This window comes from Nilaparvata lugens, chromosome 1 (genome assembly GCF_014356525.2).
Source record: "Nilaparvata lugens isolate BPH chromosome 1, ASM1435652v1, whole genome shotgun sequence".
NCBI classification, from domain to species: domain Eukaryota; kingdom Metazoa; phylum Arthropoda; class Insecta; order Hemiptera; family Delphacidae; genus Nilaparvata; species Nilaparvata lugens.
Genome location: NC_052504.1, coordinates 35,096,523 through 35,199,189, shown reverse-complemented (window position 1 = coordinate 35,199,189; position 102,667 = coordinate 35,096,523). Strand labels below are relative to the sequence as shown.

At 35.0% G+C, this 102,667-nt stretch overlaps 3 protein-coding genes across 7 annotated transcripts in view; 2 read left to right on the top strand and 1 right to left on the bottom strand.

The window, feature by feature from the left end:
- LOC111049736 (MOB kinase activator 1B) overlaps window positions 1-15,774 on the bottom strand; it is a 30,688-nt gene extending 14,914 nt beyond the window's left edge. The window contains exons 1-3 of the mRNA XM_022335896.2: window positions 15,620-15,774; window positions 10,725-10,891; window positions 6,418-6,645 (exon numbers count right to left, since the gene is read on the bottom strand). Coding sequence (XP_022191588.2) covers window positions 6,418-6,645; window positions 10,725-10,891; window positions 15,620-15,765 — 541 coding nt within the window. The 5' untranslated portion in view covers window positions 15,766-15,774. The remainder of the gene's footprint in view (window positions 1-6,417; window positions 6,646-10,724; window positions 10,892-15,619) is intronic.
- A 748-nt stretch (window positions 15,775-16,522) lies between these two features.
- On the top strand, window positions 16,523-27,217 carry LOC111049735 (ribonuclease 3). 2 transcript variants are annotated; one of them, XM_022335895.2, is made up of 3 exons: window positions 16,523-16,821; window positions 18,001-18,113; window positions 19,176-27,217. In XM_022335895.2, exon 3 carries the CDS (start codon window positions 20,430-20,432, stop codon window positions 23,376-23,378), a length of 2,949 nt encoding a protein of 982 aa, XP_022191587.2. In that variant the 5' UTR covers window positions 16,523-16,821; window positions 18,001-18,113; window positions 19,176-20,429; the 3' UTR covers window positions 23,379-27,217. The 2 variants fall into 2 exon arrangements, with proteins under 2 accessions (XP_022191587.2, XP_039276171.1); XM_039420237.1 differs by having other exon boundaries at window positions 18,001-18,119.
- Window positions 27,218-42,621: 15,404 nt separating this feature from the next.
- Window positions 42,622-100,860, top strand: LOC111051610 (protein arginine N-methyltransferase 9). Of its 4 annotated transcripts, none has more exons than XM_039420208.1 (8): window positions 42,622-42,764; window positions 49,626-49,773; window positions 73,513-73,639; window positions 75,483-75,722; window positions 76,544-76,723; window positions 81,771-82,916; window positions 90,877-91,029; window positions 99,374-100,860. In XM_039420208.1, exons 2-7 carry the CDS (start codon window positions 49,626-49,628, stop codon window positions 90,953-90,955), a joined length of 1,920 nt encoding a protein of 639 aa, XP_039276142.1. In that variant the 5' UTR covers window positions 42,622-42,764; the 3' UTR covers window positions 90,956-91,029; window positions 99,374-100,860. The 4 variants fall into 4 exon arrangements, with proteins under 4 accessions (XP_039276142.1, XP_039276132.1, XP_039276147.1 ...); XM_039420213.1 differs by lacking the exons at window positions 42,622-42,764; window positions 49,626-49,773 and adding exons at window positions 66,695-66,718; window positions 66,887-67,109 and having other exon boundaries at window positions 99,374-100,849; XM_039420204.1 differs by lacking the exons at window positions 42,622-42,764; window positions 49,626-49,773 and adding exons at window positions 66,749-66,809; window positions 66,887-67,109.
- Window positions 100,861-102,667: the final 1,807 nt, after the last annotated feature.

Here is a 102,667-nt window from a genome sequence, read left to right as displayed (position 1 = left end):
TAATTAACTGCTAAGTTACATTAATTAGGTTATTCTTTCTGTTCGTATGTAGTTATTGTAGTTATGAATGGTTTGGCCAGAGCATTCGAACTGTAGCGCCAAAATGCCAGACTGGTTCTGTTTTGTATTTGATTATTTGAATAGTAAATTACAGTCCTCTAGTAGCTCTAGCCTGAGCTTTGTTCAGAACATTTCTGATCCTCCGAACCGTGATGAATTTAGATTTGTAATTTATTGATTAATTCACACACATTGGATTTAAGCAGTTTCGTATTTGTCCAATGTTGGCATGTTGAGAATGGTCTGATCTATGCTCAACTTGAGTTTGTTGTAGCCTTGTTCTAGAGCAAGGTTTCTTGTCAATTTGTATTTGTCTGAAATTAAATTTATTTTAGTTAAAATTGTAATTTTCCTGAAACTAGGCTCATTGTGCTCTTTTTCGGGAATTTGTTTGTTTGTTGGATTTTGTATTGTCCATTTTGTTATACATGTTAGTGAAGGTTAATCACAGCATGATTTTGTTTGTTCAATTCAACAAGTTATCGTTTGTTTGTGAGTTGTTGGAAGAACATTATCTAATCATATAGTTTTGTCTTCAGCAGTAACTTATCTTGTGAATTGATAATCAAAGTTTAACTTTGATAACTTACTAGTCGTGATTCTTCCTTCCATTTAGTTTTGAACTCATTCTTGTTTTTTTTGTCTGTTGTTTGTATTGTCGGGGCTGAATTGTTTTGTGTATGAGTTCAAGATGGAGGAAAAATTACAGAAACAAATCAGGGTGCATCGCGCTAAACTGGTACAATTGTATGCCAGATTGCAAAGAATTTATGAACTGTCTAAAAATGTCTCTGATCCAAAGGTTGCTGAGCAATTTTTAATCTTGTATCCTCGGGTGTCTCAGACCATTTCGGATTATGAAAAGACAGAATTAGTGGTTAATGAGTTGGAACTTGAGTTGAATAAAGATTATGTTGTAGCATTCAACGACTCACACCTAGATCTGTTTCAGTATATTGAAGTTTCAAGTTTCAAGTTTCAAGTTTATTCATTCATCTCTTGTACAACATAGAAAATCAAATTGACAATGTACATACAAAAATTATTACAAGAAATAGAATGTGGAGCTCACAAGACTTACGTCCGTTCGTGAGCTTCAAAAAGAAATAGATTACAAAAAATTTATAAACAAAGTGGCATAAAATAATATGAAATAAAGTAGGACTAACACTCTCAAACAGAGAGAGGCGACTGATGCTGTTGCTCAATCTACGGCAGCTTCAGCAGCTAGTGCACAGCCGGTCGTGTCCGAGTCGGTACTGCCCAAAATCGACCTTCCAAAATTTGATGGGAACCAGACTCAATTGGTCGGTGTTTTATGAACTATTTAAGGCATTGGTACATGACAACAAGAGTTTGAACGATCAGCAGAAGGTCCAATATCTTGTAAGTAGACTTACTGGACAAGCAGCAAATATTTGTCGTCATTTGCCACCATTGGCTAATAATTATCAAATAATTTGGCAGGCATTATTGACCCGCTATAACGATCCACGGGCGCAAGTCGATGCCTATTTCAAACAAATTTTTGAATTTCGTCCAATAAAATCAGAATCAAAGGCAGGTTGTATTGCGATTTTGGATGGGTTTTGCAGTTCAATCAATGCAGTGAAGAGATATCGACTCACTGATTTGTCAGACTCGATATTCCTCTATCATGGCTTGAGATTGCTGGATCCAAGTTCTCTTAGAAATTTTGAATCGGCCGTCCGTGACAAGGCTATGCCAACTTATACCGATTATGTCAAATTCATTGAAAAGCAAATTAAGACTCTTCCTTCTGATGAGAAACAGACTGAATCGTTTAATATGAGGCACAAAAAGGATAATAAATCAAAGGTGTTTGTGGTTCAATCTAATGATTCATCTGACGATGCATTTAGTAAAAATCAAAATTGTCTGAAGTGCTCAAAACCGGGTCATAGGTTAGTAGATTGTGCAAGTTTCTTGAAAATGACTCCTTGGGATCGTTATTGTTTGCTTAAAGGAAAGTTTTGTTGTTTTCGTTGTCTTGATGTGGATCATTTGAGTAGAGATTGTCGTAGTAAAACTCAGTGTGCTCAATGTCGAGAATCTCATCATTCTTTATTGCACTTTTCCAGATCAAGTTCCAATGAAGGTGTTGCGTCCTCGTCGAACTCCAAGGCAGGTGGCACATCACCTATTAGTTGTTGTTCTACATCCAACGATGTAGAAAATTCGACCGTTGTGTTATCGACCGTCACTGCACATGTTCGAGATTGTAATGATTAGCTTTGTGATGTTCGTTTCTTGATTGACACCGGGAGTCAGTGTCATTTTATTACAGCCAAATTGTGTCGGCGTTTGAGACTACCATTCCAGCCCATGAAAACCGTTGTTCGTGGATTCGGTGGTGGTACTAGTGAAGTTCGAGGTCGTACTTGTGTGTCGATTCAGTCGAAGTTGGATCCTACCGTCAAGTTTTCGATGGATGCCACAGTGGTAGATAAAGTCATCGACAAGTTGCCTTCTTGTGAAATCGACAGATCCAAACTTCATCATCTTGAAAATCTCACACTGGCTGACGACAAATTCTACCTTCCTAGTAGAATAGATGGCATCATTGGTGCGGAGTTAGTTCCTCACTTGCTGCGTGGGAGTCCTAGTATAGGTGAATCGCACGAATTGATGACTGTTAATAGTGTCTTTGGTCACATTCTGATGGGGAGAGCGCCGATTCTCACTTCAACAACGAATGTGTAGAATTGTTTTACAGCCATCTGTAGTCCATTCGTTAGTAGTCCATCGTTGGATAGTTTTGTGGAACGTTTTTGGGAGTTGGAATCGTGCCCTGCACCAAGCTGTCAACTGAAACCGGAAGAGTTGGAGTGTGAGGTAAATTTTCGGAAGTCTGTACATCGCGTGAATTCTGGTCGTTTTGTTGTTGCCTTGTCATTTGCGGAGCCGCCCAGCAGCTTGGGAGATTCGTATGCTGTCGCCGAACGCAGACTGCTGACTTTGGAGAGACGACTAGAGCTTGACAGCAATACTCGTATTTCATATCATGAAATATTGATCGATTACCTACGTCAGGGTCACATGTCGTTTGTAGCAGATCAGACAGACCGAGGTGGTTACTACATACCGCATCACGCCATCGTGAAAGCAAGCAGCACTACCACGCCCATCCGAATTGTATTTGATGCTGGTTCCAGAACATCATCGGTTTGTCATTGAACCAGGTTCTTCATGCTGGTCCCAAATTGCAGACTGACATTTTTGTTTTGTTAGTTAATTTTCGTTTGTTCCCAATCGCACTAACTGCCGACATTAAACAAATGTATCGACAGATATTAGTGGAGGATTCCTGCCGTCGTTATCAGCGTGTATTGTGGAGATTTTCGCCGGAGGATCCGATCGAAATTTATCAGCTCAATTGTGTTGTTTTTGGTGTTTCAAGCTCTCCATATTTGGCGCTTCGCACCGTCCACCAGCTTGTAGAGGAGGATGGAAATCGTTTTCCAGCAGCCAAGGCGAGAATACCAAGAGACATGTTCATGGACGACTTAGTCACATCTGTCGCCACAGAGTCAGAGGCCGCGGAGCTGTATCGTCAGTCCAAGCAGCTGTTTGAGGGAGGAGGTTTTTCGCTCACAAAGTGGACTTCAAATTCACCATCAATGTTGGAGAAATTCTCGGAGGAAGAGAAATCGTTTTCGTACAAGGATTTCGAAGCAGACAACTCCTTGGCTATCTTGGGATTGAATTGGCAACCTAGAACTGATCTGTTTCAGTTTTCCGTCCAGTGTGGTGAGGTCGTCGCTACTAAGCGTTCTATTCTGTCAGTGATGGCTCGTATCTATGATCCACTTGGTCTCTTGTCACCGTTTACATTATTTCTAAAATGTCTTGTCCAGAAACTGTGGAAATTAGGAGTGGATTGGGACGAGAAGCCGCCTGAGTCTATCTGCACTCTTTGGGAGAATTGTCAAAAAGAGTTGCCTCTATTGTTGAAATTTGCTGTTCCACGTCACGTTGGTTTGTTTCAGGATTCTCACATCAGTTTGATTGGTTTTTGTGACGCATCATTGTCTGGTTATGGTGCAGTTATCTATGTGAAGTCGCAGAAGAAGAGCGAGGAGTCAAGAGTTGTATTATTGTGTTCAAAGTCCAAGGTAGCACCATCTAAAGTTGTTTCAATACCTCGTTTGGAGTTGTGTGCGGCACTCTTGTTGGCAGAACTCATGAATTCAGTAGTCACTATTATTAGTGAACGTTGTCATGTGTCTCGTATTGTCGCACTCTCTGATTCGACAGTCACCTTGTGTTGGATTAATGCTCCATCCGCGAAATGGCAAACTTTTGTTGGTAATCGCGTCGCTAAAATACAGGATTCTTGTATACAGGAGTGGATGCATGTTGCCGGAATTGAAAATCCCGCTGATTGTTTGTCTAGAGGTTTATCACCAGTTGAGCTTGTGAACTTTCCGTTGTGGCTCTCAGGTCCATCATGGATAGCAGAGGACGAATGCGATTGGCCCGTCCGAACTCAAATGGAAGAGATCGTGGATCCACCGGAGGCGAAAAAACCGTCAGTGTTGACAGTCACAAAATCTCCTGATTGTAACAGCAATGCAGTATATTCATTGATTGGTCGTTGTTCGGATTATGGTCGTCTTTTGAGAATTGTAATTCTTGTTCTCAAATTCTTACGAATCTTACCCCAATCAGAAGAATCAGATTTCGATGTTGCTGAGAGGTATCTATGTAAAGTGGTACAGAAGATACATTTTTCATCTGAATTTGTGCAATTGGAGAAGGGAGAAGATTGTTCTATGCGCCTACGTCGCCTGTCTCCATTCATTTATAAAGGTGTGATTCGCGTCGGCGGTCGTTTGTCTCATGCTGGACTGGAATTTGAGACTTGTCATCAGATGATCTTACCAAAATCCGACACTTTCGTATCGATGTTGATTGATTATCATCACAAGAAGAATTGTCATGCTGGACCTTCGTTATTGTTGTCCTTGATCAGACAGAAATCCTGGATACTGTCTGCTCGCTCTATATTTTTCGTATTTGTGTTTTTAAGTGTAATCGTTGTTTCCGTGTTCGACCTAGTAATAATGCAATTATATCCACTCCCAACTCAATAGTTGTTGTGCTTGTTGCATTTTTTCTTTTGTGTTGTTTTTTGGTGTTGGTGTTCTGTTCTTTTTGTCATGTCTGGATTTTTCCCTTCCTTGGTTTTTTCAGTTTTGTAACTTGGCTGAAAAATAGTTTTTCAGAGGCGGGGGTATGGTTTGGCCAGAGCATTCGAACTGTAGCGCCAAAATGCCAGACTGGTTCTGCGAATAGCAGGCTTGTGTTTGCGCCGGCGCAAACCGTCCTGCTTGCTTGGCATTCTGGATGTTTTTGTGAGTCGTCCCAGTTCAGTTTGTCTTGTCTTGTCAGCCCGTTGTCTTGTTGTGAAGACCGAGTTTGTATTTTTTGTCATGTAATTCGATCGGAAATTTCTTGTAGATAATTGTTTTAGTGTAGTGTGTGTGAATTATGAGTATAACAGCGTAAATAGTGTTGAATTGAATTAATTTGAATCAGATTTGAATTTATAAAGAATCCAGTTTGAGCTTTGTTCAAAACCCAGTACATAGCCTGCAAGTTCAACGAATCAACGTTCTACAGAATCAACGAAAAGACAGCCCGGAAGCCAGACCTGTCTTATTCCCAGATTTTCATCCCACCCTGAACCTGACCAAAACACCTAATAAAGGCTTAAAAGGGCAAGTAGACAAAATTGGATTAAATCTGGTGAGTTTTTGCTCTTTTTTATTGTTCATTAATGCAGAGTTTAACTGTACAATTAACCTGGCTCAAATTGAAGATTAAATTTTGCCCCTTGTTTGTATTTGATTATTTGAATAGTAAATTACAGTCCTCTAGTAGCTCTAGCCTGAACTTTGTTCAGAACAATGAAGTTGAATTAATAATTGTATTTGATGTAGTTCTGTTATTTTGAGCATTGAATTCGACATAGCCTAGAACTTTGTATTTTTGCCCGATAAATGACAGCACAATGCATTTACACAAAGATATGGGCCTAGCCCTCAGCAAGCTGAGCCCACCTTGTGCGGCGGGACTGTCTATTTATTAGTCCATTTAGAAATCCAGCCATGCAGGAGGCATTTGACATTGTGGTAACCTACACTTCTATCACCATATAGTGACGTTTAAATGAGACCAATAAAATATAGTTGTATTGTCGTTGAATTGCGTCATTTTGAAGATATTGAAATTTGATCGGATCTCAAGCAACCAGCTGCTGAAGTTGAATGCTATTTTAATATGGCTAGATTCACTTCACTGAACAAATAATCAAAAACATAAATATATTACCTATTTTGGAAGGAAAAAGAGTTTCGTCATCCAGTTGGTCTTGAACCCAAGTCATAAGATAATCTATGTACTTTGGCGCCGAGCACTTGATTGGCTTTTTGACAGTGTGACCATCTGCCCAATGATATTCGTATTTGGGACCAGCAGACATTATAGGACAGCTCTCTTCGGTGCAGAATTCTGTTATTGTACCATACAACATGTTGATTTGATTGAAGAAATCTACAGCTGGAAGCAAATAAAGAAACATTATTAAAATTACTATATAGGATTGTTTTATTAACAACCAACTTTCAATCAAGTCCCATTCCACTAACTTAATATATGGAATGTGAACATTTCGATTTTAAAAGTTTATCCATCGACTGAACAGTGGTTGGAGAATTGAAAGAGAATGTTTCATAAGAATAAAATCAAAACTTTTCCAGTGGAAATTACCGTACAATAGGAATAAATGTTATTGTTAGATATGTAATATTTTGTAATTTGTGTGTTTCATTAATGACTTATGTTTTTATATATTGACTTTATGCGTTTTGTGAAATTGATAAAAACATTCAAAATTGGATGGTTGTGATGGTACTGCTTTGATAGACTATAATGTTACATTATTTATCCTGTTAGTGTAAACCATGTCATGCAGTTTATAGTGTCAGCAATGATTGATCCTGAGTAGTAAAAAATGTATTCAAAAATAAGTTACAGAAACACCATATCTTATTGTTAGATGTAACATGCCAATCTTTCCTGATTCTCTTATGCTTTTTAATGGTGACATTATTGACCGAGCGAAGTGAGGTCTAAGATTCAAGTCGACGGTTTGGCATTTCTCTTAGGCCGGTTACAGAGCTCGACCGACCGTCAGTGCGTACGTCAGTCGCGCTTGTCTTTTCCATAGAGATTCCATGTATCCGTACAGAGCAGGACTGACGGCACGCACGCGCACGGTCAGGACCATGCGTTTTATACAGCGTACGAATATCATCGGTCGAGCTCGTGCGCATCCGTTCCATCGGTCGACTGACGCGCTACTGAAACAAATAGAATCTTTCAGAGCTGTACTGATCAGTAGACCGATGTGCTGACACCTCTGCCCGTCAATCAGCTGATATTGAATTGAATATCATAATGAATGAATTCATTTAATAGTGTCATATTTGAATTCAGAGTTTTTCTATACATTTCTTTAATCATTTTTAAATTTTTTATTGAAAAAATCATAATAATATTAATATTATCTACATTTATTTGATCCGTAGCTTAAAGTGACTGCAAGTATTCCCAATGGTGATACGAGCTCAAAATAAATCATCAAAATTTCTGATGGAGATTCTGAGGTAGTTGAGTAATGTATCTCCACCCCAAGCAATGATTTTTTTTTTTTTTTTTTTTTTTTTTTAGATTACGTCCTAAAGACTCCAGTCATGGAGTATAAGACAAGTCATGTTATTAGGCTACATAATAATTCTAACACTAAGTAGTTCAACCTATTTTAGGTTTGAAAGGAATTCTTGTACACTATAAAAAGCTTTATCAACTAAATATTTTTTCATTTGTTTTTTGAAAATCTTCAAATCATCATTACTTTTCAAGATTTGAGGTAGCTTGTTATATAAAATGGTACTAAATTCCCTTAGAAATGCTCTTTGGGTGAACTTGATATCTACGTCTTTTAATCTTTCGTTTACGAAGATAATAAGCTGCAATTAAACCATCTGTAAAGGCGTCCATTTTGTGAGTCAGAAAAACTGATGTATGGTCAGGATGGTGCATACGCACTGACGGTCGGTCGAGCTCTGAATGCGTAAAACTGATTCATCGATGCGTACGGTCAGGATGGTACATACGCACTGACGGTCGGTCGAGCTCCGTAGCCGGCCTAAATGTTTAAATGTTTATATGTTGCGCATTTACGGCGAAACGTGGTAATAGATTTTCATGAAATTTTACAGGTATGTTCCTTTTTTAATTATTGCGCGTCGACGTATATACAAGGTTTTTGGAAATTTTGCATTTAGGATAATATAAAAGGAAAAAGGAGCCTCCTTCATACGCAAATATTAGAGTAAAAATCATACTATAGAATTGTTCATCATAAATCAGCTGACAAGTGATTACACAGATGTGTGGAGAAGCCAGTCTATTGCTGTATTTCCATAAGGTCTATAGTTTCAATCAGGTACTTGTGGATGAGAATACCACGTGAGGTCTACTGTTCACAGAACTACTAGTAATATATGTTACAAGATCAACCCCAATTGTCAAAATTAACCCCATGCGATTTCAATATTTCAGGTACTTCAGATGAAAAGTAACAAGCATATTCCCTAAGGCTCAACTCACACTATCCCAACTCAAATCGTACGACTCCAATCGAGGATACTCCAATCTCTCGGACCTCAATACTATCATGCTCATTGTCACTACTCTAGCTCCATGCAATCTATTTCTAACCTAACCTTATTAAAAATACAAGTTTCAGTTAGTCGCTACTGCGCATGTTTATTCCCATTAATCTTATTTTCAGATTTACATGATAATTATTGTAACAGTGAAATAGAAAATAGATTTGTTGAGACCAAATGTGATAAATTTCATGAATTACTACGAATACATCTTTCTTCACTATTGTTTATTATATCTAAGGCTAAACTCACACTATCTCGACTCAAATCGTATGACTCCAGTCGAGAATACTCCAGTCTCTCGACCTTACGACTTTTTTGCTCATTGTCACTACTTCAGTTCCATGCTACTCCATTTCTTACCTTACTTTATTGAAAATATATGATCCAATTCGTCACTACTTCGCATGTAACAAATTTTATAATAATTATTATGAATATATTGTCTTATCTGATCTAATTCTAATTCTATTGTCTGTCTGATCTAATTCTTATTACTAAAATCAAAATCTAAATTATTACTAAATTTATATTGTCTTATCTAAAATGATAAAACATCACGTTCATAAAACATGACCTTACTTTCATTGAAAAATGCACGGTACTACGCAACTCAAGTCGAGACTCGACCAACATGTCGAGTCGACGCTCGACTCAGTCTTATAGTCGTGAGGACGCGGAGACTAGAGTCGACTGGTCTGTGTGTCACAATTTGAAAATACATGCTGCGTCGCGAAGAGACTAGAGTCGAAGTCTCTTCTCGACATGAGTCGCGTAAGTGTGAATTGAGCCTAACTTGAAATGATTCACATTTGAGAAAAAATAGCCTAGAATTCTACAATATTACTGTAGGTCATTGATCACTGCTCACCCCCCCCCTTATCATGAAGTTTATGTTGGCAAGGTCACTGTTAATAATCTATAGGGGGTGTTCATATCCTGGCTACGCTACTGACAATAGGAACACATTGTTGCCACTTTTATGCTGATTCTATGAAAAAAGCGTACGTTTTCTTTCTTGTTCTTTTTCTCACACAATTAGCTAACAGGCACTTCATAAGAGCACTGCTGCAATATAAGGTTTGCACAGACTATAGTTTGATATCTGGAAGTTCATTATTATTCAACCTGAATTCCTTATGCAGTCTTTATATGCAATTATGCAGTCTGCATATGCAATAAGTTTTCCTAGACACGGAAACCCGAATTTTCAAATGTTATCAGTTGCCGGACTGTGAAGGATGGATTTGCCACCAGTGTCGGCAACATAGTCCCCAACTCACACTGCCTGAAACATAGACATGGTCACACAGAGCCCGCATAACCTATCTTCTGTGTTGTCAATTACTCCATTAGAAATGTCGGATGACGATCGGTTGGCAAAATCTAAAAATTAACGCAACGACGGCGATGTGAAAAGTAATGCTCTACGAGTACACCTGGCTTCTCACAATTCAAATTAGTGTCAAGATCTCCGAATTAATATGGTTTAGGCAATTTTTCGTTAATGGGTTTATTTATAAAATTTATAAATGTAATATATTGTGAGGGATTTTTGGAAAAATTTGTCACAATTTCACCAACTAAATGTACGTATTTAATATTCTATTTTTATCTAATGACTGATACATAAGCAAATATTACGCTATAAGTTGGACCAATGAACTTGTGTTAGATTTGAACGAATTTATAGTTTAGATTTCTATGAAGGGTGAGATCCGCAATCATTTCAAGGTTTCCTCATAATATTATTTTATTTTATATTGCCGGTAGTACCTAACCAAATATATGACGTTCAAAACCATCTAACCAAATGTGCTAAATAAAATTTGAGTTGTTGGAAAAAAGTAAATCAAAAACTTTTAAGAATGGTGGAATATGTTGCTGAAAAAACACACTTACTATTAACAGCAACCCACTCATTGAGATCCTCTCCTTCAGGTAACAGAACCGCCAATCGAAGATTTCCAGAGCCCAGAGTGGCTGCAGCATGCTTCATCAAGTCATACTGGTGAGTTCCTTCTGGTATGTTCTTCTTCGGTTTGAAAGTTTTAGAAGAACGGCTTCCACTACAAGAAAAATTTGTTTAATGCTGGATGTCATTTCTACGATTTTAGTTATATACAGATGTATGGTAAAGTTAGTTAATGGTACTATCTTTGTAGAATCTACAAGAGTGTGACATGCTAACAATGGTAAGTTACAAATAGCACTTTTTGTGAAACTTGGCAAAACGTTTTGCACATCAGTTGCAAACAATATTTTTCCCAAATCTTAAGCTATTATTATTGATTATTGTACTGACATCTGTTATTGATTTGAATCTTTCGGAAAACACGAGTTTTGAGCACGGAATGTGATTTTGCACGGCAAGCAGGAATATTGTTCCTAGACAATAATAACTAGCTTTGTGATGGGAGAGAATTGTTACCATAGACTTTATAAGTGAGATAATAATATATATTTATATGTGTGACTAAAATTATGTGAGCAGTGTATTGAGTCTCCTGCACACAGGAGTTGCGTTCACTATACCTGGCCATTAGTAGCGGCTACCAATTGTTTGGGTCTACTCAAATGTACATGTCATTTTCAATTTCATAATAGTTTCCCCTACAGCTGGTGGACGCTACTATTGTATCTGTGTACAGGGTACAGGTTGCTTTATTACTATTGATGAAGGGGATCGGACGCTGTTCAAGGCGTTATAATGGCAGTGATTGATTAGCAATATGGTACTGCTATCCTTGTCAATCATTCAACAAAGCGGATAGCGCTATCTCTTTCTCGCTTTGCTCTGTTGCCAGATCGTCTTTCAACAATGTAGAATTAATAATTAATTAACAAAATATTTCATCTTAATTATGTAAATTCATTATTAAATTATTGAAAAATATTTGCTTAATAAAATATAATTGATTATTATGAACAGTTAATATTAACTGTTGTTAATATGTGTACAGGGCTATGTTTGCCACACCAAAGAATGTGAGTGTTTTTTCACTCAAGTTATATAAGAATACTATAGTTAATATTACAATTGGGTTAATAAACCTGTATCAGCTACCGTCTATAGAAGGCATTGACAAGACAGGTTCGGCAACGTTGGTCTCCTATCTTTCTCCACTGCCATTATAACGTGGACCTCACTATAGTAGCCTGATGACCGCAAAAAAATTACAACCTATTTTTATTGAACAAGCTTTAGAGAAGTTCTCACTTCTGACTTACTAGAGCCCAAAGTCGTTTTCTGCCTGTTTGTATGTTCGGCAAGAACTTTTGAGAGCATTGATCAATCAGCTTCAAATTTTCAGCACGAATTCAGGTCAAGTTCTTTGGACAACAAAATTGACTCACTCCTTCGTCCTTTTCAGGAAATAAGAATAACATTGAAAGTGCATGAGAAAAAATCTGATGTGGCGCACTGACACAACTTTCCTTGCCTTTATGAAAATTTTCATTATATCCTATTTTAAAATCAATCAGCTAACGAGATCAATTATTCTGCTATCTCTTCCAGTGATTTAATAGAATCAACCAAGGAACTATTGGAATCAACAGTTGCCTCTCTCACTTAGTTTGCATTTGAATAATCACATTTTCTCGAATTTTGAGCTTATTTTCAATATTACGAGTAGGTGAGAATGTTACTAGACATTAATTGTAGAGATTTCCATTCTCAATCTTTTCCACTTAAAATTTTTCGTTTAAATTGTATCTGAAGCCTGATAATTGGAAATCTTTTTGCATAGATGGGGCGGAGCTCGTGTAATTTTTACAGATATGAGACTTGTGGCTTATCAATGACTATTTTAGGTACTAATTTGATCAAAATCGATGGAGCCATTTTTGAGAAATTCGCGAAAACCCCTGTTTTTAACGTAGTTAATACTACATGTGTGATAGCACTTGCTATGACATTTTTTTCTGTTCAAAGTATTAAAATGTGAGTAGAAGCTACTATTAGTGTTCACTAACACGTACTGTAATTATTCAATGAATAGGTACCGTACTCATTCATTTCATTGTTTTATCATTTATTTATTAGTACCTTCAAATGTTGAGATCATAAAAACGGTTTGAGATATCGATGTGCGGGTTTCGCCATTAATAATTTTCCTTTGAAATTCTGTATCAAAAAGATGTATCACATGACCACCTTCCCATTTGAAGAAATGAAGTTGGATCCATTATGATGGACAAAAGTTTTGAAGAGACAGAAAGTTTTTTTTTCAATTGGAATAGGATTCACATGGAACCTACTACCTACTATTGTAATATCATACATGAAAAAGATATACAGTATTTAGCTGTTTCCATAATAATTCCCACCAACTCTGTATAATTAAAAGTTGCGAATCTCAGAGATTAATACAACAGTTCATGAGCTAGTTCTTCAACCCAGGGGGTCTCTAGTTTGATAATTATTCTTATAACATAAAGATAATTGTGAACAACCATTGGCGCCGACTCCATGGGGCCCGAGGGGCTCGAGCCCCCCTGAAAATTTAGTTGGGGGGCGGAGCCACGTCAATGTCTAAAAGGATCGTTTTATTTTGCTTGTAAGTTAAAAGCATTTCCTAATACGGTACTTTGAGCTCTTTAAACAGTACTAAACCAATTACTCTCAACACAATGTCATACTGTGCTATGCTTTTACGAACTCAATACGTCGTAAAACTAAGTAAGTTTGGCCAAAGAGAGAATAGTTTTCAAGAATGAGAGGGTAAGGGGTAGCTTAGTTATAAGAATTTGGATCTGTGCTGCGACGCAAACCACTGGCACCACTGGTATTGTCTACTGCGTAGAAGACAGTCCTGCACGAAATTAACTTGCATGCGGTGATAAACGAATTTATAAGCAGCAATGAAGTCAGAAGGTATACTTTTCCAATGGTTTAAAGAGAAGGACATTGGTCAATCAATGAATACTGAATTAAATACAGTAATTTATTCTTCATACTCTCTGTATTGTGAGTAAGTAGACTAAGTGTCCGTTGCACAACAGCCGGTTACTTTAACCGTGATTAATTTCACTCGAACCAATCAGAAAAGCTGTCTTTTCAAAAACGCCTTCTCTAATTGATTCTCGTGAAATTGATCACGGTTGAATTTAACCGGCTGTTGTGCAACCGGGCCTTGGGCTTTTTATCTTCTAAAAATTTGGCTTTTTTTAGTAATATAGGATATTCTTAATGCCATTTTTAGTTTATTTTAGTGTAAAAGAGTAAAATGTAATAATTTGTTTGTGCCTATATTTTTTAATCGTTAAATACAGCGTTTTTAGGTCTTATAAATTCAAAATCGATCTATGATTTATGGACATTGGCCAAACAATCAGTATATATAATTATATATTTATACAGAGTGAGTCATATGTATGAGAACCCTTCAATAAGTTTGGAGACTGTTGTAAATATAATAGGCCTACTGTAACTTTCAGGATAAGTTATTGGTCAAATACTCTACCTTTTGACGTACAGCTGAATTTTAACCCTTCATAAGGGGGTGACTTGGAGGTTGTAACTCGAATATTTTAAATGTAAACAACCATTGTGAGGTACATCATTTGAAAGGACTTTTTAAAACAAGAAAGGTGGCATGGATACGAATTTTTTTCTATGATACTTGTATCCAAAATGACGGCTGATTGAAGTTTTAGTTTTTAAAGAAATGAGGGTTTGTAAAATATTTTGATCGTAAACACCAATTGTGTGATCCATCTTGTTGAAGGCCTTCTCAAAGCTAGAAAGATTACATCAATAAAAATGCTCTACGATACATTTATCCAAAATGGCGGCTGATAAAAATTTATCAATTATTTCTTTAAAAACTAAAACTTTAATCAGCAGCCATTTTGGATAAAAGTATCATAGAACATTTCTATTGATGTTAACTTTCTTGTTTTAGAATGGCCTTGAAAATAATGTAGGTACTACACAATGAGTGTTTACATTCAAAATATTTGAGTTACAACCCCTCATTTCCTTAAAAAACTAAAACTTCAATCAGTCGCCATTTTGGATACAAGTATCATAGAACACTGTAATCGATGTTATCTGTCTTGCTTTAAAAAATCCTTTGAAATGATGCACCACACAATGAGTGTTTACATTTAAAACATTTGAGTTACAACCCCTAAGTCACCCCCTTATGAGGGTTTGAAATTCAGTTGTACGTCAAAAGGTAGAGTATTTGACCAATAACTTATCCTGAAAGTTACAGTATTATATTATCTACAACAGTCTCCCACTTATTAAAGGGTTCCCATACATATGACTCACTCTGAATAGGTGGGTTAAATACAGTAATTTATTCTTCATACTACTCAAACCCCCCCCCCCCCCGACAATTTGAAATACTCAACCAAAGATCAGCAAATTTATTGTCAATACTTTACAAAAAAAAACAAAAGTCATTGACTCAAGAATAGGGGATAAACGATCTAACTGATATTGAATATACAGTAATTGCAATAGGCTACTTATTTCAACTTTGGAATAAGATGTAAAATAGTGTAAGGATCAATAAGATTAATTACTGGTTTAACAATTGTCAAAACCTATTATAGCATCTAAGATGCACAAAATACAACAAATTATAATATATAATCAATGAATATTCGTTCTATCAAAACAAATCCACCCAAATACGATGTGTTGAAAATTTCAGGCTATAAGGTATGGTACTAGTTTCCTTGAGTAAAACTCCACTTACGTTATATACAAGAGAATTACTCACAAGAAAGTTTCAACTGTCTTATAATAAATCATAAATTTTATCAAATAATTTACTTACAATAGGAAGCTCATTTTGTAGAGAATCCTTTCACATTCACAATTCACAACAAAAGCAAAAAAATAATCTAGAAAGCGGACATGGACACTGCTGACTGCTTGCAGCTTGCAGTGGTCAACGAAAATCAGCTGATCATTCTTTTTCATGGTACCACGGCCACAGAATTAGAAACTGTGCCACCTATACTCGATAAATGTAGCTTACAACTATTGTGATTTTACTCTTAACTTTACTTTTACTCGAAAATACAAAACTGATTGAAAAGAGAATAACGTCTTTGAGAGCTTACATAAAATTGGATATTTATAGTTATTTTAAATGCACATTAGAAATAAATAATTAATTATTTTGACTTTCTCACCGTATCTTGTCTAAAGATATCTTCAAGTGTTTCAAACAATTCTACGTCGCAATATTTGTCAGTCATAAATATTCTCGAAGGCATGTTGACATCGTACGGTACGACGCTTCCAGAGAGGATATTCAATATTCTATGCAGCAAGATAGAACAAAAATATATTCAATCTTCAATAAATACTATCTATCAAATCTCGCCGACAAGATTACAAACACGCACACTTATAAAAGTGGGTTTTGGATTGTGCGTGAGCTTCCCATATTTTAGCGTAGCATAGCTATGTGCAAATAGACCTTATGATTTTTTCGTTCAAATAATATTATTGAAAAATGCTCTATTGATAAAAAGCAGGAACTTTGCTGTCAGAACATGGTCTGTATAGTTTGGCTATGGTTATACGTTAACTTACCTGGTAAATTTCGAAGATGTTATATTTTGCCTACCATGCAATTCAAAGAATGCAGTGTTGCAGTCTGCTTAAGTCACACTTCTGTGTGATTCTGTTTTCTCCACTTCAGTCACAGGTCACAGTATACACATTTTATTATTCTGTGCTCCAGTCTCTTGCTTGCTTTTGCTTTACTCTCCAGTGTAAGTGAAAAACCTAACCTCCTCATTCCTTCATCTTCATATTATAGAAAAAGCATGATTATTACATATAGCTATTATTGAAAAACAAAGAATTTGAAGTTAAATATTTGTTTTTCACTGGAAGGTTCAAAAATATCAGCACCAGTCTCTCAATATTTTTGAATCCCGACTTGATTATCATGATTGTTCACGTTCATCAAAAATGTAACTTCTCTTTGAATAATTATTTTGTTTGACTCTTCAAGTATTAAAGGTAAGTGATACAGTTTTTTACTAGCTTAATAAGCACTTAGTTCAACTCATAAACCCCTCTATGTGTTTTCATTCAAAAACCTTTTTTATTTTCTCTTGAAACTGTGGGTGGATGCTAGTATTTCAGGAATAAGATTTATTATTAGTTTACGATTATTTCTATTTATTAAAATTATACTGGGATTCAGAATATCAAATGTTCAATAATACCATTTTTAATGCTGAAATCTTTTATTTTAATTAAGTTTGCCTATGTAGAGAAAACATTTTTATTGATGATTATTAAGCAGAGCTAAAGCTTATTGCAAAAACTGCTGTAAGTCTACATTCAAAACAGAAAAAAATCAATGCGTTTTAAGATTTCTATTTACATGATTATTATAATTCTTATGACACCCTCATATTATTAACACATAGCAGAGGAAATTTATAGCTTACTGTGTTAATTCTATGCACATAGACGCTAACCGCCAACTACTCTGGTGGCTGGAGGGGGTGGGGCTCCAGCCCACCTCCCAAATTTATTAACGACAGGAGCATTTGCCCTTCCCGCACCCCATTTATCTCCAATCGTCTCTATTTTAAATATCAATATTATTTCACGTGTAGGGAGATGATAAAAACTAACTTATAAGGGTTATATTCCACAGCCCTTCCGGAAAAATTGAGCCCCCACAAAGTTTTTGTTTATACGGCGCCAGTGTATGATTTTAATATATTATCAAAATAAATAGTTTATTGGGACAATTTTTCAAATTCATAAAACAAAATTGCGGCCGTCATGTTATTTCGTGATTAATCAAACAACCTTTGATTTTATAGAAATAAAGAAAAACTTTATTAGTAAATTTAATTGTCCATGAACAATGCCCTAGAATATTGGTAGGGAGTTTGGAAACACTCTGTATAATTACCGTAACTTATGTCATTCTTATGATTTTTAGGGTAGGCCTAATTAATGTTTTACAATATTTATTTTAATCACAATTATTACAACATATTATTATACAACTTCTCATTGTTGTGTATTCATATTCAATTTCTCATATTATGAAGTATATTTATAATTAATCGCATGTTTCTCATATAATAAAATAGACCTAAAGACTACATGGAATCCAGTGTTTCCATTATTTTTATAGAAAATGATGAGGTAACAAATAGTATTTCTTTGTTTCAGCATTTCTACGGTCTTATTGAAAGTTGACGAAGAAGGATTTTTGAACTTGATAAAGCTTGGTTGGTGATAACTCGTTCTTACAGCATGTTATTTGACAAGATCTCATCCACAAGGTACCGGTACCGTATCTTACTCTTGATTCTATCATCTAAGTCACTTCAATCTATTTGAACCTGCTAATAATGGAATATGATAAATTTTTTTTAGTTGAAAATAAGGTTGGCTACTTTGATGGAGGGTCGAAGGCTGTTCCAATATTGATATCCCATTAATGATTCATAATTTTTTGCCATTACATTTCAAGTGTAATTCAACGAGCGTTAGCGAGTTCTCACTTATGACTTACTACAAGCCAAAGTCGTTGTCCGTCTATTTGTATGTTCTACAATAACTTTGGAAAGAATTGATCAATCAGCTTCAAATTCTGAACACGTATCCTTCGAACCTGTTTACAGGTCAAGTTCGTTGGGCAACAAAATTGACTCACTCCTTCGTCCTTTTCCAGGATATAAAAATAACATTGAACGTGCATAAGAAGAAAATTTGTTGTGATTTATCATTAGTCAGCTGAAGAATTTATTGCATGCAATTACTACAGTTTTTCCATTCATTCATAACATCAGCTGAGCCTTTTTTGAAGCTATCACACTGATAGTCCCTCATTATATGTGAGACATGAATTGCTGGCACATGATTTCAGTTGGTTAATAAATATACAACATAATTCACAACTTTTACATCAACAAACTCATACGGATCAAGATATCAGTGGGCGGTTTCCGTCATTCACTTTCTCTTGGAACTCTGTATCGAAATCATATATCACATGACAAATTTCTCATTAAAAGAAATGAATTCGAATTCATTTATGAGGGTCAAAGATGTTGAAGCGACAGAGTAATTTTTCATTTCCAATAGTATCCTCAATAAAACCTACTGTCAAATTATTCTTGTAAAAGAAATACTACTTCATTCCATAATTTTCACCAACTCTGTATAATAATTGAAAGTTGCTGTTTTCAAAGATCACAATAGAAAATTCCATGAGCGAGTACTCCAACCCTAGAACTAGAGAATTTGTTAAATTACTTTTTTATTTTCTTTGAGAGCAATATAATATATTATGCTATTAGATGATGATGATCATGATAATAATAAGTGCAATTTATTTACAGATTGCTGGACAAATCAGATAATTCTGCCAACAACGAACAATGAAGGTTCAAATTAGAGATATTCGAACAGCAAGTTATTACTCACAGCATCCTTATGAATTCACAGCATCCTTATCGGTCGGATGCTCCGCTGAGAGGTAATAGCTATGCATCACATTCGTACAACAACTCCCAAAACTATGGCAACTACAGTCATCACACAAATGTTTGTTACAGAGCTCCAGCATATCAGGTTGCTCCTTATTTCGACTCAATAGATCAGTCAGGTTCCATTCAAGCCAACATACCCACAAATCACCATGGAATAGCGCATTCAAACATCAATAATGATTATTCAAATCATCATGGAGCTCCTCCTTTTAATCACATACCATTTTCACCCGAACAGAGGAATCATATCGGTTACTCTGTCCCTCCAACAAATTGCACACCCTCCAACGGATTAGCACATTTCAACAACTCTATGACCTGTAGAATTCAGCCGCGTTTTCCATGTAACAATATCCATTCACAAGTGAAAACAAACATCGATCACAAAGCTGATGCATTCATAAACGAGAATTTAAAATGTGTTGAACAAAGAACAACAGTCTCTTTAAAAGCATCTATCCAGCAAAATAAAAACGGTATTAACCAAAAATTTGGGACCAAAAAGTCTCTAGATGATGAAATGCTTAAATTTGTCTCAAAAATCTTGCGCATCTGAAAAATCTTCCACGATCTGATAGAAGTAACTCTCTGAAACGATCTCCCGAACACAGAAATCACAGAAGAGATAGATCACGAAGCAGAAGTAGAAGCCGAGGCCGAAATTTGAGAAATCTTTCCAAATCTCCTAGTCCTGTTCGTAGATCATCCTCCAGACTTCAAAGCCTACAGCCTTCTTTAAAAAGCATTGTGAGATATTCTTCAACATCCAGATCTTCTCCCAGCACATCTCTAAGTTATAAAGATGAAAAAACTAATAAAAGTAGATGTAGAACGTCCAGAAGTAGATCACGAAGTAGAAGTGGAGATAGATATTCTAGAAGACTCTCCCGATCGCCCACTCGCAAAAATAACTCGCATAGAAGCTATTCGAGGTCTAGGAGTAAATCACCTGTTCCTAGAAAACCGTTACAAAATCGCCATCTCTCATTTACTGACAGACAGCGGCAGACAAGCGTAAAGTGTACTGAACGAGAAGAGCTACTTCTAAAATATAATAAAGACTACTGCCCAACCATCACAGCTTTCAAGGAGAAAATTAGAAGCATGGAGGATGATACAGAAGATTATCTTGAAAGTAAATGTTGGCTTAGAGATACCCCATCTGAATTGTATTACTTAGTACCTGATCCATTGCATCCTAATGTAAATCAATCATCAAACAGACTAGACAAATTGTGTGAGGAATTTGATAACGTTCTTATCAGGAGAGCAGAGAGAGTCAGATCAACTCTTCCAAAGTATGATTTACCTGTTAGGAAGAAAAAGTTGAAGCTAGCTAAACACAAGTGCGATCATACAGTGAGTTCAGATGAGAGTCACTGTAGCAGCAGCAGTAGCAGCAGTAGTAGTAGTAGTGACTCAGATGAAGAGGATTGTACAATGCAGGAACTGCAGCGTAAAAAGAGTCATCCACTACGACTGCACCCTGAGCTTTGGTACAATGACAAAGGAGAAATGAATGACGGCCCTCTCTGTCGGTGCAGTGCCAAAGCTAGTAGATCAGGAATAAGGCATAACATCTATGCTGGCGAAAACAATCTACCCAGGTGCTCATTGAACAGCAATAACATTTCAAAGCTCTACCACTACAGGATTACTATCTCTCCACCAACCAACTTTCTTATCAAAACTCCGACAATCATACCATATGATAATCATGAATATATATTCGAGGGGTTCTCCATGTTCTCTCATAAGAAACTTGACAAACTTCCTGATTGTAAAGTCATCCGATTTAACATAGAATACACCATACTATATTTTGAAGAAGAAACTCCCAAGAACTTTACAATAAGAGAACTCGATCTTTTCCACAAATATTTATTTGAAGAATTGTTGGAATTGGTTGATCTTGATTTCAAAGGAGCAGGTGGAGATCCAGATCGTTGTTCACAATTTCATTTCATGCCTAGGTTCGTGAGAGATTTGCCTGATAATGGAAAAGAGATATTATCAATGAACGAAGTTTTGATTTATTGTCTTGAAAATTCTCATGACTTAGTCAAAGAATCAGATCTCGAGCGAATACCTCTAATGAAGCAAAGTGAATGGGAAAAAGAAGTAGATAAAGTGAAAGGAATGATTACAACTAGACCTGCCATGAAGCCGTGTGCTCTACGAATTGATCAGTTGGACAGAGATCCTGTTGAAGGCAAAACTAGTCCATACCCTGAGATAGTTCATTTTGGAATCAGACCCCCCCAACTGAGTTATGCAGGAAATCCAGAATATCAAAAAGCTTGGAGAGAATATGTGAAATTCAGACATCTCCTTGCAAACATGCCTAAGCCATCGTTTGCAGATAAAAGAAAATTAGAAGTTAAAGAAAATCAGCTTCAGCAGATGAGAACATGGACTAAAATGAAAAGGGATGTGACCATCACTGTGAACAGTGAAGGCTTCAAAAGAACCGGAATCATGTGTGATATCGTTCAGCATGCGATGCTGATTCCAGTTCTTGTTTCTCATCTACGTTTTCATAGATCATTAGATGTATTGGAGGAAACAATCAAATACAAATTCAAGAATAGGTATCTATTGCAATTGGCTCTTACTCACCCATCATATAGAGAAAACTTTGGTACAAATCCTGATCATGCTAGAAACTCTTTGACCAACTGTGGAATCAGGCAGCCAGAGTATGGTGATCGCAGAATACATTACATGAATACTCGAAAAAGAGGAATTAATACTCTTATCAATATCATGTCCAGGTTTGGAAAGAAGAAAGTGACTGAATCGAATATCACTCACAATGAAAGACTGGAATTCCTTGGTGATGCAGTTGTTGAATTCATCACTTCTATTCACCTTTTCCACATGTTTCCACAACTAGAAGAAGGTGGATTAGCAACTTTCAGAGCAGCAGTTGTTCAAAATCAACATCTAGCAGAACTGGCGAAAACTCTGAAATTGGATGATTACATGCTTTATGCTCACGGATCTGATCTGTGTCATGAGTTGGAATTAAGACATGCAATGGCAAATTGTTTTGAAGCATTAATGGGTGCCCTCTTCCTTGATGGAGGAATCGAAGTTGCTGATAAAGTTTTTGGAGAAACATTCATCAGTGATAAGCAACATCTTGATGTATGGGTAAATTATCCACGTCATCCATTGCAAGAGCAGGAGCCTGTCAATGATCGCCACTGGATCAGTAAGTTTGAAACTTTGCAAAAGTTGACGAAGTTTGAGGAGCTGATCAACATTCAGTTCACTCATATTCGTTTGTTGGCAAGGGCTTTCACCGACCGCAGCATGGGATTCACTCACTTGACACTTGGATCCAATCAACGCTTAGAGTTTTTGGGGGATACTGTACTTCAACTCATCACATCAGAATACCTGTATAAGTACTATCCTGAACACCATGAAGGACATCTGTCGCTGCTCAGAAGTTCCCTAGTCAATAATAGAACTCAAGCAATTGTCTGCGATGATTTAGGAATGACTGAGTACGCACTATATTCAAATCCTAAAGCTGAGCTTAAAACCAAAGATAGAGCCGATTTACTTGAAGCTTTTCTGGGCGCTTTGTACATTGACAAAGGGATGGAATACTGTAAAGGATTCTGCAATGTTTGCTTTTTCCCTCGCCTCCTGACGTCCATAATGAAACAAGACTGGAATGACCCCAAGTCGAAGCTGCAGCAGTGCTGTTTGACCCTTAGAACAATGGAAGGTGGTGAACCAGAAATTCCTGTCTACAAAGTTATAGAGTGCATAGGGCCAACGAACGGGCGAGTTTTCACTGTGGCTGTCTATTTCAAAGGCAGGAGGTTAGCCAAGGCCACTGGAAATAGCATTCAGCAGGCTGAAATGAACTCAGCCAAAGAAGCGCTAGAACAATCTCACAATCTTTTTCCGCAACTGGATCATCAGAAGCGAGTTATAGCCAAAAGTTTATCGCAACATCCAGCACGACGACATAGTAATAATCAGGTTCGAAAAAATTCCTCCCAACAAAATAGAGGATCACTGAAAAATAGGTAGTCTATTAATTTAGTTTTATAATAACGATTAACAAATTTATTTTGTATTCGATTTCTCCTTCTAAAATTCGAATTCATTATCCATTTCAGCTAAGATGGCCAATAATTGATGATTCTTATAGTTATAATATTTTAATATGTGTATTTGTTTTAATTTATAATTAAACTTTTAAAGTTGGAAAACGTTTTAATTAAAATGGTTTAAAAGTAGTTATTAATAAATAATTATAATTTAATTTTAATCCAAATTAAAATAATTAAATAATAATAGAACTAGACCAATTGTCTGAGATGATTGAAGAATGACTGAGTACGCACTATAATGTTTATGTATTGGCATAATTTTAATTCATATTATTTATAGGTATAATTAGTAAGCTTTTCCAAGATTATTACGCTACTAGCTTAAGACATAAATTCAAACAAATATAAGTGTCCGTTTGGAATCAGTTTGGATTGAATTCACAATAATTATAATAAAACGGATTAAATTAGGCTATTTAATGTATCAACTATGACCATAACTGAGCACTAGCTACAATAGTTCAGATGAATTTGATAAACTTCTGTGATAACTATGCTGACAAATTATTCATTTTTAATTTTAAAGTATCTCAAGTTATAGAAAAGAATTTGAAGAGTTTTAGAGTGTAAAGAGTAATATTGAGTAGTGATAGATAATGATAATGCAATGTGATTTCCGCTTCCCACTCCACAAGTCTCAACGACTATATTTTATCATTCTTACTTTTACGTTTTACCCCTATAGAGTTCAAATTTTCTTCATCAAAAAAATAAAGTGTTGAAATTACCAGTTAGGAGGCTGAATTTTTTTTTAATTTGTTATTTTTAAGTATCTCAAGTTATAGCCAAGAGTGTATTGGACAATATTTACTTGTATATCTAGGGTAGAATGTGCAACTTGTTCAAGTCGCCTTAAGCAACAATTTCCCCAAGGAAGAAAAATCACTTTTCATCAGTGATGTACACAATATTTTTCCTCTACCTATTTATAAAAATTTGGAATAAAAGTCCTCAACTTATATGACATAACATGTTTCAACATAACGTAAAATAAGTTATAGTTTTAGGCACTAGACCCTCACTTACAGTATTTTGATGGTGTTTTCCATATATAGGGATTTGACTGCATCAACGAAGAAATAGTACAATGGCCACAGCAATAATATAATAATTACCGTATAAGTTATTGCGGCACAGTTTTTAAATATTCTTTATCAAGTATTTTTAAAACTTATTTGCTGAGTTAATTTGTCATTATTATTATAAGAAGCTTCAGTATAATAAATATTACCAGTGGACATTCCTTCATTACATTTTGAAATCCTGTAAACATCACAAAGTATTCTTGATAATCCTATTATGATAGAATACGTTCTGTCACGAGAAAATTACAGACCACCTTTCGATTATTGCAGTTACATAATGTGATACTGTACAATTTCTTCAAATTATCAAGCCTTGCCATTTTTCAACTCACACTAATCTAAGAATATGTTTTCACGGACTAATTATTTTCCCCATTGGTGATAGTGTTGAACTGAAATATATTATGAATCATATTATTTATTTATTGAAGCATTCATAGATACAATATCATTCTCAACTCATCATGAAATATTGGAAAAGGAACAAAAGGCTTAAGGCATGATCGTGCTCCTTTTCCCAATTTTTTATAGAAATAGACCAAAAATAGGTTATAGCTTATAGGTTATGTTCATCACTTCTTAATTTTTGTCCAACTTTGGCCCGTATGCAAATGCTCGGTTTGAGTCCAAATGTATGTTTATTATATGTTCAATGATAAAAACCAAACGCTTATAAACATCATCTATCGGCATCATAATCTTCTTTAGTTATAGTTCCAATGTTAAACCAGAAGTTCTTTTGAGTTGTAGTATTTTTTATTGAATCTTTTGAAATTGCTTCACAATTGATAGTACCTACAATATTGATGAGACTGAGTTTCTACTAAATTTTCAATGCTACATAGTGTTGAATAAATCAATAAGAGGATGCTAAATGTTTGGAGTAAATGAAAATTCAAATTTTTATTTCAAAAATAAAATATGTCTTAATTTTGTTCAAGCAGTGTCTATGTTGGAATTAAATATTTTTTAGCTATAATAGTGAACATAGTGTGTGTCTTATGCATGTTATACTTAATTTCCACGTGATGCGAAAATAAATTGATAAATCTAGATTTATCAATGTGTATACATGAACTAGAGAAAATCACTAGTAGGTACCCTTATTATTTATTCTATGTATATCAAACACGACTAATTTCGGCAATAACGGCATATCATTATCAGGTGTATTTTTTAAAGGAGACTTGATAAAGGTATTATCGCCTAAACTAGTCATTTTTGCTATGACATACTAGGAGACTTCAACAAGTAACGATAAAAATAACTACTGATCAACATGAAACTTCGATGACATGAAGTTGACAACCTTACGATGGTATCTGAGTAGTTGTTCAATCATATTTTGTGAGGCATAAACGCAAATTTTTCTAAGTTGATGATGGAATATCCGCTCAAGCATTGCACAGTAGAACAACAACATCCTGTGATCAGAATTAGTCGTGGAAGGTGAGAAACGTTCTAACATTCACAAAATTGTGTTAAAAGAGTACATAGACAATTGTTTGAATTGTTTAAAAATTGGTAGAACATTTGTAAAGTGGCTTTTAAAAGTTTCTAATGAAACGCAGCGGGTTCTTGACTGAAGGCGTGATCGTGCTAATGATCGTTGTAATATTATGAAAGAAAAATTTCAGAAACTGTGCGAGCGGGATATCCGTTCGTATCCCTCCAACAACACCGACCAGACTCTCATATTTTTGCAACCCCTTGAAGAGGATCTTAAATGGAAACATTTTCAATCTAATGAAGTCAAAAATCGTGTGCAAGGATCGTTCAGATGATCAGATCTGACATTTTTAGGAATCATTCAATAATGACTTTTTGTTTAGGATATTCTCAAATCAGCTAAAATAGTGAAAAAGTGCTGTTCTTCGAAGTATTGTAACCAAAGTTTTTACTGATTGAATAAGCCGTTTTTGAGCAGTATTTATTTGAACATTTTTGTTCCAATAATAGTATATTTCCAATTATTGTATTGTATGTGTGACATTTGCTGTATATTGTGACGGAGGTCACATTCTCAAGAAAGAAGACCTCAGAAGCGGTTACAATAAGACTTATTCTATTCTATTCCACAGTGCAGTGTCTGTGCGGAAATGCTATCATTATTATCAAATAATAGAAATAAAATTTACTCAAATTTTGAGTAAATTTTCTGTTATCCTTTCAAAATATTATTGAACAACTACAGTACTCAGATGTTATTGTAAGGTTGCCAAGTTTCGTGTGGATAAATTCAGCCGTTTTTGAGGAATAGTAATTTGTCTCGTTACTGATTGAAGTCTCCGCGTATAATAAATGGTATTAATGATTTTCTCTAATTAAACATTCAATTAGCCCAATTAAAATACTTGATTAAAAAATAAAAAGTCTATACACTGTATATCATTATATTTAATTTAGTCACATTTTTTATCCCAATGATAATAATTATTGTGTTACATAAATAATGGTTTTTATTTTCATGTTTCGAAAATGAGAAACTTGATGATTCTATCACAATTACAAACATTCCAGCTATTGGAATTCAGCAAGAAGCAGAGTAGAATGATATCAAATATGCAAACTGTCGAATGTTATCGTTTCTGAATTAGATTTAGTGTTGCTCAGCCAAGATTCTAAGCTAATAAGGTTTTATAATCTTGATTTGTTTTTTTTTTTTATTTATTCTTCAGAATAAAGTTTGGTGACGGTGTAAATAACTCTAAAACTGGGTATTTTCTCTCCTTCCTTTTTTCATTCAAACTACTATTAAGGCTGTTCGGTGCACCGCCGCTCTATTATTTAAATTGGATGATCTTCAATATAATTGCAATGCTAAACTCTGTTTTCTTTCCAGATCATAAACGGTTTTGAATTTTCCATTGGAGTTTTTTTTAATACATTCAGTATATCATTGACTTTGTTCTAATATGCATTTTTTCGTATTGTAAAATTTTAATTGTATTCTTGAATAAATTACAGATTTATTTTGAATGATTGATTATTGTGTTGTATAAATTGAGTTTATCCAAAAAAATAGCTGTTGATTGCAGTAAGTAAAAAAATTGAGTGTGCATCTTTATAAAGGCATTAGGGTTTGAACAAGACCATATTTAGATAACTAGAAGGTAGTGAAGTTAGCCTCTAGCAGCCACCCTTCCAAACGTAGAACCAAGAGCGAAATGTGTGATTTTGTGTGGTTAGATGTCGCTTTCACTGCTACTGGGTGCACTGAGCTCAAATGAGGACTTCATCTCAATCAAGAATCAAGAATGTTTTATAAGAATAAGAATATTTTTATTGCCGTTAAACAAACTTAATTGTAATAGTCTTCGTCAAAATACAGTCAGTTTTTTTTAAATACTATGTATACATATAATTATATATTCTTAATAATACAATAAATAATGTAATACTACTATAATAATACCTATAGGTAATGAAATACAATCTAATTCTTGAGAAATTATTATTTTTGAATTGTATTTGTGTTAGATAATAGGTATTCATTTATATTATAAAAAGGGTGGTTCTTTAACCATCTATTTAAAACATGTTTAAAAGCTTTTTCCGGCAGATTCCGCACCCATAGAGGAAGTTTATTGAACATCAGTCGTCTCTGATAAAGATGACTCTTGTGAGTTTTTGATAATCTAATTTGAGGAATATCAAGATCTGATCGATTTCTCGTGTTATATGAGTGTCCAATACTGTCATACTTATAGAGATTATTCTTTACTTGCATTAAATTGTTATAGATGTATAATGTTGGCACTGTCATGATTGTAAATTTTACAAAACTGTCTCTACTTGATTCTCTTGGCTGAAGATTGTCAATAATTCTTATTACTTTCTTTTGAAGAATGAGTACCTTTGTGGCAGTGCTATTATTTCCCCAGAGTATAACTCCATATGCTAACAAGGAATGAAATAGACCAAAATAAGCTGTTAAAAGTACATTTTCTCATGTGATATGTCACTCTAGACAGTTTTCTGCACAACATATTATTCACTTGCTCCTTCCATGTTAATTTACTATCAATATAAAGACCTAGAAGCTTAACAGTTTGATTTTCATTATTCAGTGAGAAATATGTTAGTTCTGTCTTATCATCATTAATTACAAGTTTATTCGCTTCAAGCCAGGTTTTGGATACTACTTGTATACATTCTAATAGCTTAGTCTTAACACCTGACATATTCTTATGAGAGCACATTAACGTAATATCGTCTGCATACTATAGACAAGCCTAATGGAATCACATCACAGTGAATGTCATTAATAAATATTAGGAAGAGAAAGGGTCCAAGGATTGAACCTTGAGGAACGCCTGATTTCTCATCCAAAATTTCCGATTTTCTATTATCAACAATTACAACTGGTTTTTCATTCAAATATGATTCAATCAGTTCTAGTTACTTTCCAACAATTCCATAAAACTGCAATTTCGTTTTCAAGATACTATGAGAGATACGGTAAAATCAAATGCTTTTCGCAAGTCTAATAAGCCAACACCTGTAATCAATCTGTCTTCGAAAGACTCCAAGATCCTATTTTTAATAGTCTCAACAGCCATTATTGTATTATGAGCAGGTCTGTAAGCATACTGATGACAATATAGAATATTATTACAAAGTATTCATACATGTGATCAAACATAACAGATTCAATAATAGGGACAATGGCTATAGGGCGGTAACTGTCGGGTTGTGTCTTATCGCCTATTTTATACACAGGACAAATCTTACTCAACTTGAGACAATTATATAGGAAAAGTAGCTTCAGAGAGAACAAAGTTTATTAAAAAGGTAAGTGGCGTGAGTATACCATTAATAATGTTTTTTACTTTCCTTGCCCTATTACCATAGGTAAGGAAAGTATTGCTTTCCAAAAAAATTTAAAGGTACCCTAATTTCATGTTTTCTATACGTTTCAAGGTCCCCTGAGTCCAAAAACATGATTTTTGGGTGTTGGTCTGTGTGTTTCTGTGAACACGATAACTCCATTCCTAATTAACCGATTGACTTGAAATTTAAACTTTAGGTCCTTATACCATGAGGATCCGACAATAAGAAATTCAATAAAATTCAATTAAAAATGGTGGATAATGACTAAAAAACCATGTTTTTCACGGTTTTCTCGAAAACGGCTCTAACGATTTTCTTCAAATTATTTATACCCTAGATAGCTATTTATAAGTCCTATCAACTGACATGAATCTCATTTCTGGGAAAATTGCAGGAGCTCCGTAATATTCTTGAGAAAAATGGCGGATAATCACTATAAAAACATGTTTTTCACGGTTTTCTCGAAAACAGCTCTAACTATTTTCTTCAAATTTATACCATGGATAGCTATTTATAAGCCCTATCAATTGACATGAATCTCATTTCTGGGAAAATTGCAGGAGCTCCGTAATATTCTTGAGAAAAATGGCGGATAATTACTAAAAAACTATGTTTTTCACGATTTTCTCAAAAATTACTTAACCGATTTTTTTCAAATTCATACCCTGTAGCTCAATAGTTGCTGTAGCAAACTATATAGCAGCTCTATTAACTAGCATGAGTCTCCAGCTCCGTGAAGCTGGCCCCACCCAATTGAGCACATTTTTTGTTAATAGAAGCAAAAAAATGTGCTCTTAGAATATGCACTTTAAAAAAATGTGCCCATACCATTGTCCTAAAAAAGAATTTTGGTGGGTTGGGCCAGCTTCACGCTCAGCCCCACCCACTCAAGCCATTTTTTTAAAGTGGCACAGAAAAAATGTGCTCTCAGGATATGCAATTTTAAAAAAATATGCTCATTCCATTGTCCTAAAAAAAGCACATTTAGTGGGGCCAGCCCCACCCACTCAACCGAATTCTTTCAAAATGATACCAAAAAATTTTGCTGAAAATGTGCTCTTAGAATATCCACATTAAAAAAATGTGCACATTCCCATCTCCTAAAAAAGCACATTTAGTGGGTGGGGCCAGCTTCACGCCAGCCCCACCCACTCAAGTGAATGATTAGAGAATGGTACCAAAAAAATGTGCTCTCAGAATATCCACTTTGAAAGAAATGTGCTCATTCCATTGTCCTAAAAGAAGGACATTTAGTGGGTAAGGCCAGCTTCACACCAGCCCCACCAACTGAAACAAATGATTTGAGAGTGGTACAGGAAAAATGTGTTCTTAGAATATGCACTTAAAAAGAATATCCACATTAAAAAAATGTGCACATTCCCATCTCCAAAAAAAAGCACATTTAGTGGGTAGGGCCAGCCCCACCCACTCAAGCGAATGATTTGAGAATGTTAACTAAAAAATATGCTCTCAGAATATCCACTTTGAAAGAAATGTGCTCATTCCCTTGTCTTAAAAAAAGGACATTTAGTGGGTAGGGCCAGCTACACACCAGCCCCACCAACTGAACAAATGATTTGAGAGTGGTACAGAAAAAATGTGCTGAAAATGTGTTCTTAGGATATGCACTTTGAAAGAATTTATTTCAAAATATGCACTTTCTAAAAATGTGATCATTTATTTGATATCTATTGATACCATGTTCTCAAGATTTGATTAACTGGAAGCCATGATATAAGGCTTGGGAAGTTCTCCACCACTCCCCCCGTGCAATAACTTAAAAAACTCGTCCAATTTCAATGTAATATGGGAATGAGCAAATTTTTTTTTAAAACTGAATATTCTGAAAATGCATAACGAGCACATCTATTTGATTCCTTGTTCTCAAGATTTGATTGACTAGAAGCCATGATATAAGACTTGGAAAGTTCTCCACCACTCCCCCCATGCTATAACTTGAGAAACTCATCCAAATTTTAAAAACAAGGTTTCAAATCAATGTGCTTGTTATGCATTTTCAGAATATTCAGTTTTTAAAAAATGTGCTCATCTCCATTTCATTGAAATTGGACGAGTTTCTCAAGTTATTGCGCGGGAATGGAGAACTTTCCAAGCCTTATATCATGGCTTCCAGTTGATCAAATCATGAGAACAAGGTATCAAATAGATGAGCTCGTTATGCATTTTCAGAATATTCAGTATTTAAAAAATGTGCTCATCTCCATTACATTGAAATTTGGACAAGTTTCTCAAGTTATAGCGCGGGGGGAGTGGTGGTGAACATTCCGAGCCTTATATCATGGCTTCTATTGGAACAAATCTTAAGAACAAGGTATCAAATAAATGTGCTCGTTAAGCATATATTGAATTTTCAAAATATGTAGTTTTTTAAAAATGTGCTAATCTCCATTACATTGGAATTGGACGAGTTTCTTAAGTATACAACTTGAGGAACTCGTCCAATTTTAATGTAATGAAGATGAGCACATTCTTTCAAAACTGCATATTCTAAAAATGCATAAGGAGCACATTTTTTTGAAACCTTGTTCTCAAGATTTGATTAACTGGAAGCCATCATATAAGACTTGGAAAGTTCACTAACACTCCCACCGCGAATAACTTGAGAGACTCGTCCAATTTCAATGTAATGGAGATGAGCATATTTTTTTAAAACTGAAAATTCTGTAAATTTTTGAAAGATGTGCTCATCTCAATTTAATTGAAATTGGACGAGTTTCACAAGTTATTCGCTGTGGGTGTGGTGGTGAACTTTCCAAGTCTTATTTCATGGCTTCCAGTTAATCAAATCTTGAGAAAAAGGTTTCAGAATAAATATGCTCCTTTTTCAATTTCAGAATATGCAGTTTCAAAAAAATGTGCTCATCTCCATTACATTGAAATTGGACGAGTTTCTCAAGTTATTGCGCGGGGAAGTGGTGGAGAACTTTCCAAGCCTTATATCATGGCTTCCAGTCAATCAAATCTTGAGAACAAGGTATCGAATAGATGTGCTCGTTATGCATTCTCAGAATATTCAGTTTTTAAAAAATGTGCTCATCTCCATTACATTGAAATTGGACAAGTTTCTCAAGTTATTGTGCGGGGGGAGTGGTGGTGAACATTCTGAGCCTTATATCATGGCTTCTATTGGAACCAATCTTGAGAACAAGGTAACAAATGAATGTGCACGTTAAGCATTTTCAAAATATGAAGTTTTCAATAAAATGTGCTCATCTCCATTACATTGAAATTGGACGAGTTTCTTAAGTATACAACTTTAGGAACTCGTCCAATTTTAATGTAATGAAGATGAGCACATTCTTTCAAAACTGCATATTCTAAAAATGCATAAGGAGCACATTTTTTTGAAACCTTGTTCTCAAGATTTGATTAACTGGAAACCATCATATAAGACTTGGGAACTTCTCCCCATTCCCCCCGCGAGATAACTTAGAAAACTTGTCCAATTTCAATGTAATGGAGATGAGCACATTTCATTGAAACTGAATATTCTGAGAATACATAACGAGCACATCTATTTGATACCTTGTTCTCAAGATTTGATTAACTGGAAGACATGATATAAGGCTTGGAAAGTTCTCCACCACTCCCCCCATGATATAACTTGAGAAACTCGTCCAAATTTTTAAAACAAGGTTCCAAAACAATGTACTCGTTATGCATTTTCAGGATATTCAGTTTTTAAAAAATGTGCTCATCTCCATTACATTGAAATTGGACGAGTTTTTTAAGTTATTGCACGGGGGGAGTGGTGGAGAACTTCCCAAGCCTTATATCATGGCTTCCAGTTAATCAAATCTTGAGAACAAGGTATCAAATAGATGTGCTCGTTATGCATTTTCAGGATATTCAGTTTTTAAAAAATGTGCTCATCTCCATTACATTGAAATTGGACGAGTTTCTCAAGTATACAACTTGAGAAACTCGTCCAATTTCAATGTAATGCAAATGAGCACATTTCTTTAAAACTGCATATTCTGAAAATGCTTAACGAGCACATTTATTTTGAAACCTTGTTCTCAAGTTTTGATTAACTGGAAGCCATGATATAAGACTTGGAAAGTTCACTATCACTCACACCGCGAATAACTTGAGAAACTCGTCCAATTTCAATGTAATGGAGATGAGCATATTTTTTTAAAACTGAAAATTCTGTAAATTTTTGAAAGATGTGCTCATCTCAATTTAATTGAAATTGGACGAGTTTCACAAGTTATTCGCTGTGGGTGTGGTGGTGAACTTTCCAAGTCTTTTATCATGGCTTCCAGTTAATCAATTCTTGAGAACAAGGTTTCAATTAAATGTTCTCGTTATGCATTTTAGAGAATTCAGGTTTTTAAAAATGTTCCCATCTCCATTACATTGAAATTGGACAAGTTTCTCGAGTTATATCGCTGGGGGAGTGGTGGTGAACATTCCGAGCCTTATATCATGGCTTCCAGTTGATCAAATCTTTAGAACAAGGTTTAAAATAAATGTGCTCGTAATGCGTTTTGAGAAGATGATTTTTTTGAGTAATTTGCTCATCACCATTACATTGAAATTGGACGAGTTTCTCAAGTTATATCGCTGGGGGAGTGGTAGTGAACATTCCGAGCCTTATATAATGGCTTCCAGGTTATCAAATCTTGAGAACAAGGTTTAAAATAAATGTGCTTGTTATACTTTTCCAGAATATTCAGTTTTTAAAAAATGTGCTCGTCTCCATCACATTGAAATTGGGCAAGTTTCTCAAGTTAAAGCGCGGGTGGAATGGTGGTGAGCATTCAAAGCCTCATATCATGGCTTCCAGTTAATCAAATCTTGAGAACAAGGTTTCAAAAAAATGTGCTCGTTATGCATTCTCAGAATATGCAGTTTTAAAAAAAATGTGCTCATCTCCATTACATTGAAATTGGACGAGTTTCTCTAGTTATTGTGCGGGGCGAGTGGTGATGAATCATCCGTGACTTCATGGCTTCCAGTTAATCAAATCTTGAGAACAAGGTTTCAAATAGATGTGCTCATTATACTTGTTCAGAATATTCAGTTTTCAAAAAATGTGCTCGTCTCCATTACATTGAAATTGTACAAGTTTCTCAAGTTATATCGCGGGGGGGATTGGTGGTGAACTTTCCAAGCCTTATATTATGGCTTATAGTGGTACAAATCTGAAGAAAAAGGTTTCAGATAAATGTGCTCGTTATGCATTCTCAGAATATCCAGTTTTAAATAAATGTGCTCATCTCCATTACATTGAATTGGACGAGTTTCTCAAATTATATCGGGGAGTCTTGGGGAGTGGTGGTGAAATTTCCAAGTCTTGTATCATGGCTTATAGTAGTGGAACAAATCTCGAGAACAAGGTTTCAAATAAATGTGATCGTTATGCGTTCTCAGAAGATGTAGTTTTCAAAGAATGTGCTCATCTCCATTACATTAGAATTAGACGAGTTTCTCAAGTTATATCGCGGGGGAGTTGTGGTGAACTTTCCAAGCCTTCTATCATGGCTTCCAGTTAATCAAATCTTGAGAACAAGGTTTAGAATAAATGTGCTCGTTTTGCATTTCAGAATATATGCAGTTTTAAAAAAATGTGCTCATCTCCATTACATTGAAATTAGACGAGTTTCTTGAGTTATTGTGTGGGGGGAGTGGTGATGAACCATACAAGCCTTCATGGCTTCCAGGTAATCAAATCTTGAGAACAAGGTTTCACATAAATGTGCTCGTTATGCATTTTTAGAATATTCAGTTTTCAAAGAATGTGCTCATCTCCATTACATTAGAATTAGACGAGTTTCTCAAGTTATAGCGCGGAGGGAGTGGTGGTGAAATTTCCAAGCTTTAAATCATGGCTTATAGTGGAACAAATCTAAAGAACAAGTTTCAAATGAATGTGCTCGTTATGCATTCTCAGAATATCCAGTTTTAAATAAATGTGCTCATCTCCATTACATTGAATTGGACGAGTTTCTCAAATTATATCGGGGAGTCTTGGGGAGTGGTGGTGAAATTTCCAAGTCTTGTATCATGGCTTATAGTAGTGGAACAAATCTCGAGAACAAGGTTTCAAATAAATGTGATCGTTATGCGTTCTCAGAAGATGTAGTTTTCAAAGAATGTGCTCATCTCCATTACATTAGAATTAGACGAGTTTCTCAAGTTATATCGCGGGGGGAGTTGTGGTGAACTTTCCAAGCCTTCTATCATGGCTTCCAGTTAATCAAATCTTGAGAACAAGGTTTAGAATAAATGTGCTCGTTTTGCATTTCCAGAATATATGCAGTTTCAAAAAAATGTGCTCATCTCCATTACATTGAAATTAGACGAGTTTCTTGAGTTATTGTGTGGGGGGAGTGGTGATGAACCATACAAGCCTTCATGGCTTCCAGGTAATCAAATCTTGAGAACAAGGTTTCACATAAATGTGCTCGTTATGCATTTTTAGAATATTCAGTTTTCAAAGAATGTGCTCATCTCCATTACATTAGAATTAGACGAGTTTCTCAAGTTATAGCGCGGAGGGAGTGGTGGTGAAATTTCCAAGCTTTAAATCATGGCTTATAGTGGAACAAATCTAAAGAACAAGTTTCAAATGAATGTGCTCGTTATGCAATCTCAGAATATTCTGTTTTTAAAAAATGTTCTCATCTCCATTACATTGGAATTGGACGAGTTTCTTAAGTTATTGTGCGGGGGAGTGGTAATGAACCATTCAAGCCTTCATGGCTTCCAGTTAATCAAATATAGAGAACAAGGTTTCAAATAGATGTGCTCGTTATTCATTTTCAGAATATTCAGTTTTTAAAAAATGTTCTGAAATAAGACGAGTTTCTTAAGTTATTGTGTGGGGGGAGTGGTGATGAACCATCCAAGCCTTCATGGCTTCCAGAACAAAATCTTGAGAACAAGGTTTCAAATAAATGTGCTCGTTATGCATTTTCTGAATATTCAGTTTTTAAAAAATGTGCTCATCTCCATTACATTGAAATTGAACGAGTTTCTCAGGTTATATCGCGGGGGGAGTGGTGGTGAACATTCCAAGCCTTATATCATGGCTTCCAGTTAATCAAATCTTAAGGACAAGGTTTAAAATAAATATGCTCGTTTTACATTTTGAGAATATATGCAGTTTTTAAAAAATGTGCTCATCTCCATTACATTGAAATTAGACGACTTTCTTAAGTTATTGTGTGGGGGGAGTGGTGATGAACCATCCAAGCCTTCATGGCTTCCAGTTAATTAAATCTTGAGAACAAAGTTTCAAATAAATGTGCTCGTTATGCATTTTCTAAATATTCAGTTTTTAGAAAATGTGCTCGTCTCCATTACATTGGAATTGGACAAGTTTCTCAAGTTATATCGCGGGGTGAGTGGTGGTGAACCATCCAAGCCTTCATGGCTACCAGTTAATTAAATCTTGAGAACAAGGTTTCAAATAAATGTGCTCGTTATGCATTTTCTGAATTCTCAGTTTTTAAAAAATTTGCTCGTCTCCATTACATTAGAATTGGACGAGTTTCTCAAGTTATATCGCTTGGTGAGTGGTGGTGAAATTTCCAAGCCTTGTATCATGGCTTATAGTAGTGGAACAAATCTTGAGAACAAGGTTTCAAATAAATGTGACCGTTATGCGTTTTCAGAAGATGAAGTTTTTGACAAATGTGCTCATCACCATTACATTGAAATTGGACGAGTTTCACAGGTTATATCGCGGGGGGAGTGGTGGTGAACATTATATCATGGCTTCCAGTTGATTAAATCTTGAGAAAAAGGTTTCACATAAATGTGCTCGTTATGCATTTTCAGAATATTCAGTTTTTTTAAAAATGTGCTCATCTCCATTACATTGAAATTGGACGAGTTTCTTAAGTTATTGCGCGGGGGGAGTGGTGGTGAACCATCCAAGCCTTCATGGCTTCCAGTTAATTAAATCTTGAGAACAAAGTTTCAAATAAATGTGCTCGTTTTGCATTTTCTGAATATTCAGTTTTTAAAAAATGTGCTCGTCTCCATTACATTGAAATTGCACGAGTTTCTCAAGTTATATTGTTGGAGGAGTGGTGGTGAACTTTCCAAGCCTTATATCTTGGCTTTTAGTAGTGGAACAAATCTTGAGAACAAGCTTTAAAATGAATGTGCTCGTTATGCGTTTCCAGAAGATGAAGTTTTTGTAAAATTTGTTCATCTCCATTACATTAAAATTGGACGAGATTCTCAAGTTATAGTGCGGGGGGAGAGGTGGTGAACTTTCCAAGCCTTATATCAAAGCTACTAGTTAATGAAATCTAAGAGCAAGGTATCGAATGGATGAGCTCGTTATGCATTTCCAGAATATTCAGTTTTTAAAAAATGTGCTCATCTCCATTACATTGAAATTGAACGAGTTTCTCAGGTTATATCGCCGGGGGAGTGGTGGTGAACATTCCAAGCCTTATATCATGGCTTCCAGTTAATCAAATCTTGAGAACAAGGTTTAATTAAATATGCTCGTTTGCATTTTTAGAATATGCAGTCTTTAAAAAATGTGCTCATCTCCATTACATTGAAATTGGACGAGTTTCTTAAGTTATTGCGCGGGGGAGTGGTGGTGAACCATCCAAGCCTTCATGGCTTCCAGTTAATTGAATCTTGAGAACAAAGTTTCAAATAAATGTGCTCGTTTGCATTTTCTGAATATTCAGTTTTAAAAAATGTGCTCGTCTCCATTACATTGAAATTGGACGAGTTTCTCAAGTTATATTGTGTGGGGAGTGTTGGTGAACTTTCCAAGCCTTATATCATGGCTTATAGTAGTGGAACAAATCTTGAGAACAAGCTTCCAAATAAATGTGCTCGTTATGCGTTTTCAGAAGATGAAGTTTTTGAAAAATGTGTTCATCTCCATTACATTAAAATTGGACGAGTTTCTCAAGTTATATAGTGCTGGGGGAGTGGTGGTAAACTTTCCAAGCCTTTTATCATGGCTTCTAGTTCCCATAAGCAGCATAATAATCAGTTTAAAGTACTTTAAAATGTAATTTTAAATCACTTTCAAGCTTTTTTAAATGATTGTGCAATGATTTACAATGCTTTAAGTGGGCAAAATTGTGATTTATAAACTACTCGTAAATCTTTTGAAATCACTTTCAAATGATTGAATAAGTTCTTCAGAATCATTTAGAATCATCGATTTATTTACTTTTCTCATCACTTTAGAGCATTTCAAAGTAGATTTAAATTACTTTCAAATGATTGTACAAAGATTTACAATGCTTCAAGTGGGCAAAATTGTGATTTATAAATTACTTTCAAATGATTGAATAAGTTCTTCAGAATCATTTAGAATCATCGATTTATGTACTTTTCAAATCACTTTAAAGCATTTCAAAGTAGATTCAAATCACTTTTAAATTACTTTTAAATGATTATACAATGATTTAAGTGGGCAAAATTTCGATTTATAAACTACTTGAAAATCATTTGAAATCACTTTCAAATGATTGAATAAGTTCTTGAGAATCATTTGAATTTATTGAATTATGTACTTTTTAAATCACTCTTAAGCATTTCAAAGTAGATTAAAATCACTTTTCAATTACTCTAAAATGATTTACAATGCTTCAAGTGGGCAAAATTGTGCTTCTTAACTACATTAAATTACTTTAGAAATGATTGAATAAGTTCTTAAGAATCATTCAAAATCATTGACTTATGTACTTTTCAAATCTCTTCAAAGCATTTCAAAGTAGAATACCTATCATTTTAGGTGAATTAACTTATTGACATCTGCAAATAATTGATACAGAAACACAATATTTTTCCGCTGTAGGCCTAGACGATGATATTTGGATTCTATAGTGAATTATGAGTTGAAAAAATGAGTTTTCAATGATATTAATGAAGATGACTATGAGAAGATTGTAAAAGTGATAAATACCGTATTAAATAAATAACCTGGGATGGTGAAGAATAGTACTGTACCGGTATGTTTTAAACGTTTTTGCTTTAGTAAAGCAAGCAAACAGCCAATTCAGTATTGGATCAAATAATTGACAAAAAAATAAGATAATTTTGAACAGGTACTCTATCTTCCAGCAGAAGACATGTTTTTGATAACACTCTTTTCTTCTAAAAGTTTTATAGGTATAATAATAAACGTGGGAGACTAGTAGCCTAGCCTATAGCATAGAGGAACAATAGCGTAAGTTTCTTACGCTAATGTTTCTCTATGCCTATAGTGAGGTCCATGTTATAGCCTAATGACAGTATTTGATCAAGTTTGGTTTTGGTATCCTTGTCAATCATTCGACAAAGCCGTCATTATAACGTGGACCTCACTATAGCCTACAACATCACTTTTCTTAAATTCGAAAATATATTTTTTCATAGGCTATCAAGTTGTAGGCCTACTATTTCTTATTTATACTTTTTTATTATTGCACAGTAACTAAATTTAAAAGTAATTGAATCTCATCATTTGAGAAATTTCTCAATCGCTTTTTCTCTTCTGTTACTGGATACCGGTAGGTCTACCCATCTCAGTAGGCTAAGCAGCTCTAACCACAAAAGACGAATGATTTATGAAATAATCAATGTACTGCTGGTTTATTGTAAAGAAGAAAAAACTAATTCCCTGAAGAATTCCATTAGGAACCGATTTAAGTTTCAATTCTATTCACTAAACTCAATCAACTCAAACTATCTTAGTTTAGCTAGCTTATCATTGTCTACAATGCCTACAATGCAAACGGCTCTTTATATAAAATACTGAAACAATAATGACTAGGAAACTCTTACTTTACTGTCAACTATTTCCATAAAATTATGTTATTGTTGATAATATGTTATCACGACATTATTAACAGTCTCAAGTCCACTTTGTTTATTCTTTTAATTTGAATCAAATTATTGTAAAATAGAGTTCAACATCATGAACAAGAATAAATTTAAGATTCAAATTCAAATTACTAGGCACAAGTCAGTTTATACAACCGATTTTCTGCCTTGTCAAAGGCTCTACAATATCGATAAAGTACAATGTATCGAGAACAGAATCTCGATATATATTGCCACATTCCTGAGCAGACCCAGTTTCGTCCCGTGTCATGAGGCGACAGATGCGGTCGATTTTCATTTCTGCACCACCCTCCAAATGCGGTCAGCGACAGAGTGGGTCACATTTATTTATTTATTAGATAGAGCGAACAATACAATAGTCGGAAAAGAAAAAACAGGCTATTGCCCAAAACTTCTTCAATTTCCTGATTTTGTCACAAATCGTCCAAATATTATGTAGGTTATTTTCACTTCAATTTCAACACCAAATCTTTAATGTGAAACTATGAATCAGAATAAAACAAAGAATTTCAAATTTAGATAGATTGATAATGAAACTTTCATTAAAACAAAAACCAAACTTCAAATATTCACAAAATATAGAATAAAATCACTTAAATTTTTAGCTCGAAAATATCACTTTCACCATAGCTACAACAGCTGTACATAGGCTACATTCCTTAGGTGACCGCATTTGTCGTGTCGTGAGGCGACAAATGCGGTCGAAAAAATGACCCACTTTGTCGTCGATCCAGTTTGGCGGTACACCGAATTGAGTAACAGCTGTGTACAATCAGTGGCAAAATGGAGAGACTTGGCAACGTTTTTCACCTATCTTTCTTCACTGTCATTATAATGTGGACCTCACTTAATAGCCGAGTTTCTATACTGTATGTATACTGTGATTGGGGAGACAACCACTCGGACGACGGAGCCCACAGCACCCACAGAGCGCTAGTAAAAAGACTTGTACACACGTACGTACAAATTCACGCGAACAATCGTATGTACACATGCCTCGGCATTCACCGTACGTCCTTGTGGACGCGTTCCACGTATGCCTCGGTATTCAAAAAGCTATCTGATTTGCAGACGACATGAAGACCTGGTAGATGTAAATTTTCCACATCATGATCATGACAATAATGGCGTCATTTCATCATTGAAGATAATTACAGAATGCAGTTGAGTTGTATCTAGTGCTAGTCTATGCTAGTTTTAATGACTAGTATAATAAAATCGAAAATAGAACTTAACAAACCATGTTGGTGGGTTGAACTATTGTAGGTTAATAGATTGAAGTAAGGAAATGAATTGCTCCATGACATAAGATATGAGATTGGCAATTCAAACTTTATTAGGATGTAAAAACAATATTTTGTTAATATACTGAATCTTATTCAACTAGTTATCCAAACAAATGATACCATTATGAGGAAAGCAATAACTTCACAAGAACGATTGGCCCTAACTTTGAGATTCTTGGCATTAGGCGATTCAATTATTGTTGGTTTACAATATCTTTTCTGAATCCCAGAACGGAAAATTTCTACAATAGCTCCAGGAGTTTTGATGACCTAATCAAAGCACTAAAAACTGTCCCACGAAATTGACAGTCTTCTTTAACCAAATTGACCATAAATTGAATCAAATACTGAATAACTGTCATTGTAAATCAACTCTACTCATACACATAATAAAACAAGATTCTCCAAAAGATTAGCTTCAAGATTTACCTTCAAGGAATACTCGTTTAAAGTTTGATTAAATCTCACTATAGATAGCCTTGCTATCTAAAACGTATAATAGCATATCGAAGATTACAATTTCAATTGCCAACTCTGATTGATATCATAAAACAAACACAAGATGATTTGATAGCTACAATAAAATATGTGATCTATATTTTGTTGTAGAAATCCTGTAGAAAAGCTATTTTCACTTAAATTATACAGATCTAAATTTTCTAATCATGATATACTCCATGCATGTTTCTACTTTAATATTTGAGACACATATATTATTCTACAAAATTACAAAAATCATACAATATTTACAATTCATTATTGGATCACAATTTGATTTGTCATTCATTAACCCAATTCATTGAAAATAGGTTATGGCGCCTTCAATGGTTACGTTTTGCCTCACCCGTATGGCAAAAAAGCGTCCACACCTGCATTCAATGCTCGCCCGAGGCGCCTTTGAGCACGCCAAAATATCGATTCCGGTTCGCCCACATGCCTCACCGAACAGTGTCCAGACGTGCGAATGCAAGCCCATACACATATGCTCACCCGAGGCAAACGTACGTGTGTACACCGTTTAACGCTCGTAGAGACACCGGAATGATGACGTATAATACCTTTGTTTACAATGTCGTCCGAGTGGTTTGTCGTCCGAGTGGGTACCCAACCTGTGATTGTGATAGGGCTTTGGATTGTACTATGAATGTAGCTTATATTCTGAAAATTTACATGAAATCATCAATAATCAAACACAGAAGACAAATATTTACTACCTTTTCATTGTTGGTTTATATGTTATAGTATTGTGTTATACATGTAAGTATATGTTTCCTATTATCAATAGAATAATGGATAAGAAGGTGAGTTATTGAAATATGTTTTCTTCAACATAACCTTAAAGAACAGTATCGCCTATCGCTTATTAAAATTTATACAATTTATTATTTCTGATACCATAAAAAATATTTGGAAATGAGTTTTATCAGGATTCATATTATTATTGATTAAAATTGATTTTGCTTTCCATGACGAAACACTATATAATAACTTTGTTGTAGTTCAGACACTTTGTAAATACGGTATTTGAGAAAACTTACTTTTCATGAATTATTGAGGAATTCATTTTACTCCTGAAGAGGCTGATGAAGCCACAAAGCTCTTCAGGAGTGAAATGTATTCCTCAATACTCCAAGAAAAGTAAGTGTTTTTTCAAATATTTTCAAGTAACACAATGTCTGAACTACAACAAAGTTATTATTGTTTACTTGTATATTTAGGCTGTGATCACATTGAATTCGTATGTCGTGCCCCTGATCTCAATGATATAGGTAGTAAAAATAAAAGTAAAGTATGTGTGCAAGTGCACGTCAGATCATGCATGAGCCAAAAAGCAAAATTTGAATAATTTTTTCAAAACATGTGTGGTAACTTGAATGTTGTTGATCATGCTCACAGTCTCACACTAAACGCAAGCTAGCAAGTGTGTGCTGCTATTGCTCTTTACATTTCTAAATAATTACATTTATTAAATAATTCGTCTGCACACAAACTGCTCTTATGACAACCTCCTCAAATGCAATGACAAAGCCCTTCGGGTGGCTAAATTCTGAGAGGGAAATATATAAAATAATAATTGCATAATGGTGATCTTGGTAACGGGAAGTATCTGCACGCTTGGTGGTCTTTGACTTCTGACTTTCTGGTGTCTTCCTCATGGTCCTAGGATCAGGGAATCGTCAAAAGTTTTGATCTCTTCTATTGGGGTCGTCATAAGGTGTTGGTATGTGTGGTAATCAGTAAACTCTCTTGTCGTGTAGTATGGTCTTGCAACTAGATATTTCTTGAGCTTTTGTGCAAAGACGCCATGGTCCTGAATTTCTTTTAATTCTTTTGGTAACAAGTTGAAGAGGCGGGCTCCTGAGTATGCCGGTGAATCACTGTACTTCTTGAGCCTGTGGTGTTGTTGGTCTATGCTGTTGCTGTTTCTTGTGTTGTACTCGTGTCGCTCACCTCTCCGGGTTGGGCTTGTCTTTTTAGCCAGGGTTACTACCTCGAGGACATACAATGAGATGACAGTCAGTAGTATACCATGCTGAGTGAAGAGTGTCCTGCAATGCTCCATCGGATCCTTTCTCAGTATTGTTCTGAGTGCTCTCTTCTGGATACGCAGGACTCTGTCCAAGCTGGTTTGTGCAGCGGACCCTCAGGCCACTATGCCATACTTGAGATGAGAGGCAAAGAAGGAGTGATAGGCTATAAATGCGGTTTTTTCTACAGTGATGTTTCTTATTCTTCTGATTACAAACACAGCGGAAGAGAGCCTCTTGCAGAGCTGGTCGATATGGCTTTGCCAAGTTGAATTGTTGTCAATCAGTATGCCTAAAAATCTGGTACAATCCACAGTAGATGTGTCAGTGCTGGTCTGCTCCTCTGTGTCACTCTTCCTAGGTTTGAATTGAATATGGACAGTTTTCTTCTTATTCATTGCTAGGTTCAGTCCTTTGCATATCCGGTCGGCCTCATTAAACGTTTCCTCCACAATCTTGTTGGTTTTTTTATGTTTTTCGGTGGGAATCAGGTTGGTGGTGTCATCGGCAAATAGTATACAGCTCTTTCTACTGTCTATTTCTTTGGGAAAATCATTTATATAAACCAGGAACAGCAGTGGCCCCAGAATTGATCCTTGTGGTACCCCTCTGTATACTGGTCTTAATGAGGATTCATAGGTTATGCTATTATGCTTTTGATAGTCGATTTCAACATATCGTTCTCTGTCTGTGAGGTAGTTGTCCAGCCATTGTAGAGCTTTTTATTTTATTTGCAGGGCCTCAAGTTTCCTTTTGAGCAGGTCAAGGTCAAGTGTGTCGAATGCCTTTGCAGCTCGATAAATAAACCTGATACAATTTTGCCCTCCTCCCAGAGCTTGGTGACATTATTGCAAAGTTCTGAGATTGCTGTTTCTGTACCAAGACCTTTTCTGAAGCTGTGCTGATGAATTGAAAGCGGGATGTTGTTTTCGAGATGTGCAACCAGTTAATCATATACCGGGTGATTACAAATGAAATAGACAGTTTGAATAGCTTGTAGAGAATTTATTATTCAAAAGTATAGATCATTACTTACATGATTACATAGAAGAATTCTTGAAGTTTTTATTGAAAATTTACAGATGTTCAATGTGTGCACCATTTGCAACACGACAGATATCAACACGGTAGTCAAACTCTGACCACACACGACTAAGCATCTCACGGTTAACTGTAGCAAGAGCATTTGTGATTCGTTGTTTAAGATCATCGATATCAACAGGAAGCGGTGGTACGAAAACTCTGTCTTTTACATAGCCCCACAAGAAAAAGTCGCAGGGCGTTAGGTCCGGACTACGAGGTGGCCACGGCTGAAACACAACGTTTTCCTCACTTGCACGGCCGATCCATCGTCTAGGAAGATGTTCATCCAGATACCCTCTGACGTCTGAGTACCAGTGAGGCGGAGCTCCATCTTGTACAAAAATGAAGTTACAACTATCTTCATGGAGTTGAGGCATTAACCATTCGGTTAACATGTCCAGATAAATTCTTCCGGTTACTGATGGTTCTTGGAAGAAGAAAGGCCCGTAAACCTTTTCACAAGATAAAGCGCAAAACACGTTCACTTTAGGAGAATCGCGTATATGCTGTACAGTCTCTCTTGGGCTTTCTGTTCCCCATACTCGTACATTATGTCTGTTAACTTTTCCACTAATGTGAAAAGTGCATTCATCACTGAAAATTAGGCGATTAAACAATGTGTCGTCATTTTCAAGACAATGTTGCATCTCTTGACAAAAATTTTTATGTACAACTTTATCATTGTCATTTAAACTTTGTACTAACTGCAATTTATAAGGTGTCATTTTCAAACGTTTCCGCAGAATCTTCCACACAGTAGGTTGAGGAATTTGCAATTCTAAACTCGCTGATCTAGTCGATTTTCCTGGACTTCGTACAAAAACATCACGAACACTATCAATTTTTTCTTCTGTAACATAAGGTCTTCCAGTACTCTTCTTCTTATACACACATCCACTGCTTTCAAAACGTTCATACCAGTCATAAATTGATTGCCTTGTTGGTGGTGGTTTACCGTATTTTGTTCTGAAATGACGCTGCACAACAGTAACAGAGTTTGTTTTGGCTAATAATTCAAGAACACAATAAGCTTTCTCTACTTGAGTAGCGGCCATATTGCTAAACTAAACTGGCTGTTGTAACATGGAGCAGCCAACAATAGCCAGCAACAGTTCTACCAACATAAACTTTAAGAAATTCCCTACAAACCTATATCACTTACTATGTTGAAATACACCAGTTTAATTTTGTACAGGCTATTGAAGTTGTCTATTTCATTTGTAATCACCCGGTATTGCTCTTTCTATTAAGTTTGAAACTATTGGCATGTTAGCTATGGGTCGGTAATTTTTGCATCAGTTTTATCGCCTCCTTTAAACTTGGGAAAGATCTTGGATTCTTTCATGCTAGCAATTCATGGAAGCATTAATTATGTGGAGAAGCGGCTGCTTTAGTTCCTGTTCACACTGTTTGAGTATCTTGCCTGTGATGTCGTCATGTTCTGATGAGTTATTCGACTTGAGGTTACTGATGAGCTGCTGTAATTTGGTCAGTGAGATGGTTTCAAACCTATAGAGCACCTTTGTGTTGCTTGCTTCATATATTTTTGTGGGAGTATCTTCTGGTGTTGTATCCGAGGGTGACTGAGTGAAGGCTGCATTCAGAAGGTTACTAACGTGATAAGGGTTTTCAATGATTATGTTGTCCCTGCAGAGTCTAAGATTATCCACCTTCCCAATCTTGCCTTTATTTCTCTCCTCATTTATCATTTTCCATAGCACTTTAGTTCTATTGTCTGCTTGTACAATTTTCTCATTTATAAAAGCGTTTTTCTTTATTTGAATGTCTAGCTCATAGGTTTTCTTTATCTCAGTGTAATTCTGCCTGTCCTCTGGTGTTCCTGTAGATATGTATCTCCTATTTGCAAGATGTAGTTGACATTTGAGTACAATAGTATCATGATCCCAGAATACATTCTTAGTAGTAGTCATCTTCTTAGGTTCTCAGGGCATAACTTATCAGGGAAGAGTCGTGAACCGACAGTGCTTTAATTCCGGAATGATCTTCACATGGACCTGAGGTCTGTGTGTGAAGACTAGTTCTTCGACTTGCCAATACGTTTGGAAGATTCTGAGAAATGATTCAGATTTTTGTAAACATTCACGTTAATAAGGATTGACGTTTTTTAAATAAATTATAAATGATTTTATTGCCTTTAAGCCATCAAATACAGCAATTGGTTCGACAAAGTTTACAAGGTACTAAAATTGGTTTTTAATAAAAAATATAGAGTTCAGTCTATCAAAATACAGAAATATCACAGTAAGATTCAGGTACTTTTGTAAAACACATTGATAGTCCTTTCAGGAACACTGAAAACTCATTCATTTCATACATAGGAATGAAACGAAATGAATCAGGGTACACGTTATTAATAATAATGAGTTTCTGATCATGGCGTGGTCATAGGTATGGCCACAAGTGAACAAGTCAAGAACATAAAAAACTGTCATATTGGTGTAAGATTGTCAGTTTGGTGTAAGGGCAAGCATTCCTGACTAGCAATTGGGAGGTACCGGGTTCGATTCCCGGGCTGGCAACTAATTTTTGGATAGTAGTTCTCATCGAATTTCCATCTAGCTGTTAGCCCTGTTGTCAATGTCTGCAGTAGCAGAGGTCTTCGGGATGATTTGCAGCATTTATTTAGGATTTTCGTTCAATAATAACAAATTACACATCAAAACTCAAAAAGCAGCAAGCAGAAGCAGCAGCAAGACTAATGCAAGAAGTATCTACTCACAGTCTGGGGATCACAATCATAGAACTCCCTCAGAGAATAAAAGGGTTTCTCCTGAAGGAAAGCCTCCAGTCTCCTCTTCAAGACCATCTCTGGCAGAGTCCTGGCTGAAACTGGCAGCTTGTTCAAAATTCTAGCTGGCTGGTAGATGAGGCTGCTCTGGGTCCTCCCCAATCTACAATATGGCAGGTCCAGCCTCAGCCTGCCTCTGATGCCATGATCATGCACATCACCCCTGGTAGGCAAAGTACGAACACTGTGGAATGCCTTTATTAAATAGTATTGAAAATAAAATAAGTTTCAAAAAGAGAGTAATGTGTCACTATATTGAATTCAACACCATTGAACGTTTACTACTGCTGTTATACATTACGTATGTCATTGGATTGCAGTCTATTTAGCTCATTGTTTGATGTGGGATTGGTCACATTGTTAGATAACATCACTTGATAAAGGTTGAATTTGATAGATGTCCTGATAGTAAACCAGGAGAATATCTGTAAATTTACAGTGCTGCCTGTCTGGTATAGGCAAAGGCAACCTATGTCCTGTCCACTCATCTACAGTCCAGTACTCAGTACTCTCTTATGCAAAGCAATGTGTAAAATGGGGGTCTGTTGCTTGAGAGCTCCGATATTTAGCAGCAAAGACACTACATGGTTTGGATAATTTGTGCTACAGGGATTTTAAGCTTTGAAAATTCTCACCATAATGGTGCGTACAAACTTTCGCTCTGCTCCGCAATCGAAAGTCACTCGAGCAGATCGATTGATGATCAGTACAGAGCGTGTTCGAGGCGCGTATATCTGTACGCATCTTTAGATAGAGTTTACGCATCTTTAGATGAATGACTCATTTTCAAGTACAGTACGGTACATTACTAGGGTATTTGAATTACACACCTATTAACAGAAATGCTAATAAATAAATTATTATTATAGAAAGAAAATCCCAATTAAATGCTGTAAATCACCTCTAAGACTTCTGCTACTGCAAATATTGACAACTGGGTAAACAGTCAGATGGAAATTCGAAGAGCGCTACTATTTAAAAATTATTTTTCAGGCCGGGAACAAATAATTCCAATAATGTTATTCCGGGCTAATTTCAATAGGATAGGAAATACACGAATGTCGCACCATCACGTCTGAACTACTGAACTGATTAATTTGAAATTTTGCAGATTCCTAATTTAATGAGGTTGATTATAATTATTGGTCTTTTTCAGTTATTCAAGATATAAGTGTATGAAAACAGAATCCATACATTATACAATAAGTTGTAATTAGTATAAGTATTTTGACTAGCTTTCTTGTCTGTTTTCTGTTTACACCCACCAAACAGAATCAGTTTATCATGATCTAGTTTATCAGTTTATCTTGCAATCAGTTTATCTTGATCTAGAGGGCATAACTACTTGATGGCTCCTATTCCAACTTCAACTACCCCCCCCTCACTCACCCAGTGCACAGTAGTACCTCTTGCCTGTCCAGGTGTACTGCAGAGTGCAGAAGGATATCTGTACAGTTATAGCTCTTTAGCAAACCTTAACGTGAATGGCTGGACTTAGCTTACAATTTTATAATCATTGAAAAACATTAAAATTACTATAATTAAACTGGAATTATAGTGATATCAATAATTCAAGTCAGCAGTCAAATTCACTAGCTGCTTCTGCTTTATGACTTTCAGTACCAATTTTTGTGTCTCACACATGAAGAGTCACAATAATGGGTTGTCTTCTCATTGTTTGTGATGTCAATATTGCAGATGGCGAGAGTTGAGCTGGAGAATGATAGCAGCCAAGAACCTGCGCCAGAGTGCAGCACTGTATGCTCTCCAACTGATGATGATTCCAGCCAACAACATTTTCTAATCCCTGGCTATAATCTTATATTCATCAAAGAGGAAGAATATGGTAAGATTCATGTTATTATTTCATTCAGTTTTATTCATCAATGATAATAATAATTATAATAATGATTCCGAATTAAAACACAGGAAATGAATGAATGTGTAAGGTACCAGGGGCCTGTTGCATGAAACCCCAGTAATACAGGTCTTGTATTACAGGACTTATAAATTAAAATTTACAATCCTGTAAAATTATGTTTCATAAAATTTACAATTCTGTGAAATTATGTTTCATAAAAATAATTCTACACTTGTTAAATCACCTGTAATATTCACCTGTATTACAGTTCCTTTATTTTGAATTAATGTTTTCATAGGCTAGCGAGCCTAATATAATATCTGAACAAAGTGCTACTTGAGATGTTTCGGTGGAAAATCCACATTATCAAATTTCTGACGATGGTCAGATTGCATTCATGCAGGAAAATAACTTTGTTAATGATAAATAGTTGGGAAATTATAATAACTACTTAACTTACATAACTTATTATAACAGTTATGTAAGTAACTTATAGTCCAGGTAACGAATGCTCAAATAAAGGTATAGAGGGAAAAGTATGGAACACAATTTTCAACTTCACAGGATTTTAAAGGATAGTAAGAGGATTAACATATCAAAAGTCCTTACCCCTACCCCCTGTGCTTGAGGGGTGGGGGTGGTTTGAAAGTACCATTATTTCATTTTTTGCATATATCTCGAAAACGATGCATCTTATGAACATTTGTATTCTGTGCAAAATTAAAGTTTACAAAATTACCAACAAGTTTTGTCCTTTACATTTTTTCCATATCTCTCATAGTTTCTGGAATACCCGCTCTAGAAGGTGAGAATTTTTTTGAAAAAACACTTCTTCCTCCAGTTTTTTCATCTTTTCGGCATAATAATTTTTGAACTATTGATGGAAAAAATCCGTGCTGATTATTAGCTGATAGAGCATCAAGTTATCTTCAACTTGATGTATATTTTTACTATTTTACGCATTTCCCTACGACTGTTGCAGCAGTTTTAGTGTTGAGAGTGAAATTTTCTGTGCATCAACAATAGATCAGTTGACAATGAAATTTGGAGGGAATGATTGGAACACAATTTTTGACTTTGCAGCTTTGTTGAGACTAGTTTGGAGGTGAACGTATCAAAAATCCCAACCCCTACATCATGTGCTAAAGGGATGTGGGTGGTTTGAAAGTTGCATTTTCCACTTCTTACTTACATTCTTATATCTTGGAAACAATGTGTTCTATTGACATAATCAACTTCGTAAAAATGAAGCTTAAAAAATTTCCTACAAGTTTCATTCAGTAGAGGTTTTCGATGAATCTGATACTTTTCGAGATATTTTATGTTCTAAAGTGATGCATTTTCGAAAAACTAGTTTTTCTTTAATTTTTTCGCTCTTTCAAGTCTTATAACTTTTCAACAATTGTGATAAAACAAGAATGTGCTAATTACGAGATTGTAGAACATTAAATTATCTCTCATTTCATGTATAATTCGACTATTCAACGCATTCCCATACGACTGTTGCAGCAGCTTTAGTTTTGAGTGTCTTTGGTATGAAGTTTAGAAACACCCCCTGTGTTTAGTTTCGCAGACGTTCCAATAGGTACTCAATATGAATGTTCATTCTAAAGCACACTACCAATTTATGACAGAATAGTGTGATATTCGAAGAAAGTCACTTGTTGCAAATCTTGAGATTTGACACTCAAAACTAAAACTGCTGCAACAGTCTTATGGGAATGCGTAGAATAGTCGAATTATACTTTATAATAAATATTAACTTTATACTTTAACATTATAATATTATCTCACCAAACAGTTCCGGTTTATTCATAACAATGAATAACATGTTTCAAACAATTATATTCAAGCACTCTTTAGAAATCAATGTCGGTGTGCTCGAAAAACTCCGCAATACTATAAAAAGGGTTTCTTAAAAGCCATTCATCTAGTTTGTGGAGGAAAATCTCCTTTGGATATTTGTTTAGGGGGTTTGAAAACTTGTTACAAACCTTTTTTGATAGTATCGTATGGCTTTTGAGAGATTTACTCAATCTGCAATAGTCGGTACAAACTTTTCCCTTATTTCGAGTGTCACGCTTGTGAACATCTTTATTAAAAGTCAAGTAGGGTAATCTTTTCAATGAGAATGTCACTAGCTCTAAAATGTATAAGTTAACTATTGTTTTAATTCTCAATTCAATAAAAATCGGTTTGCAGTGATCCAGAGAAGCCGAGTCATTCATGATTCTGACTACTTTTTTTTGAAGTTTCAATATTTCATCTACTCTAGACGAGTTACCCCAAACAAGCAAACAGTACTTTATAACAGACTGGAAAAATACAAAATAAGCCATTCTTGAACCGTTTGGATTCACACATTGTTTCAGTCTTTTAATCAGATAGACTACCCTAGATAGCCTAGTTTTGATATAATCTATGTGTTTACCCCATGTCAGTTTGTGATCAACATGAACCCCCAAAAACTTCACATGATTGGATATATATTTGTCACAATTGTGAGGCTTAAGACTAAATATAATATTCTCTGTTTTATTTTTATTTAAAAGATAACCGTTGGCTCTAAACCAAACTCCTGCCTCATCCAATGCAGCATCCACAATATTCGAAAGTTCAGTAATATCATTTGAAACATTTAAAAATGTGGTGTCATGTGCATATAAAATTGTTCTACTCACAACATTGTAAGGCAAGTCATTTATGCTTATTAAAATAACAGAGGGCCCAGGACGGAGCCTTGAAGTACACCATATTCAATTTGATTAGCTCAGACCATTGTCCATTGATATATACAGTTTGTTCTCTGTTTTTCAAGTGAGAGTCAAAGAATGCCAGAGAATTCTCTTGAAACCCATAATAATGGAGCTTCTCCAGCAGATCAGCATGGTCCACACAATCAAATGCTTTACTCAGGTCACAGAAGGTGACCTGAGCATAACACCTACTCTCAAAGGCCTGAATTATCTCACATACCAGATCCTCAACTGCATCCACTGTTGCTCTACCTTTTCTAAATCCCCATTGGGTACCAGACAATATATTATTCTTTTTCAAAAACTCATTAACCTGCTCACATATAATAATCTCAATCAGCTTAGACAGTACAGGCACTAAAGATACTGGACGATAGCTCTCTGGAAGAGTTCTTGGACCAGTTCTTTATGTGCTGTACACAAGCGATCTTCCTGAATTGGATGCATTGACAATTGCTACTTTTGCTGATGATACTGCAATACTGGCAGAAGGGGAAACAGTACAAGAAGCAGCCACAAAACTACAGAATGCTAGCAACAAATTCAGTGACTAGACCAAAAAATGGAGAATTTGATTGAATGAGATGAAGTCCATTCATATCAACTCCACAAACAAAAATATCAATGATCCTATTCGAATAAATCTAAATGGGAATGTAGTACCACACAGCAACACAGCAAAATACCTTGGAATGACTCTTGACGCCAAGTTGAAATGGAAAGAGCATAGCAAGATGAAAAAGAGCGAGCTGGGACTCAAATACAGTAAAATCTATTGGCTGTTGGGCCGACAATCACATCTCTCATTGGACAACAAAATATTGATTTACAAACAAATTCTTAAACCTGTCTGGATGTATGGAATTCAGCTATGGGGCTGCTCTAGAACATCTAACATCAATCAGATTCAAACATTCCAAAACAAAGTACTGGGGAACATGGTGAATGCGCCCTGGTACATAAGGAACAGCGATTTGCACCGAGATCTGCACATCCCCTATGTGACCAGTGAAATAAGACGATTGGCAGGCCATCATGAGTCACATCTTCATCAACACGACAACACCGAAGTCATCCAACTACTAGACAGCACTGAACTCACAAGGAGGTTGGAGAGAAGAAAGCCCTTCGAGTTGGTGTAGTGCTAGTGAAGTGAAAAAAGTATAAATTGAATAAATGTGAAGAATTTAAAGTAGAGAAATTATAGATTAGAACTGTAGGCTTCACTGGAAGACTTTAGCAATAAAAATTGATATGTTAGGATAAGAAATAAGAGAACAAAATTAATGGTTAGTCCTAGTGACTAGTTTTAATAGAAATAATACAAAAAAAATATTGTATGAAATTCTGTCCTTGAAAATTCTTGGCCTATGAATAATCATCATCTAATAATCGTCATCTTTACTAGAACTAGAACTACTACCTTCATCCATTTTAACACGTTGCCTTTACAACAAAATATCACTTTTCAAGATTTTACCTACACTTGTAAAAGTTTTAGGATGGTCTAAACAATGATAAAATATTCAATAACTTACAGGTTCAGTAATACTGGAAGTTTCTTTTTATGAAACACAAAAATGATTAAGTCCTGTATTATTTACTTCTAATACAGGCAAATGACTTGTAAATTGTTTTACAGGGAAATTTTTTTATGAAACACAAACTTTTAATTTTCACCTGTAATAGAGGAACTTTCCCTCTATTACAGGACTTGTAACTTTTATGAAACAGGCCCCAGATGAGGATGCTATAGCAACATTTATAGGTTGCTTGCATACACATTCATTCAATAAATTGACCTTCACTCGATAACTTGTGTTCACTACAGATTATCATCCTATTTCCAGCACAACTGATATGCAATAATGTGCTGTGTTTTGCCTATTATGGTCATGTTGCTCTTCGATGAAGTCGAGCTGTTCGAGTAGTCGATGAATAATGGAGACCCCCCACTCATCATACTAGAGCTGACAACGTCATTTTAGTTTTGATGCTCATTTCTTACAGTTTGTGTCAAATCACAGGTGAAATTTCCTATTTATTCAACAGTATTTTCATGTTTTGAAACAAAAAAGATAGGCGGTCATATACATAACCAATCATTATCAGAAAATTTAATCGATATGTAAGTCAATTGAAAGAAAACCATGGTCTGGATTAGCAATTTTAGATCATTATTTAATAAAAAAATTGCTCATGGCATAATTTATTTGTTATTATTATTTCTCTGATTGTTCACAATCTAACCCAATATTAAACTATAATTTGTTTTATGTACTATTAGGCCTACTACTATCGGCTGCAAAACTCTTGGTTTGTATAAAAACTATTGTATCAATTGGTGAATAATGATTATGATAATGAGGTATGATTGAGGTAATGCAAGGAAAATTGTGTGAGTGCTTTACACTATATTTTATCATTACTTTATTGTCTTTATTCTGCTTTAATTATTTACATATTGCATTATTGGTGTTTGCAGTTGAGCAAGATGCAGAAGGATGTTCAGTGAACAGTGAACCAGAGATGTGGTCATCAAACTACAGCACATCTGAAACTGTCAATGCAACAGAAGTGGGTGGACTGAATGCACATTCAATCTCTCCAGTGGAAAAGTCCACTGAGCCATCTGTAGCTGACAGAAAGATCAAGCTCTACAGCTGTTCTGACTGCAGCTATGAATCCACACGGTTCAGTCATTTGAAGAGACACATAAGAAAACATACTGGGGAAAAGCCTTTCAGTTGTGAGTTATGTGACTTTAAATGTTCCAATTCAAGTTCTTTGAAAGAACATATCAGAGCACATACAGGAGAAACACCTTTCAGATGCGAGTTTTGTGACTATGAATGTGCTAGATCAAGTGATTTGAAAAAACATATCAGAACACATACAGGAGAAAAGCCTTTCAGTTGTAAATATTGTGACTATAAATGTGCTCGATCTAATTATTTGAAGATACATATCAGAACACATACAGGAGAAACACCTTTCAGCTGCAAGTTTTGTGACTTTAAATGTTCTCAATCTGATACTTTGAAATCACATATCAGAACTCATACAGGAGAAACACCATTCACCTGCGAGTTTTGTGACTATAAATGTTTGCGTTCAGGTGATTTGAAAAAACATATCAGAACACATACAGGAGAAAAGCCTTTTAGCTGCAAGCTTTGTGACTATAAATGTGCTCAATCAAGTACTTTGAAAGAACATATCAGAAGCCATACAGGAGAAACACCTTTCAGCTGTAAGTATTGTGACTATAAATGTGGTCGATCTGATTATTTGAAAAAACATGTCAGAAAACATACAGGAGAAAAGCCTTTTAGCTGCAAGTTTTGTGACTATAAATGTGCTCATTCAAATTCTTTGAAGAGACATATCAGAACACATATTCAGGAGGAAATACTTCCAGTTTAAAATTTGTAACTTCACATGGACTCATTCAAATTTATTTTCTATTTTTTATATTTTAGTTCCATAGTAGGGTGGTCACTAATCACAGGACAAGTGTGTTGAACATGTTTGTACACACATGTCGTCCATACATTGTTGTGTCATCACAGGAAAAGGCTTCAAACAACATTTTTTGAGGTTCTGAGTAAGTATTGGCTCACACCTTCCTCTAACTGCCAGGGTCACCCTGGGCTGGCGTTTGAAGTGGGGCAGAGTTAGGGGATGCTGCTCACAGTGCCTTTTTCACTGATTCCGGTCTGCCTCCAGATCAAGTGGTGTTCGGTTCGTCCTCTTAGTGACCCCTAGGTCACCTAACCTGTTTTTTCATATAAAAAAACGAAAATCAAATAGTGCAGCTAATAAAAAATAAACAACATAAATTTGGAGATACAAAACGTAACCTCAAAAAATTTGCTGGGAGCCTTTCACTGTTATGTCAGCAATCTATAGTTATAGTTCTGGGGTAATCAAACACCTTTTTAAAAAGAAAACTTTATTTTCAAAAAAATTATTATAATATACATAACGAATAAGAGAGAAGTGCTCTCGGTGAAGTTTGGCTGTAGACTAACTAAAAGTACTATGATCGAGCATTACAATGGAATGCAGCGTCAGCAATAATATTATGTTTTACCGGATGTAACTCTTTCCCCCTATGAGTGAAGCTGCCCTCAGCTTCAAAACAAAATATTTAAAGTATTATAAACTAATTACATGGTAGTCTGGGGCGTGAGCCAGAACAAATTTTGTTCTGGCTCACGCTGCACAGTATAATTTTCAACTTCAGATTTACAACAGATTAAGTTACAAAGTTTGTGCCAGAAAACTTTGAGAAAAAGTTTGAGAAATATTATAACAATCAATAAAATTACAGTAAAAATAAGCAATAGAATAATACATAGGTTTTGATTATTGTTCTGAGGTAACTCATCTAGAACATCAAGTTTTTGAAAATTTATGTTAGCGGTATGTACTTGATCAAAGTGGTATTGACAATATCAAAGTCTTATTCTTTCAATACTTGATCAAAGTTGAAGTTCGATAGTCGTTTGTTTTCTACAAATTTAGTTGGAAGTACAATTCCGTTTTCCCGAGATACATTTGGTTTGTAGTATCCAATCAGTGTTTCTGAGCTATTAATTTTCAACATTAGGAAAAATAGTAATATTCTTGTTCACACCAGTATTAAGAACCATACATGTACTAAAACTAATAATATAAAACTATCAACTATTTCTACATATTTTAAGAAAGAATCTCCGTCTTTCAAAACTACCTTACTACACCTGTCCAGTTTCCTATCATTTAATAATTGATCAATACATATATCATTAAGTTCGCTTACTTCACTAAAATAATCATCAAAAATGAGTTTACAATTTCCAGAAAATAATTTGTCATTACGAAGAACAAAAGAAGGATGCGCAATAGTTGTCAAAATTTCGTTACCGACAATGACAGGATAAGACAATAGAAAAAATCTGGTGTGGCGCACTCACACAACTTTCCTTGCTCATTGAACTGTAAGCCCCATTCTTAAAGGAGAATAATTTAGGGGAATAACATAATGCCGATTGGCAGCAAAATATTTGAAACTACGATCAGACTACTGTATTTGGGCTGTGCCTGTTGGTCCTTCCTCAATCAATTGAAAGAATTCTGTTCTGTATATCAATAAATAAAAAAATAAATTGATAAATATGAACTATGCTTTTTACTTTCCTTGCCCTATTACCATAGGTAAGGAAAGTATTGCTTTCCAAAAAAAATTAAGGTACCCCAATTTCTAAATTTCTATACGTTTCAAGGTCCCCTGAGTCCAAAAAATTGGTTTTTGGGTATTGGTCTGTATGTGTGTGTGTGTATGAGTGCGTCTGTATACACGATATCTCATCTCCCAATTAACGGAATGACTTGAAATTTGGAACTTAAGGTCCTTTCACTATAAGGATCCGACACGAACAATTTCGATCAAATGCAATTCAAGATGGCGGCTAAAATGGCGAAAATGTTGTCAAAAACAGGGTTTTTCGCGATTTTCTCGACAACGGCTCCAACGATTTTGATCAAATTTATACCTAAAATAGTCATTTATAAGCTCTATCAACTGCAACAAGTCCTATATCTGTAAAAATTTCAGGAGCACTGCATCATCTATGCAAAGTTTGATTTTAGATTCTCAATTTTCAGGCTTCAGATACAATTTAAACAAAAAAATTCAAGTGGAAAGGTTTGAGCATGAAAATCTCTACAATTAATGTTCAGTGACATTTTCACCTAAAATTGAAAATAAGCTTTAAATTCGAGAAAATGTGATTATTCATTTGCAAATTATTGTTGATTCTATTAAATCATTCACTATGAAGAGATAGCAGACCTCATGTGTGTCTCCAGCGTTATTGCCCTGTCACCAGCTGGCTCAAATCTTTGAATAGTAGACTTGAAATTCGCGGGAACACTATAGTGAGGTCCACATTATAATGACAGTATTTGATAAACTTTGATGTTGCTATCCTTGTCTAACATTCGACAAAGCAAGTAGTACTATCCTTTCCTAGCTCCGCAACGATGCCAAATCTGTTTTTGACAGTGTAGAAATATAATTAATTAAGGCAGAGAATCGGCAACGCTGTTCTTCTATCTTTATTCACTGCCATTATAACGTGGACCTTACTATAGCGTCAGGTGATCAATTCTCATAACGGCAAGGAAAGTTGTGTGAGTGCGCCACACCAGATTTTATGCTTTTGTACTCCGGAGCGGAGCTATGTGAATATATAATTATTGTTTTCAGAGTACTTCTTCCTTTGTGTAAATTGTGAAATTGATGATATTTTTTAAAAGTCGTCAAAACAGCTGTTCTACAGATGAAAATAATATTATCTCGACTACGTGTTCTTTTTATGAACTGCTCTACCTACCTACCTCATGCATGAGAAGGAGGTTACAAAGTCCATTTCTCAAGGATGGGGTGGACCCCCCATTAGTTTTCCAGAAAGGAGACTCATGCAAGTTAATAGAGCTGATAAATAATACAGGGTATGAATTTGAAAAAATCGGTCAAGTCATTTTTGAGAAAATCGTGAAAAACATGGTTTTTTAGTAATTATCCGCCATTTTTACTTTCTTTGCCCTATAACCATTGGTAAGGAAAGTATTGCTTTCCAAAAAAAAAAAAATTAAGGTACCCAAATTTCAAGTTTTCTATACGTTCCAAGGTCCCCTGAGCCCAAAAACATGATTTTTGGGTGTTGGTTTGTGTGTGTGTGTGTGTGTGTGTATGTCTGTGATTATCGTGTTCAGCCGATTGACTTGAAATTTCAAACTTAAGGTCCTTATACCATGAGGATCCGACAGTAAGAAATTCAATTCAAGATGGCGGAGAAAATGGCGAATAATTACTAAAAAAACCGTGTTTTTCACGGTTTTCTCGGAAACGGCTCTAACGATTTTCTTCAAATTTATACCAAGGATAGCTATTTATAAGCCCTATCAACTGACATGAGTATCATTTCTGGGAAAATTGCAGGAGCTCCGTAATATTCTTGAGCAAAATGGCGGATAGTTGTTACTAAAAACCATGTTTTTCACAATTTTCTCAAAAATGACATGACCGATTTTTTCAAATTCATAACCTGTATAGTTATTTATCAGCTCTATCAACCGGCATGAGTTTTTTCCCTGGAAAACTAATGGGGGGTCCACCCCATCCTTGAGAAATTAACTTTGTAACCTCATTCTCGTGCATGAGGTAGGTAGGTAGAGCAGTTTATAAAAAGAACACATAGTTGAGATATCTAATCTGTAGAACAGCTGTTTTGACGACTTTAAAAAATCATCGAATTTCACAATTATCTACACACAGGGAAAAGTACTCTGAAAACAATTCTATATACACATATACAGTGGTGTGATCGTAGTTTCAAATATGTTGCTGCCAATCGTCATTATGTTATTCCCCTAAATTATTCTCCTTCAAGAATGGGGCTCACAGTTCAATGAGCAAGGAAAGCTGTGTGAGTGTACCACACCAGATTTTTTTTATTATTAAGTTATCCGCCATTTTTTCTCAATAATATCATGGAGCTCCTGCAATTTCCCCAGAAATGAGACTCATGTCAGTCGATAGGGCTTATGAATAGCTTATCCATGGTATAAATTTGAAGAAAATCGTTAAAGCCATTTTGAGAGAACCGTGAAAAACATGGTTTTTTAGTGATTATCCGCCATTTTTTTCAAGAATATTACGGAGCTCCTGCAATTTTCCCATAAATGAGACTCATGTCAGTTGATAGGGCTTATAAATAGCTATCCATGGTATAAATTTGAAGAAAATCGTTAGAGCCGTTTTCGAGAAAACCGTGAAAAACATGTTTTTTTAGTAATTTAGTAATCCGTCATTTTTTCCGCCATCTTGAATTGAATTTTATTGAATTTCTTATTGTCGGATCCTCATGGTATAAGGACATTAAGTTTAAAATTCCAAGTCAATCGGTTAATTAAGAATGGAGTTATCGTGTTCACAGACATACACACACAGACCAACACCCAAAAATCATGTTTTTGGACTCAGGGGACCTTGAAACGTATAGAAAACTTGAAATTAGGGTGTGTATGTGTGTGTATGTCTGTGATTATCGTGTTCAGCCGATTGACTTGAAATTTCAAACTTAAGGTCCTTATACCATGAGGATCCGACAGTAAGAAATTCAATTCAAGATGACGGAGAAAATGGTGAATAATTACTAAAAAAAACCGTGTTTTTCACGGTTTTCTCGAAAACGGCTCTAACGATTTTCTTCAAATTTATACCAAGGATAGCTATTTATAAGCCCTATCAACTGACATGAGTATCATTTCTGGGAAAATTGCAGGAGCTCCGTAATATTCTTGAGCAAAATGGCGGATAGTTGTTACTAAAAACCATGTTTTTCACAATTTTCTCAAAAATGACATGACCGATTTTTTCAAATTCATACCCTGTATAGTTATTTATCAGCTCTATCAACCGGCATGAGTTTTTTCCCTGGAAAACTAATGGGGGGTCCACTCCATCCTTGAGAAATTAACTTTGTAACATCTTGAATTGAATTTTATTGAATTTCTTATTGTCGGATCCTCATGGTATAAGGACATTAAGTTTAAAATTTCAAGTCAATCGGTTAATTAGGAATGGAGTTATCGTGTTCACAGACATACACACACAGACCAACACCCAAAAATCATGTTTTTGGACTCAGGGGACCTTGAAACGTATAGAAAACTTGAAATTAGGGTACCTTAATTTTTTTGGAAAGCAATACTTTCCTTACCTATGGTAATAGGGCAAGGAAAGTAAAAACGTTCCATAAAAAGTTGATAATAATGGTACCGGTACCTACTTCCACAAAATATGAAATATGGTCCTTAAATTTTCCACAATGGACTTTGCGTAGTTTCCATAACACACTAATTTTTTTTTTAAATGAAGCTGGCATTTGAGTTTTTTTTTTTGAGGAGAAGAAGATCATCATGAGAAATAATAGAAGAATGGAGTATTTTCAATCTACAAATCGGTGGTTGATATTTGATTTATACATCATGTAGTACATACAAGGTAACAACAGTGATTTGATATTACTAAAAATAGTGAGTCTCATTCCAAGGTCATTGTTTGTATTAGGATAGGTTTTGAATGGCATGGTACATAACTGTTCAATTTGTGTAAGCTAAGATGTGACATCACTGCCTATAAATTATTTGATAATACTAATATTCATTGATATGGTAGGGGATATGCTAGGTATGCAGATTGTAATGCAGTCGAATTGAATTAAATTGATGTCCCATTAGACTTTTTTACAATTTTTCTATCAGCCCAATGTAAAAACAGTCAAATCATGCATTCCTTTAGGAACATATCACGTTCACTGTTTCATCAGATCTTCTTGAAAAAAATCTTATAGAATAAACTACCGTATAAAGTACCTAGTTAGTTTCGAAATAGAAAATGTAGCAAGTTCATTTGTTGAAGAAATTTATTTTCTTTCCAATAATGCACCATATAGTTCGTAAATTCTCATTCATTTGCTGTAATATTTCTATGTGAGTGCTGTAGCCTACGTTCAAAAACATTACATAGATCTAATGTCTTCTTCAAATGTATGTATTAAGGGCTACTTTTTATTTATAAAATGACATCATAGTAGGCTACCCTTTTTACTTTCCTTGCCCCATTACCATAAGTAAGGAAAGTATTGCTTTCCAAAATAAATTAAGGTACGGTACCCTAATTCAAGTTTTCTATACGTTTCAAGGTCCCCTGAGTCCAAAAACATGATTTTTGGGTGTTGGTCTGTGTGTGTATGTCTGTGAACACGATAACTCCATTCCTAATTAACCGATTGACTTGAAATTTTAATCTTAATGTCCTTATACCATGAGGATCCGACAATAAGAAATTCAATAAAATTCAATTCAAGATGGCGGAAAAAATGCCGGATTACTAAATTACTAAAAAAACATGTTTTTCAAGGTTTTCTCGAAAAAACGGCTTTAACGATTTTCTTCAAATTTATACCATGGATAGCTATTTATAAGCCCTATCAACTGACATGAGTATCATTTCTGGGAAAATTGCTGGAGCTCCGTAATATTCTTGAGAAAAATTACGGATTATTACTAAAAAACCATGTTTTTCACGGTTTTCTCGAAAACTGCTCTAATGATTTACTTCAAATTTATACTATGGATAGGCTAGCTATTTATAAGTCCTATCAACTGATATGAGTCTTATTTCTGGGAAAATTGCAGGAGCTCCGTAATATTCTTGAGCAAAATGGCGGATAGTTGTTACTAAAAACCATGTTTTTCACGATTTTCTCAAAAATGATTTGACCAATGTTTTTTTTCAATTCATACTCTGTATAGTTATTTATCAGCTCTATCAACCGGCATGAGTCTTTTCTCTGGAAAACTAATGGGGGGTCCACCCCATAGGCTATCCTTGAGAAATTGACTTTGTAACCTCATTCTCGTGCATGAGGTAGGTAGGTAGAGCAGTTTATAAAAAGAACACATAGTTGAGTTATCTAATCTGTAGAACTGCTGTTTTGACGACTTTTAAAAAATCATCGAATTTCACAATTCACACAAAGGAAAAAGTACTCTGGAAACAGTTATAATATACCTACACATACAGTAGTCTAATCGTAGTTTCAAATATGTTACCGCCAATCGTCATTATGTTATTCCCCTAACCTGAATTATTCTCGTTCAAGAATGTGGCTTACAGTTACAGTACAGTTCAATGAGCAAGGAAAGTTGTGTGAGTGTACCACACCATATTTTTTTTGATAAGTTTTTAATATAAAATAACAGATTAAAAACACAAATTAAAACAACTAGTCTCGATGTAGGCCTATCACATTATCTTCAGGTTTTAAAAACAAATTTCAAATAATCGTTTTATTAAGGCTGGTCATACACAGTGGCGGTTCTAGGCCTAGGCTGGGTAGGCGGCCGCCTACCCAGTTTTTATGAGATTTTTTTAAAATTTTTTCATGTAAAACTAAAAATGTTAAATAAAAAAATAAATTTTGGAAGTATATTTAAATGTTTATAGTCATGAGTTATATTTTAGATGATTCAACAGAAAATTGTTTTTATTCTATTCTATTACTATGCCACATTTGCAGTGCGTGAACGCAGGGCTTTCTATGCTTAGAACGGGGAAAACATACCTCAGGTCTACAATGACAACACAACGTCTAACTAATCTTTCAATTTTATCTATTGAACGAGAGGAAAGTGAAAGGGGCTGATTAAGAACCCTGAAAAAATCTTAGAGGCGTTCAGCAATTGTTGGGCAAAGAAGACTACAGTTGTAAATATAAAATGTATTACTCTATGTTCTAAATAATGTTAAAGTGTAATAAACCGTTGATTTCATGAATACTAAAATGTGTATTTATTTCAGAAATTTCCTTCGATATTCCAAATAAATAGCCTATCAAATTGAAATATTATTTGAAAGAATGATTAAAACAGCAAAATTATGGTTGGCCTATTAGCAAAATAGTGTCGAATTGAACAATTAATATGAGTATTAACAATTTTTATATTTATTAATACATCTTCATTTAATACCTATATGCTTTGACGTCTTTTTTACATGAATTACTTAAGTAGCCCTACCCTAGGTCTATGAATAGACCTACAGTATGATAAGTTTTGCCTACCCAGTTTTTTATGTCTAGAACCGCCACTGGTCATACACCAATTAATCAAAACCACACTAGTCGCGTTTAGTCACAATACTTAACATTGCTGCTTATGATGCAACACACACTGATTAGTCATTGCAATTAGACATGACTCCATAAGCAACTATTTGAAGTATTGTGACTAAACGTGACTAGTCTTGTCTTGGCTTATCGGTGTGTGACCAGCCTTATAGTTCAAAAAAGGGTACTATATAGTTTGTGTGAAATAAGTTGAGACTTGGCCCTCCATTCGAAGAAATTACAGGGTTGCCAAATCATGTAAAATTGCGACTTTCTCAAATTTCCAATTCAACGTCAGAATTGGATGTAGAATATCATCCCCGATATCCTATTAGTACTAAAAAAGCTTTAGGGGTTGAAGGATTAAAAGGGAATTAAACTTTTATGATAAAATTGGAAACATTGCGAGGATTGTTTTTTTTTTAATATCACTTCTTTCAGAATCATGGGGCGTCGTAATGCGTTATAATTTTATATCAAATTAACGGGGAGAATGTATCCTTTCTATTGGTGTCGGGATCATTTTTATCCGACATATAGTTATTTTCTAATTAATGATTATGTTCGTCAATGTCAAGACATTTCGAGCAGAAAACATGAAATTTTCGACATGCTAGAAACAATTTTTTGGTTCAAAAGATAAGTAGGTGGTGGAAGCGAGAAAGTTTCTCACAAATAATTGAAATTATTTTTCCAATTGTCAAAAGTAGGCTAGTCGGAAGATCGTATTTTGGTCTCCAAGGAATTTTAAAGTTAGGAGAGCGGCTGCATGGTATGCATTGTGTACCAAATTGTATGCTGAAGGTTGACAATTTACAATATATTTGACTTAATTATTTTAAACGCAAGCAGCATTATTAAAGAGTTATAAGCCCTGAAAGAGCAAAACATTGGATGAAAGCCTGCTATTTTAACAATTACACACTTTCAAGTGTGAATATCTCGGGAAATGTTGGGAATATCACTGATAAAATTCTACTGAACAAAAAGTGTAGAGAATTTATCAAGATTCATCTTTTGAATTGTTAGTTATGTCGGTTGAACGCATTGTTCTCAAGCTATATATATATATATATATATATATATATATATATATATAGCTATATATTCAAGCTATGGAAGCAAAACGCTGAAAAATGCAACTTTTAACCACCCTCATCCCCTTAGCACTGAGTTAGGAATGGGGACTTTTGATATGTTCTCCTCCCAATCAGTCTCAACAAAGCTGCAAAGTCAAAAATTTTGTTTAAAACATTACCTTCAAATTCCTTTGTCAATTGGTCTATTGTTGCGAAAATGGAGATTTCACACTCAACACTAAAACTGCTGTAAAAGGTGTAGGGAAATTCGTAAAAGCGTGAAATTATACATCAAATTCAAGAGAATTTAATGCTCTATAAGCTCATAATTTGCATGGATTTTTCCCATCAATTTTTTAAGAATTATAAGAGCAAAACTAGAAAAAAACTGGTGGCAAACGTGATTTTTTCAAAAATATCACACCTTCAAGAACGGATATCTCGAAAACTAGAGAAGATATAAAAAAGTTGTAGAATGAATATTGTAGGAAACAATGTAAGCTTTAATCTATTACATTATATTCAAGTCCTTAGGATACACAGTTTTTTAGTTTTATGCGAGAAACCAAAAAATGGTACCTACCTTTAAACCACCCCCACCTCCTTAGCACAGTGGGTAGGGGTGGTGATTTTTGATATGTTTATCTCCTTACTACCCTGAAAAGAACTGTGGGGTCAAAAATTGTCTTCCAAACTTTTCCCTCTATAACCTTTTCCTCGACTGGACTATCACAATGATGCAGTTCTGATGAAATGATGTAGCACAATCTCGAACACTGTAGACTGTAGCACAAACAGTCTCATTACTCAAAGTTTATAATTCACGATATAGAGGGCAGAAAGGAATAGATCATGAAAGAAAGAAAACCAAGAAATGGTCTTCTTTCTTCCATGAAGTAGATATCATAAATTGATGACAATGTGAAGTCAACGTTGTTCCTTCATCTTTCTCCACTGCCATTATAATGTGGACCTCACTATAGATAGAATGGAGTAATTGACTCAACGTTTTTGTTGATTTTAGACTAGCCTACTTTGTTGCAGTGAATTATTTGAGATCTATCATTGCTATGTTTTTCTTGTGCTGGTAGCTTGAGCTACATTTGAGAGGATTTACAATTGTTCAACATCATGAACAAAAATTTAAGATTCAAATCACGAGGCACACGTCAGTTTATACAACCGATTTTCTGCCTTGTCAAAGTCTATATGATATTGATAAAGTACAATTTATTGATCACAGAATCTATAACTCATGATGCGACAGTAGCGGTCGAAAAAAATGACCCGCTTTGTCGGCGACACAGTTTGTCGCAATCCGTGCAAACAGCAAGTAGTGCAAGTGAGGTTATGGTTATGAGGCTTTCAGGTTTTGATTTTAAATCAATCAACAAAACTTTAAAAATGTATTTGCGTTTCTAAAAGTTTTTTTTTCTAAAGTGTAGCTTGCAGTGAATTCAGTAATAATTACTGTATTAATAATTATTTATAGAATTAAGTTATGGTAGAATAGAATAATATTTATTTTATTGTTCAGGCCCTAAACAGTATTACCCTAATCAAAATGAATAGTTTAAATGGTCTAATCAATTTGAATAAGCGAGATAAAAATTATTACATAGCACTAGATTCAATTGAAAAGTTTGGTTTTTACACATCGGAAGGAAACATAGGTCGAGCATGTGCTCATCTACTAGTTGCTCTAAAACTAATGCCAGATTTAAAAAACGATATGGTGGCAGTTTTTGCTACAGCATTACGTAAGTATTATAATTGATACATTTTAAATTTGAATTAGTTACCTCCATATGTTGCCTAAAAAGTGTAGGTTAAGCTAGGTTAACACCTAAAAGACATACACACATGTCTTGTAGGTAAAGGCCAAGTCAAGACCTTTTGCCAACATCACACTCTCTCTCTCCCTTATTAGGGCATATTATTGAGAGATAGAGAGAGACTGAGGAAGAAGAAAAAACAAGAAAGAAACGAATAATGGGAGTGTGAGTGAGTGCAAAAGCAATACGCAAAGACAGCGTGTGAGAGCCAAAGTAGCATTCGAGATGGCTGTTGCCAACATTGCGGCAATTATTCCCTGTGGATTCCTCCAGTTGCGGTCTGGCTAAACTTGAGCGTCGGTCTGGCTAAACCCGTGGATCAAAGTTGCTCTCGACCAAGAGATGACCAGCGGCTAAACTTGATCTCAGCAAACCGATTTTTTGGCCGAGACCATAGTTGCGCTAGACCAACGTTGCACCGGGGTTAGCCAGACCCGATCTCAGCAATCGCCCCTAATTGTTATTGTTATTCATGGTGCTTAGTTGTAGCCTAAATATACAACTTTGAAATTACATAAATATTTATCGAAATTACTTTCATTATTGAGATAGGTGTCATTTTGTTACAAAAATACTTCGGGGCGATAGCTGAGAGAGATCGGGGCTGGCTAACCCTGGCGCAACGTTGGTCTAGTTCAACTTTGGTCTCGGCTAAAAAATCGGTTTGCTGAGATCGGGTTTAGCCGCCGGTCATCTCTTGGTCGAGAGCAACTTTGATCCGCAGGTTTAGCCAGCCCGGCTCTCGGGCTCCCGTATTGAAACGTAGTTCCCTTAAACAATGCTCCAGCACCTTTTTTTAGTACCTATGGTAACCACAACATGTCCCAGTTATGATTGAAGAGTAGTTTCCACCGGGGTAGGAGAATGCATCTCCCGTAATATCTGAGAACATATGGATATATCCCCCCAATATATTTTTTGCACATGAGTAAAAATCATGAAAATCATAGGTTTAAAGACCCATAGGGGTCTTGATTTTTTTAAACAATTGAATGACTAATAAAATTCTGTTTCCATTCTTTTTGTTATATAATATAAAAAATCATAGGCGTATGATATTTTCTATGAAATAATGAGTAGCCCACTGAACATAAAAAACTTAATTATTAGGATGAAAAAATCATAGGCGTATGATATTTTCTATGAAATAATGAGTAGCCCACTGAACATAAAAAACTTAATTATTAGGATGTAGTTTTTCAAGTAGAAATTGCTTGAAATCACACCAAATTGAAGGTATTTTTCTAAAATCCGGGGGGAGGCCCGTTTTCGTGAGATCCGATTCCGAAGGTCATTAAGGTTGTCTGGTAGAGGCGGAACATAAACCTTATTCTTTATGAAACCCCACAGGAAGAAATGCATCGATGTTGTTTATGAGCGAGTTCTCCAACTCAGGGTGTCAGTAGTGTTACATAAGATCATCATATATAAGAGCGAAATGGCTCACTCACTGACTGACTCACTCACTTGCAGAACTAAAAATCTACCGGAACAAAAACGTTCAAATTTGGTAGGTATGTTCAGTTGGCCCTTTAGAGGCGCACTAAGAACGGATTTGGAAAAATGTCCAAAGATACGCCCAAAATCTGCGTTTTTCCAGCGTTTTTTGCTTTTTCTCAGATTTATCAAGAACAAATGAACAGATTTTTTTTCAAATTTAGTACAGAAGCTCAGATAGGGTGAAATAATGTTGTGTTAGAAGGAATTTGAAATAACGCCAAAGATACGCCCAAAATCTGCGTTTTTTTGCGCTTTATCGAGAACTTATGAACAGAAAATGTTCAAACTTACTACAGAAGCTCAGCTGGGAAGAGCTCAGCTGGTCTACAATAATGACAAGTTCTTGGAATTCAATTCCCGACTTGTGTTTCACCCTCTATTGACTGTCTACCACCCTATCTTCTTCCTACATGAATTGCCATTATTTTTAGTCTATTGACCTTTCTTTCAGAAAATGTCATGGGACCAGGTAATAATTCGTTGTATAGAGGATTTCGTTAAGTAGAGGTTCGTTATAGAGAGGTTCGACTGTATTTATAACTTCCTATGAGTTTGGTATAACTTTTTTGAAGGAAAATTGATGATACTTTAATAGACACCAATAAAGTTGATTTAAATAACAATAACAAGGCTTAAAATACAAATTTCACTTCCCTCGGGCTCCTCGCGGACCGTTTTTTGGAAACCACTGATCTAGATGAATATTCAGAAAGATAGATTTCAATTTTATTTCCTCATCTAATTTATTGGTTTGACCTTCCAATAATCTAATTTCAAAATTTTATTTGTGTGGCTCAATTGGATATAAATAACATTTCATGAAATATTCAACCGTGATTATATGGCAATAGCAGTGGTATCAAATTATCACTTCAGCAGATTTTAAATATCACTGAATATATAAATAATGTTTATATAAAATAGGTAATGTTTATGAGTTTTGTGTTTTCTTTTTCAATTGCTGACATGTTTATTCAAATTTCTACAAATATAATTATTGAGAACTTGATCATTTTTTGCCTGCAATGGAACAATATATTACAATATCATGAAATATATTTCAAAAGTTTATTAGTAATTTTTTGGAGATTCAGCTTTCAGGTTACATTACTGGCTATTTTAAGTTTTAAAACTATATTAGGAATATATAAAAAACTTGAAAGAGATTATATGGAAGTAATCACGGAAATATGCTTTAATAAATAAAGGCGAGCGATTTTACTTATAATACACTATAAAATAAGCTGCAATATGAAATATATAAATATTTGGAATCTTTATGGCAGTGGCGGGGAAAAAGCTTGAAAATATTTTTTTATCCGTTATTTATATATTAATTTCATAAAATGTCATATCCAATTGAGCCACAAGAATATTTTGAAATTAGATTATTAGAAGTTTGATCCAATTTATTGGATGAAGAAATACAATGAAATTGAAATCTATCTTTCTGCATATCGTATCCATCTATAGTCTGTCCAAACTGCCATGAGCCCTGAAAGATTGAGCCGACCCTCGCTCTCCCACGCGCAGGCACACACGCCCGTCCTACCTGCGCCATTGATATACATGTATACTACCTAGTATACAGGTAGACAGACCGTCCCTTTAACTGTCACACACAAAAGGAGACTGCGCTTGTGTGTGTGAGTAGTAGGAGGGTCGGCCTAATCCTTCAGATCTCATGCCTGTTTGGACAGAGTATAGATCAGTGCTTTCCAAAAAGTGGTCCGCGAAAGCTCTGGAAATGTTCAATGAGGAGCCCGAGGGAAGAAAAATTGATTTTTCAAGCGTTATTAGTGTTATTGATATATTAAAGTATAATCAATTTTCCTTCAAAAAAGTTATACGAAACACATAGGAAGTTTTAAATATGTTTCCAATCGGTAAAAGTAGTGATAAGCTCCAAATTTCCAAGGCAATAAGATAGGACTATTAAGTTTGTTTGGAATCTTAATGGCGGATTTGTACCACGTGATCGAGGTAGCCAATCAAAGCGTGACAGTCAATGGCCTTGATTTGGGTAATGTAGTAACTGTACTATTTACTTTAGAAGAAATTAAGGTGGTGGTAATAGAGAAACAGTAACTCTGTGATCTTTTCATTTCCACTGACGTTATAAAGTAATTCCCACTATAGTTATGAGTCAAACCTGTTTGTTAGTCATATTATTAATGTGGCGCACATCTTAATTCCAAGTGTTTTGTTCAAGGTAGGCGCACACAGATCCTCATCGGACGGACGGCACGCATCGGACGGATCGGACGATTAGATTTGATGCATTGTTTTGAATGGTGTGCGCAAACCTATACGAAGCGTATTGGTATGCGCACTCCAATTGAAAACAGTGCATCAAATCTAATCGTCCGATGCGTGCCGTCCGTCCGATAACGATCTGTGTGCGCCTACCTTAGTCGGAATGAAAATGAATTAGGTATTTCGGATGGGCACCTTCAAGAACCGTGAGGCCCATTGATTGCTAAAATAAATATTCAGGCTAGGTGGGACTTCCCCGTATTACCTTGAGGGTCCTTTTACACAGTCATTTGTATGATCATAAGACAAGCGCACTATTCGTGAGCATGCGCATTAAATAATGCTGATCAGGAGTGAGTCGCTGCCTTGGATAGCCCTTAACTCTCGGAGACCTCAAACCTCGATATTTACCACAATGGTAAGAAAAGTTTTGATTAAATATATCAATTTTCATCTGTATAAGGTTGCAATATTAATTACAAGAACAGTGCTGGCTAAGATCTATTTCTGATAATGAAGGATTTCGGACAAGTTTCTCCTGGAAAAATAATTTGTTGTTTTGGAGATGTTTCTTAGTCCCCCAAGGTCACCTGATAAGATCATCCCGGACTTATTCATTTGTGTTTTTTGAAATAGCTTTCTCTGCTTAAAACCACTCACAAGTGTTTAAGGAAACCACCCGATTAGAATGCTAAACCAATTCACGAGATACAATGTGTAACCTCAAGAAGCGTCTACAATTTTATATTTTCTTCCAAATTTTTGTAGGCTAATTATATCAAGATGCCAAGTTCATAGAACACATTAGAAAATCAGGATATCATTCAATATTTGAAAGGTAGCTTTTCAAAAACACCTCATAGCTTTTTCCCAGTAGACATCCTATAATAGTCTCATGGATATTTGAACAACTTTTATCAAAGGCTTGATAAACTACTATTCGTGTCATGACTATCAAATATTTTATAACTACATAAACGATCAAATATCTATTCTCTAATTTATGATCATAATACAGAGTGTCCCATAAAAGTTGTAACAGGCAAAGACCATAGATTCTACATGAAATTTGCAACAAAAATGTCCAGTAAAAGTTTCTTATGTCGACCATAGTTTTCGAGATTTATCTATATTTTTGAAAAACGTCAATAAATAGAAAACTATCAGTCAAAATTCTAAGGATATGATTTGAAAGAGAAAGAAATGTCAATTAATATTTTTTTTTATAATTTGCTACCTTGTTTAACGTTTTCAACTTTTTATGCGCGCTCCAATTTGGAAATAGTAGAATCGTTGAGTTCAAAGCCAGTTTGAACGCTCATAAGAAGTTTAAAAACGTCAAACAAAGGAACAATCAAATTATATTAAATGTGTAGCGAGAATGTTGATGTTGTGGAACTTTTCCATAATTGAATAGACTTAAAATGTTGTCAAAAATCCACTTTATTTAAATAAAAATTAATATTTCACAGGAGCATGCTTTCGTGTGTGCTCACACATCATCAGCTGATGAAAGGTGTAGTCCTATTATATTAAGCGAGCAATTCCTGTATTTATATATCTGGTTATTTTTATATATGGCTATTTTTATATCTGGTTATTTATGTTTAACGGATCTCGAAAACGGCTCTAACGATTTTCACGAAATTTAAACTGTGAAATATAAACACGATCATTTTAGAGAATTGTGTTCTGTTTACCAATAAATGAAAATAACGAGCAAAGCTCGGTGCCCCGATATTATCTTAATAATTATTATCTTATCTTACCCCATTAGAGTACAACATGGTCAATTTTAGGTCCTTTGATCTTTCTGATGTACATGAACGATTTGCCATCCAATGTACCCACAGAAAGATTAGCTGATGATTTGTGAGCACACACGAAAGCATGCTCCTGTATAATATTAATTTTCATTTAAATAAAGTGGATTTTTGACAACATTTTAAGTATCTTCAATTATAATGAAATGTGATGGAAATTTCTTCCTCTTATCAACCGCATCCTTAGAGTTGGATTTTGACTGATAGATTTCAAGTTATCGACGTTTTTCAAAAATATCAAAACATCTATTATCTCGAAAACGAAGGTCGATATGAGAATATTTTACTGGCTATTTTTTATTGTAAATCTTGGGCTGATTCACCTTTCGTGGGACACTCCTTATATGACAGCGTAATGAGCTCCTAAGTGATTCCCCCCCCCCCACCAACAATAAGCTTCACCAATATAAAACTGTTAGTGAATAAAGGTTTTGTGTCACGTGCCCACTTCCTATATATTATTATGTGTACAACATGGTCAATTTTAGGTCCTTTGCTCTTTCTGATGTACATGAACGATTTGCCATCCAATGTGAATTGTATGTATGACAATATTGTCAATGCTATTCTGAATGGCCTATGACATGTATCAACAATGATAAATGAAATAATTTAATTTGTAATATTATAAAAAAACATATCTATCCTGTGCATTGTTTTACTAATAAATTATCGTTTCTCTTATCATCTATCATCATCATCAAGCTTCAAAACAATATTGTATGATTGTTTTCTTTATATTTTTGCAGGTGAATGGGGGGAGGTCTTAGCCGATCAAAAGAAATTTAAAGATTTGTTCAGAGGCTATGACCTAGCGCTTCAAGTCTACCCTGACAACAGATTCGTTATAAACCACTTGGGCGAATTCCACTATAGGTACACAATATGCTACACAATCTTTTCCATTATTTGTTCTAATTTCTTATTCATATCAATTTGTGCTTGAGTGTTCATTCAACTATTTCATCTTCATCTTTTGTTCGAGTACATTAATTTGTAGGCCATCTAACTATTTGGCTAATATGGTTTACATGGAGATTCTGAAATAAGTTATACAGTATTGATTGAGTAACAATGTTTTGCTGGGTCTTGCAAGACCCATTGCATAACAACACTACATTCATTCAAAACAAACAAAAAACTAAATATTTTTACAGAGTATACATGAAGATGATACATGGAATAAATGTAGGTAAGTCAAATAAAAACCAAGAGAATAACTCTCTTGTTATTTACAGAAATAGAAATTTATTTATTTAGCGTATGACGGATACACAACATATAAAAAGCTCATGAGTCTCGAATGCCTACATATTATACACTGTATATCTCCAATTTCTTTGAGATAGGTATAGTTTTTGGTGAGGAGAACAAGTCTGTCTGACCGCCATTAGCTAGTCCATTTAGCTTTAACCAATGTGCACCATTTGGAGGCGAACCAGTGTTACACATATTTCAGTTATACAAACTTATTGAAATAAGAATAACAAATAGAAATTAATAAGAATACTTTTTCAAATGACAAAAATATTAAATAAATCAAATGACTCAATTTTACAACTCCGATACACACACAAGCTGAAACAAATCTCAAATAAAAAAATAATAGATAACAATAAATAAAAATCAAATACTAATAATATTATTGAACTCTCATTCACTAAATAACTGTATTATTTTTTGCCAATATTATTTTTGAATGAGCGATGTTTCAAGTCAATCGGCGTGTGTCTGTTTGTTTGTTTGTACCGCAGTTACAGTCGCATTTATGTACCGATTTGGATGAAATGTTCGTATACTTGAAACTTGGTATACAAGTACTTTGAAACAAGGCTTAGAAACGTATATATTAAAAATTTGTAAAATCATCCCCGTTTCAAGATGGCGGCATTTTATTCGGAAATTTTACCCTAAAAATCAACCTAACTTTTCAATAATGAATCGGATCAGGTTCAAATTGGGCTCATTCTTCTCAGCGCTTCAAAGCGGTATTATATTAAGTAAGTCCCAAATTTCAAGTTTCCGATTTTTCATCTGCAACCGCAGATGTTTCATCTGCAACCGTGCATCCTAGCTCAAAAGTGTAAGAGACTTTTAATTTCCAGCGTTCTAAGACGGTCTTATCTCATACATCACATGTTGAAAATTTTGAATTTTACTCAATTACTGTATGATTTATTGTCAATTATTAATTAAGTTGTCAAGTAATAATAATACATGAAATGTTCATTAATTTCTTCCCTATTATCGAATTAGCAAAAAGATGCTTTCATCAATTATGTGAAATAAAATTGTGATTTATGCAAGATTTTTGCTAGTATCATCGTGGCCACATAAATTACTGTATTATCTAAAGTACCAGGCTTGTGGGTAACTAATGGGACTTGATTCTTGATTATTCCTACAATTAAGATTGGGCTGCAAAGTGTTTTAGAAGTTCATAACTGAATATTAGAGAAGTTGGTATCGATTGCGAGGAGAACCGCTCCCAAATTGTAAGAAATATTCACGAAAAATTAAAAACACAAATTAAAGCACATTCATATAGGTACTCTGAAGTATGGATGAGAACATCAGTTTGATATGGGTGTGTTTTAGATTTGATATCTTGTATGCATGCATGCATGTATAGTAATATTTTTTACTGTATGCAAATAATTTATTAGAGGATTCAATTATAATACTCTGTCTTATTAATAATTGAAATTTCATTTGACAGGGCGGGTGATTTCGCAAAAGCTCATTTCTACTTTAAAAAGGCCTGCTCCATGTCACCAACAGAATGTGTGGAAAGTGAGAGAAATCTTGAAATGTGTAAGAGTGCCATGGTGGATCGCTGGCACTTCAGAATGCTGAATGACAGTCATCGCAATGAAGCCTACAGAGAAGCAATCACCAAGAAAATCAAACAGGGATTCTGTCGTGTACTAGACATTGGAACTGGAAGTGGCCTCCTCAGGTAAATACGGCTTTGTTTATGAGTTGTTGTCCCTCTTATTACATAATCCAGTTCAAAAAATCTGGTTCAGATTGCAGTAGACACAATCACATATTGAATAGATACTGTTCACCGTTTCATTTCGCACACTCCATCCATTAAAAAAAAGCATGGTTGAAACAATTGTAGAACTTAGTTATTGTATTACATTATTTCAGTTATGAAAGTAAATTTGATTGTATTACATTATTTCAGTTATGAAAGTAAATTTGATTGGATTGTCATAGATATATAATGAATTTAGATTATCTTGTATATTGTATCATAATTTCACAATGTTTGAAAAATAACTTTTCAAGAGAAAATGAGATAGCCTTTTCGATGCATTCTGTTTCTAAAATCTGATGCTGATGGGGGCTCAGTTAGAAATACTTTTCAGAGGAAATTCCAACTGGATCACTGTAGATCATACTTCTAAACACGAGTTCAAGTTCTTGATTTTTAATGCTTTTCCAGTGGAAAGCACTTCATCATTAAAAGTACGCTCCATTCAAAGTGAATGAATATAATTTTTTCACAATGGAAGTGCATTCTCAGTGAACTTCCTCAATGGAATGACATCACTTACCTAAAATTACGCTCCAGCCAAAGTGAATTAATTTGGATTTTTCCAAGTAAGAGAAAGGTGCTCTGTGAGGCTTCTATATTAGTGAAGTGATCTGCTATTATCACATAAAAATAAACTGAAGTACTAACTTGGTAAATTCATTATATTTCTAACTTGCTAACTAACTAGGCTATTCAATATTATAAAATGATTGGTCATATTACTTTGCTTGCAGCCTGATTGCTAGTGAGCTGTGTTATGAAACAAGTGGAGCAGGGCCGGTATTTGCATGTGAAGAAAACTTCACCATGATAAAAATTGCCAAAAACATCCAGCGCAGAAATCTTTTTGTAACGATGAAACTTTTCCATTCACACTCAAGAAAACTCTTTTTGGAGCACCTTCATGACAAAAGGTATGTAAAATCACCTACTTCTGGTTCACGATTCAAATGATAGATAGATAATAAATATCTTATATTAGCATTAATATTTATAACATTATAAGAAGTGATGTGGGCGAAGTTGAGGAAATAAGAGCCCCCTCTTCCACTTAACCAACATGAATGATGAGCCATCAGTCAGGCTCAGATAAGGCATGTTTATTTTTCTCACTGTCACATTATATTAATCTTTGTAGATCATTTCTCACAACCCTCAGCATAATTAATTTGTAGTTTAGCAACTTCCAAGTCTGAATTTCCATGGTTTAATTTTCAGTTAACCATATTCTCTGTTATGAAAGAGTCAACTAGAGTATGCAATAACCCTAACAAAATTTTAAGTGGCAAATGCTCTCCACTGTAGCTTGTTCGACAGCTTTTCCAATATGGTATATAATTGACATTTATAAATTGGTTGTATGCTTATTTAAACTGATAATCTTCAAAACCGCACATTTCTCTTAAAAATATACTCTTGTAATTGAGTTCTTGAACCAAGCTATAAAGTTCATTCTTACTGTAAAACTAATGTGAGATAAGTATAAGTAAATATCAACCCAGAAATGTATTTTCAATTTTATTCTCCATTTGAAATTATTTTATCCGTGAAAACAGCTTAAGAGGAAAGCTTACAATAACTTCTTTAATAAATTCTTTTGGGAGAACCACAGTTTGGTCATTGGAACTTTTTTCCCGCCGCCGCCATTAAGATTACAAATATTTGAATTTTATAATGGAACTCATATGAGATTATAAATAAAATAGCTCGCCCTTAATTATTAAAGCATATTTTCATGATTACTAACTTCGATATAATCTCTCTCTCTTCGATATAATTTTTTATAATCCCAATCCTATTATATTAAGCGAGCAATTTCTGTATATTATATATTTGGTTATTTTTATATCTGGTTATTTATGTTCAACGGATCTCGAAAACGGCTCCAACGATTTTCACGAACTTTGGAACATAGTAGGTTTATGATATAAAAATTATAATATAGGTATAATATAGGTCTCATCCTTGGGAAAACTTGCTGAACGACATTAAAAGGATAATTCATCCTTGGAAAACAGATGATAATTTCGTCGTCTCTCGATAACAGAAGATGCGTGTGCCTGTGTGGGAGAAAGACAGAATTATTTCCAGCTGTGTAATCATAATCAATCGGCGAGAAATTTTATCTAACTAGACAATTTAATCGACTTGATCAACATAATCTGATTTGTTGACATGACGTCATGATAATCCTCCTGAACTAGAGTATATCATAATTATTTTCAAAGTTAATCATTATTTGACAATTTTAAGTGATTAGTGAGTGTTATTTTGTTATTCAATCTGGTTTGTAAATAATCTAAATTATACATTTTTTGTTTTCAAATTTTTGAAAAGAAAATTGAACCTGAATTCAAGTGTATGGAACATAACATTTCTGGACTATTTATAGTGTATTAATCAAAATTCGGGGAGGAAACAGTTTTGGGCTGTGTCTGCTAGTCCTTCCCCAATCATTTTAAAGAATTGTGTTTGGTTTATCAAAAGTCAACAAATAAATAACGAGCGAAGCTCGGTGCCCCGATTTTATAGTTTTAAAACGAAACAGTAAATAGTAGATAAATGCTAGTAAGAATGCAAGCTGGCCCCTGTTTCATAAAAACTTAGAATTCCTGTAATACGGGAACAGCTGATTTTATCTGCTATATTGAGCATGTAATTGGAATATTGATTTTCCTGTATTACGTGACTTATAAATTTCATGAAACAGGGACCAGGTAACGTAACGTGAAAGCTGAATCTCTGAAAAATTACCAATACACTTTTGAAATATGTCACGATATTATGGTATATTCTGTTCCATTGACAAAAATGATCTTATATCTCATATCTATAAGTAGGAAGTTTTCATATCTATTTGTAGAAATATAATGAAATTCTCATGAAAATGGATTAGGTCTATATAATATTCAAATAGTTTGTTTTATTGATTGACAGCCAATAGTCTGTCAAAAAATATTAGAAAGCATAACATTGAATATAAACTGTGGAAGAGCCATTATTCTAGCCATAGTACTACTTGATGGATTTAATAAACATTTATGCAATTGAAAAAGAAAACACAAAACCCATAACCATAATTATTTATACGAGTATTTAGTGATATTTCAAATCTTAAACACTGCTAGTGATATTGCAACTCGAAACTCATAATATATTAACAGCTATTGAACAATTGAACATGCTATGGTTAGGGTACTCATAACTGAGGAGAATCAATCAGAGAAGTCAATACGTCTTTAATCAGCACTTAATAACGGTTAAATAATTTTAAAAAATGTTATATTAAATTGAGCAACAGAACATATTTTGAAATTAGACTATTAGAAGTTCGATCCAATAAATTGGATGAGGAAATACAATGAAATTGAAATGTACTTTTCTGCATATTTATCTAGATAGGGGTTGGCAACGCTGGTTGCAGTTGAAAAGTAACAAGTTAAAGTGCTCTTGATGATATGATTATATATATATATATATATATATAATATATATATATATATATATATATATATATATATATAGCACATAAAACAGGAGACACAAGACATAAATAGATTGGAAACACTTGAAAACTTACATTAGAAACGGAAATTTTCGGGAACTGAGTTCAACCGAGCAGTGCGTGGTACAGTTTGAAATCCAACGGTCGTGACCACAGAGTACGCACAGAGAGTCAATAGTAGCAGCAGAGACCACAGATTACGCGGTGCAGACGGATGGAGAGAAAAAGGGTACAGATTCAGGGGACATTGTGGGGTATTTAGGGGGCGGTTACAAACGGGAGATTTAAGATTTGAGTGGGTTATGAATGAGGAAAGGTGTAGCTTATGAATTGATAGAAAAGAGGAGATTTAAAATTAGAAATCAAAAAAGGATTAGACTAAAATTGGAGAAAAGAGTTGTAGAATTGAACTTGAATGAAATTTATTTTTCATTTTTATTGAAAATTTGATATATATTTGATAGCTGTGAAATTTATTATATGAAATTTATTTCAATTTAATTAAACAGTTTGCGTAGAGTTGATAGCTATGGTACTATTGCTGTCTGTTGAGACCAGGACTGGAAGCAGCTCCAAGCACCCAAATAAAAGCCAATTCTTTCATCTTGACATCTATGGAGGGGGCTATGGGAGGGAGGGCAGCCCCCGAAAATTCTCGTTTAAATGTAAGTTTTTAATCTATCCGTGTCGTGTGTATCCTATATATATATATATATATATCATTTGAGATAATGATATACATATCATTTGAGATAATGACGAAACGTCAGAAAGTAAGTGAAACTGCTTATCGGATGTACCCGGTTGATAATTTACCATATTCATCCATCCGCGATTTATATATATATAAGCAGGATACACATGACACGGATAGATTAAAAACTTACATTTAAACGAGAATTTTCGGGGGCTGGGCCCCCTTTGTCAATCAACCAGGAAGTGAAGTGGTGCAGATTTGAACATTCCAACGGTCGTGACCACAGAGACGCGGTAGAGAAGTTGTGTAGACCATAGAGCATAGACGAACGGAGGCGCACTGATTGAAGGAGCATTATGGGATTAGTTGGTGGGCTATTATGGGTTACATGTGGGAGATTTCAAATTTGAGTGGGTTATGGATAAGGAAAGGTGTAGATTATGAATTGATAGAAAAGAGGAGATTTAAAATTAGAAATCCGAAATGAAGTAGAATAAAATTAGAAAATGGAATTATAGAATTGAATTGGAATGAAATTTATTTTTATTTTTATTGAAAATGTATTATATATTTGATAGCTGTGGAATTTCTTATATATGATGAAATTTATTTCAATCAATTGATTTCAATCAATCACAGGGCTTCCTTTAAAAAAATACTTCCCTACCCATCCCTACCGATGTAGGGATCAACTACCTCAGGTAAAGCATTACCCTCAGTTGATGACATGATCAAGACTTTTGAGAATTGGACTTAAACTTTGTATGACAAACATGCACCTTATGTGACAAGGAGAATTAATAGAAAACGACGAGTACCGTGGATGACTGAAGACATACTCAAGATGATGGGACGTAGAGACAAAGCACATAGAAAATTTAAAAATACATTTGATTAGGACAGTTTGGTAGAGTATAGGAGCCTTAGAAATAGAGTTAAACAGGAATCACGGAACTCAAAGATTAGGTTCTTGAATTCGTTGATGACAAACAATAGACAAGACTCTAAATCACTTTGGCATGGAATAAAAGAATTCGGGCTTGGCAAACAGAAATAGAATCCCCAAATTGACTTACCATTGGACAATAAAAATGACCATTTCGTTTCACACTCTAACCAACGTGACGAAGTTGTCATTGCTAATCATATCAATGATCTTGAAGAACAGGTTACAAACTTAGATATACCAATTACTGATAAATTTCATTTCCATTACATCTCAGAAGAAGACACTTTCAAAGCAATTCAACGTATTCATAGTAATGCTATGGGTGTAAACGATCTGGTTTGTTAAAAACACTTGTTAAAAAACGATCTGGAAGCGTTGCGGAACTAGAAAAGGAAAGTACTAACTGCTTTGTCAAACGATAGACAAGGATAGCAGCACGAATGCTAATCATTATAACGTGGACCTCACTTCATAGTCTAGTCATCTTCTACCTCGAAACGTTATTTTTGCAAGTCATGTTTAGCAGCTGTCTATCTTTAGCCAGTAATTAGAATATGTCTTTGCAATCCACCGTTAGTGTCAGAATAGTTGTTGCTCTTCTTCAATGTAATCACTGAACTAGGAGCATTGGCTTGTGGCTGATTTAAAATGTATGTCTCCTACAAGCTATGCTGGTAGGGTCGGGTTCTTTATGCAAATGGCAAATTTAATTTATGATTCATATATACAGCTGATAGCCATTACTATACCTATATCTGTAAGCTAAGCGTGACTGAATGCCGAATTTTAAAGAGCTATTGACATTTACAGGGTGTCATTGGTGGTAACGGAGATCATGGATGCTGGCCTATTCGGAGAGGGTGTTCTGCAAACACTGAATGATGCGTGGAGACGGTTCCTACTTCCCCCACTGCCGACACAAGAGTGCAGTAGTTGCTGTGACGAGGAGAAGCCAGGCGTGTGCATGATCTGCAACGACCAGAAGCTGTCGCCGGAGCTGCGCCTGTCGCCGCGTGTGAACGGCATGGTGGTGCCACTCGGGGCGACTGTGTGGCTGGCAGCCATCGAGTCAGTCCATGTCGCCCGGCAGCATCGCTCCCTCTCTTCCATCCTCCGTCACAACATCGAGACGCCCTTCATCTTCGTCAACAACTCACACGAACCCTACGACTCCGAAAACCTCCAGTCTTTCCCCGATGCATTCAAACTCCTCTGTGAGCCAATCAAATGTTTTTTCGTCAATTTCAACGATCCAGATCAGCTGCTAAGTTTCTATAATGGACAATTTGACCATCACTTACACAAAATACAATTCACAACTGAAGGCAGTCTCGATGCCTTTGTGGTTTGGTTCGATCTGCATGTTGACGAAGATATAAAGATCAGCACTTCCCCCTTCGACGAGAATGCAGCTACCTGCTGCTGGGATCAAGCCATCTTCCCTGTCCATAGCGAATTGCGTGTTGTAGCTGGTAGCTCTGCCCAATTGAAAGTGCAAACAATAAAAGGTATTTTGATTGTGAAATTGTGGGAAATTGAAAATCACATCCCCAGCAAATCAAACTATGAAGAGATACCAGTGTCTCAGGAGTTCATCAAATTTTTCAACAACAGCGAATATCTTGATCATTTAGCAATCTATTCTCGAACAATGGCATGTCCTGGAGCCACCATCTTGGACTTGTGTCCTTTTCCACTTGTGGGACTGATGCGCCTCAAAGAAGACGAAGACAGTAGTCTCTATTTTATTGCTAAATGTAAAGATGATAAGCTGGCGGTGGAGAGAATTGTGGAAGTGAATGATATCGACCCAAGCAGAATAGTTTTTGGTGAAGAATGTGATGTGAATGATGATGATTTTATGATGCGCAGCAAGTACGATGTGGTCGTTACAAATCTGATCAGTCAGGAAGGCGAAATGAGTCCATCAAGCATCTATCATCTCTCATCGTGCAAGTAAGTATTACAAGTCCAGTCAATATAGAAATGAAAACGGGGATATAGTTGCAAAATATATTGTAGTTCTGATTTTTAATATATTGTTTACATATATGAGAGAAGTCCAGAATCAATTTCTACTTCCAAAATTCCCTTGTGCTAAATACTAAGTGCCCCAAAAACCTCGTATTTTCGGTTCATTTACCAGTTCTCAGTTATTTACGCCAAATCCAGCCATCTGACAAAAAAATTTACTCATGCGCGCCTCTCCACTTGGTAATAGAAAAATTTAGAGCATCTAACGGGTCATTCTGATACATCATTTTCTGAGAACCCTATACCATTTGCAAAATATCAATTTGAGGACAATTAAGTAAGAGATGATGGTTAAAGAAACAAACTAGGTGTTTTTCGAAATACAAGGAGCATTGTTATCAGGTGTACCTTTAAATCTATATGAGATGGTTGTAGAGCACAGAATTACGCTCAGGGTACAACCACACTGAAAGCGGAGTGGAGCGTGGTGTGGCGTGGTCAGAGCGTTCATGATACACACAGGAAGCGTCTGAGCGTAAAGCGTCAAGGGCCTAGAAAATGGCGTTGTCTAGTTTGCACGGACATTACTTTGTGAAAATAATTACTCAAAGTATTGGATATTAGCTAAGCCTGCTAGCACAGAGTGGGTTAATAAAATTAATTTAAATCGTCGACTATTTGTTGAATACCACCATCTGTTTAATGTGTTAAGAAAGCATGAGTCCCGATTTTTTGAGTAGCCTACATGCGAATGTCAACTTCAACCTTTGATTATATTTTGATGAGAGTGAAGCCTGATTTGAAAAAACAAGTCACTAATTGGAGGAATCCAATATCTGCTGAAGAAAGTCTTTTGACAAAGACTTGTAATTAAAAATTAATTACCAAGTTTGAAAGTTTGTGTTTCTTCAATGGTCCAATTTTTTTTAAATAACTCAATATTATTAGTTACAAATTATAATTGAGTGGAATATTTCCAATTAATTTATCAATTCAAGCAATCTAAATTCAAAATGTATTACCAAGTTTAAAAGTTTGTGTTTCTTCAATGGTTCCAATTTTTTTTAAATAACTCAATATTATTCGTTACAAATGATAATTGAGTGGAATATCTCTAATTAATTTATCAATTCAAGACATCTAAATTCAAAATTTATTGAATGAGCGAAGCGAATTCTATGTTTCAAGTCAATCGGCGTTTGTCTGTTTGTTTGTACAGCAGTTACAGTCGCATTTATGGGCCGATTTGGATGAAATTTGGGTATACAAGTACTTTGAAACAAGGCGCAGAAACGTATATATTTAAAAATTTTAAATTCATCCCCGTTTCAAGATGGCGGCCTTTTATTCGGAAATTTTACCCTAAAAATCAACCTAACTTTTCAATAATTTATCGGATCAGGTTAAAATTGAGCTCATTCTTCTCAGCGCTTCAAAGCGGTATAATTTTATGTATTACATGTTCAAAATTTTTTAATTTTTGAAATTAGAATTTTTTTTCAAAGTCGCAATTCAAGTTTCAGATTTTTTATCTTTTCAACCGTGCTTCCGAGCTCAAAAGTGTAAAGGACCTTTTTTCTTCAGCGCTCCAAGGTGATCTTATTTCATATATCACATGTTAAAAATTTAAAAAAACTTAGAATTCGATAATCCCCCCCCCCACGTCAGAAATTCCAAGTTTCAGATTTTTTATCTCTTTAACCGTGCATCCTAGCTCTAAAGTGTAAAAAACTTTCATTTTCCAGCGTTCCAAGGTGGTCTCATTTCATACATCACATGTTGAAAATTTTGTATTTTTTATAATTCGATAATTTTTTTCCGTCCCACATTTCAAGTTTCAGATTTTTATCTCTTCAACCGTGCATTCTAGCTCAAAAGTATAAAGAGCTTCTATTTCTGAGCGTCCTCCACCATCATACTCTAAATCCAATTTGTATGTGTGAATAGGCGGGCGTGTGTGAAGAGTGATGTTAATGAGTGTAGCGAGATCGAATGTTATCCGAACTACTAGTAGTTTTCATGTTTATGATGGACTAAAATTTTATAAAAATTATACACGTGAAAATCTAACCTTATCTTGGACTTTGTCACCTATAAATTTGGAAGAAAAATAGCACAAGGATTACCTTATTATTATTTTATCTACCAATGTTATTACATAAGTGTCATTTTCATTGTAAATAAATAACACTAAGGTAACCATATTTCATAGAATTGTGAATGAAATGGATTGGAATAGCCTTACTTTTGATTTCAAAGTGCAATAGATGAATGTTCTCTTTTGAATAATCAAATAATACTCATTACAGGGGAATTTGGGCATACATTAGATTAATATACTAGTGGGCTAGGAGTTGAGTCAGAGCAGTCGAATTTTTGTTAGCTCCCTTATCGCTTATAATCTCGGTAGATATCGCACAGTATCGTGTTCGTGTCGGAAAGTTTGGAGCTGTATTTATGAAGCATTCTAGTGAACTAAAATCGAATATTATGAATTGTAAGAGTTTTTTCGTGTACGCGGCGTGTGTGATACTATTGCTTCTAGCAATCGCCGGTGTCGAGTCGAATCCCGGGGCCAGAACGGACAATGGACGATGTTTTCGATAAGTTGGAAAGTATTGAGAAACTTATTTCTCACATTCCAGAAATAAAAAGTGCTATTTCAAACTGAAATGAAAACTTTTGCGATTTGAATAACGAAGTGAGTGATCTCAAGCAAAATTGTGAACGGCTAAATAAGGAGAACAATCGTCTTGTGAATCTGGTGGACAGACTTGAAGGTTTCTCACGGCGCTCAAACCTGGTTTTCTACAACATCCCGGAAGAAAAACGTGAGAGGAGTGAAATGTGTGAGTCAATCATTAAAGAACTTTTAGCAACAAAATTAAACATTCACTTAGGCGAGTACGATATTGATCGAGCACATAGGATCGGTCGTCGAACTAGAAAAGGCAGACCAATTATTGTGAAGTTCCTCAGTTTCAAGAAGAAAATGGAAATACTACAAGCAAGGCGTATGTTCAAAAACTCTGATATCGGAGTTGAAGAAGATTATATTCATAGAATTCGAAACATTCGCAAAGAATTAAAACAGTACATGCAGATGGCCAGAGGAGATGGACAACATGCCGTCATGGATTATGACAAACTAGTCGTCAATGGTCGCCCATACTCACTCAAAGAATTACAGAGGAAGTTTGAGAATGAAAACACTGTTCGAGAGTCAAATCGGGAGGGTTCAGCAGGCTCTAATCTGGATGGAGTGACGGTTAGGGTGACAGCAGAATCTAATCAGAGCTTGGGAAACGCATCAGAGGCACAAAATACTCAGAGAAAAGACAACAATGAAGACTCAGTTACTGGACGAGACACACCATTCTCGGTCTTCAAACTCGGAGTCGCCGCCACCCGTAGCTGCACCGCCTGCCCGTCAACAGAGACAAGGAGGTCGTTTTCCAGGACCAGCAGCAAGCAGCACGCAGGAGTCCATAATTTGTGAACAGGAGGAGGAGGAAGAGGAGAGTGTGCGTCTAGTGACTACGGCAGCTACAATACACGACGCGCATCCACCAACTCAAACACACAAAAAACTCGGATCTACGACAGTGGCTGAACACGGGAAGGGTGACAAGAAGCAAATCAAAAAATGCGGACTGTATAGATGAAGCATGAATGCATGGTAGCCAGGTTTCAGAGTTCACATCAACAGGTAGCAGTAATGTTTGTATAGGTTTTTGGAATTGTCATGGGGTTTCGCAAATGTATGGCATAGATAAACAACAACTGGCCTATTTTAATAGCTTAAGTATAGTAGGATTATGTGAAACATGGGCAAGCAATGAAATAGTAAGCATTAAAGGGTTTAAAACATTCAATATAGTTCAGTAAAAAGCTACTAGAAATAATCAATCTGGTAGAGCAAGCGGGGGTCTAATTTTACTGATTAGAGATTACTTTGTGTATTCAGTAATTGAGAGTAATGACAGTTTCATACTTGTAAAGTTAAAATCTCAAGATTTTTCAGCGATTATTGGGCTCATATATTTCAATCCTAATGAGGTTCAAGCGGATATCAACTTACTTCAGATATTTCTGAGTAAAAATATCTCAGATACTGAATTCATACCAGTTTATATAGGAGGTGACTTCAATTGTCGAATCGGAGAATTAAACAAATCAATAGATAGTGTAGTTTTCGAGTCACAGAATATTTTATCAGAAATGCATTCTAAAGATAAAGTTATCAATCGATTAGGAAGACAACTAGTGAGAGTGATGGAGAGTAATTTATTCAGTGTTATCAATGGTAGATGTAGAAGCGACTCATACGGTGAATTTACATTTATTAATGAGAATGGGAAAGGTACAATTGATCTATTCTGGGTTAACAGTATTTTTACCGATTCTATAGTTGATATGAGGGTGGAAGATTTCATTCTTACTTCCGATCACTTGCCCATCACAGTTAAAACTGGCTTTCTTTTGATTAATAATCCGCTCAATAGTTTAGAAGAAATGCGAACACAAAAGCTAGTCTGGTTGAAAGATAAGGAATCAGTATTTTCTAGCACTATGCTCTCTTTCAATTGCGGATAAGATAATGTCGATGCCGTTAGCATTGATGCCAGCTACTCTTATCTGTTGACAGTTATGACCATAGTCGCTGAACAGCTGGGCTTCATTAAAACTTTTCACAGTAGTAATCAAAACAAAAGCAACCCCTGGTTTGATTCTGATTGTGTTCAGTTCAAAAGAAATGTACGAAAAGCTTACCGAGCAGCAAAAATAGCTATTCGAATGATATGCTCTCTGTTTTTATAAATAAAAAGAAAGAGTTTGAAACCCATGCAGTTTTGAAAATAAATAACAGTTACATTCCAGTGGAGAGGGGCGTCTTAAAGGGAGATTCAGTCAGTCCTTTGCTTTTCTCATTATACATATGCGACATGGAAAGATATTTCAGAAGTCAAGGCTTAGAGGGTATCACTATGAATGGTCAATTCGATGTACTGATGCTTCAGTACGCTGATGATATTGTAATTCTGGCAGATAGCCCTTCAGATATGCGAAAAAAGTTGAAATGCCTGGAGGCCTATTGTCAGAGTTTACAGCTCAGGGTAAATACTACAAAAACAAAAGTGATCCCCTTTCACAAGGGAAAATTGAAAAAAGCATTTGCCCTTTTATTATTGCCAGGAGAAAATAGAAATTGTCAAAACCTATAAATATTTAGGCGTTGAATTCTGTAGCTCAGGTCGTTACAACTCATTTTGCTCCTCATTGTGTGTTAAGGCGAAAAGTATTAGTTCAGCTATCAGATATGCTTTAGCTCAGGCCAAGTCTGATTCCTGGAAGAGTAAAATAAAAATGTTTAACACTATTTTGTTGCCGGGGGTATTGTATAGCTCTGAAGTGTGGGGGTTGTCATGCATGGAGCCAGTGGAAAAATCCAGTGTCAATTTTTCAAGAGCTTGCTATTTCTTTATAAGGGTACTCCTGACTGGGCGATTCGCATCGAGACAGGTAACCTTAAACTGGTTAATATAGTTTTTCAAAAAGCTCTGAATTGGTTAATACGACTATTAGAAATGCCAGTCAATAGATACCCAAGAAAATGCTATGAAATTATGAGACAAGAATTAGCTCATGGTAGGGTCAGAGACACAAACTCGAATACAACTGGTTATATCAAGTAAGGAGTCAATTCCATTATGCCTCAGCGAGCAACCTGTGGACCGATCACGGGATAGAACTGAATACTCTAAAAACGTTTTATACTTATTTGGTAGATAAGCATAGCGAGAACTTATTCAATTTAGATGTTGGCAGGGCCCTTGATTCTCATTCATTTCCCAGGTACACATTTTTAAACCCAAATTTTCTAATAGGTGAACAACTGAATTTCAAGTTGGCTTTTTCAAAAATCCGCTGTGTTTCCCAACTGAGACTAGCCAGTGACACATGCTTTTACTTGTTTCTTGAGGGGAAGGGTACTTGGATTAACTGCAGGGAGCTCTGTCCAATCTGCAATCTTAGAACCGACGAAACGGTACAACATTTCTTACTGATATGCCCCATGTATAATGACGCAAGAAAATGTTACATTGGCAAACTTATTAGAAATATTGTAATGGATTCAGATAAAGTTATGGCTCTATTGTCAAATTTAACTGTTGTAAAAATGAATAATTTATATAATTTTTGTGTAGAAGCTGTTAGAATTAGGTCATTAATTTTAAGTACCACAGGCTAAACCGACACTTGGACTCAATTTCGAAATAATAATAGCCTAATTATATGTGTCAAACTAATATGTTTTTTTTGTGTCAAACGAATACTATGTACTCAACTCTTTGTATATAGGGCATGGCCCTGATTACAAATAAATTCTATTCTATTCTACTAGTGGGCTAGATGGTGGTAAAATGTAGTAAAGTGCATTATTATGTACAAGAGTAGACCACTAGTATGTACATTAGTAGGACACTCGCGATTTGACGCTCCGCTCGTAGACGCTTCAAAAACCAAACCAGCTTGTTCCAAAGTTTGACGCTCCGCTCCGCTCTGCGAATAGACACTTCCAGTGTGTTTCAGCTTATTACTTAACATGATATTGTTCACGACGCTCCTCAACGCCACGCCACGCTCCGCTTTCAGTGTGGTTGTATCCTTAAAAAATGAATTTTTATTTATACATTCAAATGGTTGCAATCGAAATATATTGTTGATTAAGAACTAAAATTCATCAAAATTGATTTTTTTCTTAAAATTTTACTCATTTTTGAAAAAATTCAACTCACTACTTACTTATTAAAGATAGAGAGCTCTGGATAATTTAATTTTATTATTTAAAATAAAGGCGTGAGTGAAATTTTCTGTCGGATAGCGGGATTTGGCAGAAATAGTCGAAAACTGGAAAATGATCCGAAAAACGATGTTTTTGGAGCATCTTGTGTTTAGCACAGGAAATTTTCCATGAAAAACTTCGTTCTGGGCTTTACTCATCTGTCCAAATAATATATTAAAAATCAGAACTACAATATATTTTGCAAGCACAAATGTATATAGACCGGACTATACTTGAAGTCCATAGAGACAGGGCAAATTTATTTGTGTGATCAAATTAGTGTATACACGTTTAGCACATTATTCACTATACTCTTGTGCATACTATTTACGTCAAGCAGTCATGTTGCTCTTGGTTTCTTCCGTTCTCTGTCAGCAAGAGTATGTCAGCTCTGTCAAAGCGCCGTATTACAATGAAAAACAAATTCGGAACATTTGTTTCTTCTGTGAATGTTTTTTAATCGATTTAGAAACTATCATTAGAAACTGTTTATAAAAGTCCTACCAGTGAAAGTTGTTCTTACTATTAAAAATATTAGAAAAAAGCTGTCAGCTTGTTTTGGTATTATAGATCTTTCAATTTTCAATTCATCTTTTTATTTGTCATTCTCAATATCAATCAACAATAATATCCTATGTATTTTACATAGTATTGAGCCGATCCATTTATTCTAAATTATGAATTAAAATGTCTTGGTAAATGCCTGTTCATTGTTCTCGAATTCCTTTTTATTGCGAATAAATAAATTGAGCTAATAGAGTGCTCTACCTCGCTGTAAAGCAAAGAATTGTTGAATTTCGGACTATCAGTGATTATCTAGATCATTTTCTCAACAGGATCTTGACTACTAAGAAATTCGTTATATTTCTCATTGTTCAATAATGTTACCTTCTTACATTAATTTAAAACGAAATAATACAAACAAATTTTTGTAGAATTTCCCATAGTATTCGATTGGAAGTGAACCAGGTTATACTACTTGTGTCAGTTGATATGTATCAAACGCTTTTTTCATAATTCATTATCTTCTACACTTTTAAAAAACTTGCTTTACGACCTTAACAATCAATGTAAGTAATGCGTATCCTTTTTCAGAAACTTTCTCTCAGATTACGGTAGAATTATCCCGCAAGGTGTCACTGTATGGGGCCAATTAATCTCTTCAAAGCCTTAACTCGTTCAACAGAAGTTATCGAGCAAGGAATTGTTGAGAAGTATCATATCCCAAAATACATGAATGAATTCAAGGTAAGCTGAATACATTGAAAATTAGTAGATTAATTGCTGATTCTTTTAATAACAACTAATCTGCCATTTATATCAATCGAGGAGATTCCAATACCTCTTCCACTATAAATACCTCATTACGTTCTCCTGATAATGCTTTCAAACTTATATAGCCTATTGCAATACTACAATAAATTTATTTATTGCAGATGGTAAAATCTTATAGGTTTGAAGCACTGTTCCTTGTGGAGTCATATTGACAGCCATTGACTCTTTCAATTCTTTGGTCTTTGAACTTACATTCGGATGTGAGATGGAATGCAGTAACATTTTATATAACTTTGAAAGTAATAGATTGGTAGTGAGCGTTATTATCCATTAATATGGGAGAATCCTATTACCATTGAATTATTTGTTTTATGATAAAATTATATCTTGTTTGTATCGTACCTGTTGAGATTTAGAGAGGTATAATAGGCAATATTCTTCTTGTACAAAAAGGAGATAGACTGTACCCGAAAAATTATAGAAGCGTAGCGTTGATCAATAGTACTTTGAAACTATTTACGGGTATGTTAGAGTAAAGATTGACATTATGGGCGGAGAGTGGCAATGTTGTACCTGAGTACCAAAATGGATTTCGCAGAAGTCGCGCTTGCTCGGATAACATTTTCACCCTCCAATTACAATACTCATATACTGCCAGGTGCATGCAAGGAAGAATAAGCTATATGCTTTATACGACGATTTTGCTTCAGCGTTTGATTCTGTACCCCATTCGCTTCTTTGGTATGTGTTAGGAAGACTTGGGGTCATTTCAAGGTTATTGAGAATATTGAGTGGTATTTACACTTCGGCCGCGACCATCATAGACAAGGGAAGTGAACAATCCGAGCCAATATCGGTCACAAAAGGAATTTTGCAGGGTGATTCTGTCAGTCCACTTCTCTTTTCCCTCTATTTACATGGCATTGATGATTTTTTCCGTAAAAGAAATTTAAATGGGATTAGAATGAGTGAAAGGGATGACATTTTCATGCTGCTCTTTGCAGACGATGTAGTTATTTTGACTGATTGCGAATCTGATTTAAGAAATGAACTGAAATGTCTAGCAGAATATTGTGAGTACAAACAGCTCTCAGTTAATATAGATAAGACAAAAATAGTGCCTTTCCACAAGAGAGGATTAAAGAGAAATTTGTCATTCTGGCTCGGAGAAAGAATAGAAATAGTCAAGCAGTACAAATCACTTGGGAGCTATTTTCAGTAAAGATGGGAAGTTTCGGCAGCATGGCAAGTCACTGAATCTAAAGATCAAATCAATTAGAAAATCGTTGATGAATATTCTCAGAAAAGCAAAATCAAATGTATGGGATTGTAAAATGAAACTTTACGATTATGTTGTTTTACTCACTTTGATGTACGGCTCAGAAGTATGGCGGTTCCACAATCTTGAAGTATAATAGAAAGCTCAATTACAATTCTTTAAAAAGCTTTTCTTTTTGAGCCAATGCACGCAAAGTTGGGGAGTACGTTTAGAAACAAATAGAATAAAACTAAACTTTGATGTACTTTGTAGAAGCCTGAAATTTCTTAGAAGAGTTCTATCTATGTCTAACAATTGGTACCCTTCCATTTGTTTAAAGACACTAGCAAGCTTGGCAGCAGATGAGTTGACGGAGGCAGCTAATTCATCAGATAACTGGTTCGTTCAAATAAAAATACATATAACTTTGTCCGAGTATCAGTTGGAAATAGCGAATGAGTTTTCTCTTGATAGGCTACTTGTAGACTCTCTGACAGATATTTTGGAAGGGTATGCAGGAGTTCTATTTCTTGAAGATCAAAGATTGGCCAAAGATTCAGCAACCTGTCCCCTTTATAGAAAAATAAATCCTCTTAAATCTTGGAGAGCAGCTTAGGATTAAGATACCATTTGCAACGACTAGAATTCTAACCAGCTGCGACTAGCATCAGACAAGGGAGTTGTTTAAGAATAGAGGAGTCTGGATTAACTTTACTAGCAAAATACTGTAGATAATTATTTTTCAAGTGCGAGTGGTAGAAGAGAGAAAAGATCTCTTAGTTCGCCGGACAGCAACCAACAGAATAAAAAGCCAACTTCAGTTACAGTGTCAAACAATTGCGACTTGGAACTTTCATCAGTCATGACAGGTAATTCAGAAAATATTGAAAGTATTCTTAGTAAACTACTAGATCAGAAGCTTGGCTCCCTGGCGACGAAATCCGACATTGCAGAACTGAAGAAATGTTTCAGCCAATTATCCGTCGAGAATAAACAAATTAAAAAAGAACTGTCAATTCTAAAGTCAGTTAATAATTGGCTTATTAAAAAAGTTACTGATTTGGAAGATCGTTCTAGAAGGAACAATTTAATCTTTAAGGGTATAAAATATGGAAAGAACGATGTCTGCTGCGATGTTATAAAAGATTTTTGTGTCAAAGTGTTGAAGTGTGGGAGGGACATACATGTAAATAGAGCACACACTTTAGGGCCGTAGAAAGATAATGCACCACTAATAGCTCATATTCCTGCAGATAAAGACTTTGATTGCATTCTAAAAAATACATTCAAGCTCAAAGGAACTAGTTTTGTGGTGCACAAGGACTTTAGTTACGTGACACGTAGGAAAAGGGGGGTACTGCTTGCGCTCAAAAAAGAAATAACGCGAACTGTAGGAGAAAAAAGATTCACCTGAATGTTGATCGTCTGTTCGTGGAAGGACAAGTGTTTACCTTTGATGATGAGGATGGACTTAAAGCTTGTAGCAGTGACGGATTAGTCAAATTGAAAGAAATGTTCAAAGTGGACTTCAAAGGCTATTTAAACATGATACTGGAGAAAGGACAAACTGGTGTCGAGAAACAGGACGTTGATAGGGCACAGGAATAGGGAAGTGTTGTCTGTCACGAGTATAAAGATAATGAGTGTATTAGTAAAACAGAAAATGAAAGTTCTATAATCAAATTAGTGGGATACAATGTTGCGGGTTTAAAGGGTAAGACAAATGATATTAATTTTATAAATTTCATTAAATCGTATGATGTTTTTTGTTTATGCGAAACTTTTCTTGAAGAGTCCGATAGTGCATGTATTGGCCATATATTTTCAGATTACGATTTACGTTTTATTCCCGCAAAAAGAACCTGTAATAGAGGGCGAGCAAGTGGGAGGATTCTGTACGGTTACAATAAAAAGAAGTTACAGAATACAGCAAGTTTTGTTGTACTGGATGATACTGAAGTTATAGCGCTAAAAATTGGTAATGCAAAAGCCCACATAATACCTATTTATTTAAATAGTGTGCAAGAGAGATGGGGATAGGGATTTATTAGAATTGTGGAGTTTACTGGAGAGTCATGGAAAGGATAAACATTTCATACTGCTAGGTGATTTCAATAGTAGAATAGGAGATTATCAAATATTACCTGAAGAATTGTTGGCTACTGTAGTAAGAGTCAATAACTCGAGAAAATCTAAAGACAGTTTAGTGAATGGTAGAGGTAGGACAATTCTAGAGCTTTGCGAAAGACATGACATGGTAATATTGAATGGTAGAACAATGGGGGATAGGGATGGTGAATTCACATTTGTTAGTGGACAGGGGGCCTCGGTCATTGATTTTTGTTGCATATCCAGTGTACTGGTAGATTTAATAGATGATTTCAGAGTCAATTCAATGATATTTTCAGATCATTTTCCTATAGAAGTTGAAGTGGTCTCCAATAAGCTGCGTGAAGATGAATCATACTTATTACCGCTGCCTAGGTATAGATGGGTGGAAAATGCGAAAGAGGCATATCAGGGGCGTATTAGAAGTAAATTGCAAGACTTATTTATAGATTTACATAGCGCTGAAGAGCAAGCAACTCAGGTGATTAGTGTAGTTAAGGAATGTATGGATAATTATTCGTGTGAGAGAGGAAGAGTGTGTGCAAAATTTAAGCAAGCATGGTATGATTGGGAATGTGAGAGAGCGCGAGTGCGTAGTTTTAAGAATTTGAATTTATTTAGGAATAGTAACACCACTTATGCAAAGGAGGCTTATCTCGAGGCTAAAAACTATTATAAAAATATATGTTGCCAAAAGAAAAAACGTTATTATCAGAGTATGAGTGATAGATTAGCGAATGTACGAGACTCCAAGGGTTTTTGGGAAGCGGCAAAGGTTTTCAAATTTAATAAGAAAATAATAAACAATTCTATACGGTCAGATGAGTGGACTCAGCATTTTAAGGAAATTTTCACCTCAAGTAGAGTAGCAGCATCAGCAGACTATGTAATTCCTTTCAAAAGAGATGACATACTAGACAGTGTGATAGAGATGTCAGAGTTGAAAGCTGCATTGAAGAAGGCTAAGGAGGGAAAAGCACCGGGCACGGATGGGGTACCTATAGAGTTTTTAAAAAACGCGTCAGAAGAGCTTTTTGAAACGATTTTGGGACTCTTCAATCATGTATTAGAAAATGCAGACGTACCAACCAGTTTTAGGGATGCGGTCATATTCCCTATTCACAAAAAAGGAGATACGGCCAATGCAAAAAATTATAGAGGCATATCATTTGTGAATGCGCTAGCAAAGTGGTTTGCAGGTGTTTTGCTGGCTAGGCTTGAAAAGTGGGTACATATAAACAATGCACTCTGTGAACACCAAGCGGGGTTTAGAAAGGGCTATTCCACGATTGACAACGTTTTCAATTTACATAATATTATAAGTTTGAAATTAAGAGGAAGAGGGAAGAAATTATATTGTTTCTTTGTGGACCTGAAATCCGCGTTTGATCGAGTTGATAGGGCTGCACTTGTTCTTAAATTGTATGATATAGGTCTATCAAATAAATTCGTTAGAGTTATCAGTGAGCTATATAGAGATACAAGAGCTAGTATATGGTGCAACAAAGAGATGACAGATTTTTTTGAAACAGTCAGCGGTTTAAAACAGGGCTGCTTGTTATCTCCAATTTTGTTCTCCTTGTTTATTAATGATTTGCATGATAACATGGTGGAGGGTGTATGGATTGATGAGCTGAATGTTAAGTTATTACTCTATGCCGACGACTTGGTTTTGTTTGCCTCTACTCCAAAGGCCTTACAGAGAATGATTAATAATGTAAATGAATACTGTGACAGATGGGGATTGGAGATTAATACAGATAAATCAAAGATTATGGTATTCAGGAAAGGAAGACGATTGGCTGCACATGAAAAATGGACCCTAGGTGGTAACTCTATTGAGGTGGTAAACAAGTACAAATATTTAGGAATAGTGCTTACCCCTCAGCTTTCATTCACACAGCATGTAAAGGAACGTGTATCGGTAGCTAAATTTGCGATAAATGGAATGTGGAGAAATTTTATTGCGAAGAATGATGTAGGAATTGAAGCAAAGTGGAAAGTATATCATGCTGCTATTAAGTCTGTGGCAGTGTATGCAGCACAAGTCCTGTGACGTATTAGAGTCTTTACCTAGATTTTTTGTAAAAAAGTTGTTGGCATTACCTAGAGCCACACCCAATTATATATTACAGATGGAACTGGATTTAGAATCAATGTATTTATATGTTTTAAAAATGCACATCGAGTATATTGCTAAAACCATGAGTCTCGGCAGGCACAGATTAACAAGAAAATTGGCTGAGAAAATAATTAGATATAAGATATCTTGGTTTAAGGAGTGGATGCGTTTGGATATAGAGTATGAATGTAACTTAGCAGAATGTTTGGTGAATGGAAGTGAATGGAAGAGTGAATTTGAGCGTATGCATGAGAGAATGAAAGAGAAAAATAGACTGAGTTGTTTGCAAAGCGCAACTAATTCACGATTTCACAGCGTTTATCATATTTTAGACATGAGTAGAGGAAAGAGCTATTTGAAATCTGGATTGACAGGAAAATGATGAGTTCTATTCTAAAAGCTAGAGGTGCATTATTAAATTTGAACTATGGACATGGAAGAGAGGAAGAGCAGTGGATTTGTTCAATGTGCAATATGGGGCAGAAGGAAAATATTAAACATTTCATTGGAGTATGTCCAATCCTAGGTGGAGTTCGAAGAGCCTTTTTGGGGAAAGTTGAATTGAGTGACTCAGAGGTCATTGATTGGCTCAATGGAAGTGATTGGTGGAAGCTGGCACGGTACGTGCAACAAGCAAGCAAAATAAGAGAGTCACTAATCAAAGAATTCAATTATTGAATTGAGTAGGTCATAATAGTAGTAATTAGTAATTTGGCTATATAGTGGCGAAAGTATGACATTCAATTAAAATCATTCAAGTATTGTTTTTTTCTGTTTTGTTTTGATGAAGGGAAAAGTTTATTTATTCACTATGTATTTTCTATTCATTATTTTAAGAATATTGCATATTATTTTTATTTCTAGGATAACAGTATCATAATTATAATTATCAAATTGTTAACTTTATTTTTAGTTTTGTTGATAGAAGGATATTAATCAGTTAGGATAAAGCATTGTAAAAATGATTCAGTAGATACCGACTCCTGACAGACAACCTTCCGGTTATGTCAAATTAGTCTTTTAGACAGTTCACTAGGTTTATTAAGAAGTATTTTTTGTTTTGAAAATTTTTTGTTCAATATGTTGTATGCTTGATGATTCGTTTGTTTTGTTTTTTAAATAAAGACGCTTATTATTATTATTATCATTATTACTAGAAACTGCCCTATCTTTAATTACGGAGAATTGGAAACTAGAACATTTTTTAAAACGCTGCTCCTTTCATATAGGATGTAGAACTCAATTTTTGGATATATATTGTCGTAATATAGTAAATTATGAGGACAGATTAATGGTATTATTGTCGAATCTGACGGAGGAGAAAATAAATAGATTTTTCATTTATGTGGTTAAAGTATTAGAAATAAGACAAATGATATGTGATCTTGTTTGAGAGTGATCAGATCCTATTTAATTCTCATAGAAAATATTGTATTATAACCTTTATCATCAAAATTGTGTAATATTGTTGTTTATTGTTTGTTATGTAGAGAGTGTATTTTTAAATATGTTTATTGGCTCAACTCTATTTGTATGATTGTTGTGAACAAATAAGTTTTTTATTATTAATAATAATAGGCAACCGGATCATGATTAGACACCAATAATAGTGTTTCACTTGTGTGATAAATCGAAACATTTTCATAAAGACAAGATTGCCGGTGTGATACCATTTACCACGGTGATGCTTACATTAAGAGAGCCCTGTTAAAACCAAACCGGTGCCATCCGCAGAACAACTAAGTTTATTTGTATATCCTAGCATTTATTAAAAAACATTGTTGTCTGGAAATATAAGACTTCCAAAAACATATAACACGTCTTTAAGGCAAACAAAAACTAAAATCATATATAATGAAACTTGAGACAAGAAATGTCCATAACAAGTAAATATGTCTTTTGTTTGACCTAGTTTAACTTGTACATGATTTGCTGGATTTATATTTTACCAGTTTCATTAATTAGCGAATTAAATTATTGATGTAGTATTATTTCCTCAACAGAAAGGTGCGAAATAGTATTGTTTTGTAAGTAGTTGAAGGGTAGGTTCAGGCTCCAGCTCCCACTAGCAGTATTCTATTATCTGTTTCTGGAGGTATTGTACTGCCCATAATAAGGTGCTTGATGTTGGCACGCACAACCAATATTCTGTTCAAATATTCAGTGAAAAACCTTGCAAATACAAACACTTCTATTCCCTCGCCACTCGCCCCATGTCCTTGATATTGTTCCGACTTTCCTAGTACTGCAGGTCAATTACCGCGCATCTAACCACCTGCAATGCCATCTATTTCTAGCAGTAAAATTTCTACCGAACCAAGTAGTGAAATACTGCTTGTGGAGTCGGAGCCTCAGCAGACTACATAAATAGAAAAAAATAGAGTAGAGTACAAACATAAAATATCAGTTTAGTCTGGATATTGAGCTAACGCTCTGATCCTGAGTTATGTTATTTTCAAGTGAACCACCAAATCTCGCTATCTTAACAGAACAGGTTTGTACCTTAAGGTGCAATTCCTTAGCGGCGTCTTGAGACGAGTGGTTAGAGTCGTTGCGGCTAAAGCACATAACCTATAAAATTCATTAGATTCGATGACTCAATCGATTTTTATTTGAATGAACATTACGGTGGCGGGTGGCAGATGAATTAAAAATGTTTGCTACTATAATAAATTGCTTTTACAATTCATATCTAATGGAATCATCGAATCTAATGAATTTATAGGTAACATGCTTTAGCCGTGGCGGCTCTAACCACGCGTCCCGAGACGACGCTAAGGAATTGCACCTTTAGAGTGTAATCTTCTAACAGATTTCAAATGTTACAGGTGCAGCATGTTATTGATATCAACTCACAAATACTGTCTCATACTGCGTTGTCAGAACCATTCCAAATCGGCCACATAGATACGTTTGACATAGCCCTTCAGAAGAGGTTGCAATTTAAGAAGAGTGTGGTTGCCAACAAAGAGGGGACAGCGTCTGCCCTATTACAATGGTTCCAGTACGAAATAGATTTACCCGGATGTGGGCCATTGAAGTACAGCACTCGCAGTATTGGCTCGCATGTCAATCAGATGTGTGTTCTGATGGAGAAACAACAACTAAAACCAAAGCAAGTAGTGAAAGTGAACTGTGAGTATTACCATGGAGGTTTAATTATCAAATTCGAATCTCAATAACTTAGTTCAGAAAGTCGTGATGGACGATCTCAGCTCTTTTACTGAGCGAACTTTTCTTCAGCCAGACAAGTTTTATTGTTGGATTTTTTAGAACATAGGCCTATTTTTAAGTTAAGGAATCTTCCCTTAATTGAAATAGTTAAATCCACTTCATAAAAGTTATATATAAATTTGACCCACTTTAGATTTTATTGCCAGTTTTTTTGTTTTATTGTGTTTCAACTTTAATTCTGTATTCAGCTCTAGCAAAATTCCATTAAGTCCAAGACTAATCAATGCTAATTTGATGCTTGATCAATGCTAATTTTCTAAATATTCAACTCCTCACAAAATTTGTTCAATATAATAACCTATTTTATACTATTCAAGTAATCATCAAATACTGTTAATTCCATCATACAATATAAAATTAAGTATAATTTAGTGAAATAATCTTGTTATTCTCGATAGTCATGCATCTTCCATATTTTATAAAGTTGACTTTATGTAAAAATTTATATTCTGTTTAAAAAATTTTCTACCAAAACTATTGCTCAATTGTACGTGGGGAATATGCTATTTTTGCGTCGAGATTTAAGGCTACGGTACTCAAGTTCCATATAACTGTAGGTATTGTAGACTTATTGTATTTTTAATATATTGTTTAATATTCTATTGTATTTCTACTTCTATCAATATTACTCATACATTCTCATTGCATGCATCTGCAATAAGTGTGAAATCCTGGCGGTAGTTTAATAATGGATACTTACTGTTGTGATAATTATGATGTACTTTACGTGGTGACCTTTTATTATTCCAGTAGGTGGTTTCCGTGGAATATGTGTTTGAATATCCATAGCTTGTAATCAAACCCAGGGTACGAACAGAACGGTCAGGTTGATGTTAGGTTTCAGTGTAGGTCGCGCTCACGACTTTCTATATCTATGACACGAAATGTTTTCATAATTGCCAGCAGCTGATTAGTGGCATTGATCGAAACAGAAATCTACATCGCGACCCACTCGTTCTGTTCTCACCTTTAGGTAGCTAATCTTGTTTTATTGATTTTATTCACACATTGTTTTCCGTATCAACCTCCATGAATTGAGTGTGAGTAATCTAAAGCCAGTAATAAAACAATAAAGCAAGTTTATCGTTTCTATTTTGAACCTTATGTCTGCCATTCCTAAGCCAGTTACACACACATCGATTTTTGGACGTTCGTCCTCATGAATTCTACCAGATGAAACGGAACTTGGCAAATATCATCTGTTTAATCTAAAAGAATTTTATAAGTACGACAAAAATCTCACGTCCAGAAATCTATGTGTGTGTAGACTTAGGTACTTTCTTAAATTTATATCGAAGAGTATTGGAAATTCTATAGCGATTTATTATTGTTATTCGATCATCAACTTCCACACACAATCTTCAAACTACATATACAATCCACGTCATGTGATTCACTCTTCAGCCGAGGTTGATTGAGTAATCTGTCAGTAAGTAATTAAAAGGCCGGTTGCAGACGAAGTCCACTTGCGATTTTGGTTCGTCTGCAACCGGCCTAAGTATATTTATTTAGTCAAATGTTAACACGAGCATTAAATATTGAAGTCATTCAGTACTCCATAGAAGTTTGATTCGCCACTTCTCTTGGTTTCCCAGGAGTATTTAGGCTTCTTCCTAGATTGGGGGTTGATTTTTCTTGCCTTTTATCTTCTGCAAATAAATAAAAAATAATAATATGCTATTTAAATTTGCTATGAATTATGCTCTATCATCGTGTATTGAGATAATTTTATGAAGCCTTATAGGTTATATGTATATTTTATCAATCATGCTTTCATTGGAAACAGCTCAACCATTTAAAATGAATTGTTTGATTAGGTATTGGTGGTAGCATAGACGACATTGATTTATATTGAAACACCACCAGCCTTTGTACTTGATTCGGATTCGGCTTATACAGGTGACCACGCAACAAGGCTCAGATTCTATGCACTGATTGAATATTGATGACTCAATACATTTGCAGCATAGGCACGTATGCAGATAGTTGGTTCTAACGGAGAAATGTCAGCTGTTCGTTTAAACCCCGTATCGTTTAAACACATTATGATAAATGCAACCATATCTACAAGTAAACGTGGTTTAGCGTTAAGCATAGTGTTAGCATATGGCCCTTAGTTAGTCTTATATGGGCTCAGGAGTCATCAGTGTGCTGTCCCCTGAAAACCCGTATTGCTTCCTATTAATTGCTCTTCACGATCAGCATTCTGTTCCATTATAATGAATTAAAACATTAAAGTAGAATGAAGCAAACAAGCAAAAAACTTTGTTACAAACTTTTATCACGTTGCTATTTTTTATTTATTTATTTACGATACAAATGACGCTGATGTAATAACATTGGTAGATAAAATAATGAGGTAGTCCTTGTGCTATATATATGAGTAGATGCCTCGAGAATAGTTCTGGCCCCTGGCCCTCCTCTACATGCGACTGATCACTGAAATATTTCTGTGGGAATGATACTACATAATAAATTGCAAACTGAGTTTACGAGACACTTCTATATACAGTAATAAGAGAGAGTAGGGTTGTGTATGTTCGCATCAAAACATGTAAACTTGTGGATTGCATACCGAAAAAACGGGAATGATTCAGATCTCCAAATTTTGTACATTGATTCTAAAAATATCAATTTCGTGCACCTCGAAGCCCAAATTTCAATTTTCCTTCTAGATTTTTCAGAAATAATGTTAAAATTTCATTTATGGAACATCATACGGCATATTTATTGTTGTAGAATTTGTTTGTATAAAGGAAGCTCATAGAGAAATTGATATGCTGGTAACAATGTGTAGCAATATGATGTGTTTCGATACAGGAAGTTCATGTTTTGATACAAATGCTGGCAGCTTATTACAGGTATAGCGATTGTGATAATATTATATT

What these genes read in the sequence shown, in the direction of transcription:
- LOC111049735 (XM_022335895.2), top strand. Translation starts at nt 20,430, where the DNA reads ATGGAGGATGATACAGAAGATTATCTTGAAAGTAAATGTTGGCTTAGA.
- LOC111051610 (XM_039420198.1), top strand. Translation starts at nt 66,914, where the DNA reads ATGAATAGTTTAAATGGTCTAATCAATTTGAATAAGCGAGATAAAAAT. An exon ending in AGTTTTTGCTACAGCATTAC is followed by an intron (nt 67,110 to 73,512) that starts GTAAGTATTATA and finishes ATATTTTTGCAG; the next exon opens with GTGAATGGGGGGAGGTCTTA. An exon ending in GAGCACCTTCATGACAAAAG is followed by an intron (nt 76,724 to 81,770) that starts GTATGTAAAATC and finishes TGACATTTACAG; the next exon opens with GGTGTCATTGGTGGTAACGG.